The sequence below is a fragment of the Lineus longissimus genome, chromosome 9, assembly GCF_910592395.1.
Source record: "Lineus longissimus chromosome 9, tnLinLong1.2, whole genome shotgun sequence".
Classification (NCBI taxonomy): Eukaryota; Metazoa; Nemertea; class Pilidiophora; order Heteronemertea; family Lineidae; genus Lineus; species Lineus longissimus.
Genome location: NC_088316.1, coordinates 14,249,028 through 14,368,043, shown reverse-complemented (window position 1 = coordinate 14,368,043; position 119,016 = coordinate 14,249,028). Strand labels below are relative to the sequence as shown.

At 41.5% G+C, this 119,016-nt stretch overlaps 11 protein-coding genes across 16 annotated transcripts; 5 read left to right on the top strand and 6 right to left on the bottom strand.

The window, feature by feature from the left end:
- The first annotated feature begins 1,394 nt into the window (after positions 1–1,394).
- LOC135493166 (multidrug and toxin extrusion protein 1-like) lies at positions 1,395–11,097 on the top strand. 3 transcript variants are annotated; one of them, XM_064780188.1, is made up of 17 exons: positions 1,395–1,592; positions 1,942–2,041; positions 2,476–2,576; positions 2,817–2,962; positions 3,927–4,028; positions 4,458–4,575; positions 4,882–4,981; positions 5,238–5,280; positions 6,584–6,628; positions 7,029–7,126; positions 7,505–7,716; positions 7,972–8,148; positions 8,462–8,537; positions 8,731–8,803; positions 8,931–9,063; positions 9,855–9,992; positions 10,204–11,097. In XM_064780188.1, the coding sequence occupies exons 3-17, from the start codon at positions 2,498–2,500 to the stop codon at positions 10,491–10,493; spliced, it is 1,830 nt and encodes a 609-aa protein (XP_064636258.1). In that variant the 5' UTR covers positions 1,395–1,592; positions 1,942–2,041; positions 2,476–2,497; the 3' UTR covers positions 10,494–11,097. The 3 variants fall into 3 exon arrangements, with proteins under 3 accessions (XP_064636258.1, XP_064636256.1, XP_064636257.1); XM_064780186.1 differs by lacking the exon at positions 1,942–2,041 and having other exon boundaries at positions 1,396–1,592; XM_064780187.1 differs by lacking the exon at positions 1,395–1,592 and having other exon boundaries at positions 1,600–2,041.
- Positions 11,092–24,737, bottom strand: LOC135494074 (uncharacterized). The gene is made up of 22 exons (XM_064781823.1): positions 24,617–24,737; positions 24,203–24,302; positions 23,633–23,826; positions 23,248–23,381; positions 22,818–22,865; positions 22,051–22,262; positions 21,664–21,753; positions 21,107–21,316; positions 20,706–20,829; positions 20,291–20,593; positions 18,699–18,828; positions 18,129–18,363; positions 17,003–17,301; positions 16,534–16,658; positions 16,133–16,180; positions 15,664–15,875; positions 15,401–15,490; positions 15,008–15,217; positions 14,562–14,685; positions 12,170–12,472; positions 11,787–11,916; positions 11,092–11,450 (listed from the first exon to the last, which is right to left on the bottom strand). The coding sequence occupies exons 2-22, from the start codon at positions 24,236–24,238 to the stop codon at positions 11,213–11,215; spliced, it is 3,495 nt and encodes a 1,164-aa protein (XP_064637893.1). The 5' UTR covers positions 24,239–24,302; positions 24,617–24,737; the 3' UTR covers positions 11,092–11,212.
- Positions 24,738–26,302: 1,565 nt separating this feature from the next.
- Positions 26,303–28,838, bottom strand: LOC135493785 (transient receptor potential cation channel subfamily V member 5-like). The gene has a single exon (XM_064781358.1). The coding sequence runs from the start codon at positions 28,601–28,603 to the stop codon at positions 26,435–26,437; it is 2,169 nt and encodes a 722-aa protein (XP_064637428.1). The 5' UTR covers positions 28,604–28,838; the 3' UTR covers positions 26,303–26,434.
- Positions 28,839–31,055: 2,217 nt separating this feature from the next.
- Positions 31,056–51,622, top strand: LOC135494073 (WD repeat-containing protein on Y chromosome-like). The gene is made up of 19 exons (XM_064781822.1): positions 31,056–31,441; positions 31,827–32,352; positions 40,677–40,808; positions 42,682–42,975; positions 43,469–43,650; positions 43,772–43,864; positions 44,062–44,179; positions 44,342–44,411; positions 44,613–44,865; positions 45,038–45,143; positions 45,466–45,720; positions 45,920–46,161; positions 46,363–46,631; positions 46,935–47,086; positions 48,777–48,921; positions 49,061–49,189; positions 49,607–49,785; positions 50,238–50,356; positions 50,759–51,622. Exons 1-19 carry the CDS (start codon positions 31,056–31,058, stop codon positions 50,919–50,921), a joined length of 3,813 nt encoding a protein of 1,270 aa, XP_064637892.1. The 3' UTR covers positions 50,922–51,622.
- A 3,965-nt stretch (positions 51,623–55,587) lies between these two features.
- LOC135493664 (uncharacterized) lies at positions 55,588–63,070 on the bottom strand. The gene is made up of 17 exons (XM_064781154.1): positions 63,067–63,070; positions 62,257–62,374; positions 61,764–62,032; positions 61,280–61,423; positions 60,921–61,024; positions 60,518–60,659; positions 60,100–60,292; positions 59,705–59,805; positions 59,443–59,519; positions 59,125–59,263; positions 58,400–58,613; positions 57,590–58,148; positions 57,225–57,417; positions 57,009–57,052; positions 56,692–56,795; positions 56,250–56,329; positions 55,588–55,992 (listed from the first exon to the last, which is right to left on the bottom strand). The coding sequence occupies exons 2-17, from the start codon at positions 62,351–62,353 to the stop codon at positions 55,759–55,761; spliced, it is 2,694 nt and encodes an 897-aa protein (XP_064637224.1). The 5' UTR covers positions 62,354–62,374; positions 63,067–63,070; the 3' UTR covers positions 55,588–55,758.
- A 337-nt stretch (positions 63,071–63,407) lies between these two features.
- On the top strand, positions 63,408–73,546 carry LOC135493690 (lysosome membrane protein 2-like). 2 transcript variants are annotated; one of them, XM_064781207.1, is made up of 12 exons: positions 63,408–63,618; positions 66,108–66,265; positions 67,190–67,331; positions 67,969–68,199; positions 68,829–68,923; positions 69,303–69,422; positions 69,850–70,019; positions 70,179–70,297; positions 70,561–70,634; positions 70,815–70,866; positions 71,030–71,194; positions 71,489–73,546. In XM_064781207.1, the coding sequence occupies exons 1-12, from the start codon at positions 63,499–63,501 to the stop codon at positions 71,552–71,554; spliced, it is 1,512 nt and encodes a 503-aa protein (XP_064637277.1). In that variant the 5' UTR covers positions 63,408–63,498; the 3' UTR covers positions 71,555–73,546. The 2 variants fall into 2 exon arrangements, with proteins under 2 accessions (XP_064637277.1, XP_064637276.1); XM_064781206.1 differs by lacking the exon at positions 66,108–66,265 and adding an exon at positions 64,549–64,709.
- A 1,571-nt stretch (positions 73,547–75,117) lies between these two features.
- Positions 75,118–85,899, bottom strand: LOC135493816 (exosome complex exonuclease RRP44-like). The gene is made up of 18 exons (XM_064781398.1): positions 85,568–85,899; positions 84,161–84,223; positions 83,781–83,875; positions 83,133–83,323; positions 82,729–82,958; positions 82,147–82,296; positions 80,969–81,235; positions 80,397–80,660; positions 79,078–79,179; positions 78,730–78,794; positions 78,208–78,420; positions 77,800–77,886; positions 77,359–77,515; positions 76,818–77,038; positions 76,386–76,554; positions 76,091–76,237; positions 75,553–75,678; positions 75,118–75,382 (listed from the first exon to the last, which is right to left on the bottom strand). The coding sequence occupies exons 1-18, from the start codon at positions 85,790–85,792 to the stop codon at positions 75,305–75,307; spliced, it is 2,850 nt and encodes a 949-aa protein (XP_064637468.1). The 5' UTR covers positions 85,793–85,899; the 3' UTR covers positions 75,118–75,304.
- Positions 85,900–86,165: 266 nt separating this feature from the next.
- On the top strand, positions 86,166–91,008 carry LOC135493858 (uncharacterized). Of its 2 annotated transcripts, none has more exons than XM_064781480.1 (7): positions 86,166–86,209; positions 86,639–86,710; positions 87,269–88,479; positions 89,121–89,248; positions 89,579–89,730; positions 90,098–90,198; positions 90,378–91,008. In XM_064781480.1, exons 2-7 carry the CDS (start codon positions 86,695–86,697, stop codon positions 90,597–90,599), a joined length of 1,830 nt encoding a protein of 609 aa, XP_064637550.1. In that variant the 5' UTR covers positions 86,166–86,209; positions 86,639–86,694; the 3' UTR covers positions 90,600–91,008. The 2 variants fall into 2 exon arrangements, with proteins under 2 accessions (XP_064637550.1, XP_064637549.1); XM_064781479.1 differs by lacking the exon at positions 86,166–86,209 and adding an exon at positions 86,330–86,384.
- Positions 91,009–91,892: 884 nt separating this feature from the next.
- Positions 91,893–101,113, bottom strand: LOC135493543 (probable protein phosphatase 2C T23F11.1). 2 transcript variants are annotated; one of them, XM_064780943.1, is made up of 9 exons: positions 101,026–101,113; positions 99,230–99,336; positions 98,946–99,029; positions 98,633–98,698; positions 98,266–98,328; positions 96,960–97,033; positions 96,486–96,627; positions 96,086–96,315; positions 91,893–95,836 (listed from the first exon to the last, which is right to left on the bottom strand). In XM_064780943.1, exons 2-9 carry the CDS (start codon positions 99,330–99,332, stop codon positions 95,699–95,701), a joined length of 900 nt encoding a protein of 299 aa, XP_064637013.1. In that variant the 5' UTR covers positions 99,333–99,336; positions 101,026–101,113; the 3' UTR covers positions 91,893–95,698. The 2 variants fall into 2 exon arrangements, with proteins under 2 accessions (XP_064637013.1, XP_064637014.1); XM_064780944.1 differs by having other exon boundaries at positions 99,230–99,333; positions 101,026–101,104.
- Positions 101,114–101,491: 378 nt separating this feature from the next.
- LOC135493530 (uncharacterized) lies at positions 101,492–106,438 on the top strand. The gene is made up of 12 exons (XM_064780928.1): positions 101,492–101,787; positions 102,194–102,398; positions 102,699–102,845; positions 102,942–103,075; positions 103,263–103,374; positions 103,647–103,912; positions 104,053–104,194; positions 104,499–104,655; positions 104,878–105,007; positions 105,132–105,227; positions 105,335–105,479; positions 105,773–106,438. Exons 1-12 carry the CDS (start codon positions 101,687–101,689, stop codon positions 106,019–106,021), a joined length of 1,884 nt encoding a protein of 627 aa, XP_064636998.1. The 5' UTR covers positions 101,492–101,686; the 3' UTR covers positions 106,022–106,438.
- A 682-nt stretch (positions 106,439–107,120) lies between these two features.
- LOC135493697 (coiled-coil domain-containing protein 158-like) lies at positions 107,121–117,775 on the bottom strand. The gene is made up of 19 exons (XM_064781222.1): positions 117,337–117,775; positions 117,015–117,058; positions 116,547–116,635; positions 115,731–115,944; positions 115,341–115,541; positions 114,960–115,196; positions 114,467–114,654; positions 114,033–114,147; positions 113,575–113,694; positions 113,212–113,409; positions 112,572–113,000; positions 111,766–112,135; positions 111,319–111,497; positions 110,809–111,060; positions 110,193–110,540; positions 109,725–109,861; positions 109,200–109,429; positions 108,778–108,966; positions 107,121–108,584 (listed from the first exon to the last, which is right to left on the bottom strand). The coding sequence occupies exons 1-19, from the start codon at positions 117,572–117,574 to the stop codon at positions 108,499–108,501; spliced, it is 3,864 nt and encodes a 1,287-aa protein (XP_064637292.1). The 5' UTR covers positions 117,575–117,775; the 3' UTR covers positions 107,121–108,498.
- Between the last annotated feature and the right edge of the window lie 1,241 nt (positions 117,776–119,016).

The following is a 119,016-nucleotide window of genomic DNA, read 5'->3' as shown; positions in this document are numbered from 1 at the left end:
GTAATTAAAAACTTAATGATAACAAAAACTAATGTAGGCCTACATTTACAATAAATGACAAAAATAATGATTGTTGTACATGTATCATCTATCAGGAGACATCAAGCATTTTCAATTTCCACTTCGTATGCTATGAAATCAGAAGAACAGCTCCTGGCTGATTTACAGCAGTGTAGGCGACTCGACCGCATGGCAATAGTCGTCTTCTCGTGCACCCGGTGAAACAGCTAAATTTTCAATTCTGATAGTTCCGCCATAAAATTGAATTTTTCTTTTCTTACTATTTTATGAGAGAAGTTCTTTAATTGGGATATGTTCATATGATTATTCAGTTGTCACCATCTGAGAATGTTTTTAACTTTTGCTAAGTGGCCAAGGTTATTCCTACTCCATCTCCTCGTGGGAGGTCCTCGCCAGCCGTAGCAAACGACCACTACACTTATAAATATTTGTAGATTATCACAACATTTGGATAGAATGATTATAATGAAAATCATTCAGCGTTTCATTCATCAGCTATGGTGGAGAGGAATGTTGGTTCCTGATGAAACTCGGAACGAAATAATCGAGACTAGATGGTACTACAGTCCGGCACCAGGAGCAAAGCGGCGCCATTGTCGACTGTGAAATTCCATTTGTTTATCGGAATTTTCGCAATGTTTCAAGTCACATAGGCCTTTGATATATACATGTATTCTGGGAGAGATAACAATCAGGCAAATAGCCAATAATCAGTCGCAATAAAGAACACAAGATAAGGAAAACTAGACATGATTGAAATTATCAGTTCTGTCAAACAACACGACAATGTAACAACCTAACTGGATCCGACCGGTCATGCTGAATTGTGTCGATGACCCCCTGCCCGGGTTGACTTCAGTGCCAGTGTGCGATAGCAAGAGCCAAAGACGAGATATCTAGAAATGTCGAGGCCATGTGGATTTTAAGAAATGTAGGAAACTAGGAATCCTAAGGAATTGATTCGAAATAACGCCTGCGATGCGAGAAACAAATTGATGAATTCCCATCGGCCTGTTCGCCCCCCCCCCCCTCACCCCCCCCCCCCATCCTCCCCTTCTGACCGTGTACTTTTTTACGATTCCGTCATTTTTTTCCAACATGGTCTTGAGTTTGTAGTCGAATTATTCAAAGCACAGCAAGTCTTTGGTCAGGATGGTGATCGAGATCACGGCCACTGTGGACAATGTAACTGATGTGTAAGAAAAAAATTAACTGCAGAACAATTCTTCGGCGTTCCTAAAGATTCCTTGTTTCTTAGATTCCTTGAAATCTATTCAAATATTGATAATGAAATTGTCAGATGATTGTTTTAATCTTATTGATTAGCATTGTCTGTCAATATTGCTTATCGCGGCGTGGCCGGGGCAAAGAACCTCAGACATAAAAAAGGTTTTTATCACCCGCGGTCCAAATCGGTCATAAGTTGACAGCATCGCCCACTGCTGTCATATCACGTGTCACAGATAAAACTGAGTGAAATTTCTTCTCGCATTATAATCACCGCGATTAATTGTCGAGTAAAGTTGATCAGTCGCAGCGCCTATATAGGATAAGAAGAGGTTGAGAACTTGGTAAGTATTCAGTTATTTCATCACTTCAAAGCAACGCCTCTTAAAAAGCTTCTTGTGTATTTCTTGTGCACAATAAGACATTGAGAAAACTGGGAAACGGGTCAGTCCGATTTTGTTCAACATTAGAGCGCTGGTTTTCCAGCGGCGTCGGACAAACTGCGCCCAACCCCAGCCATCTGCTATAGCATAGTTGGCGTTTGAGTTTCATATTGTTAGTTCAAAAACACAATTTAGTAAAGTTTATTCCGAGAAGCTCTCCTATTCCTTTCGCATGACCATTAATTTCTTTTTGTCAATAACTAATCATGATTTTTCATTATGTCACTGTATAAAGTTCATGTCATTATAGCCATTGATGATGATGTGTTTTAGAAAGAACAATGGCGGGAACAGCAATGGCGTATACAGAGGCTGTTGTTGGAGGCACGACTCTACAGCAAAGACACAGGGTAAACGCCCTCTCCGAGTTTCTGTCAAATTTTAACTCTAAGTAGCTCTATCCCGCAGGCATCAGTTGTTACAATATCGTGTACTCCGCGCTCTCGATATATTTTGTAAATGACACATGAGTGAAAAACCCTGAATCTCAGGAAGGAATACCTTCAGACACAATACTCGTCTCCTGGCTATTATGACCTACGAGGACGACAAGGCGATGCTACAGTGACCTTGGGATGGAATACGCCTCAGCAAAGTCTTCGAGCGACTCAACTGGGGGACCAAGTGCATTCAGTTACAACCATTCTCCAAGCAGACTAGTGACCGAAGGATATTCTCTCTGCCAACACAGGTTCCACTTACACCCCGTAGTCCCGGATGTGTCTACTCCACGAAACATTGAGTAGCTGATCCCAAATGTTTGATTTCGAGTTCCTCCTTTCAGGTCGACGCATTTCTCTTGAACCATGACGATATCAAATGATAGCCCGTCCGACGGTGGATCCAAGGTTGTGGCGGCATCAGTTCATATTGGGAATTCGGAGGGTAAGGACATTTATTTCCGTGAACTCGATATACCGTATATTTTGGTCGAATGAAACTTCAATTGGCTTTGCTTGATAATGTTATTTTTTTTCTCATCAGCTTGGCTATATGGTACCCTAATCAGAAATATCCATATTTTTTATAGTTCGAAAGAATATAAATGGACATTCTAGGAACTGAGAACTACAAAATAAGTTGTTTTTACCAATAAATTACAAGAGTGTGTGTATTTTCTTGTAGATGTGCGCCTCTCCATCCGATCCTCGAAACTCCACGTACCCCTTTCGGAGGATGCGCCGTCTGGTGGCTGCTATCTGTCACGATGTCGGCTTCCCGACTGGTACGCCACGGAGCTCAAGTATATTATCAAGCTAGCATGGCCGATCGTAAGTACGAATAGATGAAATTATAGCTGAACTGACTGACTAGATGGTACCTCTGGCTACTCGAGAAAAAAGAGTCACCGTAAATGGGATGTAAAATCGTAGAATGTAGAATCGTCTTTATTTTTCTTGGCAGAACGTATGTTATCACGTACGTGTCAATGAAGGCTTGGTCCCCATGCGCCGCAACCTGATCTACACATTTTTTTATTAAAATGATAGCGTTTCCTTTCAAGTTTCATTTGGTAGTGTCAAACGAACTGTCAATAGACCTGAACTAATTAATATCAGGTACAATGGACTACAAACAAATGAAGGTATTTGCTTATCATCATAACACTTCAATCCGGTTTTTAAAATGATACAACGAAGTGCCACTCGAGCAACATGTCCGGCTGATAATCTAGGCACACGATTCACTTTGAACATTGAAGAGTCCGCGCGTCACGTGATCGATATCAGGAGACCTGAGGCACGTTGACCCAACTACTCTGGACATCCCTGGACATGCGTAGGTTTAAACTCAAAATAGATCCTTAAAATATCGTGCACAAAGGCCATATTTTGCTTTTATGGAGTCAAGACGATCGTCTTATACATGTACTGTATCATCAAACTGGATTTCTGTTGATATTAAAATCATTACATAAAATCGATTGCACACGTTTTCGTGCGCGGTAACTGAATAATGACGTACAAGTACATAACACTTTTGGTTATGGAGAGAAAAACACTCAGAATAACGAACAAACGCTTTTAACGTAAATAATACTTGTTGAATTGCCATACCAAAAATTATATGGTATTAATATTACGGAATAGAATAAAAAAATAGCGCCATATCAGACGACAATGTAGGCCAAAGTTTGGGATCTGTCTCCGGTGTCCTCGCACGTTCCATTACCAATCCCCATCGTTATAGAGCCTATTGTTCACAGACTTTAATCTCGAAGTGTCTTTTTTGCAGGCACTCCTTTGTTTGTTACAGCAGATCAGCACAATCATCGCCACCATCTTCTGTGGGCGACTGGGGACGAGCGTCTTTGCCGGTGTCTCTCTTGCTCTTTCGGTAAGACTATTTTCCTCGGAAGAATCAAGTAGAACAGATAAAATACGACTGGCTGACTGGTTATCTATTGACAGCATAGAATATGGGATGTTACTGGGGAGCAAATGTATTAGGCTATGATATATTAGTAAACCCCCGTCATCAAGAAAAACTGGTAGGCCTCTGGCAAAATCCAAAACGGTGTCCGTTCGTGACAATATTTTGGTGGCAAAGTAAAAATGCCATTATCATATATATAACATCACATAAAGTTCCAACAAAAAATGATGCACGTAAACAGGATAAACTGATTTTAATCACGAGAATATCAAAGCCGAAGAGCAGCTGTTTTAGTTGACCACTTCTCCCCTAGGTGGCCAAATTTCCTTTATTCTATCCTGCCACCTTGGAGACAAGGGTGATCTCAACCTCCTTGATATATTTTTACAGTTGATCAACATCTCGTGTCTGTCCGTGTCCCAAGGCATTGCCAGTGCCTGTGATACCCTCTTCACCCAGGCCTTCGGGAGTGCCAACAAGAAATTGGTGGGTGTCTTCCTACAAAGGGGTAAGTTAAGACGCAAAGTCTTTGTTGTTTTAGCAACAAAATCTTAGAAAGGGTAGATCAGTCTGAGTAATAATTAAAGCATATGGTAAGGGCATTGGGATCGCAACCTGAACTGGTGACGGATTGGACTTTCAAGCGTAAGAGCAGCTGCATTGATGGATTCCTCTGAAATGTTTTAGGAGAGCTTGTTAAATTTGTTAAGTTGGCTTGCCGTCACTTGCAGTTGCTGTGAGTATCAAACACCACTTCTTTCTGTGTTGAAATATTCTGGTCAAACATATAATCTATTTCTCAAATCTTTTGCAGGTTTGATCATAATGTTACTCACCTGCTTCGTCGTAATCGCGTTCATTCTGAATGGCGAGATCATGTTTTTGGCCATTGGCGAAAACCCAACAGTCTCTAGGTAAGCCGAGAAACATTGGCTCCTTAGTATTTCTACTTCAGAATAGGCCACCTATTGGCAAGCCTTGCATATTTCTGCTGAGTTGCGTCAACTGCTTCTGAAAAACATTTTGGGGATTTTAAAAAATCACATGTTTATCCCCATCTTCTACATCTCTTGACTATAAAGATAGAATTCGTTTGTACGCAAACATTTTACAGTTCGCCACAGCAATATTTTGATAGTTGCCTTCAAAAGTATGTCATTTAAATTTTAGGGTTGCTGGCGAGTACCTCCTACTCTTTGTTCCCGGTGCAATTGTAAGTTTCAAAATATGAATATCAAATCATCACACTTTACAAGTGGATAATAATATTGTTGTTGGTCGTTTTTGTCGAGGTCATCCATTCTCAGCACTATTTTCTCAACAATTCAGAGATTCAAAAAAGCAGATTCGGTGACAATTGGAAAACACTTCCGGTTATAATGTCCAATCGGAAGTGCCACAAAAATATTATCCATAGAAATGAGCCAATCACGTATTTTCATTTTGGAGAAGTTTTCGATTTGGAAAAAGAATGTCGCTCTATCTGTCTAGCCGTGTAATTTACGCCGATGCTTTCTTCTTGGGAGTGCATTGATTACTGTTTTGAAAAGGTGAGGGAATAATGCTGAAGAAACAGTAAACACACCATCAAATCGTGGCCATCCGGTTGTCTTTTCGCTTTCAGAAAACCCCTAAAGTAACTTAGTGTTTTCAAATGCAAGGGTTGGACTAAAAGCCTTTAAAAGTGCATCCCCGAAATGTACTGTGTGTGCGCGGCCACAATTTGACAAGGTATTTACTGAATCTATGAATGGATGCATGTATAATGTCAAGTGCAGTAGATCACAAAGAATTCGGCCTATATGCTACGTCGTCCTCTCAATTAAATTGGTAATCTCATACATATATCAAAGATGGCCACCCAAATCCAAAATGGCTGCCAAAAAGCTTTAACTTCACCATTTGGAGGTTCTTTTGTTTATTCTGCTAATACATGTATTTGGTTATGATATTTGAGGCGTTGAGTGTGCGAGACTCGACCATTCTCCATGACCTCGAGGCAAAGGCGATCCCAATTGAATAAAGTAGACGAGGTAGAGTAAGGCGTTTCGGTGATTAAACTTCTACTGGCTTGTTTGCATATTTGTTGAAAATTGAAACGTTCCGCTGCTTTCAGATGTTTCCCACATACGATTTTTAACGGTTGGCTTCCACTGCATGCGATTGCGACAACGCGCGCGGCTTCGTTATTTCACGCCCCATTGCACTATAAACAATGAATTTGATGCTGCGATTACGCACGCAGTATGCGATTAAAGTGCATAAAATTGCGACAATCGCATGCGGTAGTTGGTTTCTATGCCGCACTGAACTCGGACAACGCAACAAATCGTATGCTGTGAGCGAAGTCGCGTCAGCCGCATTCAGCGTAAACCAACCATACCATGCCTTTTCATTAGCCTTGTTGCAAGTAATATCCATTGAAATCTTCGCAGGTTGTTTAACGTTAGGACTGAGACAATACGATTTCATGGATGACCGGGACCTAATCATATCTCTGTATTAAATACTTCCAGGCCATTTTCATCTTCATTGTCTTGTCGAGATATATTCTCAGTCAGGTGAGTCGTCTTGGTTGGGTTCCCTACCAACATCCCGTCATGCAGTTCGAGCGATTTTCTCCTGCTGTCGAGGAGTGCCGCATTTGGGTTGGAGATAGTACATCAGTGCACACATTCGTACCCAACCAATTTGCCCCTCTATCAACACCTCAGGCAAAGTAAGATTGTGCATGATTGCATCTGTCCATCCGCGGCGTTGAAACGGGGATTGGCCAAATTAAAATTTCCCGAGGTCTCGCCGCGAAGCGAGGCGCGTGGTTTCATCGAGCTGTACGGAAAAGCCGAGTCGAGCCTGTTAATCTCATTTCCATGTATATACTCGTAAAGATTGCTCTCTTTCACGCTTTTCATACATTCCAATGTTGTGATATAGAGTACATACGATATTTACTTCTTTCAGAATCTTGTGAAACCTCTACTCGTGATCGCGACACTTGGTAACGTTGTTGACGCTTTGGCTCACTACCTGCTGATAGACCAAGCGGGTCTTGGTTACCAGTAAGTACATATCTTGATATACAGACAGTACTCAGACTGATATTATTCCATCCTCGGACTTAAAGGGGTCAGTTTCGTATTCTTAAAGGGGTACGCCGTTCGTTCAAAAATATTTACTGTCGGTCCAACTAAATCTAATTCCTATTATTTCTAACGCAAGGCGCCGCCAATAGTCAATCATAATGCATGCCACCTGCTTGCAGGCTCCCGTGTTATCTTTATGCAACTGGTGCGTGTATCAATTTTCCGGATTGTCGCATGCTTCTTTAGCGTATATACTATAGTATGCGTGTAGTTTGTCGGAGGTCTATCCTATCAGTCATGTGACGGGCGGACCCTAAAACCTCAATGGTTGAAATCGTCCTTTCTATTTTTCAGTGGCTCCGCCATCGCCCTGAGTTTGACCCACATCAGCATGGTCATCTTCACCGTCATCTACCTCCTGGCCTCCAAGATGTATCAACCGACCTGGTCGGGATGGTCTGTGGCGGCGTTCTACGACTGGGGAATGTTTATGAAGCTGGCTATCCCCGGTACCTTCATGGTCTCCCTCGACGTCTTTGTGTATGAACTGGGCGTTATATTTTCGGGTAGGTGGCGTGAGCGACTGTGCAACGCTCATCTGGCTATCATGCTCAAGAACGGACGGAAACTCTCCAATACGGATCATGCCCATATGGATGGCGTGATTTGTCATTTATTCAAGTATTTTTCCTGGCACTATACCATCCAAGAACCTTTTACATCTCTATATATTAATTTGTTGGCCTTGCATTCTAAACATGTTTACATTCTCATTAGCTTACATCTTGTTCTATTCTATTTTATTTTATTCTTTACTCTAGCATTTCTTGGTGACGAATACGTGTCAGCCTTGGCCATCATCTTCCAATTAGCTCTGGTAATGTTCCAATGCCATCTTGGCGCAGGCATCGCGACCTGCATACAGGTGGGGCAACATCTTGGCGCCCGAGATGGGGTCAGTGCGAGACAGTCGGGCATCACAGCATATTCCTTCACCAGTAAGCACACCCTTCTTATTTTTCGGCTTACGTCTCCTGCATTGTACAACCACAAAATTCACGTTATTCGTTACGATTACGTTAAATATGTTATCACTTTCAGTCACATTTAAACCCATTGAAATTTTCGCGTGACAACTAAGTTAAAGCTAACGTTGTTATGAACAACACATCCCTGATTGGGCGAAACGATCTTGACTGAAAAAGGCCTTTTGATTTCTGAAAAAGTTGAAAAATTAAACTTGAATACACGATAATTAACTGAAAGGCATGTGGGGAGTAGACAAACTAGTAACTCTTTCCCTCCCTGCAGTTCCAGTCGTGGTCGTTACTACTGGTGTATTTGCGGGAATTCCACAATACCTCGCAGCCATCTTCACGAATGAACCGTAAGTAGGCCGTTGGTTTTCTAAATCATCACCCCAACATATTAGACATCGGCGTAGCCTGGACTCGTTGGTAAAATCTGTAAATGAGTGCCGGGAATGCAGAATTCAACATTTTTGATTTGACCATCCACCGAACCTCATCCGAAATTCCACTTTTGGAAATTACAGTTGTAGCTACTCTTTTCTGTTTTAGTGCCGTGATAGATATCGTGGCTGAAACTCTACCTTATGGGCCGGCAGCATACCAAATACTAAATGCATTCAATGTAAGTATAACTTCAATACTTCTATCATTCTCTTCGTCGGAAAATGCTCATCACTGTAGAAACGATCGTACGCGTAGGACTATAACACGATACACCTTTTGCTATTTCATTTTTGCATTATTTCCAGTGTGTCTCGAGCGGTATTCTGCGAGGTTCTGGGCGCCAGATCCTTGGTATGCTGGGCATCATCTTACCCTATTTCCTTGTTGGAGTTCCGATCGCCATTCCCACTATGATGCTGACAGACATGAAAATCAACGGTAAGAAATTCATGACCATTACGTTTACTTGCCCTAACCAGTTAAGCCCGCAGCACACTAGCCGCCAACTTTGGCGACAAGAAGCGTTCAGCTGACGCCTCTCGACGCCGAAGTTGGCGGCCAGTGGATCCCGGTCAGAGCACACCTGCCCAGAATCGGCGTCCAGTAGCGTATTTTCCGCCACTTTAGGCTGCCATTTTGAAATCATGTGACATCAAGACGCATACTGATTGGCCATAGCCTCGCCGCAGACGCCAATTCAGGCGGCAATCCGTAGCACACCTTGCTTCTTCTTGCGTTCAAACGCGGCGACACGCGTCAAAAATCAAACATGTTAGATATTTGGCGTTTAGTTGCGGCAAGTGGCGGCAAGTCGCGTTCGCCGACGCCGTTCGTAGCAGACTAGGGATTTTTCAGGCGTTCAGGACTCTTGCGGCAAAAAACGCCAGTGAACGCCGAAGTTGGCGGCTAGTGTGCTGCGGGCTTTAAGGCCTATCGACCTCCATCAGAGCTGTTTCGTCATGAAGATTTGCCATGATGGTCAACCTACGTAGAACATGTACATCAGAGACCGTGTATTGGGCGAGGCGTGAATTCTTTTAAACGCAAGGAAAGGGATCATATAAAGTAATGATGCGCCCGGACCTGTACATATCGGTGAAAATAAAGACGCTTCGCAACTGTTATGACGGCGAATTGAAACTTGACTGAAAACTCTGAGAAAGCCGCTCAGTTCCTCCTTTCGCCGTTGTATTGGAAACAGGCATTTACACTATTTTTCTCTCCTTAAGGATTCTTTATCGGAATGACATTTGGTATGTTGATCCAGTGCGTGTTCACCATGGCCGTTGTATCCAGGACAAAGTGGGACAAGGAAGTGGAGAATGCGGCACTAAACACTAAATCAGAAAAAATTTGCGAGACGACAAGTAAGTGATTAGCAGACAGTACTCATCACTCCGAGACAACTCAGCCTGAGATAAAAAATTGTTTAAGTATACTCTTGGCCCAAAATACACAGACAAGTACGTTGACTCAACGCTCCACCAGGGCTACCACAGGCTGTAATTTGTTTTCCGAAATAATGATAGCCAAGTACCATTCTGTATCAGTTGTGATATTTGAAGTTATGTCTTCCAGGCCTCCTATCCGATTCCGCCCAAAGTGACCCGGAATATGGCGCGGTCGAAGTCCCGCGAGAGAAGCTGACGAGCGAGAGGTCGACGAGTCGTCTGGTCCTCAAGCGTCTGACCGCAGTTGTTGTCATCCTGCTCGTCCTCGCCGCGGGAATACTCATCAGGTTTTACGTCAAGGTGGGCAACGAGCTGCCTCCCGATGACTGCCTGGACTGGGGCAACTGCAACACAACCACCGTCTACCCCGAACCCAAGGACTTCACCAAGGAACGACTCTTCGGAGTGTTCCGCTGAAGGGACCTTCTACTTCATACGAACTCGCAGTACAAACACACCCTCCCAACCATGTGTTGGACATAATGACGACTGAAATACATGGACAGAAAATATAACGAATACCAAGCCAAGGCCAGGTTGTTCAAACAACGGTAGATGCTGACACCGAGATTCTTTAAAACTTGCATTTGAAACGATTTTCGTTAGTGTTCACGTTGTTGGAACGACCTGTAAGTTCTCGTGTAGACGTTGGTGTTCGATTATGCAGGCTGCATTCCCCCTTCCCGAATCTTATATTAGTCCACTCAAAGATGTTTAAGGCATGTGCAGTTGAGGCAACTTTACGGCGAAAGATGTCGCGCTATTCATCCTTGCAGAGTTTATGTTTTTACAGAGTATTGGTGGTCTGTGGTTAGTGTAAAGGGAAGACCAGAAACCCAGCCGTGAAATTGTTCTCGCGTCTGTTCATCAACCACACTAGCGTACTTTCATGTCTCATCATATTTCTGTGAAATAGCAAGTTTTGGACAAACCTTCCGAAATGAACGTGTCGTCATGGTTTTTACCATGCCTCATGTATCTTAAAGTTATGAATAAATTTAAAAGATCAATCAAATACCGTGTACAACGTTTTTTATTGCTCATTGTACCAGCGTCTTCCAGTAATCGAATCGTTCAAAGAAATGCACTAAATAGACATATGAGATTACACAGAATCTCTATCGAGTCCAAACGTCTTACACTTTTTCATAGTAGCAATAAAACTCCTTTCCGTCGAATGTCAAGGCTGGGTGTAGCTTCTCCGTGTCTGCCCTGGTCAGCTTGACAGACTTTCCCCACCGGAACCATTCACTGGTGACCGTCATTCCCCGGACACGCTGGCACTCGTGGCCCAGAAGGAAAAGGTAGAACGGCTTCTCGGTCGGTAGGTAGATTTCATTGGAAGCGAAGCCATCGTCTCGGCAGCAGAAGTACCTGCGAAAGAGATGTGGGCACTATGAATAAAAGAATATCGCAGACAACCGTCATCAATGTTCTGAGCATTCTACGAAAAGGAAATCGTGTGGGTAACATTTGATCCACCATTCGTTGTCGCGTAGAAGGTTTGACCAGGCCTCTGCGTTCTCCCTAAGAAATTGGTTGATCGGACTCTGAATTTGCCACCAAGCTGGTTAAACTTTGTTGGCAGCCACCATTCTTTTCATCATGTTGTACGTCTGCCGTAACGTCATGAAGAACAGCCATTAACTATGGGAAGTGCTAAAGGATTTCAAGCAAACCGAAAAGTTTCAAGAAGAACCATGGGCTTACCTGTCAGTGTATGGGTCGTGAAAATTAAACTCGGGAACTGTCCCCTCCTGAAGGTTCTGCTTCCTGTTTGACTTGCGAATATGGTTCCACCTCCGAGGCGTATGCAACCTTAGACCAGAACTCGCAAGACCTGCAAGAGTCAAGAACGGGTTTCTTTTTTATTACTAAGATAATTTGCAAGAGTTGGTCTGGCATTGGTCGACGACGTGATTGATTCTCTAGGGCTTATTGTGCCTGCTGCAAGCCAATCGCCGTGGCAGCCTAAAGCATCCATTGTGACTTGCATTCGGAAAAGGTTGCAATTCTCCCACACACGAATATGCAGATTAGGGAGCGTTTGGGGTTGTAGAATGAAGTATAGTCTTGTAACGTTTTAAACTCACCTGGTGGGCAGTGCTGTCCCTTTTTCATGATGCAGTAGTTCCCTGCCGGCCAATCAAGGAGTGCACTCTCATCATTGGCCGTCTTGACGCAGTAATGCATGGTATTAAGTTTACTGGTGTCTTTTGGTAGGGTGTCAGGAGGGAAGTGGTTGCCCGGCGAAAATTCATTGGAGTTGTCGTAATTGCCCCAGTAGGACATGCCCTCATTCCACTCAAAGTTGTTGGCGTTCGGACAGCCCGAGGCGGTTTTTGGCAGGCCATAGAAACCAATTGGCCACGTGAGGGGGATGGACATATTCGGATCTGGAAATGGGAGATATAAGATTTGTATATGGGATATACCGGTCCCTCTATTAAAGATCTTGCCTCCCCGCCCCCTTAATCGTTGCCTTATCCTTGCATCTAAAACATCGCTAGGGATGGGTCGTGATGACATCAAACAGCATGTGTCAGTAAGTGACAATGAATTGACTTGTTAACAAATAAATATGTTTAAAAAACCCAAATAAGATTGTTTCATGGTACATGTAATTTCTAAAGTACATTGAAGTATATTTAACCTGTCGTAATGATCAAAACAGGCATCGATGTTTCTACTTTAATCAATATTTATATTAAGCAGTTGTTGAAGTTGTTGGAAAGGTATCTATATTTGTATGTTTCGTCTCATAATGATAATTTTATAGTGTCTTTTGAAGTTGGTTTAGATGCTTTGATTAGTTTCTGGTGAAGCACGTTCATCGTATTATGAAAGGTTTCATGACGTACATGTATCCCAAACTTCTCGGAGTGGGTATCTGAATGCTTAGTTACTCCAATGCCCATGCCTCCTGCCTCTGTCCCATTGTCTATCTCTGATAGCCCTGTGGTGTGGAGCTCATTAAGGTTTAGATGGATTCTTTTTTGAGGAGGAACACGGAAATTTCTCGGACAAACCAGAGAAATCACGAAAGAAAGTGCCCTTCCTTTGATTTCTGTTGTTTCCAGTGCAGTTGAAAACTCCTTTCAGAAGCAGCTTACCTGCATCTAGGAACTAACTAAATCTAGGTTACAGTAACATGTCGTGCGTCTCATGAACATGTCATCAACAGCAACCCAGCTAGAGAAAGCATACACGTACGACGTCCTGAACAGCCTGCTGTTCCTCGCCAGCCACTACATCATTCCCTGCATCACTGCCATAGGCTGCTTCAACAATCTTATCGTCATCGTGGTGCTATCCCGGCCGCGGTACAGGCACCATGTCAGCTGCCTCTTCCTCAGGCTCCTCGCCCTCACCGACACCATCAACCTGTGGATCGGCGCAACCATCATGATCAACAGTGCCATGTCAACCATGATCCGGACCTTTGGTGACACGTTCTGTGCCCTGATCGGCTTTGCCGTTAACTTCACCTTGGAGATGTCATCCTGGACTGTCGTTGCCATGACGTTCATGAGATTCGTTGCCGTGGATTTTCCGTTGAAGGCGCAACAATTCATTACTTTCAAAGCGGCAAAGATTTCCCTTTTGGTAATCTTGTTATTTTTCTTCATCTTAGCTTTGCCGGATCTGCTTTATAACAGGGTACCACGCCATGGGGATGGAGGACACCCTTTCCAATGCGTTTTGTTGGTTCCCTTAGATGTAAACGCTGCCTACGAACTAGCTCATTATTTCACGGCCTTCATCATCCCATTCTTCGTTCTTTTATTCCTTAACGTCGGCATCGTGTTGGCATTACGACGGAGGAACAAGGGGAAACAGGGAATAAGGTCCACTGGGGAGAACACTGATGATAACATGGTGATGGCAATGGTCATAGCAGTCACTTTGGCCTTCCTTATCACTACCCTACCCCTTGTTATACACTTTGTACTATCTCAGAAATACGCCCTGGGCACCGTGGTCGATGAATACCAACAAAAACTAGGAACCCTAACATATGTTATTGGCGTTATTTTCTACGATTTGAATTGTGCCATTAACTTCTACTTATATTTTATCACGTGTAAGAAATTCAGAGAAGATTTTAAGTCCCTTCTGATGTGCAAATGTTTAATGGGTTCGGAATGATCGCTTTGGAAAAAATGCTAAATTTTTGGGCGCTCAAGAACAACAACGAGACAAACCAGCGCCCGCTCTAAATACGGCGCTGTAAGCTACTTTCATCCTAACAGTCCTTGGTCCCCCCGCGCCGACCCCTCCCCTCCCTAATGCCAAATCACTTACAGGCCGCGTTGGGCTTTGGGAAACGCTATCTAGCCTAGATAATGGTTATTCCTCGCATCCTTCTCGCCTCCTGCTGACGACACTGTGGTCTAATGGTCAACCAACATAACCACAGTAAGGTTGAAATCGCAAACACGCCATCCTCTAAAACTCCAAAATTAACAAATAAACCGTGCTTACCATACGGACGCTGTGCTCCCACCCACCCCGGGTAATGTTCCAGCGCATTTTCCATATTCTCTCTCAGCAGTGCAATGCGATCCTTTGAGATGTCCTTCGACTTCACTCTTCCTGGGCACTCATTCTAAATATGGATGTGAAAAGAACTTCCAGAGCTGAGAATATGTTGTTTTGTAAATTGCAGATTGGCTGAAGATCGGAAGACTGTTAGTTCCGAGCAAGCAAAAGCGACCTGTCCTGTAGCCCTGATCCAAGCTTAAGCAACCCAAGGTACAACCAGGCCTTGTTGCCAATCATCTGCCAATGCCATTCAAATTCTTCTTTTCATCTGAAGCCACCGATTGATTTGTATTAAACTTCTCAGCAGTTTGGCACCCCTCGCATCGCAATCGGCGGATTCCAGTCGCACTGTTTTCGCGCTCCAGTCGCCGCCGCAAATTGCTTACCAGAAAATAAGAATTTTTGAAGAACTTGAAGATGGGTGTAATTTCCGTCTTTATTGGCGTAGGAAGCTTGGACGTCCCTCGCTGTATCTCCGTGTATGACTCCCCGAACTCCTCCTTCTGCTCAGCCTCTGTCTTGAACTTGTCCACGCTCACCTCGACAGATGCGTGAAATCCAAGCCCACCACCACCGGCCGAAACGCTGCCGTGTTCCTAAAATAAAATATTGCAGGCAGATGAAGAGGCACCGTATCCCGACCATCAAGGTTGTTACATTGTATTCTTAAAGGTGAATTTTCACCAGATAGCACACTCCCCAGTAGCAATGCGGTCAGTCAAGCTAATCCTCAATTAAAACAATTAAAACGAGCGAAAAACGACTTTTGATGTACTTACTCCCTTCATTGCTTTGGTAAAGAACTGTTTCTTCGACATCTTGTAGCGCTTGGTATACTTTGTGCCAAACTCAACTTTGGTTATCAAATGCTAAAGTGATAAAAATAAAGCATGAATGTATTCAAAACATCAGTATTCTCTTACTAACAATTACTTTGTAATATACAGTTAACTTTACGATGGGTTTTCACGCGGTTTCAACCATTCATTTTGTTTCTATGACTTTGCCAAAATGTAACTTGTCTTAAGTAACTTGCTCATACCGTTCCCCATTTCGATATGAAGTTCTTGTAAGCTGACTTGGAGAATTTGTCTGGGAGTGCGCAAACGCTTGCGGCGAAATCACGGGTGACGCTATAGCCGTTGACTTTGGCCACATCCAGGCGGTAACCCACTGTCCCGAGGTTGCACACCACGTTCTCCTCGAAGAACACGTTGCCTTCCTTGTTGGTCTTTTGATTTGCTTCTTCATAGCCTGCCGAGTAGAGCGAAGAAATTTGTCATTTTTAAAAATTTTACAAGGAATCGCAAGTCCGGTAGATTTTATATCAACGCACACGAGCGAATTGGTAATTGGAAGTCAAAGTGCGCTTAGGTCATATTCCATCCCGGGACTACACTCTCTATTCATTTTTACACCCTGAAAGGGCCGTCTTCGGTAACATATGAGTGTGAACCCTTGTCTATGTTGACGGGGCAAGGGTCGACATGACAACAAAAAAGGCAACTTACCGGCACTCGCTGAGAAGGAGAAGTCCCAAAGGAGGCCGCCACCTCCAGCTGTAAACAATCCAATAGATATATATCAAATAGTTGATCTAAGAGTTTTAATAAGATATGGACCTTTTGGAATCCGGCTTAATTTCGAGATTTATTTTATCATCATTTGAGGTTGAGAAGGCGGTTACTGTCAACAGGTGAGCACAGCTGTCCCTGGGCGTTTCATCTTGTTGAAAGTGGTGGTCTATTGAAAATGCGCTGAAGCTCAGAATGACTGCATCACCGATCATGTTGAAGGTTGAACCGGGGGACACAGACACGTTAAAAAAACTAACCACTCTGTTTCTTCGCATCTCCCGAACAACGAGCCCAGCTCAGCGATTTGGAAGTATTGCACTACAAGGATTTCTTACCAGAAGCGGAGACTTGGGTTGCGAACTTCTTCTGGTAGCTTTTCGACCCGGTAAACATTTCATAGGATGTACTGTTAGAGCAGCTCACTCTTCTCTTGTAGGTTACTTCGTCGGGGATATCACTGCTGAAAGCAAAGTCATCGCGATTTTATCGCAATTGTCAGACCTGTTCATGTTGGTCAAGATTGAATAAAATTTATCAAAGCCATTCGACCATCTTCCTCTTTCAACTTCCACCTCCGTACCCTCGACTGGTCGAGAGCTCTGATCTTGCAATCTAGACGCAGCCTTTTCTTACCATGGATGGAATTATGACCTACGGATTTCCCCTTATCGAAGGTTGTTGTTGATGTTGAAAGCCAATACGGGACTTGCCGCTTTCGTCAAAGACCAGACGACAGACAGTGCGCGCACTGCGTTTTAAGTTCCAATAACTCGGCGCCATGAGAAATTTGCCACTTGATATTACCTTCCATCCTCGCTGTTGGTCAGCTCTAGAGCTTTCATGGTTGACTTGATTCCAGGGTCAGTTCCACCTCTCTCGAGGTCACCTCCATCCGGGTTAGCGTAGATAAGGTCATACCCTACTCCAATGAAGTTGACTCCGGGCACAGCTGCACAGTAGGAAACTTTCACCGCGATGAAGAGCACAGTGGCTAGTGTAACAATCATCATGTCACTGTCGGGGTGCCTCAGCGAATCCCAACGTTTAAATGACGAGCAATTAAACTTACGATCTTTATTAACCGTCGGGCGTATGGTATCCCATTACAAGGCGAAGCGATTCGCGATCGTGATCAGAATCCAACAAGTCACAAAGTCGGGAAATTAAAAATGTGCTTCTGAATTCGATTCTTTGTTCTAGATAATGGGGAAAACTCTTTACAACAAACAACTTTATAACTCTGGTCACGCGTGGTATAAAGACCGGCTATTCCAAGGCATGGAACGGAAAGAGAGATACTTATTAGCATAAATTCATAAACCATGAATAAGGCGCTGAATATCAAACTCATCAATCGTCACGAATGAAAAGCGACAGAGAGATGAATATTAGAATCAATTTTTTTTAAACTGCATGTGGATATCCGTTGTCAGGATATCTGTCGAACGCATTGAAATTGTGATCTGTCTCGTAATTCATGAAGTCGGAAATTAACCCTTTTAGGCCCGAGCGTGTTCAGAAATCACAACTTTTTTCAACCCGATCCCAGCTACAATCCAACCTTGCGTCAGGAATTGGCGGAGGCGCAATGACTTGGGACGAAGCTGACATGTACCCAAAAGGGCGATGGACGCAACGTAAACGTTAGAATGCCGCTCGTGGCCGAAGAATGTTCATGAGATGTGTTCTTCTTTGAGGAATGACCTTTTACCACAGGTAACACGACAGGTATTTTGGAGAAGGGCGTAGAGGTATATTTTCAGTCTTAAAATGACGTCATATGGCAAAAGTGTCAAAACCAGCAAAACTGTTGAGTGATGTACAGATAGGTGTTCTTTACTTAGATGTACATGTAACAGCGTTTTCTGTATTCAGTATCTATATTAAAGGTATACACTGAATAGACACAAGTCCAAGGGTCTCACACTTATCTAAAGTAATAGCAATAAAACTCCTTTTTGTCTTCTGTCACAGCTGGGTGAAGCTTCTCTCTCTCTAACGGTATCTGCTTGACATACTTGCCCCACTTGAGCCATTCCATAGACACCTTCATCCCTTTGACTTTCTGACACTCCCGGGCGGTGGTAGGGAAAAGGTAGAACGGCTTGTCGGTCGGCAGAAAGATTTCATTGGCAGCGAAGTCGTCGTTACGGCAGCAGAAATATCTGCGAAAGAGATCAGTTGACACTATCAAATTGACTTTATACTTATGTAGTAAGGATATTGCAAAGAAACTTAACGACAAGAGAGACCTCAACTTCTGAGCAGCTATTGTCAGGCAAGATGACTGGTGATAAAACGCCATATGAAAACGCGTGTCTATAAAAAAGGGACTTTCAATTTGGAAGGCTTAAAAACTAGCATGAGGAAAGACTCCAAACTTACACCCCATTTGTTGTAACAAAGGTTGTATGACCAAACCTTTGCTATGCTCGTGTCAGTCCGCCATCACGCTATAAAAATCCATTACCATGGAAATTGCTAGAAAGCAACAACTTACATGTCGGTGTTTGGTTGCTTGAATTTTATCTCGGGGACCGTCCCTTCTTCAAGGGATTGCTTCATGTTCTTGCCGCGAATGGTGGAAAACCTAAATTTCGCTTCATACCTTAAAATAGAGCTTGCAAAACCTGCGGGAGTAAAAAAAGGTTTACATGTAGCTACAATAAGAATGATATAGTGGGGAGATACTGAAGACTTTTAGGGTTGAACTGTTCTCTCCCCAAAGTGGTAGAATAGAATGAAATGGCCAGGGCCATTGTGCTCACCTCTTGTGTCTAGTACAAGAAACAACCATCATCTGAAATTCCTAGGGCTCTGTAGAGGTTAATTAATCCTGCATTTGCCTAGGCTTAGACTATGACATCCCACTTAGCAGCATTTCAAGGCACCCTTAGGGGAGAGTCCACTATTAACATTTGGGGCCCTGCTGGCCAAACTGAGAATCAGAAAAAGACTGCAGTTCAGTCGAAGAGTATAGGGGTACATTCGTACCAAGTTAGGGATCTGTAGCTAAAGCAGTGACAAAACGTGCCGTCATTGTAAAATGGCGGTGCCATAGGAAAACTTTGACCTCTGTGACCTTGAGAAGTAGGTCAAATCAAAAACCCACATTTATGAAATGTATCCTTGCTAAGAGTACCTACCATAAAAATGTTATGAAAATCAGACCACTATTAAACGAGCAATCAAACATTTTAACTTTGGACATTAAATTTGGCCCCCGGGTGGCCAAACTAAGAATTTTTCAAGATGCCCGCCTGGCACCCATATTGGCTATCACATTTGATAAAAAATCAAGGATTTAGTAGAGAGTACATAGATATACATCCAGATCAAATTTGGTTGCAATCCGATCATTAGTTTCGGAGTAATAGTACTGTGTTTATTTTTCAAGATGGCTGCCTGGCGGCCATATTTGATGTCCGAACGGCCGAAATTTTAGGGGTGGAATAGAGAATCCCCAGATACATGTCCACACTGGTTTAAATAAAACCTTCTAGCTAAAATAGATAGGAAACATGCTACTGTTCAGTGAATCAGCAAACTTTGACCTCTGTGACCTTGAAAAGGAGGTCAAATCAAAAACCCTGAGGATATATGATGCACCTTTGCTAGAAGTACCTACCATATTTTTTTCAAAATTTCCCGACTACTATTAAGGGAGATATTGCATATTTTCACTTTTAACGTTTGGCCCCCTGGTTGCCAAACCATGAAACGAATCGGACCGAAACTTGGTCCCTGTGTAGATGTGTACCAAGTTTCAACTCAATAGCTCTAACAGTTACGAAACGTGCCCTGCTAACGGACGACGGACGACGACGGACGACGACGACGACGACGACGACGACGGACGACGACGGACGACGACGACGACGGACGACGACGGACGACGGACGCCACGGTATGGGATAAGCTCACCTCTGCTAAGAGGTGAGCTAAAAATGAAAAACTCAAGCTTGTTAAAAAAATAATTGGGGTTTATCAGGGCAGAACCTGGGAATTTTTGTTTTTTGGCCAATTGTAGTTTATGTTTGAATAACCAAGTCCTAGAGTATGCATGTTAAGCTTGTTTGATAGTTCACTCACCTGAGGGGCACTTTGGCCCCTTTTGCATGATGCAGTAGCTCCCGGCTGGCCAGTCAAGGAGAGCTTCCTTATCATTCGACGTCTTGACGCAGTAAGGCAGTGTATGAACTTGATTTTTGTTTTTACTCAAGCTTAAAGCATTGAAGTGGTTTTCCCGCGATAGTTCATAGGAGTTGGCGTGGTTACCCCAGTACGACATGCCCTCGTTCCATTTAAAATTCTTGGCGCTCGGACAGCCTGCGGCGGGTTTTGGAAGGCCGTAGGATCCCATTGGCCAAGTCAGAGCGACGGACATTTTTGGATCTGGAATTGAAAAAAAATGAGACTGTGTGTTCTTTTATTGTCAGGCTTTACAGTCAAACACGCTGGCAAAAAGGGCATCGCACTCCGACCCAGCCAGGGTTCCGTTACTTACCAGAGGGGCGTTTTGCTCCAACCCAGCCAGGGTATTTTTCCAAAGCCTTCTTCATATTGGCTCTCAGTATTGCAATGCGTTTCTTTGTAATTGGTTTCGACTTTTTTCTTCCAGGACACCCGCCCTAAAAGTAAAAGATAAAGAACTGTCAGAGTCAAGTCGGGAATTTCACTTTTCAGTCGCAGAATGGTTGCAGAGTATGTCATACTTTACTGACGATCGGAAAAGTAGCGCTGAAAACTATACTCTTCATATTGGCTTAAAGGCGTACATTGTACATGTACGCCATTCCTTAAAAAGTTAAAATTTGAAAATTTCCAATTCACTTCACGTAATCAATAACAGACAAGCAAAACATGCTATTCTCATCAATGTTGCCCTCCTTGCATCAAAACGCTTACCAGAAAATACGATGTCTTGATGAACTGATAGATTGGCGTAATTTCCATCTTTATTGGCACAGGCAGCTTGGGTGTCCCGCGCTTTATCTCCGTGTACGACTCCCCAAAGTCGTCCTTCTTCTTAGCCTCTTCCGTGAACTTGTCCACGTTCACCTCGACGGATGCGGATACGCCCATTGCTTGACCTTCGGCCGAGACGCTACCTTTTTCCTGAAAAAAATTACCTTATGACGAGCTGTCATACTAGAATACTTACATGTATCATTCCCAAATCCCCTATATGTGTATTGGCCGAAAAAACTACCTTCCTCTGAAATGAAAACCTAGGAAACCTTGTTTAGCCTTCAGGGCTGTGAGGCTTGAACGACCTGTGCCAAGATGGTCGGAGGGATACTCTATTGAATTACGGCGCGATCCGAAATCAAAGATGGCCACCTGGCATTGCAGTGGTCTATGTTTATTATTCATCCAAAAAGCCACATAACGAAAGTTTGAAAGGCTAATTCTTTACTTCCTTAGCGCGCAACCAGTTTTTTATGTTCACCCGATATACTTACATTTTTCATTGCCTTAGTAAAAAACTCTTTCTTTGACATCTTGTACCGCTTGGTATACTTCGTACCAAACTCAACTTTGGTTATCAAATGCTAAAGTGATGAAAAGATATAACATATATATAATGTGAGTGTCTTTATTTAGATCCTCTGTGTTACTGAGATTTATATTTCGAGTACAAAACACGTCGGCCACTTGGTCGTATCAAAGTGTCCAAGTGTCACTAATAAATTGCATCGCCAGTAGTATAGTTTAACATGAAAATACAGGCTCGTTTGGCGGCCTACGTTTTGATCTTAATGTGATGTTCATTGTTCGACCTTGTTGCAGATAGTGAGTGAAATAATTTTACATAAAGGTCTCTGGAAAGGTAACTCTGTTTCTCTTACCGTTCCCCATCTGGCTATGAACTTTTTGTACGCCGACTTGGAGAACTTGTCTTTAAGGTCGCAAACGCTTGCGCGGAAGTCTCGAGTGGCGGCAAAGCCATTTGCCCTGGCCACCTCCAGGCGGTAACTCGCTGTGCCGAGGTTGCACACGACGTTCTCGTCGAAGTACACGTTGCCTTGACTGTTGGTGGTTTCCTTTGCTTTTTCTACACCTGCAGGGAAGACAGAAAAAATGGTATTCTATTTGTTCCCTTATTCCCGGGCCCCAAGGAAGGACGTGGATATCGAAAGTCGAGTTAACCTCGACCTCCGATCCATCCACCTATTCGAACCATCCTACGGAGTAGCCCGTCTCGAAAGCACAGAATCAGTGTGTGCTTCAGCTTGTACTGCTCGAGTTCAGGGGCCACGCCTACCAACTTCCTCTTCAGGTAAACCCTCCAAAGTTTAGATTGCCTCACTTATGCATGTATTTTATCCAAAGAACGAGATGGTTCTGGCAAGATCTTAGTAGCGACTGGAGTGGCTGGACGATATCCATTGACCTCTGAACCAGGGATCAGGCAGGATAGGGCTCAAGTTGAGTACAACTCCAAAACTCACCAGCAAGTTAAATTCGTCAGTGGGAGAACTCAGTGGCTTTGACCAAAATGTCACTTGCAGCCTAAAGGAGCGAGCACGGAAATACCTTGACCAACCCTTCACTATTTTGACGGGTCAGGGTTTATACGACAAGGCAACTGGACTACCGGAGCCTTCTAACTTACCGGCACTCGCAGCAAATGAAAAGCTCCAGAGGCCGCCTCCACCGCCAGCTGTAATACAACGATAAATGGATGAACGGTAATGGATGAATTACAAACCGAACTGCAGCTGAAGATGACAGAACAGAAGGAGATAACTACTGTATACAGCGGGCCTGATAGCAGAGAAGTAACTTTCCCCAAGTACACTTTTCACAGTTTTGAGAAAAACTCGTATCCAGTGTAACGTTTGTGGTGTACCCTCCATCCATCTGAGTGGTTTTGTAATAATGAGATTGACAGAATAAGCCGTAATATGACAATGGGGACTGACCAATCCTGCAACGGAACGAGTCACTCTGTGTTTTTACAGTTACCCAATCAATGATTCCCAGTCCTGGGATATGAACACTGATACGATTCGAAGTGCTGTTAATAGACAAGAGCATCTTACCAGAAGCCGAAACTTCAGTTTTTAACTTATCCTGGTAGCTTTTTGACCCGCTAAAGGCCGAATAGGATGTTTTGTTGGCGCAGCTACTTCCTTTCTGGTAGAAAATTTGAGCTGGTATTTTCTTTTTTTTTTGGCTGAAATCACAAATTATATATTGATATCGATGATCAGACCGAATACATGTTATCGAAACCCCAGTCAGGGTCCGTTATAAAAGTGTGGAAGATGGTTCGTCCACACGACGGCGTTATTTTGGGAGCGGCTTTACTCATGTACTTTTGCGTAAACTATTAGCTTGATATCAAACCGACCCCTCAAAGAGTGCGAGTAGCTTCTTTGAGCATGGAGATTCTATGTTATCAGCTTGAAAGAAGGGCAACCTTACTTTTTCTTAAAAGTCATTTTGAGTGCATACAGGGCTGGCTTGATGCCAGGGTCCTTTCCACCTCCCCCAAGGTTATTTCCGTCCGGGTTACCGTAGATAAGGTCATATCCCTCTCCAATGAAGTCGATTCCGGGCACAGCTGCGCAGTAGAACAAGGTCACCGCGAAGATGAGCAGAGTTGCTAGCGGAACAACCTTGAAGAGAATGGCACTAACAGATGGCTTCCTACACTAGAATAGATAGACATGTTTACGTATTGATCGACTGGGAGGTAGCCCTGAATTTTGACCGAAACCTGGTTTCGTGGTCAGAAGGATAACCGAGACTGGACCCAGCTACGAATTGCTAAATTGGTGACATTGGCGATATTCAGTAGAATGACCGGGATCCTAAGGTAAATATTGAATGATAGATTAGCTTGCCGTGTTTTTGATGGATTTAATCACAAATGGAGCTAACTATAGCGAGTACCTTTTGATTGATATTTATGAAGGAAAGTATGGGTTGGAAGCTATGGAATTGGTGGATGGAGCCACCAGGAAACACGAAAGGCGTAGCACTTTAACCTACAGTCTCGTTTGAGGGAGTTCTTACCGGCGTCTTCATGTCAACGCCCGCGGAGTGGAGGGTGTATGGGGCCCTGGCCAGCCTGGTCCTGATGTCAAAATGTCTGAATATCATAATGGGTCATTGTAGATTAGATTATGCCTATTTGAGATGACAAAATCTCTGGTTTTAGAGTTGTCCACATGAAATGATGAACAAAGACACTCTCTATCAAGGACACTAGTTTTGGTCCCAAATTTGGTGTTTCCATTCAATTTGACCTCTCTACAGGGCACATAACGAGGTTCTACTGTACTTGGTATTTTGTGCCCGGTTCGTGTGGGGGTCGAGCGTTTGCCAAATCTTTCTTTTAGTATTATTAGAAAACTGTTTTATCAGAACCAAGGGCTATTTAAAACTCCTTCGGAGAACACTTACCTTGTGCAGATCTATCTAACGGATTCGTAAGGTGTTCCACTAAGAGATAGAGGCTTTGAGCCTAACTGATCGTACAGCGTTTTTACTTGAAATAAACCTGATTATTTTAACGTCCTTCCGTCTGTGTCTTCGGGCTAAGAATGATCCACCCTCAGATGTGATCAAGTCAAAAAAAGTAGATAAATGTTCAAAAGTACATCTCAACGAGTACAGTACTTTCGTAGCGCACATTCCGCAAAAAAACACCAGGCCCTTGATCATTCCAACGCGATTGTGGTTATCGATAAGAACCGGAGTAAAACAAAATAGATGAAATGTCGAAATTTTCGAAATAGGTATACTCATCCAAATGACGTCAACATTCGAGATGCAATGTCTCTAGATGCTCGTCTTCCGGTAATCTTCGTATTCGCTACTTACGTATAGGACGCTAATGAGCCGACGCGGTACCATCCTTACGTTCCAAATTCAATGACTTACCACACCTATACATTAACTTGTATTTCGGAGAGTCCCGTTCATTTCGAGGGTATTAAACATTTTATTTCGTTTCGAGGATTTACTTGATTTCACTCGAGTACTTTTATCAGTAACTCACGACTATTTTACATGCAGTAGCATTCTTCGCATGAACCGCATTGAGTTTTCAGTTTTGCGTTTTGGCTCATATTGTACTATTCTCCTGTACGCTTCCTGTGTTAAAAGGGGCCTAGTGTGGTAATGTGTGCGAGGGGAGGAACAATCAAACAGCCTGCTGTTCCTCTCTGGCCACTACATCATTCCCTGCATCATTGTCATTGGCTGCTTGAACAATCTTATCGTCATCGTGGTGCTATCCCGGCCGCGGCACAGGCACCATGTCAACTGCCTCTTCATTAGGCTCCTCGCCCTCACCGACACAATCAACCTGTGGGTCGGGGCAACCATCATGATCAACAATGCCATGTCAACCATGATCCGGACCATTGGCGACAAGTTCTGTGCCGTACGGATGGCCCTACCTGTTGCTCTTTACAAGGAGCTTCCGCCCGCTATATGTCAATTTACCCTCATGATAGAGAGAATGTTTCTTCGTGACTCTCTCTACTTCTTGGCCGTCTTCGTCTTCTTCTGGCTCGCGTTTTCCTCCAGTTTGCACGTGCTTCTTGTCTACGGGAAGGACGCTGACGACGTCAATTTCGAAAACACGCTGTACCAGACGCTGAACGTGGTCTCAGGTGCTGGTGATGGCGACAGTGGCGATGACGCAACGATTCCAGGAATGGCAAAACTTGTTCTCGCTGCGTACGCAATCCTCTAGGTCATCCTTCTTGTGAAAATGTTGATCGCAATGACGGGCAAATCATATGAAGCCTTCAAAAACTCGAAGACAAATATCTGGCGTAATCAGTAACTGTCCATATCGCTGATGATTGAGTGTCGTTTTTGGTCGTGGGTGTGACTCTATAAGAAGTCCCATACTTTTTTAATGTTGATGATGTCCGATCCAGTGTCAACCTGGAACGGGATGTCCCAGAATCCAAACTTTTCCCGAGTCTGTAATTCGTGTTTATCTCTCGCGTCTCATGATGGAATCGCTACATCGAAAGTAAGTTATAACGCAATTCAAGTGTTTTTGATAATTTTATTACCGGGACACCGTTGATAAAATGGTTTTTTTGTAAAGTACGTGTACATTAATTTATTACATTCGTTAACTCTTGGTGAAATCTTAAGCCCTTACATTTATTATACTAGTCCTGTCCTACTTTTTGGGCTGTATTTTAATAGCTTTCAAAAGCTGCTTCCCTCGTTTAGCAATCTCAACCCGATAAACTGTTAGTTCGCTCCCAAAGGACTTTTTTCGGTGATCTCTAGATATACTCGAGCGTTTGTTTTGATGCCCGACCCTTCGCCAGTTTTCTCCTGGCTATAAGAAGGTTTCTTCGGTGACCAGGTAAACTGCTGAGACGTTTCGCACAGCCAAACCCACCACCAAAGTCGCCGCTCAAGCATTAACATTATAGAGAGTTGCTGGTTCCGGTAAACATTGGTTTTCGAACTCTTTACCGCCTCGTAGGAAGTATTCATCATGGCGATCAGCATATTCAGTAGGAGGACGACGGACACCACGGCGTAGATGCTCAGGAGTGTCGCGGCCGCTGCTGGTCTTCTGGCACCGTCAGCAGACGATTTATCTCCGGCGTCTGTGATGATGTTCAGCATATGGTACAGGGTGTTCCCGAAATGAGGCGCTGGTGTGTTTCCGTAGAACAGCAAGACGTGCATTCCGGTTGAGAAGGCCAGCCAGAAGAAGCTGTAGACGGCTATGAAATAGGCACAATCCTGGAAAAACATCTTCTGCATCATGATGCTGAATTCACAAATATGGCGGCAACCGCGTGTGAAATATAGCATGAAGATCCAACCAAAGATCATGGACAGGGAGAGAGGCATGTCCTGGTCGATGTCGCCAGCGAAATGGAAGCAAAGCCAAGTAAGCGTCGAGAGGCTGAACATGATCCCAGTTATGCGATATGGGGCATTACCTGTAGCCGAGTATTGGTCAGATAAGTAGACTAGGTATTGTTTGCGCTTCTTGCTTTTCTTGCCAGCTCCCGTATCTAATGATTTCAAGTTGCTGTAACCAGTCGAAAAAATATCCAGAAACTCTAGAACAATCAGCACGACGGGGTAGACGCCGAAGAGGATGTACCATGGGTGAACCGCCCTGTAGTTAGGATCTGTGTCTTCAATGACAGGGTCGAAGGCTGTCCAATTAACTTGCTGGATTGCCAGTGGATCATGGAATGTATTGTGGTTGAGGTCTGGTTGGTAGAAATGTAGCGCGACGCCCGTGAGGCACGTCATTGCCAGAAGATGGAAGGCGAACCACGCAATGTAGACAAAGCGGTACGTCTGCCATTTCATCTTGACCAAGGTTCGGATTGGTTCTTCTTCGACGATATCACTGTACGACTCGTCTTCATCCTGCGTGACCAATTTCGCCCGGTGAGCAAGAATGTGTAGTATGCTTCCAGCATTGTAGCGATTCGCTCTACCGATGCTTGGAGGCGCATAGCTTGCCACTTCCGTCACATCATACGTCGACCAAGACATGGCGCCGAACTTCGTCTGCGGGAGTTTGTAGATGTGTTCTATGTTGAGAATGTGCATGGTCAGGTTCGAATGAAGATGGACGGCTAAAGACAAGACATTTTGGTCAGCATCATTGCGGATTGAAAGTAGGTACCGGAATGCGTCAACCTGCGCCATTTTCCGTTGATTTTCGGAATGAAATACTCCCTCGATGTTATGTCTTTGCCACCACGTTGTGCATGTCTCCCAGACCTCATCGAATAATATCTTGGGGGTCTCGCTCTGTGGATACAAGGCGGAAAATATCACGATACAATGTAAGACTGTGTTGCCGTTGAGTCCTTTTACATCTGGATCCGCTCCGCGCTTGATAAGCATCCGCAACATTTCATGAAGACCGCTGTACGCTGCGGCTGTGAGGGCAAGAGCACCCGCTTGGTGCACATCCGTGAAGTAGGAGCCATCCGCGATCGTATTCAGAAGTTCCTTCCCTGTTGCTTCATCCACAGCTGCAAGCATGTCGCTCAAAATCTCATATTGACCATTCGATGCCGCGATGTGGATGGCCGTCTGGTTTTGAAATTTTTCCGATTCGTACTTGACAGTAACGAGCTTCGGAAACTCCTTGATGAGCAGACGACATATTTCATCTCTTTTAAACAAAAGAGCGACGTGGAGCATGCTTGCAGTGTAGACGCTTTCCCTGAACATCGGTTCGTATAAATCAAACCCAAACATCTTAAGAATCTCCACCATAACCTCAACAGCATGCACAGAATCACTTTTGATGGCGCGTACCAACGTCGCGACAAATCGGCTGTACTTTTCCTTTGCAAGGAAGTCTTTGACTTCCAAGAAAGCGGCGTTCATATTCAGTTGGGTGAACTGCAACTGGATAGGTGCCGACATGATAAACTGAGATCCCTTCCGCTGATTAGGGGTTTCTTCTAAAGACGACAAACTTGACGATTCTTTCTTTTGGAGAACTTTGTCTTCGCTCCTGCGCCGGCGATCACTCCTCTTCCTACCTTTTTTCCTGCGTTGTGATGTGTCGTATTGACCCAAACTTTTGGAGTTTAAGTCGGCAGATTCTATTTGAGGTGCCGCCTGATGTTGACGTGAATCTCTGACGCCGTTTTGGATAAGAACAACGGTGGCATCCGAATCATGGTCTTCGTCAGATTCATCCCCGGATTGGACAGCGTCCATCGCAAGAATGACGTCATTATTTGGGCCACCATTCCCAGCCCTGCCGTGTTCTGTTGGATTCACAGTTTCTGTTCTTTCAAAAGCACCAGAAGCTCCACTGATGTCACGAAAAGAGTTTAACTTGTCAATAGCGTCGTCAGCCTCGCGATCGTAGACGCCCATTACGTCATTAAAGTTGTAGGTGTCCGAAGATTCGCGGCGAATTGCCAACTTGGATCGCATCGCTAGCTGCGTCCATCGGGAACCGTTGACAGGCATCTTTTTTGAACGGTGAACTCAAAAGCAACAACCAGACTATGGAGGTCAAATTTCTTCTTGTTGCTTCAGGAGCACAGGCTACACGAATGCCACTAACGTTGACCTCTTCACCTGAAATCGTAAAAAGGAGTTTTTGAAAATCATGTTTTAGGTCTCTGGTCTATGTCGTTCGAAGCCTATCAATAACCTATCATCCGGTGCTGGCAAGGCAGTAAAGAAGGAGGAGACAGGCAAAAAAGCATCGACCTCGAGGAGGAATCGAAATTTGCTTGTTTCTGACAAATTTGGTGATCGATGAGATGTACAAGTAGGTCTATCTAGTGGTCCAAATGTTACCCTTCGGGAGACAAACATGTCATCAGTTCATCGAAAAGGACCAATCATAAAATGCCAACATTGGATAATAAGCTCATGATCAAAAAAATATGTTGGCATTTCATGGGGTAATGATATGTTTGCTATAAACCTTGACGGACACCAGATTGGCTCTCGTAAATATCTAACCACAAGTCTGATCTAAAATCGTATGTATCTGGGCCGAGAATGGTAAAGTCCAAATATATAATAACCAGTGTTTCTGGACACTTTTACAATGCAGTAACTTACCTTACTCACGGCGTTCGCACATTTGATATATGTCATGTTTCTTTCCCGTGTCTTTGGACCACTCCTTCGCCAAAGCAGTGAGACTTCCACTAAAATGCAAAAAGCCAAAGACGTTAGTCCCATGGCCCAGGAACCAATCCGTAGTGCGGTCAGAAGGCCCGAGGGATTTTAGTGGCACCGTGGAGCGTAGCAAATTGCCAAGACGATGATGACAATTATTCTTCAATCACGCTCTCTGACTTAAAGGCCTTTACTTGCCGTCAGAAATTTTCAGGTGGCCAAACCAAAAAAGCTACCAATTAGAGTTTTAAAACACGGTTGCGCGGTAGGCTTCATACTTAAATAAGGCCTATAGACGTACTCTTCTCGTTGTCGTAATTATGATCATCTAATTGGGCTCGTTCGAAGATATTTCATGGTCAGTCCCTCGGACAATTAATTGCTAGAAATGTTCAATTTGATGTCACAAATGACATCAAACACACGCAATATAAGACTATCTAAGAATATAATTTCGACCTCCTAATTGTCTCAACTCACCAAACATCTTGCAGAAGCATATTGTATAGAATTGCCCTTAACCCAACCAATCAAAGCGACGGTACCTGGTCAGTTTTCCGCTGCCTGTGATCATGAAGACGCCGATTTTAAACTTTCGGCCGCCCGGTAAGAGCGGAATTCGTCAGGTTCAACGTTGAAGAAAAAAGTCACGGCTACTGAGGAATCGTCAAGAAAAAAAGTGTCTGCTATTTTCTAAATTTTCTGTTTAATAGCATGAATAGTGTCACTTATGGCTTAATTTCAATAATTTTTATTCACTTTGCTAAATCTACATGCAAATACTAAGATCACCTTGTTGGTATAGCATTTTCGAGACATAAGGTAACCACAAAAAGGGCATAAAATGCAACAAAAATCTCCGTCATGCATGATGTATGTAATTTTCATCATTATTCATTCAATCATTGATTGATCATGATATGCATTGTCATGGATCAATCATGCAATCTTGCTTACGGTACATAATGACATGCATGTTCTTTCAAGACTCCTGTCCAAGACTCCCCCCCCCCCCCCGCCCCCCATACATAACTATACATAACGTCATAACTATACATTTTTGGGGAATCAAATGTATTGTAACATCGGTTAGGCCTACGTGCCCAGCAATTAAGCTTTGAATGTTAATCTACTATGTCTATTTTGCAGCTTAATAATTGTGTGACCGTTAGAATTATGCCCAGTATTGGTTTTTGAAATTCTTTCACCCAAGACAAACAAAAAGAGGATGACTTCAGAAAATCCATGGAAGGTTCGCCCCCAGTCCGAGAAAAGAACAGGACGGAGGTCCAGTGGGAACAACCTGTGTCTCCCGACCTACCAAACAATGTCCACGGTTCAAGATGTGATGCAGAAGCTCCGTCGACAGTCAGATCCGAAGGACGAGTTCTTGGATTTGGATTCTTTGGAACTAAAGGGAAGCAATGGCTCACACTCACGGACAGAGGAGGAGTGTGTCCTCGAAGCCGCCAGCTTGGTATCGAGTCTTGGTCGGGAGGTTAATAATACCAGTGTCATTCGCATTGCCTCTGTCCCACTGGTTAGGAGCATAGTATGTGACGATGAGTCAGATGAAGAGGATCTTGAGATAGACAGTACATGTACGAGTAAGAGGTAATCAGTAAAAACGCAGTTTCTTTACTCCTTTAGCTTAGAAAATCGCAGTAACACTGCAGAGTTACTAAATATGCCGGTACTACATTAGTTAATACATGATTCTGGGTGCCATTGCTTTATCATAAATCTGCCGATGAAGAGCTGACTCAGGCAAAAATATCAATTTGGCAAAAATATGGCTTGGGTCTTTATTTTTTGAGGTGACGACATTTTATTTGGTGACGATATGAAGGATGTTGTAAAGTTTGTATGTCAGACTCACACCTTCATATCCCACCTCGCATCATGCCACCGGCGGCGGATATCAATCCTAAAGTCTCCTCTTTTCACGATCCTTTCACCACGTGCTATGGGTTTTAAATGTTTACTCTCTCCCGCCTAGCGACGACAGTGACATCTACGAACAACTCGCTAAACGATTCTTTCGTCGGTCGCCGTATTTAAGTTCGAGTGTTTCGCCAGGGCTACGACGATCGAAGGCGACGAACAGTGAGAAACTTTTATTGGAGACTATAAAACGGCACGATCGTCCGCAGGCTCCACGGCTACATAGACCACTCATGATGCCGGCAGGAGCAAGAGATATCCCGAAGCCGACCAAAAAGAAAATTCGCCCCAGTTCAGCTGCGGCGAAGTTGCAGAGCCATCCGAAGTTTTACACCACAACTTTGTATGATGTGGGACGACCGACGACAGCTGTCCTCAGTACTGGTGGACTTCCCAGCGAAAAGGCCAACCTGTCGCAGCGACCAGTGACACATGCTGGGCCCAGGGGATTTCCTAAGGTCCAGGAGACGACCAGACAGAGGAGGAATACGCTGTCAACGGTCGCAGGGATCGCAGACACAGAGACAGCCGTCAGAGGAATCGCACCGCCGATTCCAACGGGGACAGTTCTCAAGTCGAAGGTACGCTTCGTTTCAACATCTTATTTCTCCGTTTTGGTTGGCAATTATTTTATAACAACTCTTTGATTTTTAAGGAAACGATCATTTCTATTGATCATAATACTATTTTGGCCAATCTTGCTCATTTTCGACTTTTTTGCACCATTTGAAAGTTTGTTTTGGTTGTGCGAAACTTGAACGAGCACAATCTAAAGTTACTAATTGACAGGTCGCGAAATACGCACGAACATTAATGTTCGACGGAAAATCAATTATCTCTTTTGAGCCAGCAAATGACACCATAACACACCTGTTTGAAGCACGATATAGGTGTTTTTGGTTCCAAATAATAATGTTACACTACTGGGAATAAATTCTTTGAAAGAGAAGTGGTCTGAACGATGTACTTTGGTGTAGTCGTTCGGGTAAATAATTGGCCTAAAATTCCTAACTAGGCCACCGTAGAAAAATCTCGGCGTTGTTGTAGCAACGAGGTCACTTCCTAGATACACGTGCGTGCTTGTCAGACGAAAGCTCTACAATGTGTACGCTTATCCATTATGTGCTTCATCGATCCACATAATAAAATCACATTCGTGAGTTCAATATACTGACATTGAATAGAACATTAGCAGCTAAGCTATTAATGCTAATGTGTAATGGCCATGCTGATGCATGTTAAACTAAATGAATGGAAATTTGTGACTTATTAAGAGACGACTATTAATTCCAGTTAAAAAAAATAACTGTATAAGTATGTGGCATGGGCGTAGCAAGCGGGAGGGGTGGCAAGAACATTTTCAAATATTCAAATCCCCCCCCCCCCCCCCCCCGAGACCAAATAGCTAGCCATACGCCTCTGTAAGTAAGGCCACCTGTTTAAGAGCCATTTAAGCCTTGAACTAGACAATTTGCTTTTTTTTAGTGGATGCAGCATGATATTTTCTACCCAATCCATAAATTTTTCAATTTTTTCAGTCTCACAGCTCTACAGTGAATCATTTCATCCACCCAAGACCAACACTGTTACTTTCTCCGCTTTTATACCTGCATTGAATGTAACCAAAAACATATCACTTTAAAGGGACAATATAGGCAGCAGCTAGGCAGGCAAGATAAAGTTCAAAAAGCTGCCAATATGCTGCCAAAATGATTGATCCTGAACCTCATGGTCTATACTCCCTCTAAACATAGCAAAACCTTGGTGGTCAAGATGCTATTACATGTACCCTACCAATATCAGAATGCCAAAAGTGCAACATCTCAAACAGAAATATTTCCTTGATATTTCCCAAGGCTCAGGGCAAGAACAACCCATTCCACACTGCTGATGGTATTTCATCCCAGTTGGCGGCAGCTCTTGAAATTTTAGACCTTGGTTCGTCATGCCTAAAGGTATTGTCTCACCTCGGGCCTTTATTTTTTCAATATTTGAAATATTTTCAGTTGAATGATTTTATATGTGAAGAGAAAAGAAAACTTGCGTGCATGTCATGTGTCTAATGGAAGGGGAGTATATCATTTCAATCCGGAGGGGATAATGGCTGGAAAACTTCATCTTGAAAACTAAAAATGTCAGTCTAGTAAAAATAATAGTACTAGTACTTTTACAAAAAGTCTCGTGTGTCACAATCGGAACTTCACATGCTTCTGATGTTGACAGGCTTCAGTCACACTTGACACTTCATGTAGCATCGTGATGGCGTAGAATATTTGCAATCGCATTATACTGTGCCTTTTTATCATTGTCACCCCCAGGCCTAGCTTTTGATGTGACAATTGATTCAAAATGGCTGCATCAGCTTTTAGATTATTGTTTCCATGGTTTTGGATGCAATCCTGAACGCTGAACGGATATTTTGTGTAACGGATTCAGCCTCATGATCAAGACTAGATGTAGGCCTACTCACTACCCGGCCTCAGAGGAGGGATCTTCTTTTGTGTTGAAGCAGTTTTCCAATCGTTCCTTTTGCCTTCTTCATGAAAGTTGCAAGTTTGTTTCGAACATGGATGTATTTTGTCTTATTTGATGTTACTTACATCATTAAAAACAGGAATAAACTTGTGTCTTATTACATGTATTTGATGTAAGATTTCATTTTCAAAAGGAATAGTTTATCACTCCTTAATCCTTCAGTTTGACTCATTTCTTTGGAAGGTCAATTCATTTGGTATCTGGGAACTTGGAACTAGCTTCTAATTTTCAACAGTTTCACCATCCAGCAAGACGAAAAGGATGTCGCATTATTCTGGCAAATGGAATAGATGGCTTATTTCGAGCCAAGTGTAATTCACCATCTACAGAATTGACACAATCTCTGTTGATTACTGACCTTGACAGATCTCTTGGAAAACTACATAAGAGCCATGGAAGCCAGTACACATGGGTCCCCAAGTTACAAAAATGACTCGGCCCCTTCTACCAGTACAAGGGGGCCATTCCTCTCACGGTCATCCGTCTCCTTATACTCCCGCAAGAGTTCCAGTACCACGGACACAATGCAATTCTTGCCGATCACCTGTCTCGATATGCTGGCACGACTTGGTAGACAAGTGTCCAGTCTTGGGGACGAGGACCTACTTGATGGTCCGCAGAGGGTTCACTGCTTGTGTGGGGTACCCGAGGAGGACTGGAACTTGGCACCCTGCCCTTTGAATGTAAGTATCTGTTGCAGTTGAGTTCAGGGAGGGGTTGTGTCACAAATGAAATATCCATTTGAAGTCATTGTCTTGTGCTTCCAGCCATTCACTAATGCACAGGGGGGGGGTCATGTGTAATCACTCTGGAAGTCACGAAACCTGTCCATCTGTCAAGATATTTTCATAACAGTAAATGCTGTACATAATTGGTTTAATTGGCATGCGTGATGACAACAGTACTATTTCATTCTGAGCTGCCCGTCCATCTATTTACCGACTTATCATCAAATTATGGCAAGCAAGAATATTTCTGAACGTGTTTACAACGGTTGCCAGGGACTCGCTTGATTAAAGTCATAAATGCTGATGAAATTGAATACAGCACCTTTTGAAAATTATCTCTGGACTTCTGTGCATTAATGTCATTATCTTGCTGCAACACCTTGCTGCTTTAATAAGTTGGATTTATAAGCTTCGAATGGAAAATTTGACGCAGTATAATCAGTGTGATGAGACAGGAGTGGACATTGGAATTATGATTCTTGTTAATATTTTTGTGAAAAATGTGGTCGATTTTAAAGTTCGATGACATTTACTCTACTGGAATATATTTGTTCACATAATATGGTAAATGGAGGATATATGTTACGAGCAGTAGGCGATGATGACTTTTGTGTGACACTAACAGTAACTAAAAGCCACATCGATATGCACACACCTAAAAACAACTCTGAACCCAAAGTCTCTGTCATTCCGTGTACCAGCTCAACCTTGAACATTACCCAAACTTCAGGATGACTCAGCCTCCAAGACAAAGCCTACGGGTTCGATTTTCCTTGTTGTCAAAGGGACCCAAAGACAGCAGTCAAAGTCATGCTCCGAAAAGCATTGGAAAGAAAAAGAAAATTCCGGAAAACAAAGACCGGCTCCAAAATTTTGCTCCTGAAAATGACAGAAATCTAAACAACAGAAACTTAGATGATGCTCCAAAAAACAAAGATGGAAATCAAATTTATATTCCTAAAAACAAATACAGAAATCAAAATGATGTTGCTAAAAACAAAGACAGAAATCATACTGATGCTCTGGAAAACAGAGATGGAAATGAAACTGATGTCCTGGAAAGCAAAGATGGAAATGAAACTGATGCTCTGGAAAACAAATATAGAAATCAAACTGATGCTCTGGAAAACAGAATCGGAAATCAAACTGATGCTCTGGAAAACAGAATCGGAAATCAAACTGATGCTCTGGAAAATAAAGATGGAAATGAAACTGATGCTACGAAAGACAGAGTGCTTGAACGCTTGAGAAGAAGACGAAGAAAAGTCAGGGAGTATAAACCATCTTCTATATCTATTGCTTCAAAGGCTATGGTAAAGTTCTATATACTTTTGGGAGGTGTGCGAGAATCTTCTGAAGACAATGTTTGGACCACTGCTGCTCTTGTGTTTTCGAGGAGAAAGGGGTCGGTAAGAGTTATTGTATCACCTTGTTCCCAGCATCTTTTCTTTACTAGAGCGTGGATTGTGAAATTCCCTTGCTGTGTTTTTGAAGGTCTTTATGATAATGATATAAGGAACTATGCTGCAATCGGTCTTTCACATTCATCCTCGGCCACCTGGCCTTGTCGTGTGTTGCGAACCACAGGCAATGTGGTAATCTTGCTGTACTGGTTCAAAGCCCAGCCTGGCACCTTCTTGTTGCTCTGAATGTTAGCAGTAGACTGCAACCGCCCTTAGCAAACACTTCACTACGGAGGGAAAGGTGGCTAAAAGATTTTGTACGGCACTAAGATATTGGTGTGTCCATATCATTTATATTCGCAAACCATTTCGAATGAGTTTATTTCTTTATATTCAAACGTTAATCTCCCCAAGTTGTTTTCTCTGGTAATACCAACTGGGGTTTTATTATTTGGGCGATACACTGTTTATTATAGGCCTGAAAGGTTTTGTTTTTTGTATCCATTTCTGGTTAGAACTGGTTACCGAAAATCTGAGCTAACAGAAAAATACAGTACCCTATAACTAAAATGAAATATTTGGCCAAGGCTTTCAGAAATAACATAATTTTGTGTGATTTGAAGTAATTCTCCTATTGGAAGCATGAGCTAACTCGGCCTTAACATTTGTGCAGTAATATTGAGGTTTTGGATTTGACCACTAGGTGGCACCTAGGGATGGTGTGAAAAGAGCCTTGATAAAAGCATATAGTTTGACAAAATAACAAATCCCAAAAGAGTGGGTGTTCCATACTCTCTGCAGCAGACAACTCCACTTGTGACCTTTGGTAAAGACACTTTACTTTGAATTAGGCAGGTGAGGCTGGATTGTCAGTCATTGCATCAAGAGATAATCCATATCACTAGGCCTGGACCCTTGGATGCGAATTTTGGGTTCTATGATGTTATGAACATTATTCTCTATCAGAAGAAGGACTGTACTCTGTCATCCTTGAAAATTTGGATAGTATAAAGAGTGGCATCAAACTCTTACAAATGTTGGAGCTCATTGGAGATCAGCACTGACCAAGAATTAGTAAAGTTATTCTTTCCTGTGCTGATAAGTGATAGCTCAACAGCCTCCTTCGGATTATTCAAATATTGGTCTGACAAACTCTTTCCCCTTCGAATATTTATTGGTCCCCTAGCAACTCCTTCCACGGTCATGTGATAATTGGCATCTGCTAATTGCGGGAAAAAGTGTAAACATCACTTTTGTTGGTCGTCTCATGAAAATCATGTTTGTCTCTGACGTTGAAATAGCATAATAACTTGTGATAAATAATCCATCAGAAATCTCCTTGTACAAATCTTGGGTAAAATTAGGGTTCATATCGACAAGGGACACATTTTATGTGCATTTTGTGGACAAGTGTATTGAATTCTAAGTCTGCTTTATTTGAAATTTCAGAAAATTGTGTTTCCTGAAAATCAGAGTGGCATTGTGTGAATGATGTACACTATAGTGTGTTAGAATCTGAGCCCAGGTTGGGGTGAAGTGTCTGCCACAAATTGTGCTTCATCTCGATTTGAACTGAGATAGCTGTCTTTTGTCTACAGTCGGTGTACAGAAATCTATTGCCTTCTAAGACTTTAAGTGGAAAGTGTAATGGATTTTGGCTTCATGGTGGGTGGAACCATACAGCACAGGGGTGATGACAATTTCAGCGCCGGTTTCTCGTTTATTAAGTTTCTATTTCGAGTTGATTAAAAAAGGAAAACATGGATAAAGGCTCCTGGGTGCATGAGTTCTCATGCTATTTTCGAATTAACATTGGAATAGGAATTGCCGAATGGGTTTTCTTTTCGTTGTTGTCAGCCGTGTTGATCGCAAGGTTGATTTATGTGCTGATTGGCTCAATTGTTTTCTTAAGCAACTTCGCTGCGGTGTTTTTGTGTCGTCCGGGTCACCGTGCTTGACACCTCTTGGAGTAAAGGAAGCGGCTGCTTTCCTTTTATTGTCAGGCGTAGTAGAGATTTGGATTCTTCTATGCTAGGATCTTGTGAAATATTTTCACGGAATCCAAGGGAAAAGCATCAACTTGTTGCTGGTGTAGAATATCTTCTGGATCAACTCATACTCAACTCATACTCTGATTGTACATAGGATAGAAATTTGGATGTAAAATTTTTGGATGCAATTTTTATTTTGGAAGTATTGAATATTCAACCTCTTACTTCTTGGTACGGTACTGACTATAGTGTAGTGTCAGATTTCTTGTAGTGGGGCACAATCGGAATTTTGACATGTCTGCTCAAGTTCGTAGTCAGACGGCCAACTTGGGAGAAAAATCACCATCTTTTCATAGTGTCGCACAGCATCGCCAGATAACCACGGCCAATGGACATCTGAGCACCCCGTTTTCTGTCTCGGGTCACAGGAGTAGCGTACTCACCCTGCAGGCGGGGTTGAGCCAAGATTATGTCCATCTGCTTCCTGATCAGTTGAGAGGTCCAAGTGATAGCACCCTCAGTGATGATGACCGTGGGGAAAAATTAAGGAATGTGGCAAAAAAGGTGAGTATTCTGCGAGTCTCATGAATTGGCTGTTTATATCTTCTGCAGCATTGATTTTCTGGAGTCGGATTTCGATTTCTTAGCGGAGAGGCTAGTTATACTGCCTGACAGACAGTCACAGTGACAATGTCCAACAAAGACTTTGGAGATGGTCCTTCACCATTACTTGGCTCTTGAGTTTCGTCTGCTTTAGAGTCAAGTTTCTCTTTATAAGAGCTTCTTATCGAGTTGTCTCGGATCACGAAACAGGTTTAGCCAAATGTTTCTGGTTAAGGTGACATGTTCCTTTAGACTTCTCTCTCTCTCCATCTATTGTCAAGGATTGTGCAAACTCACTGAGGCAATTCTCAAGAGTATCATCCTGTCCAAGTTATATGTTCCCCAGGCAAGACAAGAATTCCAAGAGATTCGCAAATGTATTTGTGTTCCAAATCTCTTCACAGTCCAGTATCTTTCCACTTCGTAAGGTATCTACATTTCAAGGTTGCCCTACGTTTAGTCAGAAGGTGCGGTTGTTGCCAAATTCCTCCATCTGCATTGCCATGGAAAAGTTGCAGACATTGGAAGAGTGTCTCTTTGAAGCATTGTTTCGAAGTGAAATTGTGAAGGAAGGGGTAAGTTTGATATTATCTGCTTGGAGAGTGATTCAAACCTTAATCAGGCTAACATCATTAGATGATATCAGTCAGGAATGCCTGTACTTGACCTGTAATGAGTGCAAGTCGGTGTTTTCATGTGTCAGAATTAAATTGTTTCATTGTAGATCAATACCTGGTGTAATTTACATACAATCGTATCGCCCCATGACTTGCATGACTTAATGCACCTGGTTGTTGAAAGATATTGCAAGTCTGTGGCTGGACCCTTTCATTAGCCCAAGTTGAAACATTTCTGCTTGTTACCTCATTTCTGCCAGTGGATGTAGATGGATGGCAAAGATTCAATCAAGTTGTTGGATCTAACTTTTTTCTGGCGGATAGAACTTTGTACTTTCTTGTGTCATTCTGTTCCTTTCCCGGTGCTCGTGGTGCATAAAGGAATTTTCAAGATCATCAGAACCTAGAGACAAGTGTAGAGGGCCTCAAAGAAGCTCAGTTTCGGAAGTCATTATGCTATTTTGCTAACGTTCCCCAAATTGGGAAAAAACGACTGTTTGCGATGGCAATGAGAAGGAGAAGTGTATCTCTTCCTACGAGCAGTATTGTGGATCAGAGTCTTCGTAGCGCTGGGCGGGTTTTAAGGTCATCTTCACAACGTTCTGCAGGGAATATTGTGTACGGTGGTGGTCATGGGGGTCATTTGGTCAGTAGGTCTGATCAATTAGACTCAGTTGAAGCAAGATGGGTGCTGAGGACGACTGGTGTGACGCTTGAGGTAAGGTCATGCTGATACGCTCAAGGTTCAGTTCCTTAAGGGTTGAGCATTTTGGCTAGAACTTAAAATCCTAGGCAAAAGCAATCGGGAAATTTTTCTGATCTTGACTTAGTTTTCTGATCACATACAATACATCTGATCTTTTCTCATCAAAAGTGATCTTGTGTGATCACAATTCTCTTATTTATTTTCAGAATCTGCGATGAAGAACGTCCTGGCCATTTACTTATGATTTACCTGGAGAAAAGCTTTAGAATCTAAAACGACTTTTCAGGGTTGACACTGAGTTTTAACTGTTCAAATTTTTCAGATAGAAGAAAAGATTAATATTGAAACCCTTGAAGAACTAAAAGGTGCATTTGAACAAGCTCAGTATGGCAGCCTCAACCTGGACGAGTTCAAAGACTTGTTGCGACTGAAGCTCCATGTTACAGGAGGAAAGGTTAGTACGTCATTATATCGGGAGACCCTGTACTCTCTCTCCACAGTTTAATGAAGTAAAGTGTCTTGGACAAGATCACAAGGGTTCATTATAAGATCATCCGCATTATATCAACCTCGATTTTAATCGGACCATTTTGAATTGATCTGTTTTTTGTCGCAATACAATACTGTCCAAAACAATTTTCAAAGGTCTTGTCATGTCTTCCGAGCATAAAGATAGTTAGCTTAATTAACCAGTTCAACTTCTTTTGATGAGGAACTCCTGCGGTCTTATACTTTTGTCAAGAATTTGATATATTTACTGCTTGAATAAGCATTTGTAACATAACAACACATGTAAGTATTGTCACGGACGAAGCCGTCGAATAGCGATAAAAATAAGTCATCTGAAGAAATAGTTCTAGCTGCAGGGGTTTTTGCCTGATTAAAAATCATGAGAAAAGAAGTTATCACAATTCAAATAAAATCTCACTGATGTGAAAAAATCCTTCGCTAACAGCTATCATGGTCCATTAAAAGCTGGGAAAACATGTTAATTTAGGAAGTTTACCATTGTGATCAAGATAAGACCAGTACATCTATCTTTGACTGGACAGGGAGTGTGGATAGCGGTAGTCTTCATTATAAAGGATTACAAAACTGTTGAATAGTTTTCTGTGACATGGCGGCTGCTTCCTTAGCCATCCTTGTGAAGGCTTGGGGTCCTCGATTAGTGATATTTTCACCGTCGACTTTATCAACACCGAACAGGACCAAGAGATGTAAATCTGGGGCCACCTTTGATGTGTCAAAGCACTCTCTTCAGCAGGTTCTGCATACTGTTGGCTTCAATGAGAATGTAAGCAGGCTTCTTTGGTTCTCATTCTCAAAATGGTACAGATTTCAAATTTTAAAACTGTTGAACTGCAAACTGAATATGACCAATTTACTCCGATGTGAGATAATTTCATTATTTTCTCTCCTGGGACTTCAGAAATGTACTTTGGCGCAGGTTGGTGTCTTTAAAAACATCTTATTTAGGTGACAACAAGGTTTCTTTTATTGTTCATGCTCTTCTTTTTAAGGTTTTCTTTTCATGTTACTTACTATATTCTTATAATCACTCGCTGTTCATGTTACTTACTATATTCTTATAATCACTCGCTGTTCTGAAAGGCCTGATTCCACTAGAGTGTGAAACTGCCATAGTTTGCCACCTTGACAAAATTTCAAAAGCGTGAATAGCAAACTGAAGTGGTTGCCGCCTGGTTTTTTTGGCGAAACCGCTCTGGAGGAATCGGTCCTTTTATCTACACTGATGTGGAAGAGGTGCACACAAAACCAGGGTAGAAGTTGAATGCGTAACCTAAATCTAGCTTTATACATTACATAAGAGGAAACTCTGGTGGTAGCCGCACTTGATTTTATGGGAAGGACCAAGTAATAACTAAACTGGTGTTAGGTTAATAGAAGATATTTTCCAGGGAGTCCTAGTCACCATTCAGGAACATACTGAGGTCAGGTTGCAAGGGCCCTGCAAACAACCGATCTGTATCGCATGCGACAATAATTGCTTGTTTGCTGTGGTCATCACAAGTCGCAGCAATCTGTGAGTCAGTATTAGACCCAGCAGGTTTTCTCCAGGACACGAGAGGTCCTTTTGTGGCACATAGAAGCGATTATAGTTGTAGCTAGCTGCCATTTAAAATCTTTCTTTTGCGCTTGCTTTTACTGAGCCCTTGTGCAGATTTTAGCGCAAAAATAATAAAATGTGGTTCTCCCACTGTCTCTTGCCCTGCATTTTTAGGTCATCCGAGTTTATTAGTGCATTCTGCCATCATCCAAGACTTGAGTGTTTACTTGAGGAGTCATCAAGAAGTTTCTTCTTTCAGATTGCACAAATTGATGCCCTGTTCCAGAAGATTGACTGGTCGTCCGAGGGCCAGATCACATGGGATGAATTCTGCACCTACATGCAGCTGGAGTATGCGGAGAAAGAAGACTCGTATCTCCGAGCCAAGGAGGTGCTCTTCCACCTACCGGCCAAGATAGAACAGATACCTCACCGCGAACCTGTGCTAAGAATAACGGACACATCGGATGGACACTTCATAGCGTGTAGCAAAGACGGCATGGTGTCGTTTTGGTCCAGTCTGCTAGATATCAAGAGAACAAGAACTGTTGTGGTATGTCATGAATTCTTTTATTTTAAGGAATATCATATAAAAGTTTACGAGCATATGAGATATCAATATTCTGACTTCTGCAAGATCGATAGCTCAGTAGACAATATTGGACGACTGTCATTATAGTTTACTGAAGCTATGGCTACCAGAGAAAATCCATAATGCTCAACTCGCTCTTATACCGCGATATCAGAAAAGAGTTTGACATTGCCTATGGTGCACTGCTAGTGTTGATGTCACTGCTTTGATTTGCTTCTTATATTCTGACTTCTGCAAGATCGATAGCTCAGTAGACAATATTGGACGACTGTCATTATAGTTTTATACTGAAGCTATGGCTACCAGAGAAAATCCATAATGCTCAACTCGCTCTTATACCGCGATATCAGACAAGAGCTTGACATTGCCTATGGTGCACTGCTAGTGTTGATGTCACTACTTTTATGTGCTTCTCACCTCTATATAAAACTGAACGATACTATTTAATTTTCAGACTGCTGAGATGAGTGCAAGACAGAAACAGAAGTGGATTACAGACTTTGTGATAATGAACCAATACAACAAATTTATTGTCGGGACGGGAGATCGAGAAATCCAATTCTTTGAACTGTCTTCCTTTGAACCATATTGTCAAATAAGCGGACTTGAAACTGTGCCATTAAAACTAGACTACTGGTAAGTTCACTCCGCACACACATGACCTAAAATACTGTGAGAAATATTCATAAAGCTATCCAAAACGAAAAGTTTTCATGACACTGAAGACAGTATTGACATTCAACAATTTCTTCTTCAGCTCAACAGGGTATGACGAATGTATGATTCTGTACGGAGACAGTACGGGTTGTGTGAACATCCTCGTCATTCATTCAGCTGGAGAGTGCCTGAGGTATGTATAAAGTACTTTCGCTGCAGGCGATGTGCATAGCGGATCATGGACATATTCCCCTATGAACTACAGATGACCGTGTATGGCATGCCATGCCCTTTTAAAATTTGAATTAACCCTTTTAAAATTTGAATTCACCAGTTGCGATGGATTATTCATTTAATAGCAGTGACAAAAGTGTCTTCATTTTGTTACAGAACATGGAAAAAGATGCCAAAGCAAGACGGAATAGCCAATGTTGGCATCGAACACGTTGCGAATTCGTCAGTTTGTAAATTTATTCGATGGAAGGTGCATGACGACTGGGTGCAAGAGGTAATTATAGACACTTAAAATATTCATGAATCGAATATTGGGAACTACTCTGAATGTGTGTATGCAGATCCTCACACAATGTGACAGCGTGATTCCATGATGTTCCATTCAGAATGTGATGTATAAATAAAGAGATTCAATATCATATTGTTGTTATTTCAGTTGAAGTATTATGATAACATTCGACAAGTCATATCATGCTCCAACCATGCTTCCACAGCGCTAGTGATAGGTGAGTAATATTTAGACTCATGACAGTATCAATATTTGCATATTGATGACAGACAGACATCCATGTGCGTTTGTTCGCTTGGAGTGCCAAATCCACATGCTTCCTTGAATCACTGCATTTTCTTCGATTTTGCTAACATACTTTTAAAAACCGGAGTTTCTTGAAAAACAGCTCAAATATCTTTTGCCTTCTTTACCTCAGGTTCCACAGTAGGCAGCACACACGTAGAACAACAGCTCAAGGAAATCAAAGACCCCAGCTCCAACCACGAGAAGGCAAAAACAAATAAATTGAACTACTCATATACGCAGATGCGACACCGTCTTGATGCCGACCAGACCGTGTTCAAGATCTACAAGGGCGTCAAGACGTTTGATTTCTCCAAGAGTAAAAACGTGATTGTGACCGGAGGAATGGATCGTATTCTCCGGATATGGAATCCGTATGTTTGTGCGTAAGTATCACCTGATGTTTGATCCGTCCGACAACAGATAATTGATTACTTAAGGTGAGGGTAGAAAAATAACAATCGGAGTGTTTTCAAACTTGATGTCGTGCAGTCTTGCAGATACATATTTCAATCTATTCGTGTTGACATGTCAGTCACTTCTTTTTTTGTATTTCAGGAAACCAACCGGGACGTTGCGGGGTCACAATGCCCCCATCTGTTACCTGAAGATAGCCGAGGAGGAGAACAGGGTGTACAGTGTTTCAACAGACAGGTGTATCAAGGTAAGACTCAGTCCGCCATTTCCGCTGAAGGAATTATTGCACCAAAATTGACACAGCATGTAGTGGCGAGATAGATTTACCAAGGGCCAGTGGCATTGTCTCTAAGATTAGATGAGAGAGAGCAAAATTAGTCACCGGTAACTGCATTATGTTGTCAAGATGATGCAGTGTCAGCTTAGAAAAGTTTGATGACTTTTTTTCGGAAGTTATTCGAGAGAATTCATCTGTTCCCAAAGATTAGATGAAATTATCTCTTGTTATTCCCTCCAGCTGTTATGAAAACCTTTTACAGGACGTCTTCTAAAATTCTTCGACATTTCAGGTTTGGGACATCTCGGATCACAACATTCTCCTGACGATCCGACCAAAGGGACACAAAATCCGCGGCGACCTCCAAGCGTGCTTCTATTCAAACGTCGCCAAAGGTCTAGCGGTAGCGACGGATACCATGGCGTTGGTCAGCCAGAGACTCCGTCCAACGCTGCATGCGGACATCCCCATCACTCACAAGGAACCCATCCACTGCTGCAAATACAATCCAAGCTTTAAGCAAGTCATCACGTGTTCAGATGGTTCGGTAGGTTGATTTTGGGATTATTACTTGTATGTAGTGCTGCAGTTTCCATTTACAACCAAGAAGGAGCATCTCCAAGTTGTTTGGAAGTAAACTGTGGGTCAAACTATAGAAGCCCACAGATAGAATGAGACGTTTGTGTTCATCATCCACGCATGACTCTCTTTAGAGGTTTTTTAAAAATCGCTTTTTTCTTCTTCAGGCAGTCAAAGTTTGGGACTTTGAATCTGGTAATGCTATATTTGACTACGGAGATGCCCATGGTGATTCTGCCATCACGTGCATGACCTTCGACAACACAGGCAGACGTCTGATCACAGGCGGTAGAGATGGCTGCCTTCGAATATGGAACTACAACAATGGACACTGCTTACGGACCATGACAAAAGAACACGGCAATGAAGAGATCTGCTCCATAACATATGTTGAGCTGAATAAGAATAGGTAAGACTGACCTGCTGAGCACATCAGAATTGTGTAAATTTAACCCTTGAAGCTTCAAGATGGTAACCAGTCAAATTTTTCAACTGAATTAGATGATTGCGATTCAATAGTCTGTTAGGCCCAACAAAGATGATATGAAGGAAATCTCATAGATCATGAAAGATTTCTGGATTAAAATTTTCTGTGTCCTCCCAATTTTAGATATGTGATAAGCGTTGGCTGGGACAAGAAGATCAACATCTACCCTGACTCCCTTGAGGGCACCATCCACCACATCCAGCACCCGATGCCAAAGTGGGGTGACGACCAGAACGGACACAAGGAGGACATACTCTCGGTCGCTCAGTGTCCGCCGAACCTGCTGGCCACGTCAAGTTACGACGGCGAAGTTATCGTGTGGAATCTCGTCTCTGGACATATCTTCTGCCATATGGTAGCGGACGTTCCAGAGGGCTATGAGGATGAATCTTGTAAGTTTCTTTTCTTTTCCTTGTGTATTACAGTTGGCCGTCATTAGGTCTGTGGAGAAAGTTCACGGTCCAGGCCTTGAAATTCATTTCAAAAGGGCACAGCAGTTTTTGCTGAAAAAAGGGCACACCTGTCAGTTTTGAGGAACATGGGCCTACTTCAAATTGAAACTAATGAAGAAGAAAAAGACATTCTTGGTGTTTCAGTCAACTGATGTATCAGGAATATGATCTTTACTCCAATTCTTTGGTTGTCTCACTTGACCAGTAATTCGAAATTGAATCAACGTCATTGTTTGTCTTCAGTGGATGGTGATTTGAGTATAAACAAGCTGCTCTTCCTGATGACCCGCAGCAGCAACAAGGATGTCGCATCATTAGTCGCCAGCGGACCACGGGGACATGTGCACTTCTGGAACTGTTATCAAGGTGGCTGTGTCCGAGGGAGGTTCCTTGCAGTGAGTATTTCGATGATGATTTCTATTTAGCTTATCGTGATTGCTTTACCCTCACCGAAAGGCAGTGCACTGAAAATGACTGCATCACACTGCTTTTGACAGAAACCCCCACTGCATATGACTGTCTTAGGCATATCATTTTTTCTTAATGTTTTAAAACCACTGATTTTGACTGAAAGACCACTGCAAAGCACTGCCACTTGCATATCATTATGAACGACGTATTTCAAAAACACTGCCTATGACTGAAAGACCACTGATTTCCACTTCTCCAACTCTGATCGAAACCCGTGGCATTTTCAACATGACTGAAAACCACTGCTTTATGACTGTTAAGATTAAGACTTGATGGCAGTGTAAAGCAGTGGTAATTGCAGTCAAATTCAGTGTTAAATATCACCCATAGTGCAACCTGAGACAGGAAGCTAGTAAGTTTGAATTTGAGAGTCAAACATTCAAGAAATCATGGTAGCTCTTCATATTTCTCGATATTTACCCGAATTTCAATATGAGAAGAGGGGAGTTTTAGTCAGTTTGAATTGGAACACATAAGGAGCCAAATGAATGCAAAAAGGGTAATCTAGACAGACACTGAAGTTGTATTTTCAGCAAATCAAGAAGGGCCTGTAGGCCCTATAGGTGTTGTAATGTATGCATACACTGCAAGATATCTGCATGTATCTTCATGCATCTACTGTAGGCCCTATAGGTGTTAATTGTAATGTATGCATACACTGTAAGCTCAATACACATCAATCAGTCTGTTAGATTATTATTCTACAGGCCGCGTGCAGTTACTTTATTTGGACGTCAATTTGATCTAGCTTCAATCCCTGACATCACTGACAGTAGCTATGTGCCATGTGTTGTTTCAATTGTCTAGTAACCCCATCTGACCACTGTCATTATGACAAAGTTTGCAATGACGTAGGTCAAGGACGTGAATTTGTCATCTTTTTACTGTGTCACGTCATTATGCAAGGGCGATGTCCTCTATTTGTGCAAATGACGTCATCACTGCCATATTGGACGCAAACACACCGTCTAAAATAGGACAGCAAAAGTAACAGTTCGCTAGAAGTTTTTGCTTTTTCGAACAATTTCTTTGGTTGTCATCGGCAGGGGGGTCACGTCCCCCAAACCTCTCTCGGCATCCGTGTCTGCATGCCATTGAATAAATTATTCATATTAACACTGAAAATGACTGCTCCCTCCAGGAGGTTTTGGAAATGGCAGTCAAAATCAGTGGTGTTTCAGTGTGGATTCAGTGTGCTGCGAAATATTTAAATTAACACTGAACCCCACTGCCAGCCCTGTGCATGATGCATAGTGGGGAGTCATTTTCAGTGTCAAAAGCAGTGGAAATCAGTCAGCCTAAATATTTAAATGAGCACTGCTTTTGACTGCCTTACCACTGATTTTGACTGTCTTACCACTGCTTATGACTCCCTAACCTCTATTTTTGATTGCTGTATAACTGTATGCTTTGGTAACGCGTGACTGAAAAACACTCCCTATGACTGCTTTCCACTGATTTCAACACTGCCATAAAAATGTGAGGTAACACTGCAACCTGACTGAATCCTGACTGATATCACACTGCTTTTCGGTGAGGGTAGCTTTAGAAAAATGGGCACAGTAAATTAGACTGAAAGTTATACTGAGAAATAATCCAAAATGTTATTTTCAGACTCAACAAATTGGCGGCATGATCACTGCCATGGATGTCAACAAAAGGAACACAGTGTTGTATACCGCTGATAACTTTGGCTTCATCTGTGTTTGGAATATAGGAATGTACGCTATGGAACACACGGAGAACAGTCCACCTGAATGTAAGTATAATCTAAAACCTGGACATTTTCAGTAGTTGTCAAGCTCTCTGATATCAAGGTCTGTGAACAACTGCTGCTATCATGTTTATAAACCGAAAATTCAAAAGTTGGTAAATTGTACTGTTATTTTCTCTTCCAGTGTTGTTCACTTGGCGAGGGCACATTGAGAGCGTTACTTGTATAGATCTGGTCGAGGAACATAAAATGATGCTGACGGCTTCTCTCGATTGTACGGTCAGGATGTGGACGTTAGACGGAGAGTATGTAGGTAGGTAAACAGCCTTGTTGATAACTTAAGTCAAGAGAATGACGAATCTCACATCACTGGGAAGGTACAAGTATTGTCTTGAGATTCTAACCCACCAATGACCACGTTTTGCCTGGTTGACTAGAGAATGAGGAGAAGGACCAGCTAAGCTGTGACCAATGACCAATTGAAATGACCTGGCATGTTGATGTTATATTGCAAAGTACTGTTCGAGCTGTGTCACGTTGTGGATGATTTAAGAACTCTGGTATACCCGGCACGTAATTTGTGAGAAAATGACCTCATCAGCTCATATTTGAGTGTTGAGTATCACCCTTTCGGTACATCTAGCTGTCTAGAGGACACTCTATGTGATCTTAGCCCTATATGTATTCAAAGTTGCTAAGAAAACTTTATAAAATTGCTTCCTCTCTTAAGGTACATTTGGACAGCCCGATCCCTGGGACGTCTTTGACTCAGAGACGTTCATCCACCCTATGGTACCGTACGACGTGCTGGTCGACCCCATGAGTTTACCCTCCCATCCTGTCCTAAGCGACAGAGTGAGTGACAGTCGAGGTGGAGAGTCAGAGGAACCAGAAGAAGAGAAGGAGAAGGTACGGTCTTTGCCTTGACTCACTTGCTTCTCGGGGTCTTCACTACGTATGGTCCCTGTGGCCTTAAGCCCCGATATTTACTGGACAGCATGGAAGCCTACATCACTCAGCTAAAATTTTAACATAAGATAGCTGGCAATGGGTTTGATTATGAGATTGAGGTATAGGGTCTTGACTGTCTAAGACAAAGTGTAATAAATTACCAGCTCAAGATTTCAGAGCAAGCCTAATAGGTGAACACATAGGCTGGGTATGGGCATCAAATTTGGAAGGAACTTGCCTTATGCCTGTAGCATGATATAGACACAGGGCAATGAGGAAAGGAAAACAAGTCACTGTAATTTGAAATTCATGAGACTTGCTTGTTCTCTGACCTAAGTCACTCGGGGGTTGATCGAGTTTTGTCTGATGAAATGAGTGATTTCAGTGATTATGTATTTGCCTTGTTTCAGCAGGAGAAACCCCAGGCGTTGACACCAACATTCTACGGGCGGTCATCGTTCTATGTTGATGATGCAACTATCGCTGAGCAGATCAAAGAGAAGCCGTTTAACCATGGCACAGGAAAAAGGTAAGAATATGACAAGATAACAATGACCTACCAATTACTACCATACTAATTAGGATGTGATGGCATTGGAAATTTTGGCCTAGGTGTTCTCTACTTTGGAAAAGTCAACCACATTTAAACTAATACACAGTATTTTCAGTATTCTTGACTCTATACATCAGTCCAAATGCGTGTTGGATGTAAAGAAGACCTTGAATATTGGCTGTGTTGTTTTCGCGGCTTGATCCAATACCAGCCAAAGCTCTCTTCCTTTGGTTGTTTGTTGCAGGACAGACCTCCATAAGAGACTGCAATAGCTTCAGCTCTGGAAAGAAAAGGAATGGAAGTGCCTTGCCCAAGGATGTACGAAAACGTCCATTTCTGTATGAAGATGTCCACTTAATTGTACTATATGTCTTGTAGGTTGCGCCATGAGAAGAACAAACCAATCCGAATCGATCGTGGAGGGCCGAGTGAATACCAGTACTTGACCTGCTACGAATTAGAAGACACGCCAGAACTTGAGGCCCCTAAACTACGAGCGAACAAGAATGACCCACTGAACTTTGACTATTTTGACGATTGAGAGAAATCTGTCCACAGTAATGATATGTACCTTGTTAATTGGAACTGGTATCAAGGGTCACTCAAGTACATGTCAGTTTTTTTTTTGTGCCGGCAATCTTGATCACAAAAGTCGAAATTGTAGCTATTTGTCAAAGTTTACCTCGGCCAAATATCGTCTTCCCTGCAAAACTGTGATATCATACTTCGGAGAAGAATGCCACAAAACAATCTAAAGCGCTTAACAAATGAGCAGTTTGAATAGCTGTGACCTGCTCACATGATATCACTCTTCTGCGGATATCATTTCAAGAGCCTGTGACAGGAATACATCATCAGATTTGTGAGGCTTATTTATTAGATTTCCGTCCAATCCATTGTCATAATTATAGTTGTATTCAATGAAACAGAGTACCTGTTTCTACTTTTGAGATAGAGGAACATTTCTCAAGGCGCTCAAAAGTGCAAAATGTTTGAATTGCTTCAGAGCATTTTAACTCTGAAGTCTTCATATGTATGTGTATAAAACTTACAGTAATATTGCACCACTGTTTGTGTGATTGGAGCACAATTATGGTGGTAAGTAACTAATTTAACGCGCAAGTGTGACATTGCATTTAACAATGTGCACCTTTTTAGTCAGTTGTTGCAACTTGTACATAAATATTTTGGTAGTGAGTTCAGAGGAGATCAGAATAAAACCACATTTTAAGTTAATAATAATGATGTCTTATGTATTTTTTGTGATACAGCATAGGCTTGTCAAGGGCCATACAAAGATGGCTGTTTTGTATAGCCTACACACGCACACGCACCAACAAACCACATGCTACCCCACACCCCCTTAGAATAATAGAAATCTGGCCTGTATTCATTCAAGTCAAGGACTATTCTAGTATCCATCAATGACATGCACCCTCATCTACCCATGAACCATACTAGAGACACTGTCATAATCTAATTGGGATATAGCAAAGACCTTGAACTGTCAGTGGGTTCATGGTTTCTATAGCCATGTGCCTTAATCATGTTAATGGTTTATTGGTTTCTGCACATGCATATTGATCTGCAAATTGCTCATTCGTTAGACATTCCACTTGATATTTCAATGGGTTCTTAGTTTCTATAGCCTTTCACCTTAAACTGTCAATGGGCAAAACGGCAAAAGGCGAAATAAGAAAAGGCGAAAAAGGCAAAGGCAAGAGAGAATAAGGCAGAGTAGAAAGAGACAAAAAAGGAAAAGGCAAAATGGGAGAAGGCAAATTAACACCAGGCGAAATAGGCAAGAATCAGGCCAATGCAAGTCTAATTGGGATGACGTATGAAAATTGTCCAAGATTCAGTAGACTTTGGAGGTTTTTTTCTCCAATAGTCTTGAGTTCGAACCCTGTCCGCAGTTTCCACTCAATAAAACAAAGTCATATTTTATTTGACCCTCGGAAAGGGTAGTAGGCTACAAAATTACAAGACCATCGGCTCATATGAATATGCAACAGTTCCTAGCCGGGTTTACAGTGAGATCACATTTTATGATTATGTAATTCTGGTGTTATTCTTATGAAATCAATATTCAATGACTAGACAGCAATAATTCATCACCTGGTCAACCGGTATGCAGGTCATCAAGAGCAGCTGTTGGTTTGCTGTCCATCATGCTTTTGGTGATGATTTGATTTGAAATCAGATATGACTGTCGTACGTAGGCATAATACTTTTAGAAGATTGAGAAGAAAATGAATTACTAGCAAATGCCCCGATACCACGAAATAGTTTGTAGTTTGTAGGTTTGTGAAACCTGCCTATTATCTTTTTCATATTTCGAATCGGTCATGTTAGACTTGGGGCGAGGACGGGAGTGGGGAACTGCCCACTGATAAGGTCAACAATGTATGCCAATTTGGAAAATCTGAAGCACTTTCGGCAAAGACTTGCTCTTTCCACGCCTCAATTAGAGCATTTACAACAGGGTTCTAAATCACACTAAAAAATGCTACTTACAGGAACTGTTCATCTCTACAAGTTTGCTGACTCGTACAGTTATCATTTGTCGAGATTGGGATGATTTCGGCAAAGGATGACCGAGATTAAATCAGATTAAATTGGCGTCAGAAATCAATTTGCCGGTTTGACCTGCTTCTGGCCGCCAGACAGGGCCTAGGATGTGACGTGTAGGACATGTGACAATCTCACAAGGCCTATAAATAGTGCGGACCCCGATGAAAGGGCGGGATATTTCAAATGTGAAATGCTCCCTTCTTAGTGGTTCTCAGAATCCTCTCATCTCCCTAAGCAAACCAACCCGGCTGTATAGGGTAAAGCAGCGAACTGTATGATATATGCGTTTAACGAAAAACCAACCAACACAAGATTTCTTGTTCCGTGACGCCAGTGTTTTCTTGGATTTTCCTCAACTTTTGCCACAACTTGTCCGGCGAATGTTTGTTACCCCTCTAGGAGCTGCGGCCGCAATGAAATGTTTTGTGGCAGAAGGAGACGCCCTCCTAGACACAACGATGTGACATAAGGCCAGATAAAAAAAGCCCGGTTTATCATCAGTAGCTTTTCATAAATTCAATGAGGCATGAGGTTTGGGGTTTTTTGATGGTTTCTTCAATATCTGGGTGGTAATCAGAGTATGCGGCGAATCTATGTTGAGAATCTCCTTCGAGACTGTCCTCCAAAACATGAGAGACGAGCATCCTCAGGATTCTGCCAAAGGGAGGATGACATAATTGTACCCCGAATGGACAAGCTATTTGGTCTTCAAGTTCTGAACTTTTATTTCCGAAAAGGAAGTCCCTTAGAAGAAAGACATCGCAACTTTCAAAGTATCGTATACGTGTGTGTATGTGTAATTAGAAAGTCGGCATGTCCTAATCGATTTTGCAGTAACAGACAAACGGTCTCGGTCAATGCTCGAACCCGCAACGCTTTGATTGTGGATTGGTAAAGAAGTGTGGTTAGAGCAAGACTTGCAATCTTTACCCGGTGTAAAAGTAAAAAGTGTCCCCCCTGGAAAAAGTGTCCGGCCCTATTGTATTCTGCAATATGGTTCTATAGAGACCCTGACAGTCAATAGCTCAGAGATTGAAGCGCATAATAGAATCCTTTGTTCCCGGACATTTTATCCTAGGACATTTTAAACTTCTACACCGGCAGCACATGCTGGTACTATTACTGTAAAATCGGGAAGGAAACGTCGTGACTTTGGGATGTATCTACAACTTCATGTAATAAAATTGATGCGACTGCTCTTCTTTCCGTTTTTCAAGAGCAATGAACACATTCAAAATCATATATTTAACTTGTATTATACGTTTACTGGAGAGGCTGAGTCCCTAAAAAGCGACTGGATTGGTATACCTTATCATGCTCAGTCTCCCCAACGGAGACTATCGAGCGCATCCGCACTCCCGCAGCGCCCTGTATCTTGACCCTCAAGCCTTGGATCCACTCCGCCGTCCCGGACTCCGTTAGAGGGAGCGCATCCGCACTCCCGTAGCGCCTTGTATCTTGACCCTCAAGACTTGGATCCACTCCGCCGTCCAGGACTTCGTTAGAGGGAGCGCATCCGCACTCCCGTAGCGCCTTGTATCTTGACCCTCAAGCCTTGGATCCACTCCGCCGTCCCGGACTCCGTTAGAGGGAGGTAACGGACCGATTAACTCTGATGGTTCAGGTTTTTGATACTCCCCTACTTCAGATAGAAAACGGTGGAGTATATTGAAAATGATTGATTACTAGTATGTCAGGATGGGTAGAGAACCATAGGGTACAATACCAGCCGTGCAAGTCCCTTGGGTATATTTGACATGCTTCATCGGGTCTGGGTAATATAACACCTCACATAACACCACATCCTACTGTACCAAATAAGAACCCAAATGCTAAAGAGACAAAGGCCCATCAAACCTTACTATTTAATGAGACATAATGTCACATCCTGGGCGATAACCTTACTAACTTCACCACTTCCCACCAGGCTAAACCAGAGGCAACATCACACCCCACCGGAATACACCAGAGACAAGACATATATAATATGAATATACCAGAGACAATGCCACATCCAACCCAATTACACCAGAGACACTGCTACTTTCAACTGAACCAACTCCAGCCTGACCACATTTGAGACAATGTCATCCAACTTGACTTCATCATGCTACTTCCAACTAGATTACACATCAGAGTCACTGCTTCATTGCAAGAATATCATTGGCTGTATCAATCACATCCAGGCTGACTGCACCAGAGACAATGTCACATCCAACATAACTACATCAGAGTCAATGTTCGACTATATCAGAGACAATTATTACCTATCTACATCAGAAACAATGTATCAACATTTAACACAATCAGGGACAATGTCACATCCAACATGCGATCTCAACATTTAAATGCAATCAGAGACAATGTCACATCCAACATGAGAAAATGATAAATGTACAACAAACCGGCCGACAAAACGATTATAAAAGGAGAAAGACATGTGGGCACTAAAAAAAGGATTGAAATGCCACCAGAAGCATATCAGCTAAGGACCTCCAGAACTCCAAACACCCCACAATGAGCTGAGAGACATGTCCACATTGACATGACCCTTTGGCTGAGCTAGTAGGAGCATGGTTATGTTATGACACACAAACCAAGAAAGATATTATAGCAGAACAGCAGCTGTTTATTTAAATATAAAGTTTGAAATGCATAATGTATGAACATTGACATAAAATGCAGAATAGTCTTGGTCCTCCATCAGCAGAAGTCCATCAAGACCACGAAAGGTTGCCCCGATAATGGTTTATCCAGTTAGCACATTGGCAAAATTTCATTAGTAATTTTCTGAAACACCCGGTTCATTCAGTGTCACTGTTTAGTGTCATATTAATAGACCGACCACAACACTTGACAATTTTAGCCCCTGCTTGTGTTTCGTCGTCCTTCTTCATCAATTCTAGTGTCAGGTCTAAAAGAGGGCGCTCAAATAATGGTTTATCCAGTGACGTCATCGTGGAAAGTAACGTGTAGGCTTTCGTCAGATCCTCAGGTGTTGGGGTGTCATCCAAGTCCGGTTGCCTGTAGAACTTGTCCTGAAAAACACAAACCAATCAGAGAATTAAACCAGTCAGATTCCATTTGTAGCAGAGACACACGCCAGGAACACGCGCTGACATATCTTCATCCAACAGCACCCTTAGAACTAGTTCCCCAGCTTGCCGAGAATCAGGTAGGCTTCCAACTTGCTGAGCTGACCTGATAACCTCATGTAGCGAACTTTCCTTTACTCAACTTATCATAGACTTTGCTCCCTTCTGGTTATGGTTATATATTTGTTTAGAATATTTACCATGTTTTTAATCCAGGCAACTTGCATGTCTCCACTGAAGTCGTGAACAGTAAACGTCACCAGAAACATCCGGTTCAATACTGAAACCAAGATGAGACAGCAGTGAAAGATGACGCAGGTGATTTTGGCGTAAAAGGGAAGCAGATTTCTCAGTACCAAATTATAGATACCAGTAGGTTTCAGTCAGAGTTCACAGCTTGTTTTAGGTTCCTGGTTCTTCACATTCCTTCAAATGAGACATAAAACCGAGGTTCCTGCCTGGTGTTCGTGCAGGGCAAGCAAACGACCACATCAAGTGAGACACATAGGGAGCTTCCAATGGACCCTATCTCTGGCGGAAGACAGCGTCACTCAGCACAACCACCCAATGCTGAAATGTAGAGAGATTTCAGAGTTTGACCTCTGTGATCTTGAAAAGTAGGTTAAGCATCTATCTACTTACAACTTCCTGCTGACTGGCCATCAGAACATATTGGACACACATATTTCACTGAACCATCTGATTGTTGTTGCTGGGCATTCATAACTTCCATCCAAGCACCATGGCTAAAAATATATTACATTGGTCAGCTAGGTCTACAGTAAAATGGTGAAAGACACAGAACTGAATGGATTTCCTCAGCAGATATCATTAACTGATCTAATTCCGGCCTCCAGTTTGCGACTTAATCCTCATAAGACTAATTTGGGCTGAATAGAAATATAATGTGGAAAACTTGAAAGCATGTCTCTAGCGCTATTGGTATTTGACATACTCACCATACTGATGTACCAGTAAGCCTTTCTCCCGGTTCGAACATCCTCTGTAAAAAGAAGTTGAATTGAATTTCTTACTCTTGTTATTCTTATTACTCTTTCTTCTTCTATATGCCAGTACTAGTCCCTTTAACAACTCTCACCTCAACATGCCTGATAGTCCTTAAACAACACATGCTCTCCTTAACAGGGTATTAGAGTGCCTTTACCGACGCTCACCTTAGCCTTCCTGATAAACAGCATATCTTGCAAAAGTTCGAAGTCATCAACACTGGCACATTTCAGTTCATAGTAGACCAATTCCTGTTGGTGATCAGTTGCTACAGATGCAAAGATGTCGTCAAGAATCTTTGTTCTGGCATCAGAGTTGGATGAAGGAATGAGGCGGTGTTGCTTCTGAGGAAAATGGGACCTGGGTGAAGAGAATTAGATGTAAAAACTCCTTTAGCCCTTTAAGGAGAGGGACAGGTGTTAGAGAGAGAATAACAAGGTAAAAAAATGAAGATCTCACGAAGAGTTATGTAATTGGAGTGTAATTGAAGAATTGGTTTCGAAGACGACCATGACAATACTAATATACTCACATGAAATTACAGTTCTTGCAAAATAATATGAAGGCTTTTGATGCATATTCAGTTGAAATGTCAGCAACACGAGCTTTGATTCTGATCAGTTTGTCGAAGTTTCCATCCTTCCGTAGCTTTGTACACTTGGCTATAGTAGACACAGCCAACTGACTGGACGGCAATGGTTCTGAAAGTGCTTTTCTTGTAGAAGATTTGTCCGTCTGCTCATAATCAGACACAACAGGTCTGTCCGTCCGTTTTGCTGCAGGAGACTTCAGACGAACCAAACGATCGTTTTCCTTCGCATCTAATTTCTTCGCAGAGTCGTGAATCGATTTTTCAGCAGACGATCTTGTGGTTCTTACGGATGGTTCACTGTCAACCTCGAGGCTCTCTTCCACTGTAGTCTTACACCTAAAGTCTGATGGCTCCATGAAAATCTTGGCGCGTTTCCTTGGGGAAGGGCCCAGCCAGCTTGTGCTAGGCTCCTGGCTGTCTTTGACCACCTGTTCAGGATTCACAGCGTTTTCTTGACTTGGGTGCTGGGATTGGCTCTGGCTTTGATCAAAGCAACTGTCTGCAAAGTAAAACAGGCGGGTATGTGCAAGAATTAAAAAAGATTTTGACCTTTGTGAACTTCTTTATACTTAAGTCTTCTTCAATACTTGGTACACGTCATCAACTTTCTATAGATATGCAATAGTTTCATTAGGTTTTGATGGGAGATGCAATAACTGATGTCAGCTGAACAGGTGATCTAAACATTCGTATAAAAAGTTCTCAGGAGTGTGGAAAAGTTTCACACATGGAACTGGAGATTTTTCTTACCACTTAACTGACCGGACAGCTTCTTCATGAGAAATTCAACTCTCCGTATGATTTCTAATCCAGCTGATGGCATAGTCCTGAACAGCCCTCGGTTATGGGATTTTCCTCCGTGTAGACATATCTCGATTGCTTCGGCAGATGCACCATCTGGTTGGCCATCTTTCTTTTTCGGAAGGAAGACATGGAGGTTCCTCAACAAGACAAGCTCACCAGGCTGAAAAAGCATCACCAGGAATTAGCCAATCATGGAAAGCGCAGCTTGTCATGTGATACAAATCGCCCAAATCTATTTTAATGTTGGTCTGTGTTCCCAGTCTCTTTCGGCATGAGAAGTTTTTGCACATCACAAGACTTGGAAACAATCTGGGTTCAACAGCCCTGTTTTATATTCACTATGTATTTACACAATTGGAAGTTTTCAAATTCAACTTTATAATAATATATAATAATAATGAGTCTTTTATATACATGTAGCGCAATTCCGTGACACTATAGTTCTCGCTCAAAGCGCTTTGGGATATCATATTATTACCCCGGTCTCCACAGAAATCAATCAGGGGTTTCAAGGAGCAACCAGAAGGTGCTCACTTGAACTCGACCAGTAGGGGAACTAAGCAGTGACTTGGCCGGGAGTCGAACCCACGACCTCCTGATCATGAGGCCGACTCTCTTCCCCTGCGCTACCGCTGCCCCTTTGAAGGTTTGCTGTCACTTGCATCACTCACCTTAATATCTATTTTATCAATTTGTTCAGCATGGTCATCAAAGATGGATATGTCCAGTGTGTGGCCACCAACACAATATCTTGCCTCCTCAAACCATGTTACATCTTCGGGATCATTTGGCATCACCTCTAAAAACGTCCTGGAAAGGAATTATATTGTAATTATATCAGATGCAATACGCCCGTGCTGAGTACACAAGTCTTCTCACTTCGATTTTTTTGTTCAGAAGTATTGGACGCTTTAAATTGAAACAGAGCATCTATTTATTTCCACGATTAAAGAAAATTTCTGGAAAAAATCGTGCAAATAGATACTTACAGATGAGCTGGTGGTTTGGTGCCGTCAACGACCTTCAAGACAACTTGGGTGGGAGACATATGCCACATTGCCACAACCTGTGTTAGGGAAAAAATCGATATTAAAATGCACGCCTTTTAGATGTTATTTAAAATCTACCAAAGCGGTCTTGATGAGAAAACCAAGGACCAACATTGAGGTATTCATTTCTATTCTTGTTAAGAATAGGATTTAATACTTCACTCTATGTTCTCTGTTGTCTAAAGTGAACATTTCAACTAACCTGACACCTGAAGTTGAAATACGTATTGACTGAAAATTCCGACATCGTTGGAGATTTTACCAATGTTCTAGTTCGGGGAGTTCCATCATCATTTGTGTTTCCTGAAAATAAGGAGAAATGATAGATTTTTAATGTACCGATATGACAACAAAGAACTCATTGTTGCTGCAACATACTTCAAGAGGGAATTAAATCATATATTGAAACAGAACCTTATCCATTAGAGACAGTCCGGATCAGCCCATGGCAGACAATGAAATCCAATGGGAAACCGTGTTAAAACACCACATTTGATCCTGAGCCGATGTCCAGCCTCCATCAGCTGTGGCTATAGCAGCAACTCAATTGAACCAACATCAATATTTCAGCAATATGAACTTGTCACTTGAAATTACCTCTTCTGCTTTTCAAAATAGGCTTCATTCTCTCCTCGAGCATTTTTGATTCCTCAGCAGTCAACGGCTGTAATCCACGGTTGAACGTCTTGCCGTAATGTAAACAAAGCTCAATGTGGGGGGCAGCAGGCATACCCCATTTACTTGCCGGAACCAGGGAATGAAGATTCGTAAATTGTATGAAATCTCCTGGCTGAAATGTCAAGTTTCAGGTTAGAGGGGAAAAGCATCGAAGAAATAGTAACACTGCTTTCGTCACAACATCCATGCCAGGACAACAATTTATCACCCAACAACAAATCTTGTGCAATTGTCCTCAGCATATTCTTGAGAATAAAATAAGAAACTAGAAATTAAGAACACATCAATCCAGGCTGCAGATCGTATTTTCTCAATAATAAACTGGACAGGAGCTTACCTTGATTTTCAAAGAGGCTGGAACATGATCATCAAATACTGTCACATCCACAATGTATTTCTGCAAATCTTTAAGACCTTTCTTCAAATCTTCTTCCCACAAGAGTTCTGGGTGAGTAACCGGTAGCATCTCAGCCACTGGCCTGAAAAAATATACAAACTTCTACAATCCTTTATTAAAACTTATTGACCCACTCAGACGAAACATTGGCCTATTTGAATATTTTACATGTTTCCTTGTCGAGGGACTTTTTAAATGTATCCACACAGCAACTGACTACGTAAGTTTTAATGAAATTGCCCAAGCACTTACCCAAAGTACTTTACTAAAAATATGATGGACAACGATCACAAAATTTGCCAAGTGGTATAAGCTCCCAAGAGGTCAGCAAAAAAGCACTTACACCGACAAATCCTTGCCAGGTTCACCTGTCCGTTTCGGAGGTTTCGTACCATCCCACACCTTGAAGTTAACCTGAGTGTCATCAAACTCCCTTATCGCTATAACCTGCAAAAAACATAGTTCATCAACTGATAGTGTGATATCGATCATCTTGAATAGTGAGCAGTCTACTGGAAAGAAGGGGAGGAGGGATCCCCATTTAATCCCAGTAACACTCAAGTGTACTTTTGCAGGGTACCTGATGAGGAGAGTTCCTGCCCTTTATTCAGTATGCCTGTTTATATCCAATGGAAAATTCTTCCCTGCCTTTTAAAGACTAAAAGGCTCCAGAATACAAAAGGCAAGGCAAAAGCAACTTACCTGACACTTTAGATTAAAATACTTCTTCATCTTGATATTCGCAATACAGTCAATGGTATAATCATCATGGTCAGGTGGACCAGGGAGTCTGGCACCAGCAAATGCAAATGTTTGTTTCCTTGCCCATTCTTGGAGGTTTTTCACCTAGAAAAGAAGCATTAAACTAGAATAAACAAGGACAATTACAGCAGAGACAACAAATTGGACTTATAACTTGGTTTCAGACTACCACATCAACAAAGCACCAGTGAATGTGATCCAGTTCGCATCTCCTAACACAATCATTTTACTCAACAAACATTGTAATAGCTTACTCTCCATTGATGCACTGTATGGCCATGTGGCCAGTCTCTCGGTGTCCCAGAGTGGGCAGTTCTGGAGCACATGCTCTGGTATCTGAACAGATGTGTTGCACAGCACTGGAACCTTCCAGACTCGGGTCTCACACTAAAATGCACAAAACAGAACCCCAAAAAATGCTTACAATTTTCTTTTCTTCATCAGCAAAGGAAAAATGTTTGGTTGTAGCGATAGGATCACTCAAACCATCCTTGAAAACGACTGCAGCAAAACCTGGCGCTGATTGGCATTGTAGCTTCCCATTATATCTGCTCATTCTGACTCGATGGAATCGCACAAGATCTCCAGGTCTTTCAACTTTGGGGAAAAATTCCAAGGTCTTCCCAAAAAGGAGGCAGCATAGGGGGTCATCCTTCCATGTTGGATCTGTGACTCGGAGAGTCATGCTATAGTCTGAAAATAAAACGATATTTCCTCAATGACAATGTGTCAGACCTGAAGATGCCACATGGGTTGGTGAGATCATTATTTTGGTAAGATCATTTATAAGATTACATTCATGTATTGTTCTAAACTTTGAAAGAAAAGTTCCAGCTAACCTAGAAAAATTGTTATGGTGCGACAGCCTATGTCCTAGAATGGCATACTTTTATTATTTCATAACAAGTCCTACACACCTGGCCCTCTTGTTTTTTGAGGAACCTTGATGAAGGTGACCACACCATAGAAAGAGAATAGACCAGTGAGATTTAAATCATTTAGAGACTTGACCATTACTTCCCTCTTACTCGTTACCTGAAAGGAAGAAAGAAAATCTGTAAAAGCTGGTTCAGAAAGACAAAACATCAAATCCATACTGACTTGGGCCTAGTTGATATTCATAGGTTTCTTTTCATTTCTATGCCATGCAGGCCTGGCTATGGCCTAGGCCATGAACGACATGGTCTGAACAGACATTCTATGACAATTTTCTGGATAGGCATGCACCTCCTAGGGTTGGGAAATGAAACCATAGCCATATAGCAATAGCCGGGGGCATAGGCTGATAGTGGCCTGCTCTGTCCGCCACATACATCACTCAAGACACTGCACAGTTCCCACCAACGGTTTCAGCTTCAGGCCAACTCAGGCAACTGGTCCGAAGCGCATTCTTCCCTCGGCAAGACAAAGTTTAGGAGAATGTGTCAGTTCAGACAATAAACACAGACTAATAAACTCAAGGACATGAGCTGGTCATGGGCATGGCAGCACGGGAAATGACAACAATGAATGAATGATTCGATGAAAGTTTATCAACAAAAACAATTTTGATTGTGAACAAAATTCATTGTGAAATCTAAAGTTTATTGTCGAATTTATTGAAATTTGGAGGGAAGAAAGACAACGTCACAATTATCATATTGGTCGAATTATATCAATATAAATTTTCAGCGTCTTGCAATTATTTGCAATTTTTATAAGCGAAATTTTTAATGTTCTGAATTTACCGCCATCTTGACAGATTGGGCCATAAAAGCGATGCAAGAACTTTTCTGATTGGGTCATTTCCATAAAATGCTATTGAGGGTTTTTATTGGCTTATCTTTTTGGGTAGGAGTACAATTTATACCAAATATGTTTATATATGAAAAGAAATACTACATTTGTCTTCATTAAATGAAAAATTATGACAGCATTGAACAGATTTTATAACTATAAACAACAAACTTGTGGACTTCTTAGGAGTATAATTGGCTCATATGCATGGTGTGGTCAATTCGATATTGTTGAGCCAACTCCCCAAAATCATTCCGCATTTTAGCCTAAACCCAGAACACTCACGTGAAAATTGTAAACAACTCACCAAATTGAACTTTGCACATTTCTGAATTTTGATCTCGTTGAAAGTCTGCTAATTTTGTTCCTTGGACCTCAATATCATGGCTTTATCTGCATTTGCAAATACAGTAATCCTGTTAATGACAGGGTGCTTTTTAATGGTGATCGGCGGTGGTTTAATAGCAGTTTTTAAACGAGTAATCCACAATGTGATTTCACAGGTAAATTTGAGGGTCGAATGTAGGCCTACAATACATGACATATTGTATGTAAATGTACACTTTTGTATTATTGGACTCGAGTAAAAAATTGGGTATGTCGCTAAAACTAGACAGCATGAAACTTGTGATGCGCCTTCTTTGTTCCTTGCTGAATCTAACTGTGACCCAGTGCCCTTATTGGGTTTACTGTCGTTTCGCTACATTGCCAGTTCGCTACAAGTCGTTTCGCTACATGTGGCGGTCGTTTCGCTACATGATGGGTACGGTCGTTTCGCTACATGGGTGGAGTCGTTTCGCTACATGATGGGTACGGTCGTTTCGCTACATCCATGTAGCGAAACGACCTACATCCATGTAGCGAAACGACTCCACCCATGTAGCGAAACGTCCTCCATGTAGCGAAACGACCGTACCCATCATGTAGCGAAACGACTCCACCCATGTAGCGAAACGACCGTACCCATCATGTAGCGAAACGACCGCCACATGTAGCGAAACGACTTGTAGCGAACTGGCAATGTAGCGAAACAGCCTGATACCCCCTTATTGCATATTAGACATCCGAAGATGGCCAATCATCGTCCCCCGGCCCTGTAGTAACACTGCAGCTGAAGGTGAAATAAGATAGCAAACCTTGTTATAATGTGAAGCCAGATACGTGTACGCTAGTACCACCTAAGGGAAGGCCCTAGGGTGGGCAAAAACAAACTGTCTTTACAATAGGTTTTTGCGGCCAGACAATGACTCCAGAGGCATTGTCTGGCGTCTTTACCGTATGCATACATACTTTATGGTGATGAATTAAAAGTTGAATTTTAAAAGATTTAACAGTGAGTAGAAGTTGCATCACTCAGACTTGCATATGACGGGCCTTCTTCCAACATTCATAATCTCACTAAACTTGTACTGGTATCATTCCATCTTCTTTAGAAAATGCCTCTGATAAATGGAACAGAATCCTATGAAACTTGGAAAGATCCCCCAGTTCCAGTCTATATGGAATTCTGGGTATTTGACCTGGTCAATCCAAATGAGTTCCTGGAAAATGGCTCCAAGCCTGTCGTAAAGCAGCTGGGCCCTTATGTCTACAGGTACCTCTTTGAATATTAAGGCTTTTGGTTGTCTTCTTTCTTGATACTTTGAACAAGTTCCTTCCTATACCATTTAACTGACAACTAAATGAGAAGTGGAGAGGATGCATCTAGCAGATGCATTTCTGAACTCTGGCCGTGGCCAAGCTGCCAAGTCCCGAATCAAAAGGTGAAGAGAAGCTCTCCCTACAGCGTTTGTTAATAAATGCAGCAGTTTTTGAATTGACCAACACATTATGTCTACCCATTCTGGGACTGGTGTCATCAGTGTTTTTGCAAATCGGTTTTGAACTTGTTCGAAATATCAAGAAAAGACACATTGTCATGCTTTGTGCTTGTCTTAGTGGTACATGTAGATGTATTTGCATATATAAGTTGCTTCTGCATTTATCATTTACATGATGTGATATGAGTAGTTCTTTTGTTAGTGATGGATGTGTATATGTTCATACTAATTTTGATTCCCCTTATTGTTTTTCCTGCTGTATGCATCGTGCATGTACATGTAGGAGTAAATAGTATTTTTTTTAGATATTACATATACCCGATATCCAACTATCAGAGAAAACAACAAATTAATGCAACATGTTTACCCCACACATGCCAAAAGCTCTCATATGGATATCAAATGGTTGAAATGAATGAATGAAAACCACATGCTATGTGTACCTTGTACTTGTTTGTGCCATGATACCTGTCAGACGCATAACAGAGGCGAGAGGTAAAAAAGTTCAGTTGTCTCATGTTTAAGGCCGGTTATGCCAGATTAAGCACACTCAAAAACATATTACAATTGTACCATTTAAAAATCAATCAGACAATTACACTTCAGTCTGTCATGCTTGATGTATGAATCAAAATACACAATGTCACACGCAACTATCATGTTTATTTTGATTTGGACTTGAAAACTAAATCACTTTTTCGCAGTGAAACCTTTTGAATTTTGGCAGTCATCCACTTGTACATGTATCATGTGTTTGATATGTCATGTGCAAGTTTAAAGAGCAAGTTTGATATGTCATGTGCAAGTTTAATTAAAGAGCAAGGAGGATTATGTCACATGTAGTGTGTCATTTCAGAAGTTATCATGACCCTGAACTGAAGAGTGTCAACTTCAAATCTAAACAAAACTACCAGATAGGAATTGACTATTTGTAGCTTATCAAATTGTCTCACTTGTGAACAAGATAAAAATTCCTACCCACACAATAATACTGGACAAATGAAGACTCATTTGCGTACAGAATGATGAACTCTAAAATGATGCCCTCCCACTCTCCTCCTTGGAACCAATGGCATTCTTATTAGTTGTACGTTCTGCTTTGCCAATCAAACCTGCACGCTTTTGCTTGCCTCCCTCTAACTAAAGATTTTCTTTTCTTCAAAACTTTGCAGCAAGTAGTCCTGACTAATGGCAGCGTTTCGTTTGAAGCTTGGCTAGACCCTCCAGTACCCATATTATTGCAGTTCTATTTATTTGACGTGATGAACAAAGATGAAATTGTCAAGGGGGAGAAACCTGTATTACGCCAGATAGGGCCATATGCATACAGGTACAGTAGAACTTAGGACACCCTTTGAACAGAAAAATGCCGTCCTTAAATGAGAGGTGTCCTGATTACAGAGGTCAAATGCAATGAAAACCATCGGTTTGGGACCAAGTCCAGTGTCCTAAATAGAGAGGGTGTCCTCAATTGAGAGGTGTCCGCTGATTGAGGATCCTCTGTATGTCCAATAACAGATCTATGAATTTTGTTTCTCTTTTTGGCATCTCGGTTCAGTGTTGTCTAGTATGTCAAGAACCACCTTCAAGAAAGAATCTCCACCTACCTAGATGAAATTTTTTACATTTTGATATTTTCCCTGTTACAAACTTTATGAAAGTAAATTTGGTTGAGCACAGTACCTAATGCATGAGTTGCCCTTCATCATGGAGGACAGACTTGAGGGATTTGAGGGTTCAGAATTTCTTTCCCAGCATGCGCTTGTCCTGACCCCGGTGGTTGGCTTTTGAAATCCCATGTAAATTTGTTAATCAATTTTTGTCAAGATCATTATATACATTCACTGTGTTGAACTCTACTGATTATCCAGCATGAAGTTTAGAGGCCTGTGGACATTTGATTTTCTTTAAATTCTACACCGGGTACATCTTATAAAGTCCAGTTGGTGGACAAAGAGTATTTGTGTATCCTGACAACATGATGAAGCAACTTGGGTCACATTTATAATATGCAACTCGACTTCCATTATAAGTCGTGAAGTATGTACTTTAATTCTCACTAATCTCAAGAACGAATAGTCAGTGTCAGTAAGAAAGGAAAGTTTTTGTGTCCTGTTGTTGCAATCAACTGTCCTTGTCTGTGTTAATATCATAATTAAACCAAGTAATATGCAGATGAACTAACATACAAATTACAATGAAGCATTATGAACAGTAAGAGTAAAAAATAATCCTTGTTTATTTATGATTTCAGAGAGGTCCGAACCAAGCAAGAGTTGATCTTCCATAAAAATGACACGCTGTCATATAAAGAGCCAAAAACTTATGTATTTGATCCAGACAAATCTACAGGGAGTGAAGATGACACCATTACATCCGTCAATTTACTGTTTGTAGTAAGTACACTTGATAGTACTACCACTACTGCAACTAAACAAGGTCTGGTAGTTACGCAAGTTTGTCAATTCACAACGGAGTTATCAGACGAGTGCAGTTTGTCAATTCACAACGGAGTTATCAGACGAGTGCAGTTTGTCAATTCACAACGGAGTTATCAGATGAGTGCAGTTGAGTTTCATGTTAGACAAGAAGGTCATCCTGAGGAAGTCAGACGTTAATGTTTGCTTCTCCGGCTCTTCCCACAATCCCTGGGACATTTCCCCTCATTGGCTGAAGTACAGGTCATAAAATGAAATGCGCCAATCAGAGCCTGTTGTATACCACTTGACTCTGCAGCTTTCACAGACTGTCTTGTGATGAACCAAAGACTTGGGTATTTAATGGTAATTGATTCACTGATAGTGAAAATACACAATTACATGTACAGTAGAACCTCCCTTAGCGGACACCTCTCTATTAAGGACACCCTCTCTATTAAGGACACTAGTTTTGGTCCCAAAGTAGTTGTTTCCATTCAATTTAACCTCTATAATCAGGACACCTCTCTATTAAAGACAGCACTTGCCAGTCCCGAGGGTGTCCTTAATAGGAGAGGTTCTACTGTATGTACTAACTGTGAAATATCATTTTCAGACTGTTGTAGATGCTCTGGACCGACTGGCCCCAGGATGGATTAAGAAATTAGGTGGAGAATATGTTGTGGACAAGTTACTCGGGTTGTTGGGGAACCATGTGTTTACAAAGCAGAAAGTCGGAGATGTGATCTGGGGAAAACCTAATCTTGTTCTAGAGCTCATCCATGATATTTTGAAAACGTTTCACATCGATGTTGCCATTCCCGAGGAAGTTGGATTATTCGCTGGGGTAAGTACAATGTAGATTGGGTTGCGGAAATGGCTACATTTATATTGCGCAGGCTTTTGTGATCTGGGTTGGTCTTCGAGTGCTTCCTTACAACTGTCGTTATCTTACGTCTCTACAGACATGGTACATGTTTCAAAGAGCAGCTTATTCAACATATCAGTACTGTACAATGTGAATGTGGAGCTGGACACCAGATTCCAGCTCATGTGCTTCAGACCTGCTCCCTTGTGAAGAATAGAGAGCAGTACTGGCCGAAGGATATCACCCCGACCACAAAGTTCTAGGGCTCTGTGGGGCAACTCTCTATGAGAGTCGACCTCGTCACCGAAAACTTAACGACAGTCTAGCGTGCATCTCAAAATTTCTGAACGCAGAACTAGAAGAAGAAGCACATCACTTGAACTCAACCTGTGAAGGCAAACAAACAGTTGATCAATCTGGGGTTTGAACTTGATGATACCAGTTCCCAACGGGTGATAAACATTGGAACCTTCCAATGCCAAACAACTGGTGATTCAGTGCAGTGTATTGACTACAGTAGGGGTTGTGTGTGGCTACTTCTTCTCCACTTAATTGCACGTAAGTTGAAACCAACATGAAATAATCATTTCTCATTGATGTCTCTTCAGCAAAATGGCACAGATGACGGGCTGTATACAGTCTACACAGGGACTGGAGGCAAACTGGATAATCTGAATATCATAAACAAATGGAATGGCGAAAGGTATTCATTTCGAGATTATGCAACTATTTAGAAAACTTGTGATGCAATACCAATAGTGTAGGATGCATCTGCATGGTGACCCATACTAAATCGATTTCAGGAGTTCACCTTCCCATTGTGCAGTAATATATTTCTCCCTTTAGCATAATTTTGAGATGATCCATCTTCAAATTCATTAGAATACTTTTCATAATCACAGCCATAATATCTGATTTTGCTTATAGTGTGTGTTTCCTTCATTAGAGGGAGTTTTTGGGTCACCTTATTGAGGGAGCAGGACACAGGAAGCAGTGTTTTCTCACCAACATCCCCAATGAAAATAAACTCCTTTAAAACTCTGAAGGGGGAATTGAACTTTAAATATATCAATTTTTTACAGTTCATTACCCTATTGGAATGGAACACTGTGTAACATGATCAATGGGACAGATGGCACCCTCTATCATCCATTCGTGGATAAGTCTGAAACTTTGTATCTATTCTCGACAGATATATGCAGGTGAGGAATTTGTCTAGATTTTAACAATGTATTGTTGACATACATGTAATTTTACCTTACCTTGGCCGTGTCTCCTGTCTGTCATCTGTCTTGCAAAGTTTTTGAACTGCTCGGGTTTTTGATCTGAAACCTAATATTCACATGAACCTAAACCGTCTCCTAGCTTTAACCTCTAAGTCCAAAGTCTAATCCAGTTCACCAATCTGCAATAAGTGGTGTAAGTGAGGAACTATTGGCTTCATAACCCAAGCTATTTCATTACAACACCGGCAAATTAAGCCGATTTCGTTTTTCTGCAGTCGCCCTCTGGTGTTAGTAGGCCCTACTTAAAACTGTGATTTCTACCTCAGTGGCATTATAGTGGTCTCTCTGATTATGAGGAATCTCTGTCCCCCCAAACCATTGTAATTTTCACTGATCATTTCAGGTCCATCTATGTCACATATGACAGCGATCAAACGAATTATGGGATACAGCTCTATCGTTTCGTTCCTCCGCTTGAAGTCTTTGCCAATCACACTGAAAATCCAGTCAATAAAGGCTATTGTCGTCCTGACTGCCTCGGAGCTGGTGTTCTTGATATAACTCCTTGCAAAGGTGGGCATTGTGTTTTTTTGCACAGTTTGGGGTGTGAAGTAAATTTGTATCTGTTGCATTTACATTGGAAGTGGTGTACAGTAGTGTCGGCTGTCTTTAATTGGACATGGAAGGGTGCTTTATAAATGTATTGATGTGTTATTATCATCTCAATTTCAGGTGCACCTGTGATTATCTCCCAGCCCCATTTTTACCAAGCAGCACCTTATTATATTAATGCCATTCAGGGCATGCATCCGAACAAAGAGGAACATGAAACGTTTGTAGATGTTGAACCAGTAAGTTCACACCATGGCCAATTATAAATGGTGCAGTGGTAAGACTGATGTTCAAAATTAACATCAGTGCACTTTGGAGATTGGGGTTTGACTCTATGTCGGTAGATGTCTTCATGTGAAAGAGAGGACAACTCTTGGGGTCTTCGGTTTGCTGCATATACCCTTACAATCGTCCTGCATTGTTAATAGAGTTAATTATGTCCTAGTTGACGCTCAGTTTGCAAGTCAGTTTTTTTTAACCATTTTTGTATTCATTTCTTCAGAACACTGGTGCTGTCATGAATGCAGCCAAGAGGTTACAGATAAATATCCACTTAAAGAATATTTCAGATGTCACGTAAGTTAATTATTCTATCTTTTGAATTACATTTATACTTGACATTTGAGAACAGGCAGAGACATCTATTCACAAGTACAGGGCATGCTCTGTCACAGGAGCAGCAGAACAGACAAGTTCATCGAGCAATCCCCCAGGTTGTGATACTGTTAATATTTCGTTTCTGAAATTGTTTTTCAGTGAATTGGCCAAGATTCCTCCAACGATTTTCCCTGTGGCCTGGGTGAATGAGGTAAGTGCTAAAATGAGACACATCGGATGTATTATTCACTGGAAAACAACTCGCCAATATTAAGGTTAAAAAACGTGCCAGGATGTGCAGTAATTCGTTTCTTATTTCTGGCGGACAATGTAAATGTTTGTAACGACTTCTTAAGATTTTTTTTTTATTTCAGACTGCTAAAATAGACGAAGCAACAGCAGATAAATTTACTCACGAGGTGATGCTGCCTATTTTAGCCACAACAATTGTACAGTACGCTCTGATGGCATTAGGCTTCCTGTTAATACTTGTGGGGATAGTCTATGCCTCAAAGAAGAGAGTGTGTCACAGAAAACAGGTAAGAAAGGGTCTACATTTGTATTTAGGTTAGATTTCAAGTATTGCATCTTCAGTTTTAAGCCGCTCAGTAATAAAACCACTGTTTGAAGTCTGACTGTGTTGAATTGCTAAACAGGGGTTAAATTTCAAAGCATTGGTGACTTGGTTCAATGCCCTTCATGTCATGCAAGGTCAGCTACAAACAGTGGGCATGTTGAGATGGTTTCAACACCTTTTTCAATAATCTGTTTGCAAGAAGGATATCGAACATTGTAACTTGTTACAATGATGTTAATTTTTCATATCTTTTCAGGCTGGATATCAATCAATCAATGGAGAAGTCAAAGAAGAAGACTCTGTTTCTCCAGTAAATACTTAGTGAGGAGCGGGCTAGTTCAAGCAATACTGTAAACCTATAAATGTTTTCATGGCCATTTTATTCTGCAGTTTTGTAAGTTGCACAACCCCGTAACAGTACTTTCAAAAATAAATATTCTTTTTTGCCACCATGTATTTACGTGATTGTCTATAAACGAAAACATAAAAGCGTCCAACAAATACTCACATCTGTGATTGCTAATTTTCACTGCTTATTCACCATATCTCACCAACGAAAATGATGTGACCTATTTTGGCTCTGAGCCATAACATTTTCAGTTTAAAATATTGTCACATTTTGTGCTTAAATAGATTAGTGTTATAATTTTATAGTGGGGTCATCTGTTCAATAAAGTAAAAATTATATATATCTTTTTAGACAGAACTGCATTTTGTTGGTGGTCCCCAACTTTGGTGTTTTGATTTGAGATTCTGAAAGACGTCTTTTCTTTTGTTGAGGTACGATTACCTTTATTTTGTACATTGATGTGCTAGTACATGTATATAGTTGAGCAGTATTTTATATATTCTAGAAATATTTCCCACCTGAGCTCGGGTGTTAAACTGCTGAATATGTAATCTTTTTCTGTGTACAATGTAGATCTTAGTGTGTCATGACCCAGGGCTGGGTCTTTGCCATGATTAAATATCATACATGTATGTTCTGAGTCGCACATTTCAAAGCGCTGTGATGAACTTTGGACAACGTTTATCGGTATGCAATTAAAATTTTTACTTTGAATATTATGTTTTGCCGCATGTTACTGAGACTTGATAAATTACGAGTAGGGCTGATTCATGAGAGCGTTCCCCCACTAAGTCCATTGGGAAATGTTTGGGGCTCTGGGACGTAAATTACTCGTCATATTTCTTTAAAATTCAGGTTTTATAAATGAAACTTTATCCAGTTCCACTATTTTGTAATGTTAGTTGACCATTTTCCACTACATTGTATTATAATGGTAGTTGATCATGTTCCACTATTTTGTAATGTTAGTTGACCATTTTCCACTACATTGTATTATAATGGTAGTTGATCATGTTCCACTATTTTGTAATGTTAGTTGACCATTTTCCACTACATTGTATTATAATGGTAGTTGATCATGTTCCACTATTTTGTAATGTTGACACTTGATCCTGATGGTGGTGTACTTGATTAAGTCCCACTACATGTAAGTAGTTTTTAATTAAATGGTGCTACATTGTACCAATCATTTCTTAAAGTACTTGATAATTGTTTGTGATAGTATTTGGCAATGGACCAATCTTTTGTAACGGTAATTACAACATGTTCAACTATTTTGTAGCACGGTACTTATTGCAATATTTGGTATATTTTCTGGTTACCATTATGTATTGATTGATGCCAAGAAAACATTCCAAAAGTTAAATATTGTTAATGTTTTTTACTACATGTTCATGGAAAATTGATGATGCAATGAGAGTTGAACGTCAGGGGGGAGGGAGGGGGGCTAACAGTTGAAGTAGACTTTACAAAGCATCTTTAAATCTTTAAATATTCAAAATGGTAGAGTAGAATCCACCTATTCGCACTGTCGATTTCTTCCACGGCATGTTCCCTAGTACAACCAATGAGAAAATGTACACGTAAGATGGCAAATCAAGGTCCATTTGGTGTGTAGCATGTCACATGCATCCTAAGAACAGGGAAGAACTGCACAAGCAAACAAAATAATGGATACACAGCCCAATGTCACTGTTGGTATGGTCCATATGCACTGTGGCCACATGTACAAGATATGTATTGGCCTGCACATGGTATAGAATTCTAGTGCTCATTTTAGTTGTCTTGTGCTGATTTTCTACAGATTTGATGCGATCAAAATAATCTGTTTACAAATGTGCTGCGGATAACCTTCACTGAAAGTGATAATAAACATAGCATCCCTGTATCAAAAGTGTCCTCGGTTATCATTCAGATTTTCCAAACACAAGTGCTAAATTTACTAAATAAAAGTTGCAAACACTACATTAATAGTTGTTTTGTTTTCTCTGTTGGGATGTTCAAGTCTTCTTCCAGATTGGTACGGAATAACTTGTTTGCCTAGCCGTGTGATTCGAGGTGAACCACCATTTATCCAGAGGCGTTTCTGTGTTGTCTCACTCACTAAAGTTTGGCAATACACAGAATATTGCAGGACCGTATTGATACCCCACCCCCAGACTTCCACAATGTGTTTTTCAGGCAGATTGGGACAATAAGTGGTGCTCTGCCCCTCCCAAATAGCCTTTCACCCAGCCCCCCCCCCCCCCCCCCCCATCAGGACCATAAAGTTGAGCCCTGTATTGACGTTAGATTAGTGCAATTCCTAAAGGGCCACACTTGTCTTCGCTGACAAGTCAAAACAGCTGGAGGAAGGTCTTCATGTGAGATGAAGACTTTGCAAACAGCCAAACAATATTCTACATGTATCTCACCAATCAATCATGGTCATTACTTAATCCCATGAGATGGCAGATGTAGGACACCCCACTATAATTCAGGACACTGGTTTCTGTGGAATGACATCTCTCGCTTAAGGAAATCCTCTCTATTGAGGACACTCATTTTGGTTCCTAAGGTGTTGTTAGCATTCAATTTTACCTCTATAATCATGAGGCCTCTTAATTAAGGAGAGCACTTGTCAGTCCTGAGAGTGTTATGATAGAGAGGTTCTACTGTATTTCCACTCGATCTCTCTACTAAATTCGGCATCACAGTCCATAATGGAGAGGTACTGGATAAGTGTCCCTGGTCTTAGATTACTACAGGATATGGTGGATAGGGATCTGTGTCCTTTGTTCATGACAGGGACAATGTCACAATCAGAAGGACATCCAACTATTCCAACTATCATGAATTCACAATCAGAATTCAATCGGAGACAAATAGCAGAAAGTGGCCCCATTAGATTTTCTTGCCTGTACAGTGTGGCACAGAAAATAAGGACAAGCATACTTTCACTACATACAGGCCACAAACTGCTTATACCAATGGATGGAAAGACCAAGATATCTTGATATGTTCTAGCTGTATGAGTTCCGCACACTATTTCGCGCTGAACTATCAGATGTCTTTTCATACTTTACCAGGGGTCCTCTGAACTTGCTTTACAGGGTCTGAAGCTAACACTTCAGGACCAAATTTAGATATCCTGGCACAATTTTTGGTCCAGAATGATTTCCATCAATAAGTATACATGTAGGGAATTTTGGACCCGGGGTGGTGAAAGTATTCTCATTTGTTTTTTGGCAGGAGCTCACCTTTAGCTGTTTGTTACCTATGGCAGCCAGAAAGCCCAGTCTGTCTCTCCATGGGTAAGCAGGATTGTCTGAAGATTGATGAAAGCCATTTCATTGAAAATATATTTCTGCAGCCATTTTTCTTCCGTGCCCTACAGAGAATAAAGGATGTCACTGCTCCTCTCTGCCTGCTCTAGATACCAAACTTTGATTTTGTTCCACTTTTCAACATCAATTATAGGCCTCTGGCCCAAAGAATCTTAGATGTCTAGCTTTCTTTCATAGAAAAATAAAGCAAAAATCTATACTTTCTTATTTTATACTTTATTAACTTCCTTAATTAACATAATTTTGCACTTATCAATAATATGTATTGACAGAACAATTCACAAACACTTTCTCTAATATTCTCAAAGAGTCTCTCGATACAGAGCTACGTGTAATTGTCTCTCGCATCCATGAAAAACATTTCATGTGCCTAACAACGGAACCTACATGAGACATGTTAGATCTTCTGCTTTTTTGTGGGAGGTTCATCCTCACTGGACTTTTCACTCACTGGTGGAACACTAAGGCCGGGAATCTGTAAACAGAAATATGATAAATTATCAGAAATGCAGAATAGAACTGGTCTCTAGAAAACTCATCCCAGTGTCCTGTCCCTTAAGACAGATTTACAGCATAAACAGGTTACAAGTAAAGGCATCAAATGGCCTGAGAATCACATTCAAATGAGAATTATTGAATACAAACCTCTGGTTTTACGAGCTTGCTGCATAGCTTCTGATGTTGGACATTCTGCCTGTCAATACTGACTTGAACTGTGACTGGATCAAACACTTGAAGTTTGACACCATTGGTTGCCGTCTGACAAGCCTCCTGAAGTAAGGTGATAGATAAGTGCGGGAATAAGTTTCAGTGGGGTGGATGTCAACTAAAATCAATGCATCACAGAAATACCTCTGCCGAGCAAATGTTTACAAACATTTATGGACTAACATGATTTCAAAACCCTTGAAAGATAAGTATGAAACATGATGGCAAGTCTGACTGACCATGAAAAAGACTAAGCATGGTCTAAAACAAGTACCAACTACTATTTCATGACTGTTGCATCTATTTGGTACATCAGTGCTTTATGACCTTCATACAATGCTATTTGAGTTACAACAACACTTTTCAGTTATATGGACAATGGATGATATCATTATTTACATTTTTTGTATTTGATGTCAGTCTGGAACAAAAGTTATAATTGCCACAGTTGAGGAATTATCTATCATTTACTTACATCTTCATTGTAAACGAAAGGCACTTTACACTGGTCCAAGAATATGGTGCCTTCTAAGCCATATTTTGGAATGATAATTTGTATGGCATTCTTTCTCACAAACAGAATATAGGCCTCCTCATCTTGCACTCTCTTCTTGAAGAACAGCTGAAAACCAAAAGAGAACAAGAACATTTTAAAACAAAACCACTGCAATTTTGACTTTGAACTTTTTTGTACTTCAGAATTGTGTTCATCTCAGATACGTGAAAGTACACGGTATTATAATTTGACGAATTAAGAAGAACAAACTGACCTGTGTGTGAAGCCCTGTCGAAGCTCTGCCAGCATACTGCGCCATCTTGTGACGATAATTCAAATTATTACAGCAGGTCTGCGTCTTGCGTTTGTCCAACAGATCAGGATAGGACGAATCAGCACCAATAGCAACAGCAAGCAGACGATGAACTATGATGTCGGAATACCTTGAATCAAGTAGAAATTTCAATAATATTATTTCGTTGTCAACAAGATTTCTGACAAAACTTATCCTTTTGAAACCTCATAAGCACACACTCTCACGATAATAAACGTTTGGAGAAAATGTAAGTTAGGGATGGCATCTGCTCAAATCTGATGTTGAATGAGTCAGAATAAAGATGGGATTCCAACCCTCATCACCAATTCGAACTTCTTCCACATTTTCATGACTGAGTGAGAACCCTGCAGTGATCAATAGACACTGTACCTTCGAATTGGTGATGTAAAATGGGTATAGATAGGCGTTGCCAGACCGTAATGGCCATACTCCTCCCTGGTCAGCATCCCGCTGCTGAAATACACAGCCTGCATCATACACCGCGTGGTCATTATTCGCAGTAGCGTGTTGAAGTATGGATTGTCGGGAATGTTTGCAGCGTTCAAGGAATCGGCCAGTTCTTTCCCGGTTTCACATTTCAAGGTGAAGCCCTGAAATAAGATGAGCAAGATCCTCGAATGAGTTCATCCAGTGGGTTGATACACTCTCGTTCAAAAACGCTTCCATCATGACCCATGGCTGGTGCTTCCTGAAGACTGTAACATCTACGCCAACTGATTATGTAACAGAATGTACCACTCAAGCAATTGGAGCATGTTGAGATGAGAGGACAAAAAAAGCAGCATTAACACATTAAGGACTGCCCCCTGAGCAGACACAATGGTAAGGACAATATAATAGGGACTTCAAACTACACAATGAACCTGAAAAAGCGATATACACTGAACATGTAAACAGTCAAGAAACAAACCTTCAACGCGGCAGCTTTGATAACTGGTTCAAAGTTTGATATTGGTGGTGCTGGATGGCGTCGCAGGATGGCACAATCAGGAAATTCTGCCAACGTCTTCTCGGCCGTTGAGATGTTGGCTAACAACATGAACTCCTCCACCATGGAATTGGTATCCCTGACAATAAAAAAAAGATGAACAAATGACTATCTGACACTGAACATGTTGGCTGTTGAGCCAACATCAGGCCTCTCCTCAAATGTGATATCAGCGGCATAATCTCAAACAGACAAAACTATTTTACGGAAGAAATTGTAGCCCCAGTATGAAATGTGTGTCTAGCATGCCTGGGTGAACTGAAGTACCACCAGTTTTACCATGTTGTGCAATAACTGGCCCCATTAGCCAACCTGATGGTCAATACAAAAAAACAAAGGCCCCCATGAAAACGTAACACCAACCTCAGTTGCTTAGCTTGTACATCAATAGGATCATGGGTTTCACTGTCCACCTCAAACCTGATCTCGGGAGAGGCTAGCGTCAAGGCACTGAAAAGAATACATACATTTTATTTATTAGGCTACTTAAAGGTGGAATAAATTTCAAGAGGGACGTATAGTCATTGGGTGATATGAATAAAGAGGTAGTAAATGCTTTTATCTAAAACTCCATGTACATTTACACTTGGCCTTTCTGTACAAAATTGAAGTAAAAGCATTTGCTATCCTTTATTCATATCACCCATTGTTTCTGTAGAAAGACATAAAGACCCATAACCAGAAGTGCCGTCTCCTATGATTCTCAGCAACTACTTGAGGGTTCAAGAGAACCAGAGCAGAAACACATTCACATGTCAATCAAACACTTACCCGTTTTCAATTCGTTTCCTCTTGAGCACCTTAGCAAGTCGGTTGAGGCCTCTGAGACCGCAAGTCAGGGGGTCCTTCTTCCTCTCATCATCAATGAGTAACTGGGCTTCAGCATACGTCAGTGACGCCTTGGAGTGAATCACACTTTTGGCAAACTTGACATTAACAATGTCTGCATCAGGCGTCATCTCCCAGATGGTGGAAAAGGCAAATCTGTGGAGTATAGACGATTTTTAAAGATGTAATGGCAGAATGACATACAGAAAGACGTCAGGAACAGAGCTGGTTGCCAGTTTCATGACAACAGACAGGGGACAACTTGCGTAAAGAAATGAGTCATCCACGCCGAATCCCTGCGGTGACAAAACCTGGCCGTCTGAAGCCAGCATGAAAATTATGTATAATGAATACAGGGTGTAACAGGTTGACTATGGGAGAGCTCAGTCAATGAAATATCGTGTGGAAACTATGAGAACTTTGCAAAATTTACATGTCCTCACCAAATGAACAGGACCAACTTACCTCTCACCATCACATCTGAGTGAACAAAGATTTGAACTCAGCAACTCCGGTACCATATCAATTCTCTGAAAACAACAAACTTGATCTTATTTTTACAGAAAACAAATTCAGCGTTCACTGGTAAAAGTCTTGCACAGGATGTCTGAATTCTCTGCATGATGCGACGTACACGTAGGTACATACTCAAAAAAAAGTGTTGATGCGAAAAGACAGCCTAGTTAGTTTTTCAGGAAAGAGAGACTTGAAAAAGTTTGTATCGTGCTAGTCTTTCAAGAAGGAGAGGAGTCCAGAGAGTGACAAACAAGTTTGTATTCCGTGGCTACAGGTAGTTTTGATGTGCTCCCATACCTTATCACAAAGATACACAGTGGTGCCTCTGCTCATGGCCTCTTGATCCATCGCATTCCCTGGTCGGATGAAGTGTGACACGTCAGCGATATGAACACCAACCTGAATGACAGAAAATGATGTACAGTGGAACCCCGGTAACACGACCACCCAAGGGACTAAGCCGAAGTGGTCGTGTTACCGGGGTGGTCGCGTTAGTGAATTTAAGGATCATAAGTAGGTTTTCCCGCCAAAACATCGTCCTAGCAGATATGCTGTGTGTACATTGACATGCATTAATGACTACGCCACCGGGTGATTCGATAATTTTGTGTGTATATTACGAATAAAAAATCATTTTCTTGAGTGTTTTGCATTTAATTTACAACTTATGTAAATGAGTAAATAAACTGACGAGAGCTAATTAGACCAAACATTACATTAAAACTTGAGCATGCTAATTAGAGCAAGCATGTTATTCACACCATCGGCAGCTGCCCTTCTTGATGTCAAGCTAATATTCTCGCTAATATTGAGAGAGGTGATGTGAGAAGATGTTGAGAATTCTTCCTGATGTCTTCCTGCTTTAACTTCAGCCAATTTGAACTGGTACTGATTAAATCATCTTTTTAAAAACGTATTTTATCAATATTACGACGTAGTAAGCATTCTTTACTTTGAGTATTGGTACTCTTACTAATCAACATAATTTATTTGTCCTAAAAACTACGTGTGCATGCCTCTTGACATCATTTAATACTAAATGATGAAAAACAAACCGTGAGTCGAAAAGAAAGTTTATTCTTCATTTTATTTGCGCTTACATTTGATCAAACTCACTTACACATCATTTATTTTCATATGGATTCCCATGGTCATTGTGTTCGAGGTGCTAACTATCAACACGGATTTGCGAGAAGGTGCCAATTGATACGATGCGGTCATGGTTGATTACGGCAATTAGGCCTCATGGTCGCGTTAGCGGGGTTAATTTGCAGTTTGGGACCGACCAAGCTGGTGGTCGCGGTTTGGGTACCGGGGTGGTCGTGTTAGCGAGGGCCAGTTAATGGGAATTAGAGAGAAAACCATTCGGGACCGGAGAATTTTGGTCGTGTTCGCGGGGTGGTCGCGTTACTGAGGTGGTCGCCGACCGGGGTTCCACTGTATATGTAACACGGATTTGTTGTCTTTGTTACCTGTCTGGTTCAACGAAACATGGCCTCAAAGTGTACAGTGACCTGCCCAAGGTCCGAAACGATGTGTGTTAGGTATGAAACACATAACACTCAGATAACACACAAGTTCAACACCAGTAGAACATGTCACCGACATCTACTCACCTCAAAGTTGCCATTTTCCAACTCTCGACAATGAAGGGCATCATCAATATCTGTGCACCCGGGAGGATCTACGCTACAAATATACAAGTCACGAAGATCCAGACGCTTCTCTCTCTCCTCATCACTGATCACCCAAGGCAGCTTCGGAAGGAAGCTCTTGACAGCCTCGGAGAAATCTGAATGAGGTATATCGTGCTCGAGGAGCAGTACTTCGTTTTCCGTGTCTTTGTCACCAATTTCTCCAAGTTTTCTCACAAAGTGACCCTGAAAATATGAAACTGATGTTGAAACATTTTGGTGGAAACAGAGCAGATGCTTTCATTCATCTTTTGATCTATATATGTTTCGGCGGACAACTTCCACTCCGGTGATTACATCTGGATTGGGAGATGCGAGTTCTCCCCAGTCTGACATCATGCCATCTCACGGTAACGATGATGCAATGTTCTCCCAAGCTTTTTGCCGATAACATAACATCATTCCTACCAATCAATGAGCCCATGACCGGTGATCGAGTCAGATTCCATTAGAGGAGACAATACAATAAGCATGGCATGATGCGACGTGAATACCTGGGGGTATCGCGAATTCCTCGGCCAAGAATCAATGGCCACCACAATCCTCATCCCAGTCAAAGCAGCCGCCTGCCTTGTCTGGATACGAATCTTTGGGATGCGCCTCTCAGCTGCCCGGAATAGGTGATGCAACGCCTCCTTGATGGGTGAAGGCTGTAGTATCCCACAGTACTGCCGCCATTTCCTCTTAATGATCCCAACAATTCGGCCACTGGGAAGCTTCATTTTTGGGACCTTTGGAGCCTTCTTTTTTAGTTCTTTGTCCTGGAACACAATCAAGTAACATGTTTATATCTTTGAAACAAGATCGAGGTAGTCGACCTCTTTGATGAAGAGACTATCCCCATTTCAGTCCCTGATACTGGGGTTCCATTGTTGGAATGCACACAGGCAGCAATCACTACCTTCTTCCCAACTGATGGGGTCCCATTGTTGCAACGAACATGGGCAACCCCCGCCCCCCCCGCTCTGTTCCCAACTGATGGACTTGTTGCAACAGACACTGGCAACAATACCCACTCTGTTCCCAACCGATGGTCCCACTGTTGCAATGAACACTCGCAACAGTGTCCACTGTTGGGTTCCCATTGTTGCCACAAAAATGGGCCAAATCTCTGTACTTTGGGCACCACAGGTGAGCCTCATTGTTGCAACAAACATTCACAACAGTGTCCACTGTTGGGTTCCCATTGTTGCAGCATTACCTTACAGACAACAGTCTCCACTAGCCTCTACTGTTGGAAACCCATTATCGTCATTATTGAAACACACGTTGAAAAAAAATCTGTACTGGTCCTTACTGTTGGGGCTCTCTGGTTTCTGTGTCGTAAATCGACTAATATCTCCACTGGTCCAGTCCCATTGTTGCATGCCTGACCGTAACAATCCAGCCCCTCCAGATGTTATTCAAGGGGCTGGGTGTGAATGCACAACTTTCTGATTTGAAGAGCAATGGCAGAATGATGATGTCAAGACTGTGGGGTTGTGTCATTGGAGACTCTCTGTTGCCAGTGCCTGGTGGAGTCATTTGAAATCAGCTTTCCCAGGAAGAAATACCAGGGTATGTTACATCCACATCTTAGAGCAAACTATGCAACGATTTTTTTGTACCATAACTGACAGGTGAGTAGATATTGGGAAACAATGACTACTCTATAAGAGATGAGTATTGCTACCTTATCAGTGACATCTTCCTGCTCATCATCATTACGGTCCTCCATCATCATGGATGAGGGACAACTCCATTCGGATTCTGGCAGCATCTCGATCGCTACAATGTCATCCTGTACGGCACGATTCAGATTCTGTGATCCTTGGATGAAAACCTAAAAACAACAACAACAACAATTTTTTTTAATCGCTCATTTTGCTTTTTTTTTATAATTGGGTATAGATCTCTTGCATGATGCAAACTCAGCGATGATGCATAAACTTTGCAACAGACCAAGAAGTCCTGGGACAAACTGTTCATCCCATGCGCATGACACTGAAGGAATTTGGTGATTTTTGCAACCATGATAAGACAAGTTTGACGTGACTGAATTTGCTGCCGGGTCAGATGGTCAAGTGATGTATGGAAACACTACCATAGGCAAGTATTGTCTGCGAAGGACTCTTACTTGGATTATTTCTACCTGACGATAGATTGAGTCACTTAGCCAGAAAAAACAATTGACATCAAACAGAAGTGGAACAAACCAAGTGATCATAGCAGCAAACACAGGAGAAGATGATTTGTGGAAAATTTGTGCACCAACCATTTCATCCTTCTCCGCAACGCTGACATTAGCCTCCAGATAATTCTCCCGGCTCGCCATGAACGATCCTTGGAAATATTTCCCTGATTTTATTCCCCTTTGGATGGCACTCAGGGTCAAATGTTCAGGGTATAGAACTTTGTCGGCGAAGCTTTTTTTCCCAGCATCAGAGGCAGCAAGGCGATCCTTGACGTCTGTGCATCCGACCAGGCTGTTGACATATTCATGCACTGGAAGTAATATGAATCAATTAATGACAGTAGCTAATATCAGACTGAAATTGTCTGCGACTAAAAACATAAAGAGCGCCTAGCAATATCTCATACTATCAAAATGAAATTATCTGGGGACCAAAAGCAAATGCAAACCTTATTGACTCAGAGGCAGAATATCAGTCAAATTACCTGTAAATGCAATGAGGCCCTCTTTACAGGCCTTTTCTTTGTTGTCTGCATCGTTTGTCAGTAAAACTACCGTTGCAGCATCAGAACTAATTGCTGATAAATGTTCCTTGTACCATGACACACATCGTCGTATCGCTCGGTCATTGCGGTCATTGGTGGATTCTCTTGGCTCTCTTTCTACATACGTCTCCCTGGAAACGATACAGGTATGCAAGTTCAATTATATTATGCATATATTCAATACTATAGATTCATGCACTTGGTTGGGAACAACGTTTACATAGTGTTGGTCGTCGTCACGTCACGATGCATTGTAACTCCGACGGTTTTACATTACTGTAACGTGACGTGACGCAACGTCTTCGTAAATGTTGTTCCCAATCAAGTGCATGAATCTATAGAAGTCAGTATAAAAAAGCCCAGTTGGTTATGGGCAACTGTATTCAGGAATGAGATCCTCTGGCCAAGGGATCATGAAATACAACTGATGGGTGCTTTGAATCACACAAAGGTACATCCTTTTTAATTGCAATGAGGACCAAAACAATCTGAATTATGTTCTTTCATCATATACAGGCTCTTGGCCAAAAACTGCAGGAACATCCGGCTTAAGGAGGGTAGGACTTGTCTGCATCGTCTCTCACCCACCTGTGGAATTCATTGACGAATACACTAAAATGCCTGTCTGTGTTATCAATGAGGTCTTTCAGTCTTTTATAAATTGGAGCACTTCTGTGACGAACCTGAAAGTAGAAACCAACAATTTATGTGTCAGGAAATATTTTTTTCTACCATTACAATGAGTCTAATTTAGATGTTCCAACAACATGAAATCAAAATTGGAACTTCTGGGATCATTTTATAGGGTGTAGGAGTGATAAACGGATACACAGGTTAGGGGTCTGATCCACAATCAAATAAAGTTATTTCAAACCCACCAAGCCTGATTACAGCATGTTTTGTTTTACTTTTTTACCTGGACTTTACTCCAGTCATTAACCTGAGCCCCACTCACTCCCGGAACTTACTTCTTCAATCACTGTCTGAAGGATAATCACATTCTTGAAGGCCTCGTCTTCTAAAACATCAATCTGAAAGATTAATCAGTATTGTAAGAATTACTATTTAGGCTGAAACATGAAGAAAATATTGCATAGGGCATAGGAATGCTGAATTCGTATAAACCCTGTAAAAATAGTAATCAAGACCTCGGATAAATTGAGGCTGCTGTTCCCCCCTGCAACCCGACAGGACCAGTGTTGTATTTGCACAGGTTACAAAAGTAATAAGTCCTGAATTTGCCTTCTAACGTCCGGATCCTTTATTCTAACACTGCTTCACAAAATTATACACACCAAAGTCATAATTGATAAAATAGTTCGTCGGGATGACGATTCGTGCACGTGATTATAAAATACTCGGGAGATTGGAATAACTCTCTATCGCTCTCTTTCTATCTCTCTCTGCCGAGAGCGTGCGGACAGCTGTTTTGTATTCACGCGCAGCTTTGTCTGCACCAATCAGGGGGCAACGTTGATGCGTCTCCATCCAATGAGGAGCCGCATCAATACTACAATCAAGATGTACAGACCGGGGGAGCTGGCTGTACGTACCCATAAGTCTTTGCGGTAGTCTCGCGCGTACCGGATATAACCTATCAAGCTTTTCTCCTTCAGAGAAATACTGCGTTGCGCTCAAGTGCCTTATAAGGCTGTGAACAAAATTAACGTTCGACCAATGAGAAAGCCACATTACCCTGCATACGAGGTTGGACGCGTGATCACTAAATGACAAGTAAAAATAGAATCAGACCACATGTTTCTATATGTCAGAATGCTGCCGTTTGCGCTGTAGTACACGTGTGTTGTCCAAATTTTCGATTTCAAGCAAGTTTAAGGCCAACCTCGTGTCCACCAGACTAATGCATAATTGGCAGTTGAGCGCAACGCAGTATTTCTCTGAAGGAGAAAAGCTTGATAGGTTATATCCGGTACGCGCGAGACTACCGCAAAGACTTATGGGTACGTACAGCCAGCTCCCCCGGTCTGTACATCTTGATTGTCGTATGCTGACGTAATTGATCACGCTGGGGAGAATGGAGGATTAAAAGTAGACCGTGGGAATTTTCACAGGTATCTTATCTGAACCCAATTCCAATAATCCCGCACACTTAATTCCAAGAATTACACATTACAGTGCTACTCATAAGAAAGGTTTTACAATTACTATACAACACCAGGACCTCTTTCAAAACGCAGTGAATGCTCATTTCAAGGGCTGGAGTCTGTTCTTTGTTTTCCAGAAAACAGCCTCCAGGGTTTTAAATGAGCATGCACTACATTTTGAAGGAGTTCTCATTGCTTCTACTAGTCAAAGTGGCAGTATCTGTGCCTATAATCAACCCGATTCGAAATGGCTGAAAAATGTCTATATACCTGATGAAGAACAACATTGGTATCAGGCAACAAGTAGTGAGAATCTTTCACAGCACTGCTAATGTTTTCAGGCTTTGCAACAAGTATTTGTCTATCTCTTTCTTGCTGGCATCCTTCACATATTTCCAATCCACACCAAATATCATCTCTCAGATAATGCTCTCTAACTATCTTCAGAATGCCCCCTTTCCTTGTTTTTTTCACAAATGTCTTAGAACGCAACATTCTGAATACTCTGAGAAAGTTTATTTGGGCAAAAACTGCGTGATTCGCATAAAAATAAGACAAATTTAGACGGAAAAATGTGAAAAGCAAAAGACATGTGGTGCATATTTTGGTGTGTCCTACTAAACATATGCTGTAACATATATAAAACCCGTCGTAAAATGATAATCAATGCGTCTTAAATTAATATTTTGTCCAAAACAAGTTAATGACATATGGTTGTATATCTTTAAATGGCAATTATGCTTTTTAAGGCTTATTTAAAGTGGAAATTTTGGCAGAAAATCTATTTGTTATATCTTCCTTGATTTGTTATAGCTTCTTTCTTCAACATTCTCCAAGCATCGTCAATGGTGATCATAGTCGCCAAGTCTCACTCACTTGACCGACTGTGTGACTATGTGATAATTTCAACGGGTAGATGTAAAATGTGTCCAGGGCCGGAGAAGCGAACAGGATGGCATGCGAGCACGTGTCGGTTCAAATTTCCCGCCCTCGAAACGTTATATGACTATCAGAAAATACATCGGTATGATGATGGTCTATCACACTCGACCTAATTTCAATGAATTTCCCATTTTTCAAGTCATTAGTATATATTATCTAATTACTATCAACTATGTATCTCAGTATCAGATCATGAGATTATGACAAGGCATTCATAGATAGAGCAGACCACTGGCACAAGAGTGTCAATGAGTCCTGCACTCAGGTTACTCTAGTCTAAGCCTGCCGTCACTCACTGACCAGCTGACTCAGTGTGTCCAAGGAGAACAGAGTGAGGAGACCGTTACAAGATGCCGTGCCCTGTTAGAATAAGCTTCATTTTCTGTCTTTCATTTGCAGCCTTGTGTGGTCTTGGCTTGTCTTGGTTCTTTTCTGGGGAAAGTGTCCCCTTTATCATGAGGATTCTTTACGGTAAGTTGTTAATTTGTTGTGTTTAAACAGTTGTTACATACATTTTCCCTTTCAAAATGGTGATTAGTCCCAAATGTGGTGAAACCTCCCTTAGCGGACACCTCTATGTTAAGGACACCCTCTCTATTAAAGACACCCTCTCTATTAAGGACACCCATCTCTATTAAGGACAACCTCTCTATTAAGGACAACCTCTCTATCAAGGACCCTAAGTTTGGTCCTTAATTTGGTGTTCCCATTCAAATCGACCTCTCTAAGCAGGGCACCTCTCTTTTAAGGACAGCACCTGTCATGCAGTCCCATAAGGGTGTCCTTAATGGAGGTTCCACTGGATACCATATGACTAATTTACAGTGGTTTCATAGTTGATATCATTCCTGAATGATGGAATATCCCTTCTATCTATATGATGTGAATTAATTTGACCATGAAATTCTGAAAAAAGCTTTAGAGGCCTCTTTCTGCCCCTAAGATCAGTGGCGTTTGGTGATTATCTTGTAGAAACGTCTTATACTATCTTGATTCACTATTCACATGGTAAGTCTGGTATACTTTCAGGACTGGCGGCTTCAGCCTCTGGGTTTTCTGCCATGGTTGCCCTTGACATCTACCGGCGCTGGTCGTCACCATTCCAATCGACGAAGGGTGCCCTCAACCACTATGTGGCCGTTGTATTCCTCAGCTTCCTTGGGAAGCGGATGAGAGCCAAGTTGGACAAAGATACCAAACAGTGCAGAGTAGTCCAGGAAGAGTTTCTTTTAGGACAGGTTCAGAAAAATAAAAACACTGTGTATGGGATTGACGTCGGGTTAAACAAGATCAAGGGTCGAGAAGATTACACCAGGTTGCTTCCATTGACGATTTGGGATGATTACGGACCTTATATCGATCGTGTTGCTAAAGGAGAAGAAAACGTTATGTTGCCAGGGCGACCGACAATTTTAGCCATGACATCTGGTACGTCGGGGAAAAGTCACATGCTGCCAATGTGGAAGGAACAGCAGACATTTTTCTTTCTCCATGGCATAGCGACAATTTTTGAGACAATCTTTCATAACTTTCCCGCGACGCGAAACTTGCAGCGTTCTTTGAAGATTTTTTATACACCAAAGTTTAGAGAATCGGAGGCTGGAATAACGATTGGACCAAACTCATCATCGCCAGCTAACTCCAAACAGATCTTGAACTTGTACACAACTCCTAAACCGGGTTTTGACATCATGTCTGAACCAGAGGCGACTTATATTCATCTACTATTTGGGTTGAAAGACAGGGACCTTGGAACCATTGAGGGAAATTTTGTCTCCTTAGTATACACAGCCCTCATGAAAATGACAGCAGAGTGGGAACAGTTAGTCACCGATATCGAAAATGGCCACATCCACGAAGGGTTAAACATTGAAGAGAATACACGTGAGGAGCTAAACAAATTCATGAAGCCAGATAAAAAACGAGCCGCAGAACTCCGGCAAGAATTCCAAAAAGGTTTTGATGGAATCGTCAAGCGTATCTGGCCGAAAATGAACATCATCCTTGGAGTTGACACCGGTACATTTGAAATCTATGGAAAAATTCTTAGAAGTGGCATGTGCCAGGACATCCCGTTTTATTCTCCGATTTACGCCTGTACCGAGGGACTCCTTGGGTTGAACCTCTTCCCTCAACGCCACATACGCCAGTATCTGCTCTCACCTAGGTCCATGTTCTTTGAGTTCATTCCGGTCGACCATATGGAAGAAGAACAGCCAGCGACACTCTTTGTTGATCAGGTAATTCCCCCTCCCCCCCCAAAAAAACAAACTATCTAGAATAGCATAGTGTCCTTCAGGGAATTTTCTATAAGAGGAGTTTAAAAGGCTGGTATTTCATTGAAAACATCGATTGGACTTAGTTGGCAGTCAGATTTTAACGACTTCTGATGCATCTTTACAAGATGTGTCACACACTAACACTACGGTTTGGTTGTTAATGACTCATATATTCTGAGAAGCGGTGGTCAAGAACATGCAGTCAACAAGTACTTTTTTCCTCCTAACTAATCATTAATCATAATCGGGAACAATGGGGCATGCTTTTAAAAACTAGGCCATTGCGAAATACTCTGATATACACGTATATTTTTGCCTTTTATCGTGCTGTGTCATGTTCTTGATTTTGTTTTTCCAAGATTGTTGTACCAGTTGGGAAATTTTAAAAGTTATCTCTTTGATTGATATACCCAACTTGAGATTTGAGTGCTGTCCGGTTACCAAGTCAAAATTCAGAAGTCCATAAAATGGGCCAACAAAAAGACTGTAACAAAATTACATAGCCTCTATACTGAGTCTGAAAACTGCAGACATTTTTAGCAGCTATGAATGAGAACTTTTAAAAACTTATGCATAACATACATATTTGTGTACTGTTTCAGGTTGACATTGGTGAATCTTACGAACTAGTCATCACTAATCAGGGAGGTCTGTACCGATATCGATTCGGTGATGTTGTCAAGGTGGTCGACTTCTATCACACTGCACCAGTGGTGGAGTTCCAATATAGGTTTGTATAGTGCTTTTGCCGGAAATTGATAAGGGGAGTGTTTGAGGAACAAAGTGGGAATCTAAAATGCCAAAAGTGTTTAACATCTTTTACCCCATGACTATGAGTAAAAAGTTTAAGTAATGACCACAAAAAGGGGCAGGGGACATTTTAGGTGTTACAAGCCCCTCAAAACTCCCCCGATTCGACTATGCTCTGGAGATACCACGGTGTAGCTAGTCAGGGAGTTTTTCCAAAAAAATTAGATCAGCTGCGCTGACATGTTGCCGAATTCACAGCATTTTACGCATGTATGAAAACGTGTGATTGTGCATTACTTTCTTTCAACAGAAAAGGACAGTTATTGAATGTGAGAGCTGAAAAGACGTCCGAGGAAACTTTCTACAGGGCTCTGGAGCAGGCGGAGGAAAACTGGGCCAAGGATGACATCAAAGTCATCGACTACTGCTGTGCCGAGCATATTGTTGTAAATGCTGCTAAAGGTATGTGGAATGTTTTGTCCTGTGAATGTGAAGGGATCCCACCAGCTTCATTAAAGAGTCATTTCGTTACAAAATCGTTTGAGGCTGCCCGCATCGCATGCCAAGTTTGCTTGTAGTGATAAATTCAACAGTGCTCTAACTCAACTTATAAAGTCAACACAGTCAGCTTCTGTGCACGCCCATGTGTGAAGTGACCTGTAGAACCATTTTTATCCACAGATTAAAGATTTCAAGCAATCAAGCCACCTCCAGTTCAAGTGCACTAGATCTCAATGTTTTGTAATAAATGATCCTGTGCTATTCAATTTGACATAGTTGCAAACTGAAGAAAGCAAATCATCTTTCACTCTATGATCTTTCACTTCAGGAGACAACAACACCACTGACAATAACCCGAGTTACTCCGTCTTCCTTGAGCTGGCCTCCGATAAGAAGCATCCTGCTCTTGGTGAGGAACAGAAGAGCATGGTATGTGAAAATAGAGAGAAAGCAATGTTTTGAAATTTTGCTAAAGTGACCTTCTCTAAAACGCAAGCTTTACGAAGTGTCTACTCCCAACTGTATTGTCTGAGTGGAATTTGCAATGATATGATTTTAGGTGTTAAAAATCCTCCATCAATATTGATCTCGTTTTCTTCCATCTTCAGATTGATGACAACCTTCAAGAAATATCATTCGTGTATTCGTCATTTCGAACAAAAGGCAGTATCGGACCGATGAACATTCACATCGTGAAAGAAGGGACGTTCCTTGAACTACGGGAGTTCATGATACGAACGACGTCTGCTTCTTCCAATCAGTATAAAGTGCCACGTGTCATGAGGAGGATTGATGCAGTCAAGTTTCTTCTTGATCGGGTGACAGGGTGATATATAAATCATGGCATCGGATAAAAAGTTGTGCCTTTCAAAAATTTCTTCCATTCTTTTTCTCTGCTTTTCAAAAACATTCAAGACAACACTGATACCTGATTACATTAAAATAACTCGGCCCCGTTGCACATTCAGTGTTTAGAGACAAACACCAGCATTAGCTCAGTTAAGCATTATTGCCTTCAGTAAATCTAATTTAAAAGATAGTAGGATAGGCCTTTGTACAACTGTTAGTGCTACACCTTCTATAATCATGACTGCATTTTTTTATAAATTTATATTGTATATACAGCAATGCACTTAGTTATTCGGGGCCCTCGGTGTGAAAGTTTTCTGTGTGCGTATTAAAAATTTGTCTGTGAGTGTATTTAACATGTATGGTTGTCGAAAATTTTGAATATAACATAAATAAACTAACTGGTCTAAGTTAACATTGTGTTTCATCTCAAGTTAGTTTACCAAAGGAAGAACCAGAGGCCTGGTGTGTCACCACGGAGACTACTGCATTTGGAAAAGATGTAACCTGCTGACAGCACAAGGAATCTTTTGAAAAACTGACTTGTTCAGTATGATAAGCGATGTGATAGGGAGCATCTGAAGCTGAAAAGATCTCTCCTCGAAACCCTCCCCCTCTCATAAGGCAAGAGGACTTGAAGCTATAGTTTTACTCTCTCCTTGAAACCCTCTCCCTCTCTTATGAGAATCGGTACCCTGTCTTAATTGTAACACCTCTGAGCTATAAGCCTGGTCAACCCCTGTACTGAGATTGTGACATCTCTAAGCTCTTCACCAGGTCACTTGCCTGTTGAGACTATCACATATCTGACCAAGTCTAGCCATGCATGAGCCTGGTCAGTCTTGATTGTGACATTCTGTGCCCTGCAGCTATAAACCTTGTCAAGCAATAACTTGGTCTCAGTTTTGAGGCATCGATTCCCCCGTCTCTTTTCAAGGTGTTGTGGGAGAAAGCTGATATGGTATCTGACAATAGAATGTCTCTGGCCAAATAGCCAAAACACTATGAAGCGCATTTCTCACACCTGCTGTGAAGACAATAATGCATAAGCTCATCGGCCTGGTCTTTTTTCATGCAACACTGTACATCGGGTTTGATCATGGTAACAATCCTGGAGGAGTGTTCCGGATATTCACTCGGAGATGGTCACAACCAGGAGGAGACTGGCGAGCTGGTCACAACTTCCCCAAAGACAGTCAAAACCCTGCAGGAGACACCACAAGGAACGGCACACCATTGCCTTGTCGAAATGAAAATAAGAAACAAGAAAATACTTTTATATTTTTAAAATTTATTTTGGCATTTTATTTTGTTAACTGATCCCACAGGCACCTTCTGACAAACGCACCAGTCAATCTTAACATTGATATGACAAAATACATGTACTCTCAACATGGGATAAACTATTGTGACTTGGAACTGGTCATGTAGGTCTGAACCGCCAGTCTTTTTGAGAATTCTAGAAGACATACGCAGCAGTAAACCTGGAGTATTGGTACCTTCACACAACCAGTCCCAACCAACAACCGCTGTTACTTAAGTTGTGACCACATCTCAGATTCAATCTTTTCGCAAAAGAAAAGGAAAGGCACCCTCCCAAACTCGATACAACGTCCCATGAAATTGAAATAATTTTCTGCGATGACTAGAATAGTGTTATCGTTTTGGAGTTCACGACCCATGAAGATAGATAACACTCTAAGGGGAAGTTAGCTCTATTCTGAATATTTTGTGACAAACTTCATCTACATAAACTCCTTGCAATATCTTGCCTGAATTTTTACAGTTTTTAGACAAGTTCTGTTGTTTTATAGATCAGCAAAATGGACTCAGCTCACCATACTCGGCCTAAATACTCTGAAATAATTGATTTATTGGAAACACTGATTGAATTCTCATTAGAAACTTTGTACACATTTATACAAACAATTGAAATTTACAACATACGAATGTAAACAACACCACAAATGACAAAAAGAATTTATCAATGTTTTGTGAGTTTTTATCTTTTGTGACCAAGATTTCAGAAATTGACAAACTCAAAAAAAAATTCAAATTAGTGATTATCAGAGGTTTGGATGGAATTTCTATTGACTGATCTTGATCTCCCTTCTGAAACAGTTTGAGGCATCATTTGCCAGTAACTCAGGGGACAGTGCAGCGTAATACAGCCAATTGGCTCAAGCCACAGTGAAGAAGTATAAATTTGACTAGAATTAGGGTCGTAGTGCTTTCTGAGGTAGATGGATTTGGAAACCATCAAAGATGTGTACATTTGCCTAGAATTAGGGCCATAGTACTTTGAATGTCTCGCACAACTTCAGCAGTCATTTTAAATTCACTACGATTTAAACAGCAGCAAAGACGAAGGACTTGGTCACAGTTAGATCAATTTGAATGACATACAATTTTCTGATGTCACTCTCTGTAAATGGCGGCTTTCATGGACCAGTGAGATTTTTTGGCGGGAATGTACAGGCAAATGTAAATGGCCCCATTGCAGCCATATACAACCTGATATCCACTCAGAAGCTTCTGGCTCGGTTTAAATGTTTACTGTGATTAGAGTAAAGAAGAGCAGTGCCGCTCTGTTCCACATACTCATTGATATATATATACACAGGATTTATGCATCACTATACCGACTGAGCTATACGGAGTTACCCTCTAGCCTTCGCAAGTAGGAATGGTGCCACCACTAAACGAACCTGAAATACATGTACAACGTATCTTATAAAACGTGAATGCCCAGCACATATCAGACAATATTAACATGCTAACACCGGCCTGGCATAACCAGCAGGCCGTTCAACCTAACAATTAAAATGCAGAAAATACACACTTTTATCACAAGACAAGCTGCCCATTTAGAAACATATTCAACGATTTTTTAATCATAAATAATTTTGTACATTTTTTGCTCAGGATATTTCAAGGAAGCTCAAAATAAATTGGATTACAGGTGTGAGAAAACTTCCTCAAAATACCAGGAGCTGAACATGAATGATGCCCATTTGCTCAGCCCTTGATTAAGCCTGAAAATCAATGTTTGCATTAAGAATTAATCAAGGCTTTATCAATTCTTTATTTTATACACATGTCCTCGCCAACATTTCAAGAATTGAATTTTTGTTAATACCGCAGAGCCAGTTTATAACACCACCAAATACGACCAGGTGCAGCTACGACATCTCAACACAATATGGGAAATAAACTACGTAAGGCACCAACGATGTTCAAAATCTCAAATGAGTTATGATGGCATACTGGAGAAATTGATTTTGCCATAGTCGTCTGAAACTAACCCGAATATTTTCGCGGTGAAATGCCAGATTTCGACAAATTTTGTGCAGATTCACTTCAGAAATATTTGTATAACTCTCTCTAGTTTGGCATAACATAGTTTATCGTTAAATATTAGCATTATTTTGAAATATAATTATCTAATAAAAACAGTAACTTTGGCATTATGATTATATTTATTTGTATGAGAACTTCACCACTGAGAAGTTTTCCCTAATGATATGTAGAATATCTCAAGTGGTACCCTTTAGAATGTCTAACACAACCTTTTTGGTTTAACACTGATAAGGTTCATTTTCTTCTGGCAAGAGAATACTGATGTAATCTTCCTCGCTTTAATACTACATTTAAACAACAGCTGTCAAGTCTGTCAAATCTAACCCACGGGTAGCAACTACAAAATGTTTTATGTATCTGAAACAAACCAGTATAGATGAGAACAGAGACAGATATTAGAAGACAGAAAAACAAGAGCTTATTCTCGACTCAATATGGCACGGCTTCATGTTGACTAGTTGTTACTACTGCCGACTACGAACATGGAAAGACTTGTGGCCATTGGCGTTATCTTCACTGGTTCTGTCCATGCCAGCAGACTCGACGCCAAGTTCAAGTTAGTGACTAACTTGAACGGAACAGGTGGACTTGATGGTATGATTTGACTAACTTTATTCACATTCATTCACATAACACCAAGGTCATTCACTCTGCTATTTACTAAGTATCAAAAATTGAAGTTTTCCATCTTAATTTGTATATACATTAAATGCAAATCATACATGTAGTAATCATAATCCGACATTCACCTTTTCTCTCATTCCATATTTGTGGAAGAATTCAAAGAATCCTTTCATGAGTATGCAATGATAGTGAAAAGGAAATGGTTCTCCCTACTTAACAATATGTTTCCATAAAGAAACAAATCCAATTCCATTAAAGCTTCAGTCCCCAATCTTACATGCACAATGTACACTGCTCAGTCCCCAACCATATCATGCACCATGTCCAAGACAACATAACGTTCCTCTGTGACCTCATAAACGCACAATATCATTTCCATACATCAGTTAGTGTCGTGGTGAAACTTCCCCACTGACGTACGAGTCCCAACTTCTCAATTCCAGTTGAATGATTATGTATAGATGTACATGTGACAAAGTAACATTGTGTATTACCTCAGAAAGGCTCAATGCATTCCTCATAAATACACCACCAGATCCAATCCTTATGGATTTAGTTCCCGAATCCCAATCAAATGATCATGTAACAATATACATGAAGACAACATAACACTCACAAAATCATTTGTTACGGTGGAGTTATCATTCGTATTTGGCAATGGGTGATATGAATAAAGAGTAGTAAATGCTTTTATCTAAAACTCCACGTACATTTACACTTGGCCTTTCTGTACAAAATTGAAGTAAAAGCATTTGCTAGCCTTTATTCATATCACCCAATGTCTCATCTTGAAATGTTATATCTGGCACCATCTCGAGCCAATAGTTAACCATTAGCGACATGACAACACTTGAATTATAATTTAGATTTTGGTCGCAGTTCCCATTCGATGCTTCAACAATGTCTGTTCAGCTCGCAGCTCTGAGTCACAGATTTACGAAATATCAGAATTTGCGAAACAAATTCTGAATTTCAGACGATCGTTTCAATCCAGCTCTCGTGAACCGGCAAACTTATGAGCTGGTGTGTCATCGATGGGGCGGTCATGGTCCAAGGTTGTACAGTTTAGGACTGTGACACTGTTCCGGGCGGCTAGTCATGAACACCGCACAGCCAATTCTTCATAAGTTCCTCCGTGTAAGAAGCAAACTAGAACAACTGTCATATTGTCACAGCCAAGGCCGCCCATTTGACAATCTGGTGCAAGGCAACGTGTCATTAATTCCTCACAGATCTGCAAAGGGAAAAATGTATCAGGATGTTGGCATGAGCAACCCCCCCCCCAAACAAAAACCAATTATATTCAAAACTAGACACTACTTCAACACCCAACAGTGAAAGATAAAGGCACCCATTGTAGAGACAATTGTTATTCAGCTCGACTGGCCAACTTCTGACGTTAGAGCACAAATCTTCCAACCTATCTGAGGACAGATGTTCAAATTCATATCGGACGTTTGAGGCTACAGTAACATACACTTACATATTCTGGGTCCTGTCCTGAGGCTATTCGGACCCGCACAAAATCCACAACTTCCTGATTACTTAGCACATCCCATATGCCATCACAAGCTAAGACAAGGAATTCTAAATCGTCTGTTATCTCACACGTCGTTACATCAGGGTAAGCAGTAACAATCTGTTCCTCAGCCCTTTTCTTGTTGTTTTTCTTAAAGACGAAATCCCCTAATGCTCTTGATAAAGCCAGATTACCTGAAAGAGTGGATCAGTTTAACAGGGTAACCAAAAGTATCATGTACACAAAATATCTAGAAACTGTGATGGTAAATTCAACTTGCATTGCATGGATTCATCTCGATACTTGATGAAGGCACAGTACATGCTAAAAGCTACAGTTTCAGGCCTTTAGAACGATGTCTTACCATTGACTCTGTTAAATTCTACCCAGCCGCCAGCCGCTATTATCCGCTTTGTTTCATCTTCATTACTCGGCTTGTGGTCAAAAGATAGTACTTCACATCGGCCGCCAAAACTTGCAATCGCTCTGGAATCGCCAACATTACCCTGGAAATGATAATCGGAAATATTGAAACATCCAAATTTTCTGTCAAGTCAGAAAACTGATAAATAATCAAGGCACCAAAAGCCAGCTAACCGCAAGGGTCGCCTAAAAGTCTCAAAGGTGGCCTTAATAGAGAGGTTTACTGTACTGTACTTTGGAAGCAATATCCAAGAACCTCATAGATCTTCCTCAATTTCCACACTTATTTTGCCCCTGCTACATTCGGACTACCTCAAAACAATGGTACACAGAAACCTCCTACTAAAACAACATGGCAACTCTAATTGAGTCTTATGTCTTTCCTCTCAGTCTAAATGCAACCAATGACACTTACAGTAAATATTTTTCCATCTCTAACAAGGCTTACAATAGCTGTAGTTCCCGCAAGTTCATCTTTCATTTCTTCATCTAGAAGAAGAATAGGAAAATGTTAAGTCACAAAATGGAAATATCTGGAAGCTCAGTGGGCTCGAATGCTCCTCCGCTAACGAGATAATCTAATCAGGAATATCAATTCAAAACCACTTCATTGAATAATGAACATAACAAATCACAATTCAGGGAAAAAACTCTGTTGTAAATTGAAATGCACACACCTTGGCATCCTTCCATGGAAATGATGCCATTAGCTTTCTCATCTATTTCAAATCTACTACGCACGTCCCCGGGTGATAATTTGCATTGAGATTTGTCAATATTGGCAATATCATTTGATATAATCACCATGTAAGGCCATAATGACTATTAACTTTACGAGCAGCAGTTAATATAATGTTTCACCTTCTATTATTCTATTCTTTTTCAATGCCACAGGCTAAATGTCGGCTATACGCTACATTGACATTATCTACTGACAGGGTTATGGTAATGATAAGATGTAACTGAACTCCATTCATTAGTGTTAGCCGTATACAATGTACTTCCGTGCTCGTCATTGTGGCTCAAGTAAGGAGACCTGTTCAATGCTATCTTTATATCTGACATAATTACAATAGTAGCCTTATCCTTCTATTCAATGAATCTGACTGATGAGTGATGAACAAGTTCAGGTGAAAGCTAAGTTCATAATGGGGATGAGGATTGAAATGAATTGTTTTGAACGATCAGGCAGGCCCAGATAGCAGTGACACATAAATGTAACATACGGTATGAATAAATATCAACAGTTCCGAGCGTCAAACCAATGAACATACCCAAGCACGGATGAATATCTTTATTCAATCACACAACAATCCATACATGATATTAATAATGTAATGTAACAGGTGTTTACTGCACAAAAAGAATAAACACCTGTCTTTATACTAGTGTCTCTACAACAAGCCTGGTTCAGTGAATTGCCTGGGACAGAAACTAGCTAAAATGAACTGCCATTCTTTGAAAAGAATTACTCATTTTGAAATGTTTGTTTACATTTTCTGTCTGTTGGCGAGATGACCTTGGGGTTAGGATGACATTTTCAGGAAATCCTACATCAAACTGAGACAAACCGAGGAAAACCATCGGAATAAATGGTGCTAATTCTCCCGGGTCACTGTCATCAAGAGATTGTGACCCTTCCAATCCAAGCCACTTTGATTTTTACACCTTTAACTTTATAAATCCCACCAAAAATGTATTTTGAAAATGTTTCACCTTACCCTTCATCATGTCATCATCGAGAGATAAAAATGCATCCTTTATAGCCTCGTCAATGTCATTGTCTGCAAAAGATGAAAAGCACTGCATGAATTACATGAACACTGATGATGGACTACATTATAACATTATTACACCAATTATTTAACACTAACGCCAACAAAAAACAGCTCCTATTTTAGCTATGCTCCTGTTGGTTGGCCATTGCTTGAGTTTGACTGAGTGGAGTTGGAGTGTTGAAACGACAGAGTAACAGACCCTCTATAGACCATTTTGGAGGGCACTAACTGCCATGGTGGTGTTGGCCTTGCTTATGATATATTCGAGCCCTGACATCATTTCATAGAATAATATCATTACCGTACTTACTATACTGTGGGTGATTGACTATTTTCTTGTGAAGGTTATTTCCTGCATACTGTGCTACTTTGGCTCCTGCAATGGACGAAACATGTTATACAATGTACTCTTATCACAAAAATACTGGTAAATGAAATACAACCACAAGCCACAGTTAGTACCAGTGATGACTTTTTGGAGTGCCAAATTTGAAGGGGAAGCGGGTCCTTCGAAAGGGCACAATGACCAATGGTCTTGAGACCACAGTTTTTGAGCCCTGACATTAGAATACATGTACATGTATTTTCATCGGAAGCCTTGAGATCTGATAAGTGATACGTACCTCCGTGTCCATCAAACACACCAAAGAAACACGCATCTGAATCACCAGGCAGTGACAGAAGGTGAGTGTGGGCATCCTCCATGTCTTTGACCAGGGTTAAGGACAATAAAACCTACCTATAAATATCTGAGTCAAAACAAATGGAACAACAATCTCCCTTCTTGTAAATTCCAGGCAGGCACTAGCATATCCCTGGGAAACCTTCTTGTCTTGGGAACACAGAGATTTATGTGACCCGCACCACGTTACGCTCCTTTTTTCTCTGTCGATTTTGAAAAGGATACTCATTCTCCATCCTTGCATACAGGATGAACCAACCTTGCAGAAATCATTGGAACAACTTGACGTCTCTTTAGCAGTCACTGGCTCGGATAGCGTCTGACCCATACTGCTGAAAGGGAAAAACAAGAAAATGTCATGGAACCATGTACATGTACCAAGTTTCTTACATAGTGCTACCATGGTTACCTATTACGTAGTGGTTGACCCCCACTGTGCCATCATTGTGCTCCCACGTGGAATGAACCATAAATGCTTTTTAAACAATTAACAACATCACTAAGACAGAATGCTCATGGGGTCTTTTCTGGCACCCATGCGGAGGGAAGATCATAATTTTCGAACTCTGTGAAGTCCTTTTTTATTAGATGATGAATGACAATGAAGCTAATGTATAGCCATTTCAGGTTAATTCACGTGTTGCTTGCAACCTGAGCACAGCTATACGGACAGCCACCTAAACTTGAATTCTTAGTTTGCTTGAAACGGAAACCAACACAAAATGATATTGGAATTCAATGTCCTCATACCTTGCCTACATTTGAATGAGGTTCAGGATGCACAGATTTTGATCTCTGTGATCTTGAAAATTAAGTCTAGGTCAGAACGTTTCGAGCACCATTTTTGAGCTTGTCCAGACTAATCAATAACATATTTAGTCAAGTGCGCTATCTGATGGGTCTAGAACACATGAGTGATTAGTCTTCGGCCAGGAAACCCACGAGACTGCAAGGACTTTCCAGGACAAAAGACCAATCATGACAGGGCAAGTTTGCCAATAAAAAAACCCAAACAAACAGTGCTACTTAACTTACACAAGAGTTATTTTTGTTAGCTTAATGATAAATGAAAGTCACCACCATCTTAAAATGTGATGATAGCTATCAGTAAGATAAAGTGTGTGTAACAATAACAATGGCCCAAAGAAAAATCAATAGAAATCCAGGCCACATGACATACATGCATGGACGATGAAAAGAATTTAATGAGTTCAACTTGGCTGTCCACAGCACAGGCACAGCAGGGCAACACCATGACAAGGATGGGAAATGAAACTAGCTTCTCCTCTGAAAGATCTATTCAATTCAGGCAACAGGACGGCCCTAAAAATCAACAGTAGTTGAATACGCCTTTTCGAAGAAGACGAATCAGCGTCAAAACAAATCAAATGCACACACTCAGAATATGGGAGAAGGCTTAAGCCGACTTTGGACAATGTCTAGATTAGATAGAAGCACCGCGATCCTTTTTTTCAATGGTGAAACGCATGACTGGTCATAGGCCTATGTCAGCGCTAAAAAAATTCTTCGAAATTCCTCCAGGCGGATAGAGCCATGGACGATGTCGACGAAGGCAGAATAGAAAAGGCAGAATCGTGAAAATAGTCTGAAAATCAAAAGGACAATAGGCCTAGGACAACATTCATTAAACAATACATCAATCAATGTCGTCAACAGTGACAACACCAACGCCAACAGATACATAGGGTTTCATGGGAACACACAAGTTACAGAAGAACATATAGCAAGACCAGCAGCATATTGGGTATCTGACAAATCTGACAGCTAGTTGACAGTTGCAGTGCACAAGAGCACTTCATCATGTACATCAGACACAGACAGCCGGCCATACTAAATGCATTGTAGAATGCACAGGAACAAAATTTCACTGAAAATAAAATAGATTTCGACAGTATAAAATTGCCAAATCTTGAAGACAATACACTATAACCGATAGATTTACAACACAATCAATTCATATATCAATAAAAGAAGAGTGAGTAAATCATATTGTCGGATACCTTGTCTTTCAGGTGATAAATTTGGGGAAATATGATGCAAAAACACTTCCTGAGAGAGCAGAAATCAACATTAGCCTCCTCACTTTTTACAAACAGGTGTGCATAAGGGCAAGGCAAATAGCTAGGTAAATATCCACTGGGTCTATTTGTTTTATGTGTTATATTTCATTTAAACTATCTGCATATTACTTAATATAGTTTATTTCTTACCTCTAATAATAAGAATGTCAAGATATTCTTGAAATTAGGAATGGGTTATTTCCTCTTCACATTTTTCCTGGCGGATTAATCTCAATTTGGTCATCTGGGTTAGACAAAAATAAAGATTTGGTTGAAACAAAAATGACATTTGAAATGGACTGGAAACAGGTATTTGGTGATATACAAGAAAAAAATTTAACACATGTTAACTCTGATATAAGATTTTTGTATGATTTGCAAAATAATTGAATTCATTGTCTCCACTGACCCGGCCTTTGTCACAAGGGTTGAAGTCCTCATTTTACTTACTCCCACTTTGTAAACAAAAACATCAAGATCTAACAAAAATGTCAATGAATTGCACTCATTGAAGCATATATTTGCCAAGTAGTAACACAGAATATTTAGGAAACAGTAGAAATGGCTGGAAAGCTTGAGTTCTTAAAGCATAACCATTAAAATGGGACAGATGTGGGCCTCGTCCACCACGGCCGCGTCCACCGCCGCTGTGGAAAGTCTTGAAAATGACAATGCGAAGTCTACGGTGGAAATATTAAACGAGTAAGTTTTATATTTCATGTCTACTAAAATACATGAGATAAAGCAAAGACGCAGGCAACGCGCGATGTCCTTTGCCCTTTGGCGTTTACGAAGACGTCGCGTCACGTCATGTTACAATAATGTAAAAATGCATGGTGACGTGACGACGGCCAACACCATGTTATGTAAACGTTGTTCCCAATCAAGTGCATGGATCTATAATTACCTCGTGCAGCATTTTATGGGAGGTCAATGATCTTGTTAGGTTACTCTGTCAGACTGACGACTGTTGATTTGGCTTGAAATGAACCATAGCTAAATATCATTGGATTGCAAAACACTTGGGGTATAAGAAGTGCCCTGTAGTGTAAATAAGCAATTTATGTCCTTGGATGGTACTCAAACCTGTCTATTCTCTCATTTCCAGGAAATTTTCCTTGCAAGATGGCATCACCTTGTACACCAATGGCCTGAGTCCTTGTGCGAGGAGAGTGAAGATGACACTCATAGAGAAGAATGTGCCCTTCCGAGAAGTTGAGGTGGATTTCATCAATGGCGAACAAGGATGTGAAGCCTATAGGAAGATTAATCCAAATATGAAAGTACCAGCTTTAAGTATACAAAATGTGGAGGTAAGTAAATGTGGCATGTTCTGTAGATAGACATAGACCCAAAGGCCAACAGACAGTAATCTGACAACATGTCCCATCTGTGCCAGGCTGAGGTCACAATGAAATTGCGATATCCCTTGTCTTAGACTATGGGTTAGTTGATAGGGACTCCAAAGGAGAGACAAGAGAGCCTAGCAGTTGAACAATAGTGATGGCATTGTGAGCCAAAGGGTTAAGCACTTGAAATAACAATTGAACACTACTCTTGGGTTGTTTTAGTATATATAACATGTCCATTGAATTTCTTCATTTCATTTTCAGGGTGTACCTGATGTGTGCCTTTATGAATCAAATGTTATAACAGAGTATCTAGATGCAGTATTTCCTGGAACCAACTTGTATCTGACAGATAGGTGGGAGTTAGCTCAATGTAGAGAATGGCAGGATTGGGAGCTTGCCCTCACAGATGTAAGTCCATTCTGTTGCTATGGAAACAGAAAACTAACTTCAGAATTATTCAGATGAGTTTGGATGGATTCACGAGCTACATTATCTTTGTTTCAGGATTTTGTTCCTGTTGCCTACACCAACAGTCTAATGGCAGCCATGATGAAATTGACCTATTCGACGGAAGAGAGACTTGTCAATTCTCTAATGGAAAAGAACGCTTCAAAGATAACAATGTCAAGGATGGTCAAGTATGTATTGAACAGTCTTTGGGAGTACATTACACATTGCAATGTATGAGAAGCAAAAATTCACTGGAATATAGATTCGTAAATTTACGATTACAATAAAGACATGTTTAAGAGTTCTTTGCCTCCTTTTTCATTACATTTGTTACAAATAGCTAGATGTGTTACAATGCAATAATTTCAACTTCAGGGGTTTCAGAGGTATGGCATGTGGTAGCCGGGAGGAGCTCATCCAGCACAGTATTGGCATTCTGAAGAGCTTTCTGCAACTAGAAGATGCCTTGGAGGGGAAGGAGTACCTGGTATGTTTTCATATGTGTCAAACAGTGGTGGTGTCTATCAATTATGTTGTGCCATTGCTCAACAAAAGTGGAGACCAGACTCAGTAGAGTCCATAGAGCATTACATATCATGCCTAAAAATGCTGTCCTAAAGGCAAAAGAAGCAGGGGCAGATCACGCACAATCTGGAAATGCTCAGCGAAGGATATTGTGGCTGAGCATTTCTCATTCTTAGATACGGTCGTCAAATCAACACGCTCAAATCTGAAACACTTGTCTTGTCCTTCTTTCAGATTGGGGGTCGTTTCACCATAGCTGATCTCTCTGTCTACCCAAGGGTTGCCATGGCTCATATGCTTAAGATCACCGTGAACCACTCAACCTTCCCGAACATCAGCCGGTACTTGAGCAACCTCTCCTCCAGAAAGTGTTTCTATGATACCTCTCCGCCGTACTACATGTCGGTTGTCAACTACTTCTCAAGTTGGGTGATGACCCTGGCCAGTTGGAAGACGGGGAGAAAAATGGAGCAAGTCAACTTGAGTGCTTATTATGAGAGGTATACCATATTCTATACAAAATGCGAATTGGAAATTTGATCCCAAATCTCAAGTTTACGGTACAGATTGCAAATAGGTACTGGAGATTAAATTGGATAGCAACAAAGATACATGTACAATTGAATATTTTGATTTCCAGGGCAAAGGATGAATATAAGCAGATGAAGTTCCCCGGTGTTAGGCCGTTGCCTACCTGTGTCATACACCCTGATGCTGTGGTCCTCTTTCACTACAGTACAGCAGCTCCCTGTTGGCAAGCCCAGCTACTACTTAAACTGAAGGTAAGAAGCTCCTCAATGCATCCTACCGCTTGCTGTGACATATCGGTACATCAGATTCAATGCTACTCTTTAGCAAAGTTTGAAATGGCATGACCGTTGCCAAGCTGGGGTATGTTGCGAATTCGGTGGCCAAACCCAAGTTGGAATAAAGAAAAGCTTGATTGTTGTCAGTTAAACATTCTGTGTGAATATTACATGTAAGTAGAGAGGAGGGAAGAAAGTCCATTAGGTCTTAAAACTGTCACTTCTATTTGCCATCAGTTTAAGAAACCAACGATTTATGTTATAAATTTTTGCATTCCAGCAAAAAGACTTCCGCGTTATTGACTGTGATGTTGTGGAGACAATCGGGCGGCCGTGTGGAACTGGTGGAATCTACCGCACGCAGCACGGCGGGAAAACCGTGACTGGCTCACGTGTAATGCTGGAATATCTTGATGCAATCACTGGACAAGAAAATGGTACAATGAATTCCATAGCTCATTGCTAATTGCAAAGTGATGTGCCATGATCACTTGCAAACACTTGATTTTGGTATTACAAGAAAGAAAATGTCAAGCACAATGCTGTAAGAACAGAGCGGTTCTCTGAAGAAAGAAAAAATCAAATTGATGACAATTTATAGATTTGAGTACATGTAAGTCGGTCTTTTTACTTTAAGTATCTAAATTGATCATCTTCAGCCCTGTATCCCAGCGACCCGAAGGAAAAGGCTGCATGCCTCTGCTGGCAAGCCTGGGAGCAGACCACGTATGCTAACGAGGTCTTCCAAATCTATGAAATTGAAGTGGTCTCTGCAGCTATGCAAGTAAGGTAAGGCAACCAATACCTCTTCTTTGATCGTTCCTTGACGGTTTGCTGTGTGCCACTAACGGTGGGTGCAAATTGAGGAAGTTTGGCATGGCCAATTAGTAACTTCCTTTTGTATATTTTTCAGATTTCCTCCAAAAGAAACCGACAGCCTGCTCTCTCTAAGATCTGATGTGAACTTCTCTGATAAATTTGATGCCATCATGAAGTCATACCTCTCAAGGTGAGTGCAAATGTATGAGTTTTGAGAGGATAATATGACGTCTTTGGACAAAAAGTCAACCCATTGCTTGTCACACAGTTCTTACGTCTTTAGTTTTTGTGTTTCAGGTTGAAGAAGACCCACCCGAGATATTCAGAACTGGTTGAAAACTACCAGCACCTGAAGCCAACCATTCGTGACAAGCAGAAGCTGACACTCTTCACACTTGAACGCCTTCATGAAAGGTTGTCTTATCTGAATGACCAACTCAAGGTAAACAATTCTTAATCGGGGACGCCCTTGACACTGTTGGGCAAATTCCATTGCTTTCCACAGGCTTACTGATCTTGACGTTAAAATTGTTTGGGCAGTAACTTTCATTGAAATTAATCCGGTTTCCCGCTCTAATGGAAACAAGCTTTATGCTATTCTTTAATGTAATAGAGAGGTTTCCTGATTATAGAAGACAAATTGAATGAACATTTCAACAGTAGAGGGTGTTCTCCTTACAAAGATGGGGACTGAGACAATGTATATGTACAGTTTCTGTGGTCTTCTCTTTGCAGGGTAGGAAGTTCCTCGTTGGAGAATCTGTGACCATCGCTGACTGCTCTATCTTCGTTCTCATTGTCTTACTCTCCTTCATCAGTCTGAAGGTGTCCGACCGCAAGTACCCCGATGTCACAAAGTGGATGTACGTCTTGAGAAAGATCGAGGAGTTTCGTGCCATTGAAGAAGACATGCGGCATGAAATACAACGCTATATCGATGAGTGCGAACGAGGCGATAGCGATGAAGACTTTGATTTGATCTAATCAGATAAGGCAAATCGTATTGTGGTGACAACAAATTTATAGTTGTGATGAAGAAGGAAATCTTTCTCTCATTCTTTGAACACTGCATAATCAATCATTCCAATTCTAGTCTTATCATCGTGTTTTTCTAATTGTTGTATAGTGCATTCTTTCAAGGACCACAATTAAGTTCAGGATGAGTAATCAGACTTTTGAGAAGCCTTGTAGATTTACATTTATCCTCAAAGAATTCAAATTGATAATACCAGATATACATAATGTATTATGCCAGTGTGTAGTACAGATTTATTTCTCTTCAGCTCAACCAAAATTCATGTCAACATTTTAAACATTACAGTTTACTGACTTTTCATGTGCAATGTTATATATATACTCCCTTCTTGTGCCAAGTTGTTTCAAATTTTACTACAGATCTTATGATTATACAAATATTGTCTTTGTTTCAATAAACTGGAATTCACCAAAATCTGTTTTCTGTTCTCGATCTCAGTAATAGGTTCCATGGTCATAGTGACCTTCCCCCAAATGCAAACATCCCACAAAAGTTGGCCTACACTTTTGAGGGCCTCTGAAAATGTACATGTACTTGCTACTTCCCCTACCTTCAGTAAAATACCTAGATGGGCCCTAGCCTACGCATCTCATTACATGAGAATGGCTCCGTCTGGAGTGATCGACCATCTGATCACAAGATCTTGCAGAGATACGTGTGCGTGGTTTACTAGGCTGAGATAGGCCTATTTTCACCTGCTTGCAGTGGAAAGACGTGGACAGATCATGCTGGTCATCGTTGTGTTGCATGGATGTGGTGTTGGATTCATTCCAAAATGGACTTACGAGGACAATGCCACAACCAGAATGCAGAATGCAGGTACAAGTTCATGAAATGATACTCGAAATGACATTGTCAACCGTGTTCCAAAAGATTGCTCCCACACAGCCTCTGTTGAGTTCAAATCCTGGCCAAGGTTGTCATTCAATGGTGGCCAGACTTTCAAACATGATGAATGTCCATGTCTGTATGGTCAATAGGAAAGGATGAAGTCGTCCAAAACTGATTTTAGCAGTAAAGGCAAGAAATGAAGATAACACTTTTTTACTTCTAAAAATAACTACTCTATTTCATCTTCATGAGACTGAACAAAGCCCAAATATACCTCTAGCTACAATGTACCTTCAAGTCTTTTTATCAAAAATAAATATTATTAGTGCTTGAGACAAAATATATTCCACCTTCATACATTATACAAGTATATCTTCAATGTAAATGCCTATATCATATAGTGGCAGCGAAAACGTAAGGGACTTACAGTACATGTATATTACATATAAGTTACTGATGATGCCCACAGATACAGCAAATAACCAAAGTTACATCATTTTGTATATCATATTATGTACCAGTGAGAAAAAAGCGATTGGACGCATGACATTGTAAACATCATCAGATAGCAAGATAATTCTAATCAAGCGATCATTCAGCTCTCTCAATGAGATTCTGAATCGGAATGTGAAGAAGAGTTCTAGTACTGGTAAAAACATACAAAATTTAAACATCTATCTCCCTAAATCATTGCTGCTACAGTGCTGTTTATATTCTAGTGTCATGGTCTACCCAGCAGATATTGTACAACATAGTCTATGCCTGCATAGCTCATAAAATTTCAATATTTACAGAAGCAAAACATCTACACAAATACAAATTGTACATAGCATGAAAAAATCTATCAAAATTACATTAAAAAATATGAAATTTTTATACATTTACACGAAATCTCTAACTGGAGACTATTTAGTAAGCAATGAAATGGGTGGCCTCAGGGCCTTTGAAAATTGAAAAGCAACGAAAGCGTAAAATAAGCACTTGCAATGTTTCAAATGAGAACTTGCTCCATGAAGTACATTGGCAAATTCTATTCACATTGTGCGAATAGCGCTGGCAGTTACTTTTGTGGTTAGAAATTTAGATCGGTAACTTAAAGCACAGGGCACGTAGCCGAATTGGATATAAATTGCATGAAAATTATTCATTGTTCAAAGTCATCACTCTATAGTAGAAACCAGTTTACTGCGTAGCCATAGCAGGATGATTCAACTTTAAACTGACTCCAGACTAAAATACTGAAACAGGTGAATGAAATAAATGCAGATTAGAGTTCAGACCATAACACTTACAGTGTTATCAAGATTCAATCCTGAATGAGGTAAAGGGTTTTTTTAAATTATGCTGAAGAGCGGAATGAGCAAGTTCTAAAAGCTGTGATTGGTTGAATCGACAGAATGTTATGGATGTACTCAATCGCTTGATATATCTTTGGTATATTCTGAACCCCATCACAACTTGGGCTAGTTCTAGGAGACTTTTAAAAACATCTTTATTGGAAACAGAGTTCACAAGAAAATGCATCCAATGTCCAAGTGCATACTTTGAGACAGTGCGAATAACATCAGGTAGCAGGTTCTTGATGATGGAACCTTCAGTGCGGCTTTTTCTGTAGAAATCGTTCAGATTGTCGAATCTTCTTTAACTTTTTATCCTGGTCTTGGATGAGTGCAGCCGTTTCTGAAATATGAAAAGAGAATGCCTGATATTGGGGCACTTTTTCAACTGCCGAAACATCTACAGAATCTTCAGGCGTGGGTTTCTTCTACAAAAGGAAGTGGCGAATATTCCTTTCAGAGGCCCAGGTTTACTGACATGAGAACTGATTTTCAGATTCTCTGTGAAAATAACTCGGTATCAAACCTACATGTACCTTTATTGTCTTGTTGTAATTGTCCACCCATCTTTGTCAAGTTTTCTATTTTCTCTTCAAGGCGTCTGCACAGCATCTGAGCATCACTTGCCATGTTAACAGCAACAGGGGTAGGTGCCCTGGAGGACGGCCGGGATGACACCACCACCTGCTTTTCAGGATTCACGTCAAGACGGTCTGTGGAAACATCTAAATGGACCAAGGGATGGAATCAAGTTAGCAAATCTGGGTAATTGCCTGGGTTATACTCGATACCCAATTCATTCAGAGCTGTGAAGTTCGATTTCAATTTGATTGCTAACATAGTACTTTTCTGTGCTGTGGACAGATTCTTGCTCAGAGCCAAACAGCAGAAAACAACTGGAAGAAGTGGGCTTTGAATTCATTTCATGGAACACCTCTTAAGTTTTGTGTAAACTTACCTAGTTCTGGATATGTTTGTGGACTGAGCAGCTTCGACACTGGTGAATAACAACCATTAGGAGGATTCAGTCTCGTACCAGCAGCAGCAGGAGTCATCTTGGAGCTAACCGGCAGTTTAGTTGGAGAGGCGAAGATATCTTGGTACGGCTGTGGTGGTTCTGTCCGGGAGATCGGCGACGGGTTTGACAAAACTGATGTGGAATCTACTGTGACCTGTGGCTCAGGGAAGCTGCAAAAGATGAAGGGGTACATCAGTACACATCGCTGGTGAGTGGGAGTACTGGTTTGGGATTCTGATTCACAAACAAAGATTAGTGAGTTTGACACCAGTCTGGTCACCACTTTGGCCTTCACAGGTTAAGCCAATGTGATGCATGGTAAGAGCAGCTCCTTCCTACCATAGAGTGCCTCCGTGGAGACCCAGCCTTATGGTGACAGTGGTAGTAAAGTGCTTTGAGACAAATCAGAAGAAGCGATACATTCATGTACGAGAAGTTCCTTTACATCACAATCCAAACACTTACTACGATTTTGGCTGTGGTATATAATCCTGCTGAGCGGCCATTGCTTGTGAACTTTGAATGAGTTGTCTCATGTCAGTCAGGAGATTCTTGAGCTCATTGCCAACATCATTGGCTGTTGTCACAGCTTCGGCTTGGTCCTGAAATTTCCAAACATACATGTACATGTACATGGAACATCAGACTTCATGTAATTAAATTGGTGTTTAATAACCTCAGGTGGGTAAAAATCAAGATGGGAGCAGAATGACCTACACTTGTGAAATGTGACTTGGGGAAAATTGAACAAAATCTGTGTTGATCGCCGTGGAGAGCAGTAACCTAACTTAGTGCACAAAGCAAGTACCTGAACTTGGTGTGAAAAGATATCTCCTTCATAAGGTAAGAAACCATGCAGAGATCATGACAAACACGAGGATGAGCCTTATGCTTGGAAGTTTGTCTCGTTTAAAAAGTAATGATTAAACTTACCAAAGGTTTCGAAGTAACCAAGTCTACATGACGTCTCCCAGCTTGTACAGAATGAGGTTGGTGAGAGCCCACATTCGGATAAACAGGAGAATACCGGTAATCATGATTTACGTGAGCAGACGGCATCATGTGGCCTGGCATCTGATGAGTGATTGGCTGGTTGGATTTGTAAACACTGCTTCCGATTGGCTGATGGCTATAGGTTGGTGTGACTGGACGGTGGCTTGAATATGTTGATGAGGCAGGATGAGCAGACGACCTTGATACTGTTGTCACATTTGTTGTAGTGTTGGAGGTGGCAAGAGGGAGTGCTGGCATTGGGCTCATGGCTCTGTTTCTTTCAGTTTCCTACAAAACAAAACAAAAATAGAAAATTACACAGCTGAGGGCTAAATACTGTTAACCCGGAAATGTCCCCAGCTGTTATAGTTGGCAGTTTTGTAAAATTGCAACTTGGATGTTGTCTATCGTTTGCTTCATGCTTTTACACTGTGACTTGCTAGAAGAGTGGATGGGACGACAAAATTTGACAGCTTGACAAGACCCTTCCAGCATCTTTGTCACCAAAATGTCAAGCAGTGAAATGGTAATGGATCTCGACTTTAAAAAATCTAACCTTGACCTCTAACTTGTGCTTCAACTTCATTCTCGCCATTTCCTGTTCCAACTTTTCCACGTTTGCTTGATAGGTGGCGTTCTTAATGGCAGATTTTTCAACTACAGTTTCCATCTTGGTAACTTTGTCGCGGTAGTCTTGAGACTTGTGGATGTAGCTCTCCAATTCGGAGGAGAGTTTTTCATTTTGCATTGTCGTCTGCTGAATAAGTGAGGCCAGTTTCTCATTCTCCTCCTCAAGGATTTTCTTCTCCTGTGAAAAACATAGAAAAGAAGGTGGGTCAAATATTGCACATCATTCATGGGGTTCATCATCAGTTTCAATCAGTACCAGTAGACTTAGATATTGATGAAACACAATTCAGCCTTCGGATACTATCTGCAAACACAATGTATTCCAAATTTGAGCTATCTTCACCAAATAAAGGATTCTGTAAATGATATTGGACTTCTTTTCTTCTCCGTGTGAAATGAAGCAAAAAAAGTCACCCAAAGAAAAGAAATAACCAACCTTGTTAGAGGATTCTAAACACTCTTCCAGCCAGTATATCTTGCTGTGCAGGGCATCAACCTGACCTCGCTTGGCAGTCACCTCTTTCTGCATCTTTCCAGCAACTTTAATCGCCTTGCCATCTGAGCTTTGCTTCTTCCTCAGAGCTCGTCTGGCCAGCTGAAGACTGTGCTCCATCGCTGAAAAGGATACGAAATTATTGTGAGGAAGGGTTGTCAAAATTGAGAGGAAAATCCCTGTCGGTCCTTCGACTATTGAAGTGATGGTTCTTGGCCATATTATATTGGCACATTGGTCTTTTAAAGGCAGAGGCCACCTGAAGGTAGGCCCTCATCATCATGAACAAAACCATAATGACAAATGCTGTTCTTCGCCAAGTTCAGAGGGAGCCAGTCACTAAAGTTCAAGGTAGGCCTGCGGTAAACTTGAGATGGTGAGGGAACTTACTCCTAACTTTAGCCAACAGCCGCTGAATCTGTTTCTCCTTATCCCCAGTCTTTCCCTCAATAGTTTTTCTCAGCGTATCGCGCTCATCAGTCAGGTATGCCACCTCGTAACGACTCTCCTTCAACTCCGTAAACAATGTATCCTTCTCCTGCTTCAGCTTTTCAACCAGGCAGACGTTCGAGCGCAGTTCTTCAGCCATTTGCAATTTCTCTGTTTCCATTTCCTTCAGGCGTTTCTCTTTCATTTTGAGCTTGCGAGACACATTTTCATGGTTGATTTTGACGTCTTTGAGTTCAGCAGTAGTTTCTTGGATCAACTTTTCAAGTTTTTCTCGTTCTGCTTTCAATGTGTCCTGGTGTTTGGTGTTCACCTGAAAAGTGATGAAGATTTTGGAATATTTTATTGACATTATTACCCCTAGTTAAAAGATTAACATCAATTGCCTTCAACCAGAAGTAAAAAAGATGTTAAAATTGTGTTGTTGTTACCATTAGGGAGATTATACAGCCAATAGTAACCACCATTTCCCTTCAATTTAGAGGTCTGAGGATAGTAGACCATAGTTACGAAGGAATCCTTACTCACCCGAAAACGACGATACACATTTTGCACATGTAATGGGCAGTAACGCTGAAAGAATGTCACGGTTAAACAGGTCAGACACACACACACATTGTCAATTCACAATTTGTCTCGGCGGATACGTTTCATAGAAAGTTGAGATTTTTCTTCAAACTTCTTCTCTCATAGAAATTCTGAGGGAAGGATTCCTGCATCAGGAAACGTTAAAGGTCTGAAATACTGACCTGAACCATGTGCGTCATGCTATCAGACTGCTGCTGCAAATTATCCAATGATCGTTCCTTCTCCATCAACTGCAGACTTATCTTTGTACGGTCCTCCTTCAACTGCGCCAACTCGGAATTCCTCTCATCCAAGAGGCCGAAATAGTAATCCCTCTCCTTGGTCAAACGCTCGCAGTCACCGACCCGATCGTTCAACAATCCCTTGAGATTCTCCTTGTCCGCTACGACAGTTTCTAACTGTAGCCGCGCCTCATCAAGTTTGTCCGTAAACTCCCCAACCTTTGTCTTGAAGTTTTGTAATTCGTTCTTGGTCAGCTCGAGTTCAAGGTTACACTTATTGTATCGTTCTGTTACCACAGAGATTTCCTGAAGGAGCTGCTGAGCCTTCTCTGTCGCTTTTACTTGCTCTGTCTTTTCAACATTTGCTATCTGAAATCGACAAAGTAATATCGAAGTTATCAAGCTTGCATCATACTGCACCGTATTGTGAAGTTCTACGTCCCCATCTTACATAATGCATGTCAATAGAAGTACCACGTCATTTCAAGTAGGTTCCTGCTTTTCAATGTCACGACTCCCACACCCAATCCAACACAAAGTCAGGACGGAGCACAACCTCTCTAATGTAAAGGACACCTACCTTAACCTGTAGACTCAAGTTACTCTCTTGCTTGGTTGCTTGTAGCTGTGCCTCAAGACGACACAACTCAATGCTCTTTGATTCTAACGTCTGCTCAAGGGTGGAGATCCTCGCCTTTGTCTCATCTTCTCGGATGAACAATCGCTTCGTCTGATCCTTCTCGGATTCCAGTTCCAGGTTTAACTTTTCCACTGCAAGCTGGAACAAAGAAAGTCCATTCAATAAGCTGATGGCCATATTCATAGCGGTAGCACTCAGTGATTTTCACAGACACTATATGCCAGTCAGTTCTACAAGCTTACTCTGAATTGTACATCGTCACAAGAAAAGTACCCGTTTAAACAGTGGTTTACAGGTTCTTACCTCCATGTCTAATATTTTTCCTTGCAATTCGGCCTTCTCCTTCTGCAGCTCATCTTTCTGGCCATGAACTGAGGTGAGATCTCTCTGGGCATCATCTAGACTGCGTTCAAATGCCTGCCGCTGAAATGGACAGAAGCAACTTAGACCAGCTAGAACATGCATGTTGAAGTATAATCCACATCAAGTCTGAGACTTCCAAATTTAAAGATGTTTAAGGTATAGCATCTAGGTAACAATACTCCTAATAGGGTACCGGCAAAATTACTGGTGCTACATGCCGTCTGGGATTTGACGCATTCCCTAGCGAAAATCGTCACTGTCTATTGGGACGACGATAGCCTCATGCTTTTATGCTACAAACTCTAAAATCGGTTTGACCTGCAGTGATACTCAGGGGATAGCCCAGCAGATTTAGTCTTAATCATCTGCCCATTCTTGACTGCATGATTGATACGTACCCTATCAGCCCCCAGGTTCTTATCCAGCTCCCAGTGGTCCTGAGTCATCTTGAGTTTGGTCTCAAGTTCTACAATCTGGTCACTCTTCAATCTCATCTCCTGGTTTTTCTGCTCCCTTGAATAGAATATCACACATGTGTAGAGGTGGGGAGAAAAACCAACCACAGCTTTTAACTATAGCTTCTTTCTGCTTTGAAACCTCCTTCCATTTTAGCTGCTATCTGGCAATGCATACTCCTGCAGTCTCACCACAAATGCTCAGACTCAAAAGTTCTTAGCAAAGGGGGTGCTTTCTCTTGGTATATAGGGTTGCATCAAACAAACAGTTTTTAAGGGCAGCACCAGTTAATCTATCTTCAGCAGAGCTACTTTCATGAATACCAGGGAAAAATCTATTGAAACCACCAAAGTGGTTTACGTGTATGTGTACTTACTGCAAGAGATCTAACTGCTCCTGTAAGCTTGCAGCCTGTTTCCTGGCATTCATGGACCTCTCCGCTGCAGCACTCAGTTGCTTCTCATGCTCTTCCGAAATAACAAGGACCTTCTCCTGATGTTCCTTCAATAGAGCCTGTCTCTCGTCACTGAGAACCTTCTGCAGAGTGTCCAGCTCTGTCTGCAACTGTGAGAAAGCCAAGACTATGAGTAAAGGCACAATTGAAGAATATTGCTACCATCTATACAGATCTCTTTAGGCAATCAAGCGTCATGTGTTTTCAGATCCATGCAGCATAAATTACGTACAAACTCTAATTGGACCAATGAAGTGGCTCAGATCTGAAGGGGTTAATATACCCTAAACATCACTGTCAGGAGTCCGACACCCTTTCTCCAGCAGTATCGTGCTCCACAATTACCATAATCATGTTTTTGTCGTCTTTATACAGTCATGCAGCTATTACATAAAAACATTAGCGCTCCACTGACCTGCGTCACTTTGTTTTGCCTCATTTCGGCATGGGCCTCAAGATCTTCGAGACATCTCTCAACAGTGTGCACCAGCATGGTTGACGATTGGTTCTCGATGGGCTCCGATTCAAAGAAGACACGGCCACGTTTCTTCTCCACATCCCCAAGCAGTTTCTTGATTTGTTTGATGGACGTCTCCATGACGTAATTTGATTGTTGCTGCATGGTCATGTTCGCTGTGGCATCAGCAATTTTCTGAAAAGGGATTATTGATATATTGAACCTCCAACTACTGAACCCTGGATTTAAGTGTTGACACATAACTTGAGGTATCATAGGTTGTTTGCTTTAATCAAGTCCTACAAAATTGGCATGTCAACCCTGCCACTCCCTACTAACCTGATCTTGTACTCGATTGGCCTCCTGGAGCTGCTGAACTGTCATCTGCAATTTACTGATGAGAGATTCTTGGCCCACTGCCTCCCTTTGTCTCAGCTCAAGAATCGAATCGCGACTATCAATGGTTTCTTGAAGCTTGGTCTTCAACTCCTCAATACTGGAGCGAAATTGTTTCCTCTGCTGGTCGTTAATTTCTGTAATCTGAAAAACAAGAAAATTACATCGTAGTTGTAGGTATATTGCAGAGGATTGATTATAGAATTCTAGGTGTTTGATACTGGCTGCCATAAGCAGTATTTTTTGTCAGTGTCAGACTTCCTCGACAATTCTATTCAAAGAAAGGAAATTCATTTAGGGCATCATAAAAATAGCCATTTGAACTCTACATACTTCTTTCAGTCTCTTCCTGATAGTCTTGGTCTCCTCTTTTGATTCTTTCAGTTCCTTTTCTAGTTTCCACTGTGTCATAAAGTCAACTGGTTTTCCAATAATTGCTGCAAGATCAGGATCTAACGACTTGTTCTCATCGAAATCTTGCCCTCCTTCAGTCATCAGCTCCTTCTGAACGCGGCCAGTCTCTTGTAACTGGCAGTCAAGCTGTTTTCTGGAAATGGAAAGATTATCTTTTATAAAAGGTGTAAAATCTTCATGGTTGCTCTTATGATTTTTTTGAACTGTCTCTTTCACTTTACCTTACACAACTGAACTAAATGGAATCATGAATACATTGCTCATTTTAATCAGGGTTGACCTGTTGACCGGTTGCAACAAATTCCTGTTTCTGTACAACTAATGAGGAACCGGCGTTAAGATAAATGCCAGTGGCGGCGCCACAATCGATCGTACCTTCTGACGCCATGACGTCATTTTCTGGTCTGTTGACGTCGCATGAGGTCAATCACGGGAAACCATTGCGTACATTTTTGCACAGGATTTCAAAACGTGCCCAATAACTGGCATCGCGCATATTTTCCGCAAAATTATCTTAAGAAACTGATAGCTCAATAGATTTAAAACAGGAAGATGCAAACGTCGCCGAAATTGGTCGAAAATAAGCGATCGTTTTCGGGCTCAGAAATAACATGATAATGCATTGGAAATGGAGAGTTTTGGAATGATCGATTGCAGCGCCACGCGGCGGATAAATCGCGCCGGTTCCTCATTAAGCAAGTACTTCTGCAATGAATAAACTTTCAGAACACCTACCTCAAGTCTGAAAATGTTCTTTGTTCATTTGTGATATCAGTCAACGAAGACAGTGAAGCGGTTCTCACTGGTGGCTTGGATAATGCCGACTGCAACAAAAGATAAGGAGGATTGATTGATTTTTCAAAATCATCGAATGACTGATGACACACATATTGATTAGCTGTAAAGAAATATGCCACACAAAGCCAGACTGACATCTGGTATTACATTAAGGATAAATTAATTAATGATGGGAAAGCAGCTTACACTATTTTAACCCTTCCAGTTTTAGAGACCTCCTTTTTTTCAAGTAAAACCAATTCATATAAAACAACATGTATTGTAAACGTTGGTACAGGGAATGGACAGCTCTTCTAAAAGCAAGAAACATGAGAGATTTACTGTCACATCAAGGTTCTCATTCATGCCGTAGCAGAAGTCACAATTTAAACACCGGTACTCAGCCTTGATTTGAAAAAGACATACCTCTTGAGGGTCTGGTTCCCCAATGACTCTTGACAGCCCAAAATCTGAAATAAAAGAAACTACTGGTGAAGGTTTTGAATGATGGCCAAGCAGGTTGTCCTTCTCCTTAATGCTACAAACCCATAGTGGCATGAACTAAATATGGTATTGGTTTGGTATGTACGGTGTGCCACTAACTGTTGGGCCTGAGAAACCTCAAACATACACCTGTCTCGGCCTGCAACAGAGATTAATCCATGCCATGTTTATCTCACTGCAATGGCCTCAGGAGGGATTATCACTGCAGTCCATATCATATCCATATCCAAATCTTATTTCTCACCTCCTCGATTAACATCTTGGCACATTGCCATCAACTGGTTTCCCTGCTCTTCGAGGTCCCTTATTTTCAGAGCAAAATCATTTGACCGCAGCTTGGACATGGCTGATTTACTGGGACTAACTGGGAGGCTGCTGATGCCGTTCATTCTTGATAACCCACGTCCATTCGAAGAAACTTCACCGTTTTCTGCCGAGCTGTCCCCAGCCGCAGCCCCAGGCCCAGCTGCTCGGTCATCCATGACCAACAAAAAAACTTGTTTGGGCAAGCCTTTCACACCGAAATGGGAATAACAACAGTAAAAGCTAGGTTTATTTAGAGACACTATACATTAATTTAAAAATTTCACGTCAATCTTATCACAATGAAATCATATAGGATCAGAAAATTATGATTTTGTGGTGTGTTTTCATCTTTTCTGTTAATTTTTGAATTTCCGGAAATCAGCTGTGGCGCATGCGATTTGTTACATCCTCGATTTACACATTGAGGACCCATATTGAGGGATGTCGGAGTTCGTCTTGTATTTAACAGGTGACGCCACCATGCGTAGACCTACTGTGAAGCCAGCCAGGTGCTCTTCATTTTGTTTTAACTTTCTTGGAAGCTGTTTGAGATGTGAACAAATTTGTTATGAATTGAATATGATTTTATTAGATACACGATTACCTTAGCTTGGTTATCAGTCAGTTCGTATTTAGGGTGTTTTATCTGTAATAAAGGTTTGCTCAAAAAGCACACATTCTGTGCCTGTCTTTGTTGTTTTTATTAATGAACTCCCAATTTACTCTGTCAATTGGGTTAACTTGCTTGACAGTTGGTAAGAGTTAGTGAGAATCTTTGAGATTTATTTTCCCCTTGTCGGTGCAGCGAGTGCCAAGTCCGTGAAATACCGTCCGTTGTCATTGTCGTTGTCGTTGTTGTTGGTGACTCCCAGGTATCGCCTTGAGACATTTGGTGGCAGAAGCTTTACAGTTTATGCCAGCAAATTATGGAACTCGCTGGACACTAACACCCGCAACAGCTCCACCGTCAGCGAGTTCAAAAGAAGATTAAAAACCAAACTATTTGAACAGTGTTTTTGTTAAGCGCAGCTGAGCAATTTTTCTAATTGGATTTTGCGCTATATAAATGCTATTTGTATGTATATGTATGTATGTCATCCGTTTACAATTCTCGAAACAGTGGCATGTCCCCCGAGGCTTTGCTTTAATAGAGAGCCTACCACTCAAGACGGCAAGCTCACGGCTTTTGTTGATTGTTGTGGCCAAACATGCCAATCAGTATTTAGGCCAGAGTCCCATCACTTGGTTGCGTACTTTGCTAGCCCTAGCCCTGGGGCCAAGACACCAGGAAGGCCTCCAAGGGACCACTGTTTTACATTTTGTTTCAAACATTTGTTATTTAGGGTGCACAAGAGCACATTTTGATGCCACTGGAATACCCAGTATGAAAACAGCTCGAGTGTCGTTGTGCTATTGAACTACCCAGCATAACAAATATTATGATCTGTCCTGGACTCTTCTCCTTGGGGTGCAAAGGTCAGGACGACTCTGGTGAAAAGTTTCGATTAGAGGCGAGTCAATAAGCAAAAAAATATTTCTCTTTCAAAAACCCTTTATTGTTGTACATTCCAAGGAAGACACATGACGAATTGGAATATTGTGTAGGAGGAAACCCGCA

Excerpts from the sequence above, each read along its gene's own strand:
- LOC135493166 (XM_064780188.1), top strand. The coding sequence starts at position 2,498 with ATGACGATATCAAATGATAGCCCGTCCGACGGTGGATCCAAGGTTGTG. Across the intron at positions 4,029-4,457 it reads GTGTCTCTCTTGCTCTTTCG|TTGATCAACATCTCGTGTCT; the intron begins GTAAGACTATTT and ends ATATTTTTACAG. Across the intron at positions 4,982-5,237 it reads GAAAACCCAACAGTCTCTAG|GGTTGCTGGCGAGTACCTCC; the intron begins GTAAGCCGAGAA and ends TTTAAATTTTAG.
- LOC135494074 (XM_064781823.1), bottom strand. The coding sequence starts at position 24,238 with ATGAAGACGCCGGTAAGAACTCCCTCAAACGAGACT. Across the intron at positions 21,754-22,050 it reads TCATAGCCAGATGGGGAACG|CATTTGATAACCAAAGTTGA; the intron begins GTAAGAGAAACA and ends TCATCACTTTAG. Across the intron at positions 11,451-11,786 it reads CACGACCCATACACTGACAG|GTACTTCTGCTGCCGAGACG; the intron begins GTAAGCCCATGG and ends TCTCTTTCGCAG.
- LOC135493785 (XM_064781358.1), bottom strand. The coding sequence starts at position 28,603 with ATGTCGGCACCTATCCAGTTGCAGTTCACCCAACTGAATATGAACGCC.
- LOC135494073 (XM_064781822.1), top strand. The coding sequence starts at position 31,056 with ATGACTTCAGAAAATCCATGGAAGGTTCGCCCCCAGTCCGAGAAAAGA. Across the intron at positions 32,353-40,676 it reads GGACAGTTCTCAAGTCGAAG|ATAGAAGAAAAGATTAATAT; the intron begins GTACGCTTCGTT and ends CAAATTTTTCAG. Across the intron at positions 44,412-44,612 it reads TTCCACAGCGCTAGTGATAG|GTTCCACAGTAGGCAGCACA; the intron begins GTGAGTAATATT and ends TCTTTACCTCAG.
- LOC135493664 (XM_064781154.1), bottom strand. The coding sequence starts at position 62,353 with ATGGTCAAGTCTCTAAATGATTTAAATCTCACTGGTCTATTCTCTTTC. Across the intron at positions 60,293-60,517 it reads CAGCCTCTTTGAAAATCAAG|CCAGGAGATTTCATACAATT; the intron begins GTAAGCTCCTGT and ends TTGACATTTCAG. Across the intron at positions 56,796-57,008 it reads CTTACTGGTACATCAGTATG|CCATGGTGCTTGGATGGAAG; the intron begins GTGAGTATGTCA and ends ATATATTTTTAG.
- LOC135493690 (XM_064781206.1), top strand. The coding sequence starts at position 63,499 with ATGGCTTTATCTGCATTTGCAAATACAGTAATCCTGTTAATGACAGGG. Across the intron at positions 68,924-69,302 it reads AACAAATGGAATGGCGAAAG|TTCATTACCCTATTGGAATG; the intron begins GTATTCATTTCG and ends AATTTTTTACAG. Across the intron at positions 71,195-71,488 it reads GAGTGTGTCACAGAAAACAG|GCTGGATATCAATCAATCAA; the intron begins GTAAGAAAGGGT and ends ATATCTTTTCAG.
- LOC135493816 (XM_064781398.1), bottom strand. The coding sequence starts at position 85,792 with ATGTTGCGTTCTAAGACATTTGTGAAAAAAACAAGGAAAGGGGGCATT. Across the intron at positions 78,421-78,729 it reads CTCAGATGTGATGGTGAGAG|ATTTGCCTTTTCCACCATCT; the intron begins GTAAGTTGGTCC and ends TATACTCCACAG. Across the intron at positions 76,238-76,385 it reads CGACAGGGCTTCACACACAG|CTGTTCTTCAAGAAGAGAGT; the intron begins GTCAGTTTGTTC and ends TTTGGTTTTCAG.
- LOC135493858 (XM_064781479.1), top strand. The coding sequence starts at position 86,330 with ATGGTCTATCACACTCGACCTAATTTCAATGAATTTCCCATTTTTCAA. Across the intron at positions 88,480-89,120 it reads CGACACTCTTTGTTGATCAG|GTTGACATTGGTGAATCTTA; the intron begins GTAATTCCCCCT and ends GTACTGTTTCAG. Across the intron at positions 89,731-90,097 it reads TGTTGTAAATGCTGCTAAAG|GAGACAACAACACCACTGAC; the intron begins GTATGTGGAATG and ends CTTTCACTTCAG.
- LOC135493543 (XM_064780943.1), bottom strand. The coding sequence starts at position 99,332 with ATGGGTCAGACGCTATCCGAGCCAGTGACTGCTAAAGAGACGTCAAGT. Across the intron at positions 98,699-98,945 it reads TGTGTTTGATGGACACGGAG|GAGCCAAAGTAGCACAGTAT; the intron begins GTACGTATCACT and ends CGTCCATTGCAG. Across the intron at positions 96,628-96,959 it reads GAGATGGAAAAATATTTACT|GGTAATGTTGGCGATTCCAG; the intron begins GTAAGTGTCATT and ends TATCATTTCCAG.
- LOC135493530 (XM_064780928.1), top strand. The coding sequence starts at position 101,687 with ATGGGACAGATGTGGGCCTCGTCCACCACGGCCGCGTCCACCGCCGCT. Across the intron at positions 104,195-104,498 it reads AGCTACTACTTAAACTGAAG|CAAAAAGACTTCCGCGTTAT; the intron begins GTAAGAAGCTCC and ends TTTGCATTCCAG. Across the intron at positions 105,008-105,131 it reads TCTGCAGCTATGCAAGTAAG|ATTTCCTCCAAAAGAAACCG; the intron begins GTAAGGCAACCA and ends TATATTTTTCAG.
- LOC135493697 (XM_064781222.1), bottom strand. The coding sequence starts at position 117,574 with ATGGATGACCGAGCAGCTGGGCCTGGGGCTGCGGCTGGGGACAGCTCG. Across the intron at positions 116,636-117,014 it reads GGGAACCAGACCCTCAAGAG|TCGGCATTATCCAAGCCACC; the intron begins GTATGTCTTTTT and ends CTTTTGTTGCAG. Across the intron at positions 113,001-113,211 it reads ACTTGAGTCTACAGGTTAAG|ATAGCAAATGTTGAAAAGAC; the intron begins GTAGGTGTCCTT and ends TGTCGATTTCAG.